A 144,179-nucleotide genomic window follows, 5' to 3' on the forward strand; every position below is an offset into this window, starting at 1 on the left:
TATTTTGGGCTGTTTGATCAATGAATAAATGTGGATATTCAAAAGGTGGAAAATAAAAATAATTTGATAATGGGCAATATTTTGTTGTAGGATAAATGGAATGTAAAGACGCCAAGAGAAAAAGTAGAAAATAAGTATAAAAAAAAATCAATACAAAACAATAGAGAGAAGAAATGTAATAAAGAAAACACTACTCCAACCATTGGTAGGTGGTATTAAATATTTTTTTTTGATACACAAATAAGTTATACATGAACACAGTAAAATGAAATAGCAAAGTTTAATCAGATAAAAAGTTATTAAAGAATGTTGGAAGCTAAATGGACATCTTTATGAGCAATATTTATATGGAGAAGAAAAGGAGCAAGTCAGGACATGATTCTTAACTAAAACAGTAGTTAAACATTTAGAAAAATTAATTTTATAATGATTAACCTGATAATTAGTATCACACACTTCAATTGGTTGTGTACAGAGCCGGCCTTAGGTGTTCTGGCGCCCTGTGCGGACTACTCGTCTGGCGCCCCCCCATCCCAAAAAAAGAAAGGAATCAAAACTTGTAACAAAACCCCAATCACTATATACTACGCCAAACATTGATGTGGTGTAGGCCTACCACTTCATTGTCTGGCTTAGTAGTAGGGATGCACCGAAACGAATTCTGGACTGAAACCAAAAGTGCAGCATTTACCTGGCCAAAACCGAATATGACCCCCCCCACACCATAACACATAACAAAACAATTAAATAACAATATTTATATATATATATATATATATATATATATATATATATATATATATGATTAACAGCAATCACATTCTTATCATGCCCGCAGATTCCAGGATGTACTCGTAGACTACTTGGCATGATAGGAGTATGATTGCCCTATGTACCCCGTCTCACTCCATTCTCCCTATCTACCCCCTCCTAACTATCTACCCTCTCCCTCTTTGAAGTTCACTTACCTTTCAGAAGTCCTGCGGTGAGGGTGCAAGGCCTCTGCCTCCCAGCTCTGCCACTGTATGGAACAGTATAGAGTGATGGGAGTTATGATGTACTTTAGAGCATAATTATATAATGAAAAATACATTGGAAATGGTACAGCATAACACCCATCACTCTCACACCCTTACCAATCCACACACATACACCAATCCACACATATACACCAATCCACACATATATACCAATCCACACACACATACACCAATCCACACACACATACACCAATCCACACATATACACCAATCCACACATATACACCAATCCACTCCACACATATACACCAATCCACATATATACACCAATCCACACACACATACCAATCCACACATATACACCAATCCACACATATACCAATCCACACATATATACCAATCCACACATATATACCAATCCACTCCACACATATACACCAATCCACACATATACACCAATCCACTCCACACATATACACCAATCCACACACATACACCAATCCACACATATACACCAATCCACACGTATACCAATCCACACGTATACACCAATCCACTCCACACATATACACCAATCCACACATATACACCAATCCACTCCACACATATACACCAATCCACACACACATACCAATCCACACATATACCAATCCACACATATATACCAATCCACACATATACACCAATCCACACGCATACCAATCCACACGCATACCAATCCACACACGTATACACCAATCCACACATATACACCAATCCACACATATATACCAATCCACACATATACACCAATCCACACATATACACCAATCCACACATATATACCAATCCACACGCATACCAATCCACACATATACACCAATCCACACACATACACCAATCCACACATATATACCAATCCACACATATACACCAATCCACACATATACACCAATCCACACACATACACCAATCCACACATATACACCAATCCACACATACACCAATCCACACATATACACCAATCCACAAATATACACCAATCCACACATATATACCAATCCACACATATATACCAATCCACACATATATACCAATCCACACATATATACCAATCCACACATATATACCAATCCACACATATATACCAATCCACACATATACACCAAACCACACATATACACCAATCCACACATACACCAATCCACACATATACACCAATCCACACATATACACCAAACCACACATATATACTAATCCACACATATATACCAAACCACACATATATACCAAACCACACATATACACCAATCCACTCTCACTGTCACTCTATGCTTTCCTACCTTTCCTTTTTCAGTTTCTTTGCCTCCTCTTCGCTCTTCTTCTTAGTTCTTCTGTCTTCTCTTCTTCCGGGTCAGAGGGCACGGAGACCGGTGGGCGCGGCTTCAGTGCTGTGCGCCGGGATCTGACAGCAAACCCCGGCACACAGCAGCTGTTGCCGCGGGGATCACAAGGGAGCTCCCTTGCGAGCCTGCTCCTCCAGCGGCGGACATTACTGTCCGTCTCTGGAGGGGTGCCGGGTGCCCCCATACTGGCGGCAGCGGACCCCGCGGCGGCAGTGGCGTCGGACCGTGCTGCGGCGGCGGCGGACCCCGCGGCGGCGCCCCCTGGAGTGTGGCGCCCTGTGCGGTCGCACAGGTCGCACACCCCAAAGGCCGGCCCTGGTTGTGTATAGTCACAGTTTTTTTGTTTTTTTTTTAGCATAGCATCAAATAGACTTGTGCATTCGGATTCGTACGAATTGCAAATTTACCACATTTTTGCCGATTCGTATGAAGCCACAAAAATTATGCCAGACTATGTAATAAAATGTCATTACTACTGCTTTATCATGCATTTTGTAAGCTTGCTTAGTTTACAAGAATGAGGCTTTTAAACATAGCAGGGAACAAAACGTGCCATGTGCTATCAGATATATGAAATAATGGTGTCCTGGTGCTAAAAGGGTTACTTCTCATGACATTACACAGTAACAGTGTAGAACTTCTATTCTTTAAAAAGCAGTGTTTAGCTCAGCATATTGATGTTTTTCTCATAAATTGTAACAGAAGTCTTGTGCCCAGGCATGTTGGATGTTTTGATATAAATAGACTAACTTGTTTAACCACTGCAGTACAAGCAATATTTGCAGTGCTGCAGAGCATTTGGCACTCTACTTTGTCTTTGTTTTGCAATAAGTTCCTTCCTTTATTATTTAGTGTATTCACAGGCATTATATTATATCAAAAAAGAAATTTTAAATACATTGGAGGTCATTGGATACATTGGAGCCGAAGAGGGCTCATTGGTTCTGTGATGTACCTGGTACATAAGCACACAGTCACGGCATTTTAGGGGTTAATACCCGTTTTGTACAGGGCTCTGAGGCAGACTAGCAACAGCAAAAAAGATCCCCCACGAGTCTTTTGATCACTCCTACTAGTGATGTCCGGATCATGAACGAATCGTTCATTTGATCCGGTTCTTTTTAGTGATCCGGATGAGTCGGTTCACTAGACTGAACGATTCGTTTGTAGCGGTTCAGTCTGTGAATCATCATGCAGCTGTAACCTGATCCTAGAGCTGTGAGTCATCTGCAGAGCACTCTGGGGTCAGGTTACAGCTCATTAATTCTCATAGGAACGATGACTCATAGAGTCAGAGAGTCGTTCAAAGAGTCGAATGAACCGAAGAGTCGAATGAACCGAAGAGTCGAATGAACCGAAGAGTCGAATGAACCGAAGAGTCGAATGAACCGAAGAGTCGAATGATTCGAATCTTACAGGGATCCGGATCTTACAAGGATCCGAATCTTACAGAGATTCGAATCATTCAGAGAATATTACTGATATCATACTTTTATAAATAAATACATTAATAATGTTCACACTGCCCCCAGGATTTAGATTCCCCTGAGTTTGCCCCCCTTTACCTATTACTGCACCTACAGTTAACTTTATTAAATTAATTAAATTAACCCTCAGTCATCAGCATAAAATTAACCCTTATACCCCATCAACCATAACTGCCCCTGAAATTAACCGTAAAGATCCCATTAACCATAACGGCCCCTGAAATTAACCCTAAAGACCCCATTAACCATAACGGCCCCTGAAATTAACCCTAAATACTCCATTAACCATAACTACCCCTAAATTAATTGCATGTACTCCAGATAAATTACCTAATAAATTGGTATGGTTGATGGGGTCTTTAGTGTTAATTTGGGGGCAGTTATGCTTAATGGGGTGTTTAAGGATAATTTAGGGGCAGTTATGCTTAATGGGGTCTTTCGTGTTAATTTGGGGGCAGTTATGCTTAATGGGGTGTTTAGGGTTAATTTGGGGGCAGTTATGCTTAACGGGGTGTTTAGGGTTAATTTAGGGGCAGTTATGCTTAATGGGGTGTTTAGGGTTAATTTGGGGCAGTTATGCTTAATAGGGTGTTAAGGGTTAATTTTAGGGGCAGTCATGGTTGATGGTGTGTTAAGGGTTAATTTTAGGGCAGTCATGGTTGATGGGGTGTTTCGGGTTAATTTAATGGTGAGGGTTAATTTAATTAATTTAATAAAGTTAGCTTAAGGTGCAGTTGCAGGTAAAGGGGAATGTAAATCCTGGGGGCAGTGATTATTAATATATTTATTTATAACAGTATGGTGACATTCTCTTAATGATTAGAATGCCAATGAAGGCAGAGAGTCGTTCAAAGATCCGGATCTTACAATGATCCGGATCTTACAATGATCCGGATCTTACAGTGATCCGGATCACTGTAAGATTCGGATCCCTGTAAGATCCGAATCTTTGAACGACTCTCTGCCTTCATTGACATCACTGGAGGCAGGGGGGAGGATTCATAATAAAAGGGGCGGGGCCAATCGTTAGTGTGCCTGCACGGAGTTACTGGAAAACAGTAACTCCGTGCAGACACACTGAGTGATCCGAAGATCCGGATCATGAATCGGATCATTTCAGTGAACGAATCGAAATGATCCGATTCACTTTAATGATCCGAACTTCCCATCACTAACTCCTACAGGACTAAATATGATGAAATGCTGTGCTCCTATGCAGGGCTGGCCCAAGACATTGTGCTGCCTGGGGCAAAAGTGTGAAATGCTGCCCCTCCCCCTTCACTCCAAATGATTGCTGACGTGACGCCTGATGTCACAGCGCTCGTCGAGAAACTCACGTCCATGCTGCCACGCGAGAGCTGACCTCCAATCACGAAGGAGAAGATGCTCTGCACAGCGTGCATTAGGTCTATAGATCGCAGGACCGCATACAAGCTAATAATAGCTAATAGGCTGTGGCGTCCAAAAGCATTTCTTGGGACGGCAAACAGGGCCGGATTAAGAGCATCATGGGCCTGGTGCTGAGGATTTTGGTGGGCCTCTTTATTGAAATATAATATCCACTTAGAAAAATAGACATGGTAAAAGTGGATGTGAAAAATGTTTTCTTTTTTTTAGTTTTAGGGGGTTAACTGAAATATGGGACTTCTACTGTGTCTTAAATGAGGCCTACACCCAGCAAACTGATTTCAAAATTCCATGTTTGAAAACTGTAATGCGCATTTTCCGATTTTTAACCCGCAGTGTCTAAAAGACATGCCCTACCTATGCATATGGGGTATTCCTGTACTCGGGGAGTGTTTCTGAACACAAATCACAAGTTGTTTCAGTATTTTCATGTACCTAGGGAAATGTACTGAAATACTGTGTTTGGCTGGAATGGGTTTGTTAAAAATGAAAAAAATGACATTTTACTACAATGTTTAGGACAGACTGGCACTAAAATAATGAAATCAAAAGTGTTAAAATGCACCTAGTAAAATACTTTGGGATGTCAACTTTCAAAAAAATATATACTTTTGTTTATAATGAGACAACATAAAACAGTTTCTTCTGTTTGTTATTTGGTTTCAGCTAACTATTTTAAGGATGGTATATTTTCCCATGACTTCAGAAGTGACACTATCATTGATGACTTTCATCATTGTCCTCTGAATTATGAGGTGAAAAAAAACAAGAAAAGGCAAACCTCTTCCAGGGCCGTGGGGATTGCCTATACTCGGAAACATATTGCAAATTGGAAAGCTGCCTCATATCTCGCTCACAAAAATGAAGGAAAAGTATGGAGATGTGTTTCTTGTACATCTAGGAGTGGTGCCAGTTGTGGTGGTGAGTGGCCTGGAGACAGTTAAGAAGGTGCTACTAAAGCAAGGAGAACAATTTGCAGACCGTCCAAAACTCTATACTCTCAGTTTGTTAAATGATGGAACAAGTTTGTCATTTACTGAAAACTATGGGGAACCATGGAAACTCCACAAGAAAATAGCAAAGATGTGTTTGAGGGAATTTTCTAAATCAGCAAGATCTGCCTCCTCTCCCAGTCTGTTTGAACAATATGTATCGGAAGAAGCAAACCTGCTTGTAGAGACATTACTACAACATTCTTCTAAGAAAGGCTACTATAATCCCATAGACCATATTACATACGCTGTTGCAAATGTTGTCTGTGCACTTTGCTTTGGAAAGCGTTATGACCATGATGATGATGATGAGTTTCTTGGAGTCATACAAATCAGCGAAGAGGCACAGAATTCAGCCGCCTCAGCTGCTCCGGCAGACTTCATTCCAATTTTACGTTACTTTCCCCTACCAGGATTAAAGGCATTGCTAAAAGCTGTAGACCGGTTCAATAATTTCTCCAAAAAACAAATAAAAGAACACTATGATTCATTCGATAAGGTCAGTGATAGAATGTTGTAATAATTATGGGGACAAAGAAATCTTCCTAGTGAAAGCTTCCCTTTGTGCCTATCTAGTCTAATTCAGAAAACCAACTTAAATGTATGTTTACATGCTTGACATTTGTGATTTATTCTAATTAATAATAGATCAGGGTCCATGGGCCCATTAGCTATAAACCAGTTTGTGCGCTTGTCCATAGGGTTATGATTTTACCAGCACCAACTGGCAAATGACTAAGCATTTCATCCTGGGAATATCTTTGTGCCTCAAAATATATATTTTGCTCTGTGTATTGTAGAATCATATTAGAGATATCACCGATGCACTCCTTCTTGACTGTAGCAAACGAAAGCTAAAAGACAAACATTCTGTTTTGACAGATGCTCAGGTTTTGTCAACTGTGATTGATGTTTTTGGAGCAGGTAACCTTTTTTTGCATTTATAGTAACTGACAATAACATACATATGCGGAAGTTATAATTGTGGAAAGACAAAGACTTAATTAATCACAATGATCTCTTCCAATATTTTTGGCATACATTACAACATGAACCATTTTTCGGTTTTCCACTCTTTCACTTGTAGATGCAAATGTAAAATGGGAAAGCATTTTGTATTTAGAGCTTTAGGCAAAATAGACATTCGTTTTAGTTCAAATGTACAACTATGTAATGCATTACATAGAATGTGATTTACAAATGTCCATTACGTTTTAAAAATGTTTACAGGTTTTGACACAACATCTTCTGCTCTCCAGTGGTCCCTTTTTTATTTGTTGAAATTTCCTGAACTTCAAGAGAAAATTCACAAGGAGATTGGTACCATATTCTAATTTATATATTTTATTCACTGTATCTCAATAATGTACAGAGAAAAGCCTATACATATTTAAGCAAATGATAATCTATTTTGTACATCAATTTGTAACATATCACAAGTTATTTAAAATAAAAGGATAGTTTGATCACATTTAATTTTGACAGGTTGCCCATGGAGTGGGGCCAGACCTACTTCTCTGTAACAAAATTTGAGCCCTGTATGTATATAAAACTGGTCTTCTTCACTATTTTTTTATGGATTAGTTTACACCTGAAGCACTGTAGCTCTTTGAATTACTATTTTTGTACACAACCTGTCCATAGTGGAAGTTACTTCAACTGACCTCTGAAGTAACATATTATGTTACTTATTCTAAATTCTAAACCTCAACATTAGCTCAACCACAGTATTAATCCTAAATCACTACTAACATCACATTAAAAAATATCAATCACATGTAAAATCATGAAATAAAATTAAAAAAAATGTAAAGGGGTACTATTTTAATAAAAGTACCTACAGTTTGTATTGCTGGATGCATGTCGTAGAGCTAGGCTTATCTAATCAATATCCTGATGTTATTTCACTTCATCCAACCGTAATAATGCTGCCTGGACCAATCAACAAAAATCAGTAAATTAGAGAAATAGAGAAAAGAGAAATAAATAGGGAGGAATACTCACACAGATATAGATAACATGGGATTTGGGAAAGGACAGATTCACTATTATGTATTTATACTGTATATTGTTGTCTTGTAGGTACTAAAATTGGATTTAGTAGAATGCCAAGATTTGAAGACAGAAAAAAATGCATTTCATGGAAGCATTTATTCATGAGGTTTTCAGGCATTCCTCGTTTTCACCATTTACCCTTCCACACTGGTAAACAATGGATTTATTTATTACATTATATGTTTTTTATGACGTGCCAGAAGATCCTGTAGTGCTAATACAAGGAAAGGAGAATACAGATTTAACAATGTTAAGAGTAACATAAAAGATAACCATAACATGAACAAACAAGACATAGTGGTAAAAAAGGAAATTGGGGCCCTGTTCTTGGTTAAGCAAATATGTTTTTATTCTTGCAAAAAAGTAGAAGTCAGTGATCACAAGATCTCAAAGATAGTTTTTATTTGCAGTTGGATTGTCAACGGGGTCAGTGAGATAAAGGAAAAGGAAAAAGAAGAAAATAATAAGGGGGTAACACAGTAGTAATAGTTAGAGCAAGTGAGAACAAATAAGAAAATTGAACTAGGTACCTGCTAATGCCAGAAGGAGATGGTGTTGTAGGTCTTCTCCATTTTAACCTCAGTATACCTATCTCTTTTCACTTGTGATAATCTTACATTAGATTACTGAACTACATCGCTCCACCAAGCACTGGCACTATGAAACAATCAGGCTAAGACTTAAAATTGAGAAGTGTGCAGCAACAAACCTGTCACTTACACCTGTTAATGGCATGAGCCTCAAACCTCAGAAATACATGATGAAAGCAGTACAACATACTTAACTACTTTCACAACATACATTTATTATTACAGTTAGGTGATATATTTTAGAGCTGGCCTAAAGGGATAAGTCCCTTTGTTGTAGAACATGCATGTCCTGATGAAAGTCTATAAATAAAAAGACTGAAACGTTGACCAGAAAATCTGAGTTTTGTGCAATCATTTAGTACAAGTCCCAGGTGTGCCGGTAACTATCATTGGAATTATATATATATATATATATATATAATATATATATATATATATGTTTCAATACACATTTACTCACAAAGTCCATTGCACAATACATTCATGCACCAGAGTCTTTTATCTGTATATGTCATAAATGTAGACAGATGTGTTGAGGATACGTCTCACACGCAAATTGATTTAAAATATTATCAAATACTTGTTACAACATCATCCTAAATATACAGGCCATCATAATGTCTGGATGAAAAAAGCAAACATCTATAACTGATTGGTGCAGGAAGGCAAATTTGTTTTTTCATCACAATCCTGTTTGAATAAGTGTGGGAAAATAATATTATATTGCCTTTTTATATTGACCACAAATTGAATATGCATTACAAATCATAGAACATAAAAGGGTTAATAGATAGGGGAACACACCAAATTAAGGAGATGGAAGATGTCAGCTCTGAAGACAGACTTTCCAGGTTGGTCTTGTTTACTTTGGAGGATATGATTATCATATACAATTATATTTGAGGACAATACAAAGACTTGCTTTGGAACCTTTTTTTTTTATTATTTATAAAACTTTACAGACAACACTGGGGGATCATCTAAGGTTAGAGAGGAAATAACAATAACAATACCAGTATATAACAATAAATAATAATTCTACTCCATTGGACTAAATAACGTTTAATTAGAACGTAGAGGAAACATTTCTCAGAAAAGTAGGATTTGTTTCTTACTGAAAAAGACTGAAAAACAGAAAACATGAAAAATGTATACAAAATTCATTGGTGGGAGGAAATGTTTCAGAATTCCAGGCAGTTTTTTTATGGATTGGGTTAGGTAAATATATACAAAGCTATTTAAACGGGTTTTCCACTATATCACATTAAAAATAAGTATTTTTATTTGTATTGTTCTCTGTTTCAAAATTATTCTAGTTTGTAGTAATATTGTATTTTCAGACAGCTGTGTATTTTTCATTTGTTGTGTTCTATGTTCCATTAGTCAAATCTATGATATAAATAGTCTAGCTCCATATCATTACTATTATTTATTGTCTTACATAGCGCCATCATATTCTGTAGAGCTGTACAATGGGTATCATACTGCCTTGTGCTAAATAGTAGCATGACTATTGTTAATCATCCAGCTTGACACTCTGAATATATAAAGAATTAGGGAAAAGAAAAATGTCGGTGCGCTAAGCTAGTCACAGGCTCAAATAATACAAATGTATAATACGAGGCCTACCAAACAGGTGTAAGCATGCTGCAAGAAACAGTGTATTGGCTGTACAATGTATACAAAAAACAAAAACTGTCTGCGCTTCTTACCCTAATAAAGTTGGCAAAAAATATATAAACATAATGTAAATGAGAGGTTTTGGTTATATGAATTGGCCAAAGCATAATTAAGCTCACCCGCCACGTCAAGGCACACTCTCAATAGGGTGAGAACCTACTCTCACCTCCTACATAGTGGGCACACAAAGCAGTTTATACTGCTACCAAAACCTTATTAATGTGTGGGGGAGGTGCAATTAAACCTCCTCCCTATTAACCCCTGGACAGCAAGCTGCAACCAGACTGATGAGGAGCCAACAACCTCATCAGTCTGGTTGCAGCTTGCTGTCCAGGGGTTAATAGGGAGGAGGTTTAATTGCACCTCCCCCACACATTAATAAGGTTTTGGTAGCAGTATAAACTGCTTTGTGTGCCCACTATGTAGGAGGTGAGAGTAGGTTCTCACCCTATTGAGAGTGTGCCTTGACGTGGCGGGTGAGCTTAATTATGCTTTGGCCAATTCATATAACCAAAACCTCTCATTTACATTATGTTTATATATTTTTTGCCAACTTTATTAGGGTAAGAAGCGCAGACAGTTTTTGTTTTTTGTATATAAAGAATTAGGCAGGACATCATTAGCATTGCCATGAAGAGCCAGCTCAGTGTGATGTTAGAACAGGCAAAGTCACCCAAAATATCACATGGCAACAATTTAAACTTCCTGGTCTGCAAGTTTATTGGTACAGAATTAAGTAAAACCACATTTATTTCAGTGCAAAACTACATTATTGTATACAGCAGTGTAATTAAGGCTAAAATACAAATATATATGGTGGAGTCTGTGTTTCTTGTATTCAGCTATTGTATTGATGAGTTTTAGAAAATGTGGTGTTGTTTAAGGAAGGTCTTGCTGTATGTCCTTTATCTGTTATAACAAGGAATACTGTAAAATAAGAACACAGGATGATCAAATGCTTTATTTAACACCAATAACCAAAACCATATTAATATAGTCAGAGATAAAAAGAACAGAATCTACTATTATTTCAGTCAAAAGGTGAAGATACCTGTTATGTTTTAATCAGATTGAAAATTATGTCTGAATGCATACTACACCAGTTATTTTTATGAAATTACTGTTTTTCTTTTAATACATAAAATGCAAAAGAGTGATAATGCAAGAAATACATATAACAATAGAATCATTGTTTTGTGTGTGTTTCCCCCCCCCACAAACAAGCATAGCAGGAGAAATCAGAAAAAGGTCAGCATTGTAAAGTAAATTTCGGAAATCCCAAAATTGCTGTTTTTTTTCAATTATTTGATCTCTGTGTATTGTTAATATTTGTTGGCTGTGATTTGCTTGTAGGGCCCCTCAGCTCTGTAACCGTATGGGTTGTGTTTGCCAGAGAACTGGACCCAGGGAACCCAAATGTTTAGAAATTCTTCCACTATATTGACTTGATATGCTGTGAAGTCATTCATTTTGTAGCTAAAGGTTAGTTTATTAAGAGGCTTTTTTAGAAGAAGTTTTAAAGGGAACACATGTTATTCATTGTTTTTCAAAGCAGTCTTGGCAGCCAGGAAAAAGTATTCTGCTTGGCCGCATCCCTACTTGATGTGAAATAAGAGTTCCTCTTTCTCTGCAACCACAGGAGCATCAAAAACTACCGTAATACTGTAATACGCAATGTGTCTCAAACTTGCCATGTAACATGGGTTTAAAAAACCCCAATCCTCTATACCAGAGGCTTAACCCAGAAATTAAACAATAATTAACACGTCTATAACTATAATGCAGGAGTACAAATTAATGTGTGGGGAAACAAAGTCAAAGTCCAGCTAGATGTATGGATAGATTGCTGGGCTGTCTGATATAGCATTAGACTAGTATCCAGGCTAAGATTCTGTCAATATCAAGGGTGGGGTGTACCAATGTATGCAGAGAATCAATGGTACTTTAGCCTTAGCTTCATTTGACTTTCAACTTTTCAGTCACAAACGTTTACTATAGAAGTGACTCTATAAAACACAAATGTGGAACAAACCTAGTGACTAGTTTTCTCCTATAAATATCTGGTCACATAAAGTTTTACACCACTCTGAAATAGGGTGACCACATGTTATTTCTGCCATTCAGGGACACACTATGAATCCCATGAGATCACACACACACAGATATATATGCGTTAGACATGCATTTTTACCTACATTACATGTACTTATCTCTTTGAAGTAAAGACTATGATTGAAATATCACTTCAAAATAACAGCTGAACTGTGCAGTTTCTTTAATATTGGCCCCTGCTGCTGAATATATATATATATATATATATATATATATATATATATATATAAAACCCTGCTGCCTATATATAAATATTAGACCCTGTTGCCAATACATTTTATATTGAAAAAAAATTGGACCCTACGCAAGCATTTCCTTGGGCTCCACGCTCCGTAGCATACAATCACTCCCTCCGTTCCTGCACCACAAAAATAGATATAGATCAAATAAACACATAAAACAGCACTTGCATGTACAGAACAACTGAATAAGACATACAATCCCACATAACTATATACATAAATATTGTACGGAAACATTGCATAGCAGGGATAGATCAACACATTAACACACAAACCCAGATTTGCGTGTATAGATCAATTGAAATTCACATGTGAACTCAGCACTGATTGTATAGATAAAATAAATACATGGAAACAGCACTGAAGATATTGATCAACTGAATAAAACATACAAACCCTGTATTTGCAGGTATACATAAATAATGTATGGAAACATAGCATAGCAGATATGGATCAACAGAATAACACACAAACCCAGCTTTGCAGGTATAGATCAATTGGAATTCACATAAAAACTCAGCAATAAAGGTATAGATAAAAGCCCCTAAATTACAGGCCCAGATCACAGGTTGTACACCCCAAAGCCAGTCCTGGCATCCACACTGCCCACACAGATCCTGACCAGCACCCAGATAACACACATAAGATTTGTCATCTTTGTTCCCAAACAGCCCAGCATGAGTCAACTTTGTTCCCAAACAGTCCGTCCTATGCCATCTTTGTCCCATAAATACCCTGCCTGCGCCATCTTGGTCCCCAAGGCTCAAACACCCTGCTTGTGCCATCTTTGCCTTTCACCAAACCAAACACTTTTACAGTCACTCACTAATTCACACTTTCATTCACATAAAAGTACGACAACACAACATCAGTAGTCGCTAATAGGACAGGAATACTGCATATCTTTGAAAGTAGTTCAATTTTTTATTGAAGCCAAAAAGTGACCTTGAGGTTTGTTAGAATTAGTTAAAATTCAAGCACATGCAGTGCTAGGTTAAGGGATTTGTAAACCCCAAGCTGAAAATCTTGACAGCCTAGTTATGGAATTATACAGAAATAATAGAATAGTAGTGGATGGCATAAAATCCTTAGAATTATCAGTGGGGCTCAGGCAACCCCATGAATTAGTAATGGGGCAAAAGGAGGTTCTAGAATCAATAAACGCAGGCCCTAAATGCTCAATGCTTCTTGTACAGACCTGGTTCTATGGAATTTTCTATACTTAAGGTAAATAACATATGAAAGGATACATTTAAGAGAATCAGCATGTTATCATGCCAAGAAGCTGGTATATGGAACATTTTCTCCCACATAAAAACAGAAATAGTAGTTTACATTGTGACTGTTATATATTTTATTCAATCAGAGAAAGTTCTTGAGTTCTATTTCAGACAGAATGCGTTTGTTTGTTTGTGCTTGACATTTCTGTTCTTAAATGTCTACTCTTGGTATAATAGTATATTTAATTTTGAGCACAAAGCATGTACTGCTACAGAACAAATTATGTGTTTAACTTTCTAAAAGAAGAATCTATTATCTAGAAAATGCATTTACATACATTTTTTTCACATTGAAGGACCCCTTAAGATGTTCTATTTAATTGTGAATAGTCATCTTTTTTTCTGGAAAGATTCCATTGCATGGTGTCATTCTAAATGCTCTATTGACAACTAATGGTAATAGATAACAGTTAAAAAAAAGAAGCTAATTGTGACATCTTTGTGCGTCATTGCAGCATAACAACCGCCTTTAAGGCCGATTTAGACTAGACGTTATTTCTTAACTTCCGTCAACTGTGGACCGCTAGGGATAGATGCCACTTATTGGGTACATCAATCTTCCCATTGAGATGTTCTCTTAATAGCAAATCTTTGCTACTCAATTCCATTACATTATAAAATGATGCAAGCACTGAATTTTTCTGAGGCCTTGTCATCCGGGGCACATAGGGCAAAGGATCTGCAGATAGAAAAAGCAGATATTGGACAACTTTTTATTTCAATAACGTGTTCCATTGCTGAAACTTTTTACACTGAGTGACTTTCCAACAGTTAGTTTAAGAAAAACAAAAGTAAAACAGCAACTTTTACTGTGGCCGAAAAAGTGGAATTTTCACTAAATACGTCATTTTCCGTACAGTAGCCCATAAACAATGCAATACAATGAATACAAAAATAGGCACTATCAATATGACATTTTAAAGGTGGAAGCTAGCTAACTAGGTCCTATTCAATATTTTTGAAGACTGAGTCTGGTTATTGGTACCTTAAATATCCTAATAGGTTATTAAAATCTTTGTGAAAATGGGAATACAAAAGGTAGTATCAAAGACACTTAAAACAGCAATAAATGTGTTTTCACACCTAAAATTTTTTTTCGATGGCTTTATCAATCATCGTAACCAATTATTTGTCTATTTTCATAAAAACCTAATTTCTTCTATCTATAACGTACCCACAAACACATTTTAGGACAAATAAGTCTCTTTGCAAACATATACCCTTTTATATAATCTAAATTTGTACTTTAATTGCCTATTGTATTGGCTATTTCAAAAAACAATACATGGATATAACAAAATTATGTTAGCATTCCCATAAAATATCACACATTAAAGTTATTTCCCATCAAATGTCTGGATGCATGACGCTTGTGAAAAAAGCACTGCAAAATAAGACATAAAATAGGTTCACTTTGATGCACTATATGGACAAATACTACATACATACATTAATTAAAGACATTCATATGTAGTTGCCCCCCACCACCACCATTGCAGCTATTACAGCTTCCACCCTTCTGAGAAGGCGTTCCACAATATTTTGGAGTGTTTCGGTGGGAATCTTTGCCCATTCACCTAGTAGAGCATTAGTGAAGTCAGGCACTGATATTGGATGAGATGGCTTGGGTCACAATCTCTGTTTCAGTTCATCCCAAATGTGTTCAATGGGGTTTAGGTCAGAGGCCTGTGTGGGCCAGTCAAGTTCTTCTTGAGCTATTTTGAGGGGACAGCAAATTTACACTGTTATACAGGCTGTACACTCACTACTTTACATTGTATCAGAGTGTCATTTCTTCAGTGTTGTCACATGAAAAAATATAATAAAATATTTACTAAAATGTGAGGGGTGTACTCACTTTTGTGAGATACTGTATATAAACACTAAAGTATGTTACTCAGAGGAGAGCTGGAAATCTCAAACTCCTATTAGCCCAGTCATTAAGTCATCCAAAGCCAATATAAAAATTAACAAAACCCAGTTATTTACATACCTGGTAAACCTCTTGATCTCAGGGAGACAATAGCAATCTGTTGAATAGCTATCTTTTCAAGCAAATAATGGGGCGAGACTCAACTACCCTGCCTAAATATTAAACTAGACATTTTTTTCCCATACTTAATTAGAATTAGACAATAAGTTACAAATACCCATTTTAGCCATTCTGAGGTTATTTTTCTAGAAAAGAACTGAAAATGGAACGTGAAATATTAATACTACAAAACTCACAAAATAGTTTATGCCAGCAACTCGCTTTTAATGTGTTCTAATTTCAGCTGTTCTGTTTCTGCTTCTCTACCACACTAACCTGTAATGTAAAACAAGCAATGGATTAATTTATTTTGTGGGATCACTATAAGTTTGTTGCATCATTATTTTATTTTTTTGCGTGAAACGTAAACATATAGGCAGATTTATTGCATTGTGCATTGGTTTCAAGTTGCTGTTTAGTTAGTAGGGCCACTTCAAATAATTTTGTATTTTTGTAGTGGCGTGTCCGAAGTTCTTAATCTTTTTGCTCCAACAATTGTCCTTTTGTTTAAGCCTTACTTATACCTGTACATGATTGTGTAAGATCACTTGTCCATTGTTCCATACCTGGGAACTTCACAGGGTGAGCAACCCAGAACCCCCGTCTTCTGGGGTAGTGGAATACCTGAAGGGGTGAGGCCTTGATCTGCAGACTCTTGGTAAATGCCAGAGATTTCCCAGGTATGGTTACGTCTAATGGTGTAGTTGATTTGTTTTGGTGTCTTTTCCTATGTTATTTCATGTTACAGTGGGTTTAGGCACTTGATTTTAATGTTTTAACCCAATGCCAAAATCTCTAAAAATTGCTTAATAATTGGTATGAGAAAGAAAAAAAGACCTGTACCAGCGGCAAGTTGGGGATTTGGTCAGAATGAATGGTCTTCTCAATGCTGAGAAGTACAGACAGAATTTTATCAATCATGCAATAGCATCAGGGAGGCATCTGATTGGCCAAAAATGTATTCTGAAGAATGACCCCAAACGTATAGCCCAAGACATTAAGAATGATGGAAGTGATGGTATGGTCCCCACAGATCCTGGATCTTAACATCATCAAGTCTTGGATTACATGAAGAGAGAGAACTGTGGTTATATCTCCAAGATGGTTGGCACAACCTACCTACTGAGTTCTTACAGCATTTTTAACTTGCCTAAAACTTTTGCGCAGTACTGTATTTAATAACTGTCATATGTAATGTTAAACCACATAGGCTATTTTTGTATATTCTGTTGTCACATGGTTAGGGGCTAGTCTCCTGCATCATTCTTTAAAGTAGGCTTAAACTGTACTTTCTAGGAAGATGTTTTAATGTAATTCAAAAAGAATCCTGATGGTAGCAGTATTTTACTGAGAATACAACTTCAAACTCTAGAAACTATAAAGGCTGTTTTTAATTCTCAGTGAACAATAATACAATGTTTGCTAGTGAACATTTTTATTTGGCCCCCTTATATCCCTGCTTTTATCTCCAAGTACTCTCCTAACCACCATTTTTTTGCCCACAATCACTTATTCCCATCAGGGTTTTACCTGTGCTGTATGTGTTCTCTGGAAATCCCAACCATGATCACATTGATCACGTCTGGTTCTCCTAGCTTCAGCATCCTCATTTATATTATTTATGAATTTAGAATTTGCCATTTGCTCAATGTCAGTTTAGACTGAATTTTACATCAATTGTTTTAAAACCTCCTGCACTGTATGCAGATAAAAAACCCAAATTCTTAACAGAAAGAAAGGCAAGGAGGAAGGTAACATTTTATACAATTCCCCTTAGAAGTGTTATCAATATACAGTACATTAGTATACACCAGTAGACTAAGCTGCAACATATATTTATAGTTAATAGGATTAGGATTTTGTTTGGCAGTATAGTCATTTAAGTTCTATTTTATATTTATCTATTGCTGTCTATTTATCTGTTCATAGAACAAATAATACATAAGAATGTGTCTTTGTAACAATTAATCGATTTGAGGTTTCCATTAGAACCTGATGGATTTTGCCAAATAGGCTTTCTCAGAGATCAATGATGGAAAACTATACTAAAAAATTGTTCAGGTAATAATCGCTCACACTTTGGAGATTGTATTTGAATGGAAACTTCCGAAAAAAAACTTGAAGTGTTCAGTGTGGCTCCAATAAATCCTTATTGATATATATGTGGTCTAAAAATTAAAATTTTCCCTAACCCATGTGAATTACCAGGAATGATAAATCACAAAAAGCAGACCAAACTCGATCAGGCTCCTTCTTCAATAAGGGTGTTTTTTCAGCTGCCTCCTCTGGTTGAATTGTGCTTTCTCGGGCAGTGAGGTATAGAGGTTTGGGCAGGTGAGGTGGACATAGAGTCCTTGCAACAGTCTTTTTAGCTCAGTGAGCTCACTTCCTCCCTCACATATGACTGTTCGCAATGGCCAAATGGTGTAAATTGTTCAAGGAAGTCATGGCACTAATGGTCTCTGTCCATAATAGCGGGTATGATATGTCCTGCATGGCAGCCTTCATATCCTGCTAGTGCCTGTGTTTCTGTCTGCACCTTCTCTGCCAAATATCAAAACACCTCAGCCCCAGGATGTGGGGGGGCACAATTCTTTAATTCAAAGGAACACAGGGCTTTCATAGCTGTCCAAGGGGACCTATGGATAGGAGGGTGAAAATTAATGATCATCAAGACTTCAAAAAAAGCTCCTTGCAGGTGAGCTTAGTCTGTATTCTACAGCTGCAGTTGAGAGTTGTAGCGGTGGGCAACCTTTTGCAATTAAGAATGCATTCTTGGTATCTTGATTCCCCGGGGGCAGAGCTTGGGAGTTAGCACTACTACACATGCACACAAGTGTGCACTTGTGCGCTATGCATTCTCTAGTGTCCCAGACCAAAGGACTGTGGTTTTAAATCACACCGCCCTGCAATGCTCTATCTCTGTCCCAAAACGTCTGACAGATGTAGAAAGAGTGGAACAATCATGACTGTCCCATGCAAAGCGCGTAAGTTGGGAGGCATGTACATAAATAGAAATATGGTGATGGAATTTGTAGCCCTCAGAAACTGGTGCACTAGCAAAAAGGTAGACGTGTATTTTCTACCTATACTGTATTTTGTTTCTTTAGTATGATGATGGAATGCCCTCTTATGTCCCTGGCCTGCATCATATCGTGTATTATCGGCTATGTGGTCTGAATGCGTAATATACATGTGTGTGAGAGGGGGCATTAATTATTAATCTGCATTCCTTTAACTACTTGGTTTGGCATTGATGAGGAGATAATGGGTGGAAATCTTATTTTACCATTAGATCATGAGATGTGATACATGGTTTGCTCTTAACTAGGTCGATACTAGCTTAACTAGGGTTCCCTAGGTAAAGTGTAAATTGCCCTTCTCACTCACAGAAAAAAAAATGTGCCTTGGCCCCTGGCACTCAAAGGGTTAAAGGCATTTATTACTTACCTAGCAGATTAGAATAGAATATTCAAAGGGATTAAAGAAAGTATAACAGGGAAAGACAAGAATGACTGGTATGTGTTTGCAGCTATCCACAATGTCCACAGCCCCAAGCAGTCCTGTCACTAAGATGAAACTAAGCTGCTGCCTAAGCATTACCTCCTACCATTGAATGTTATATAGTTTGGAGAATCTTCCACCTTTGCCTCTGACAGGGTCGGACTGGAGACTAATTAAGACTGTAGGCCGCCAATGATGTAAACCCTGCAAGTCGATGGATGAGAGAGACCGTACACTACGTTTTTTATGCTCATAGTTATGGCAGCACACCAGGTTTTCATGCTTATTTAGGGGGTGGTCAGGCATATTCAGCACATGGCCACATACTGTAGCATCCGAGCAATTTACATCAGCAGACCTACTCTCTGATGTTGTGCCAGCTCTGCAATCTTATTTTTCACAGATCTCTTGCAGATCATACCTCTTTTTGATCTCCTCAATGGTCTTTTTGATTTTACTCACTACATTTACTCCACAACAGACTGTTTGTCACAACTGCAGGTGCTTGTCAGGTTGCAGTCTCTGTGCAAGGACAGGTACTTGCTCAGGTGTCTGCATGGAGCAGGAAGATACTGGAGTGCCTGACCTCAGACTGTAAGCTGCATCCTTAGACTTCTTTGTAGGTCCCATTTACAGGCACAACGCTATGACAGAACATGCAGATGGCAGGAGACTGTGAACTGGCAAGCAGCAGGAGTCTGAACCACACAGAAGAGAGCCAGGATAGCCAAGTTCCCACACAATTAGGCAAAAGACACGGTACAGAAGCACTAGGCAGAAGCAAAAACAAAGTACATCAACGGATAATAACGGATCCAAACTAAATAACAAAGCTATAAGATGAAAACATAACCAGAGTCTGTAGCCAAATACCAGAGTACAATAGCAGTAAATCCAAGCACCCGGAAAAACTGAAGCAGAGGCCAGAAAAAGAATGTTCCAGCTAAGGAAGCTGGGAGCAATCACTAATATATGTACACTTTTTATACACATTCCCAGTCAATTACACTCAGCCCCCGCCCAAGCACACAGACAACCACTTACAATCTGGAAAGCACACTGCATGCAGAAACTAAAGGTACATCAATGCAAAATGATTGCAGTTATTTGAGCATCATTTATTTTATATTTATATTTTATATTTTAGATATTGTTTTTGCTACTGTCTGTTCTGCCCAGTCCTTCATGATACATATAACTATGAACATAAAACAAAAAGTCAGATAAGGTGCATCTGTAAGTCACACAGAAAATGCATAAAATATAAGTACTGTAGCATCCTAAGAGTTTTGTATAATACACATATACACTATATGACCAAAAGTATATGGACTACGCTCCTAATTATTGAGTTTACCCACACTCATTGCTAACATGGCCATACCTGGGAGGTCTCTGAATCCTCCGGGTTGCAGGAGCGGGGTCTTGTCCCTGCCCATTTTCACTTTAAATGGGGGTGTTTCCTGCGATATCAGCAGTAACGCGCAGTGACATCATTGAGAATGCCCCCCAACGTCAGCGGGAACGTCAGTAGGCAGTCTTGGCCGCGCCCTGCAAGGATAGGCTCTGGGTAGCTGGACCTCAGAAGTTCCCAGGTATGGGCATGGCACCTCCATAGACAAACATTGGCAGTAGAATGAGTCACACTGAAGATGTCACAAGTCAGGTCCTTAAATTTCTGCCAGCCTAGATCTGACCTGGTCAATCGTAAGTGCACCGTAAGTGGAACAGTGTAACATCACCTCAGCCACGAAGCAGTTGATCATGTACATCTCATAGAGCAGGGCTGCTGAGTGCTGACACTTGTAAAAATCACCTGTCCTCTGTAGCTCACTACAGAGTTCCAAACTGCCTCTGGAAGCAACATCAGCACAAGCACCGTGCATCTGCACACAAGCCGAACATCACTACGCACAATACCAATCGTATGGAGTGGTGTAAAGCACACAGCCCCTGGACTCTGAAGCAGTGGAAATGTGTTTTCTGGAGTATTAAAAATCGCTGCAATATCTGGTAGCCTGGTGGATGAATCTGGGCTTGCAGGATGCCAGGAGAAACCTGTTGGAATGCATTGTACCTACTGTAAGGTTTTGTGGAGGAGGGATAATGGTCTGGAGCTTTTTTCAGGGTTTGGCTAGACCCTTAATTCCAGTGCTCCAACTACAGAATACAGAGACAGGTAGACGATTATTATTGTATGCTTCCAACTTTTGGGGAAGGCCCTGTGCTGTTTCTGCATCAATCTGCCCTTGTGCACAAAGCAAGGTTCATAAAGACAAAGCTTGATGAGTTTGGAACTGGAGTAGTCTGGACTTGAACCACATTTAACATGTTTGGGATGAATTGGAACACCGATTGTGAGCCAGACCTTCCTGTCCAACATCAACGATAATGGTCTTTTACATATAGTGATAACCTGGTCCTAAAAGACAACTTTTCATTGTTAATGTTTAACCCTAAAGAATACTTATTGTCAGGGGTGTTGATAGATCTCCCAAAAACACAGGGCTAGATCCCATAGCAGATTTTATAGCAATGGAGTCTGCTTATAATTATCCAATGAAAGTTGGCCTATCATACACGCCAGATCCCTCAGAGACACGCATGAGTGCGGTAGGAGGCGTCGAATGTCCCTCTTGATGGAGGAGAGCTTCGCCTGAGGCAGTCATAAGACCGCCTCCACCGAACCTACCATGAATCCGAGGAATTGAACTGATTGAGTCGGGGTTAGTTCCGATTTCTTCTTGTTGATTATGAAGCCCAACGATTGGAAGGATGGACTGTAAGAAGGTTGTCCCTGTAGAGGGTGCTCTGATCTTAAGCCAGCCATCAAGAGAATGTCGTCCAGATGAACTATGGACCATACCCCGTGCCCCCGTAGAAACTCCATGACAGAGTTCGGGAGCTTGGTGAAGCACCATAGGGCAGAACTCAGACCAAAAGGAAGGCAGGCACAGGTCGTGCTTCCACCAAAACTGCAGGAATCTCCTGTTGTCCAGGTGAATCGGCACTGTCATGTAGGCATCCTTCAAATCCAACCAGTCCCCTTCTCTCATGAGGTCTCATGAAAGGTGAATCCTTTCCGTTTTGAAATGCCGACATGTAATGAAGGAGATGAGCGCACAAAGATTTATAACAGGATGAAACTCTCCACACTTCTTTCTTAGCAGACAGATACTACTGACGAAAACAGCATGCCCGTCTCACGCTTTTCCCGCAGGTATACCAGTTCTGCATGCACTAGCGCTAGTCCATACGGATAGGGCGAGGTTGACAAAGACGGGAAAGGAATTTTAAATGAAAACCCCGAACACGTTGCAGAACCCAGGCATCTAGGGTGAGGTTTTCCCAGCATGGTAGGAAATGAATTAACCTGCCCGCTACCAGGATATGAGGCATAATAGAAACTATTCTTACCTAATGTACCTCTGGTCTCTCGCAGCATCCCTGAAGAAGGGGGGTCGATACTGAAACCGTTGTCCTGCCGTGCTCTCCTGGAATCTGGGCCTGTTGCCGTGGAAGGCAGCTCTGCTGGTGGCACGGCTCCTCAGCTGACCAGCCCTCGCCAAAATACGATCTCCTCCCTGGCATTGGGGCCTGAACCTTGTTCAGAAAGGTGGAGGGTCGGTCTGGGTATCTTCTGCCATGGCCTCAGCAATAAATAGGATCTGCATCAAGGGACCTGCCACATCCAGCAGCTTGTCCTGCTCCAGGCCCTTCCAAGGATCTTTTCCAGACCTGTTCATACAAATGACGAACGTTGGAATGAACTCCGGGGTGTTCGCTACCTTGTCTGGAAGAGTGGGACGAGAGCATTCTGCACAAAGTTTCTTGCGCACCTCCTTCTCCAGAGGACGACGCAGCCAGAAGCGAAGAAGCTGTGCAATGTTGGAAGCCAGAGTCTACTCGGATGACCTGGTATGTCACAGAGTACACGGATCAAACATTTGAAGGTCTGTGGAATCCAGGATCTTCGTGGAGGATTCGGGAGTGGAGGTAGGCTGGGAGTCTCCCAAGACTGTCTCGCGGACAAAAACGGACTGCTCCACAGGGGAAGTCGGCCTTGATCCTTCAGTGAGGTATTCATCCGAGACTATGTACTCCTCAGCTTGGCTCACCACCTCACCACATGGCACATTAGATCCAGAGTAGAGACCTTAGGCTTCTTCAATGGTGCCTTGCCTTTAGCTGATGCGTCGGCGTCCGTCCACTGGCGTTTGCGTGGATGCTCCTCAGGAGGCGTGTGTTGTGACTCTTTAGAGTCCGAACCTTTGCGATGTGGTAACCCACTGGGGGGCAGTAGTGCTTGGGCAAGGGTGGAGTGGTCTAGAGAGGCCAGGGCAGCAGGGAGAGACTAAACCAGAGCAGATCTCAGCCTTGCCTGAAGGGCAACGGGCATAGGCAAGTCAGCATCAGACATGTCAGCTGGTATCTGCAAGACACACGTAATAGACAAAATTGGTTTTAGACATAGACAGGGGTCACTCAAAAGGTATCCTAAGTCAGAGGCCAGTACAAAATACTTAGAGGGTCACTCTTATGGGGGGTGGTTAACAAAGCTCATCCCCAGGTAGAGTGTGGACTGTAAAGTGGAAGTAATCTAGGCCACAAGAGGGTAAAACTACCAAGGTTGTATAGTTTTTAAATCAGGGCATAACAAAGAACCATCAAAATAAAAGAAGCATCACCCCAAGGAAGTACAGAGGGGGTCATCCTAGCAGTCAAACAGAGGGGGTGACCCTCTATGACAAAGTAGAGGGGGTCACCCTTGAATGGCGAAAATGGAGGGAAAACCGCTCCGCGCCGCTAAGTTATTCAGTCCTAAACGGAGGCTGGGCCGTCTTACCTGCAGGGGAAAAACGCTGCGCAAACTGCTGTGCGGGTGAAGGAGACACCTGTCAGCGGTGAGGGGCAAGGCAGCGGCATACTGCGTAAGCGTGAGGCCCGCGAGCCGCACAGACTCCCAGCTGTGGTAGCTAATAACCAGCTGCTCGTGCGCAGCGGGAGGCGTGCTGCATGTCTTTTGTTTACCTGTCTTGCTGTGGTCCATTTCTGGATTTCTGTATGTTCTGTCCTGAACCTCTGATTCCTTGATTCCAGTCTTGCTCTTTGCTTCAGCTCTGGTTCCTTTATAAGACTGTGTGTCTCGGCAGTCTACAGGTATGTCTCTCTGATATGTGTTTGGAGTTCATGTTTAGTTCTGGTAGAGGGGGGTCCTGTCCTGTCATGTCATGTATATCTTGTCTGGTTATGGTTCTTGCTTGGTCTCCCTGTCCCTTGCTCGCTATGTTTCCGCTATCTACTCTGCTTAGCTTCCATACTCTCAGCCTGCAGCATTCTGCATATGATTCCAGTGCTATGTCTCATGCCTGTTCCAGGGTGCCTGCAGGATATCTCCAAGTTCTGCTTTGTTCTATCATCATCCGCTGCTATGTCAGGGTGCTGGTATGTGGCTGCACAACCCTAGATGCCTACCGGGAGAGTGCTGTCGCCCTGCACCAGGCCCTGTCCAACTCAGCTACTGCACCGTAACTCCTGCACACAATCTTTGGGCGCTCTGGGTCTTTACAATCGCCTGTATGGACCCGGTTTCTGACAGGTATCTGGGATAATGGGAGGACTGACATTTTGGCAGAAATGGATCATCCCAATGTATACATAGTTAGTGAAAAGGCAGATTAATTATACAATTGTCATTACAATACCCCTTTCAATGCCTGCAGAGTTCTTCACGCCTTTCCAATTTTTTTTTTAGAAAGGTCAACTTGCACATTCCAATCTTGCTGAGCCAAGATTCACTTGTTCAACAGGACCTGCTAAAAACAATGGTATTTGCTGATCTTGACAACAGTACATAGATTAATATTTAACAATATTAAGAGAAACTACTGCTACTTTATGTTAACTAACTGAAGTAAGCCTATGGAACGTAATAAAATACAAAGGAATCTAGTCATATGTGCAAATAAACCAGTATCAATTGTTATATGAAAAAGAAATAAAAAATAATTGGCTCCAGAGAAGCTTTTTCCTTTGTGAAGTAAATGGACTAAGCTATTCAAAAGCTAATACTAGAAAACTTTAATGTTTCTTCTTTCCACCTAGAGGCACAGGCTGTGGCCCCTGTAGCTACGCCAGTGTCAGCTGTACAAGTCACCCTCTAGAACACATTGTTCACGGTTGAACACCACTCTCAGCCACAGAGATCACTTTCATAAACACTACTTTTAGCCACACACCTTTCACCCTCACAGATCACATTCAACCATACTGGCACTACTCTCAGCCACACCACCACACATGACCAGATGAATCAGACTTAGCCACACAGATTGAACTCTATCACAAACACCAGTAACGTGGATCACTGCTGGCTAGACACACCACTGCTGGCTAGACACACCACTGCTAGCCACACCTTATGTTTCAACTTTTTTTTTTCTTAAAGCTTTATTTTAAAACAAAAGTGTGTTCCACAGTATTAGTATCATATATAAGTGATTTCAGAAAATGAAAAGTCGGCCTAGTCAGAAGTGTCTCTTTTTTTATGCAAACAAGGCAACTCTAAATGATGTTAATATTTAAAGGTTAAGACATGATACAACATTATGGGCTGGAGATTTGTGGATAGATAGAAAGATAGAAAAGTAACAATTATTTTTACCAGCAGATGGTGCCATTGTAGACCTTGTTACATTACAGAGTTAAATCTGGGTGTGGCTGTGTAGGAATGCAGCTCAGACAAGTTTGAACTTCTATTATTTTCCATGAAAGAATTTTTGTTTCAGTGTTCATAACACATTTTTTCAAGTGAAATAAGCAAGCCAGTAGACTATGCTCAAAAGTAGATTTGAAAAAAAAAAATGTAGAGAAGAAGCCAGCACTTTTTAAGATTGCAACTGCAGGAAATGATTCAACCAAATGTACCGACTCACACTGTGAACTTAACCATAGATTGATGTAGGCTTGATTCCTGCCCTAGGGCACAATAAAGACACAACAACCAGAGTTGGGTTTCTTAAAGGCCACAGCCGTTTTATTTAACACTAGTCATTGCCACACAAACCTAATCCAAAAATAGCTTTTCCAGCAGCATTAACCCCCTAGATACCTGGTAAGCAGAAGGACTCACAATCCTCATGGGGAGGGGGCATAGAACAAACAACAAGAGGTAAGGTGACAACAAAAAATGAGTGCCTAACCTAGTGGGTTCCGCTCCTTAAATGCACTCCTTTAACCCCACACCAAACTTTCAAAATGCTGCCAGACCTATCTATCCCTACTCGGCACCACAGTCAGGGCCCACTTGTGACCTCAGTGAGCTTCATTCTATTGGTAGATCTCCTTTCCTACAAGTTAAAATAATCAAAATACATTTATTTTGCGGTTTATTTAGTGTTGGAATCTGAATAACAGAGGAACCAGTGGAAGGTTCCTGATTTACCAGTTTGCACCAGGAAAAACTCTCAACCCTTTAGATGCTGGCAGTCGATATACATTTTTCCACATGGGAGTCTAGGGCAATTTTTTAGTTTTGCGCTAGTTATATTAAGGTGATTCAATCAGTGGCAGGAACTTCCTGACCTGGGGGCATGGAAATCAAACATATATGCAGAGTACCTATTTTTACAGGGAGTGCAAAAAAGTACACACTAGCCTAATTTGTTTTGGCTAATAAATATTGATATTGATTTCCTATTTCCTAATGATTTTACTGTATGTATTTTTGTATTCGAAAGCAAAGCAAAAATATATTCAAGGGACGTACAGTATTGCGATAAAAGGAAACTCTTGTACGGATGGACCTTGAGACGGTGCCTCCCAGTGTCATAAGTAAAGATCTATATTTTTTGACGAGTGATCCCTGTCTCCTGGAAACCAGAAACATGCAAATGAGAAAGACAGAGTGTTTATGCACACACTTACTGCTCATAAATGTTACATTCCTACATAGTGTTTTGTGAATTTACTAAAGGGCCTTTTGGGGTTTATTGACTAGAAGCAACACTTTAGTTATAGTCAAGGGTGCAATTCCCTCACTTCAGTATTTATGCCGAAGGGCAACCTTGTTAGGTTTCTCCAGCAAGAATATCTGAACTGACACTGTAAAACCAATTGTTCAATGATGGAAGGGATTTTAGTTGAACTGCGTGGTTAAATCACTGAGGAGAGGACACAGGTATAAAAGGATAATGACCAGTGTCACGAAAATTACATTCTAATCGCCTTTGGTTACCAAAAGAGTATTACATTACTCTTTTGGTAACTTAATATTATGACCAGGGGTATGTTTACCACATGAAGGTGCCCAGAGACTAGAGAAGTTGCCTGATTTATCTGTTGACTTGTCTATTGATATGCTAGATGTTTCAGAGAAAGAAAATAATGCAGTAAGGTGTGTGCCTTTTATTTTTCTAACCCAGGATCAACTTTACATTGGTAAAATGCGAATGGAATGTTAAACAGAAAAACTATGTATATCTATGTATAAATGCATTGATCTATTCTGCCCATCAACATTTAGTAATATTTGGCCATGGACCCAATGACCCAATGACATATTCTGGCTTTGGCTAACTAAGGGGGAGCTGTCCTCCCACTGCAGAACCGGGGGGAGATCACCATTTCAGCCCATCTGGTGTGCTATTGCACAACAAGACAATTACAAAAGAAATCTCTTGTCACCCTAACTGGCCCATTTACATGATGGCAGTTGTGCCAAGCCAGCACAGCCTCCAGACAGCTTTGCAAGGTTCTGTGCCTGATTGAACACTGAGCTATTGGAGTGCATCCCAGGCAGTAGCCTTTGGTATGATCTCCTATTATTTGTATCAAACCCTAAGAGTTTGATAACCCCCCCCCACACTAATGGAAATACTTCAATTATTCCATAGGGCATAGATCCTTTTAATAAATAATACCAAAACAAAAACACATATCATATCAAAAAGCGCAGAATTGCATTGGTAACTCACAATGAGAGACTAAATGTTCCAAACTTGCTTGACTATAACCTGGCAGCCAATTTTTAATTTGCAATAGACTGGATCCTAAATGTATACAGAGTCGTGGCGAATGAAGTCTATTTATTACACACATAAAAACAAGGAGTCCCCCTATAATGCGGTATTCCCTCTCCCTGAGGACAGTTGCGGAGTCATCCAACCTTCATCTTCCCTATGGACTGGCTGGAAGCAGCCTTGCATAAAGAAAGCAAAGCCAAGACCTTTTTTCACAAATGGTCCCCAGTGTCTATAGGCACTGAGAAGTACATATCCAATAAAGAGTTTTCGACCCCCTTAGCTTGGTATTTGGGGGGGGGGAGAGTTGGACTTGTGTTAGTTTCTTCTCACATGGTCACAATAAAAACAATAATTATGTGTTATATACATATATATATTAGTTTAGATTTGCCAATATTTCATATTTTCAGCCATTTTGACTAACTCACAAAGCTAGTCTATGTGGGATAAATAATCATTACTTAGAGCACTGTTTTATCCAAATGTAGGTTTTTTTTATGAATTTATCTTCTGCCGTCCCAGGAAATATCTCTTCAGGCTGCTTGGCAATATCAGACACGCAAACCAAATACATTAACAACACTGATAAAAGAACAGTTACTTTAGAACGCTAAGCTTCTCATAAAAACAATTCAAAGTTCAATCAGAAACAATGTAATAAAGATCAAATAAAGTCAAATAGATAGAACTGTTTTCTGCGAGTGTCTGAACTGTATGAGTGCCAAGGTCACTGTTTCAATTGTATTAATAGATAAACATTGGCTTTCATTGTGATAAATTTACACATTTATATAGGCCAAGGCAATTTTACTCTAGTATTGATTGGATTAAGTGGTGTAGAGCGTTATGACATTTGCACTCTCTCCTCTTTGTTAAATATAGGAGAACATTTCATGATCTGACGTTGCAGTGCATGGATGTGAAAGTTGTAAATTCTGTGTCTGCCCTAATGCCTAAAAACACATATTGCGGAAAGATTGTTTTGTATTACCTAACAATATAGGTAGAAAGTCAAGGGCACATGTGAAGAAACAACTCATTGCTGCATACAAATTATAAAAAAAATCCAGAAGAACATGCCATCATCATGACAATAAAATAAATATAATTAGAACATTGCCATTTTTGTGAATATTTAAACTGAATACTTGAATTACAAATGGCTCATCTCTTAAAGCCCAAAGAAACAGGACAAACACTTTTTAGTATTTTAACAGACGTGAGGGAAGGGCTTTTTTTCTGTAAATGGTAACGTAATCTCATTATATTGTGTTTATTTAATCCTGGACTTGAAATAAATTTACAAAATAGGCATTTATAGATCAAACAACTCAGTAGATGTATTTATTCTAGAGAAAGTTCTGCTGGTGGATATCAGATTTGATATATATATATATATATTATGGACAAACCCTGTTGCATGAGGGCCATTAAATGTCACAGTCAGGGGCTTTAAGCACAGTCCTCTAGGGCAATCAGGCTCAGGAACACCAACTTATAGCAAAACAGTGCTTTATTTTTAACTGCTTCAAACCCCCCCCCCAAAAAAAAAAGAAAAAAGAAAATCATAAAATGAAACCACCCAGCTCCCAATTGGAGCCCTCTCTAACTATATTATGCTGGCCCAGACTGACCAGACTAATCGCCCACTAACTTGACCTCACAGCCAGACCCAGCTAAGCCAGGCTCTGGAAAACCTCCCCTAGACAGCACACGAAGGTCCGGGCAGGTAATGCCTCACTTGGCTCAGGGATGGTCTTCTTCAGGGCCTCTCCTTGCCCTGGGAGCACAGGGGAACTTTCTCTTCCCGCAACAGTGTCTGATCGTTTTAATGCCCAGCACCTGTGCCTGATCCAAGCCCAATAGGAATCCAGGACTTGATCCTGCAGACCTCTAGCCTCTTGGAAAAGCCAGCATGTTTTTTTTCCACTGAAGGGGGAACAGAGCATTGGCCCACCCTGCTCTCCAATTATTATATATGTGTGTGTGTGTGTGTGTGTGTGTGTGTGTGTTTAATAAACCACACCAAAGCAGGTGTATGTATTAGTGCTGTTAGAAGTGGTTTGGACTAGCCTGTAAACTGGCCATGAAGCTGAAAGTTTGTGGAGGGGGCTGCATAGAAAGAATATTTTTGTTTGCATGGCTGTTCTTGAATGGCACTTTATGCAGGTGACTCTCAAAAGTTAAATATAAAATAGCAAACATCTTTGAACAGATATCTGTGCTTAAAGTAATTCATTAAAAATTATATAACTGAATAAAATAATATTATACATTGGTTTCATTTAAGTTGTCCCTGGTTTGAAAGCAATTCTGGCTTACTATCTGTGGGTGAGGTCAATCATCCAGTCTTCCCTGCCAAGAAATGAGATTGTGATTATTCATACACAGGTTGCAAACGTTCAAACTTAACAAAAGCCGCTGCAAAACAGTTTTTGTGATACTTAGCCATAAAAAAAACTATATATTTCAACTGTGAGTATCAGGCCTTTTTGATTGATCACTTAAACATTAGACACTTACTAGCTCAATAACACCCAAAGCAAATATTTCCAACCTCATAGTTTATTAAACCCCATAGAAAGTAACATACACTATCAAAGGTTATCCTGAGGTAAAGTGATAACAAATGTAGATTATAATGTAACAGAAAAAGAACAGAGATTATAGACAGAGTTGCAGAGAAGTTATTATATAGTTTTATGTCATCACATGCTGGACTGGATTTACGTGAAAATGAATGCCTACAGCTGGCTCATCAGTATTTCTTTCTGATTAGACAGAATTCGTCATAATGCTCATTATCTTTAATTCCATTAAGCATGCTCCACTTGATAGCAAAGATAATAGGGCAAATGTCCACTTTGAACTTGATATACTGAATCCAGAAATCCATGAAAGGTGTCCATATCAACTACAGTTCCCTGAGACATGCACATAATGCAGGTGTATATTAGCAAGAACAGACATTTTATACATAAAAAAGGTCCAGATAATTAATGCCAATTGAATCTTCCAAAATGTCCCAGCCCACCTCACCAAAGAAGAATGCATATATAAGTGAATACTTGCGTAATGCCTTTTTTAAAACTGATTAACGCATAAAAATAAATAACCTTTTGGGGAAGCTGCAATAAGTCGGGACGCGCAGACGTCTGTGTGGCCCCAGTGATGCTCGGCTGCAAAATCTGCAAGAAAAGTAAGGGGGTGCGGGAGAGTGAATGGGTAAATGAATGAGTGAGTCAGTGAGTGAGTGTTTAGGGGCAGAGGTGGCACAGGCAGGATGCTAAAGGGGCAGAGTTGGCAAAGGCAGGATGCTAAAGGAGAAAATGTGGAGCCGGGACAAAATGGATTAGGTAAATAAGTGGGGTATATAAGTAGTCTTACTTGACGTTTTGCTTTGTTTTCCAGATGCTTCTGTTGATCCTCCAGTAAGAAGATATGGAAGCTGAGGTTTTCTTTCTTCAAGAACAACCCGGATCCAGAATCGACCTGGAAAGGACAAAAAGCAAAATTATGCCAGACTGCACAAATCATTCTACGTGTTGAATCCGACATGTGGATTGAAGGCCCGAGCCTGCTCAAAATGGCACAGACGATGTCATGCTGGAGTTCTTGCATTGTAGGAAGTGAAGTGTACAGTGAGAGCGCTACTTAGATACAAGGACTGACTGGATGAGATGGCTCCACGAATGCAGAAAGGAAGGTCTGCTGCTCAGGCCAGAGACAGTCTGGATCTGCAAAAGACAGTCTACTAATGGCACTACACAATTACCCACCTCTGACTCTGCCTCTAACGATTCTAGCACATCAGAATCGTCAGACAGTGATTTTGGAATAACTCAATAGTAAAATTCACGAAAAGCCAAAAAAAGCTAAGTTGTAAGGAGGATAAACTCAAGCATAAAGGGGGCGTTGTTAGAGGTGAGATAACAGAGGCTAAAAAACACTTATGCATGCGCAATAACGCCAACGCAAGTTCATATAAAAGAGTATAAAGGAAAAATTCAGGGCTAACAAATATGTTAATGTGTTTGACCCGACTAAAGAAGACATTAAGGCCGTGGAGGATAGGAAGGAGAGATGGGAAGGCAAAAGGGGAAAAAAGCCAAAGGAACATATTCCACTGGATCCGGGGTTTCAACATGTATTCTAGTGTAAATTTGGAGTGCAAGCTGTCACTGACTGCCTCACACTCCAACTCTCATCAGGTTATAACCGCTACTAACAAGTTAAAATGGCGTCAGCAATACTTATTGTTCAGAGTGAAAAATGTAAGGAAAAAAAACCAGGCTGTTGGACCCATCAATCACAGCCATAACCATTAAAGAGACCAACCCTTTTTGGTGGGGGGGATAGTTGTACCTATGAGCCATTGATACTCCTGCACAGAGTCCCTTCCCACTTTACCTCATCAAGAAGCGCCAGAACAGTTGGCAATGGTGGCAACTACATGACGAACTATAAAAGATAAATAAAGGCTCCAGGCACTCAAGGGTTCAAGCGTCAGGCAGATTTATTGAAGGAAGAAAAAAAACAATGTTTCGACCTCACAATGAGGAAACGTCTGCATTTTTGCAATTTGTTTTCACCTCCTTATCAGAGAATCATATGAATGCATGAAACATGACATTTCCATTAAAAATCAAGTTTGTACAAATCTAAATAAACAAGTCTAGTATACAATTGTGCTTTTTTTTATTATTATTTGTAACTGTATTTTCTGTTTTCAGTTCTGTGGCATAGCTGAAACTCCGCTGCTGTTGTGTTTTCTTTACAAAAGATTAAGAGCTTATGCTGAGGATCCTGCTTCTTCTTCGTTAGCACGGGTGGATCTGCAACCAAGGCTACCTAACTGGTCATGAGGAGGCCTTCAGAGTCCTCTTACTAGGTGAAGCAAGAAGGAGATTAGTACTTTAATAACTTCTTTTTCACTGGTATGTCAGTGACTTCCCTTGTATGTTATTATGTTTTCTTGTTCGCTATAAAAGGTATATTTAGCAAAATACTATTTTTACCGTTGTAAATATATGAAAAATGACTTCCCCTTTAAAAAGGGCCTGCACTCCTAGGTTAAGCAAGAAGAAGTTTAGTAATAGTAAATAGCAATGTTATCATTGTGTTTTCTTGTTCGCTACAAAAGGAATATTTAGCAAAATACTATGAAACATTGTACTTCATAAAAGTTGTTACTGTTTTTAAACCGGAAACTATGTAGCAACGTTTAAAATAAATTGTACATACAATGTAAAAAATAAACAATAATTCCCCTTTTAAGTAACATATGATTGTGACAAAGTTTTTCAGATGAATGTGCCAGAAATTCAGTAGTTGGGTTTGTTGTTGCAAGACTGCTTCCAACCAATCAATGTAAGTTTAGAGGTATGTGCTTGTTGCTAGGTGTGGTTTGTGATCTACTTCATAAAAGTCAGGAGCTCAGCCTGCAGCCCTCTCCGGTTTCTAGAAAAGCTGACATCAACATCTCCTCTTAACCACGTAAAAGTAGGTATTATTGTTCTTTCTTTCTGGGTATGTTTACCGTTGTGCTGTTAACCCTTGATTGTTGCAGAAAAAAAAGCCTTTGCACTAAGCAATGTAATTGTTTGTTTATAAATATTATTGTAAAGAGAATGTGTGATTGTGTGCTTTAGTGTTAAAGCTTTTATTTCTATGATTTATATATATATATATATATATATATATATATATATATATATATATATATATATATTATAATATATATACTGTATTTTGAATCATGCATTCTGTACAGATGTTTTTTACAGAATTTTTAGAACTGGAAGATTTGCCAGTAAAGAGAACTAAAGGGTGTGGTGTGAGGATTGCTGGTAATTCCAACCCTCTTCTATGCGTGTACTAAAGCTTCAGCTCAAATGAGTCACAGGAAACTTTTTTTTTTTTTTTTGTTTCACGTCTGCAAACATAAAACAGATTTTGTGTGTTGACTGCCAGTTTTTTTTTTTTGCTTTACAGAACATCAACTTGCATTGGATAGTTAAATACTGGCGGTCCCAAGGCTTTTCTGTACCATTTTACTTTGGGGTACTTAAGTCAGGATTGTGGTACCTCTGGCCAGAACAGAGGCTTTTTAGTACAGGTGTTATTTAAGTTAATGTTCTGTTACGATATTGTTGGAGAAAAAGAAACATTGGTTTGGGAACAGAAATAGTCTTTGTGGATAATAAAAGGGGCATGATTCTTTTTTCATTAAAAGACGTTACTTGGCATTTGTTAGCCTTGCATGTCAGGCTAGCATGCCGATGGGAATGACTATAGGGCTGCCCTTAGGCAAGCAGGGCTGCAACATTTATGAGCTGTGATAAGATGGAGTATTGGGAATGGAAGAGAGTCTGCACAACTGGGCAAGGGTGTTCACGGGATCAGTATTAGGCAATTACAGGGTGCTTGTGCTAATTCCCATAGAATAAAGAGTCACGAGGTGCTCAGCAATGTCTTATTTCCACATGAGTGGTGATGTTTCAACCCAATAGGGTTTTTCTTAAGCCATGACTTTACTAAATTTGAGGGTGTTGGGTGGAACCCTGCTCGTGCAATTAAGTTGCTGCCTGACCATCTCCTAAGTACGTATTGATTAATTCACACAGAATAACACAGGGAGAGTAGGCACTACACTGGTTGCCCTCTCCCCATGAGAGATTAAGCACCACTCTTATTGGTCGTCAGCAATAAGGGGGTTAATGTAAACACACTAATAGAAAAAGACAGCACCTGAACAAAATTCCCTAATGGTGGCTTGAGCAGTGGATGCAGGGTGCAAAACAATGGCGTTTCCAGCCACAAAACACAATAATAAAGAGAAAAGTGTGAGCAATGAATGCATCTCAATACTGATGAATCCACAGAAATCCGATTGATCTAACAATATGAAGTTTATTGAAAAAAATTGTTAATATAATAACAAAGCCAATGGCGAGAAGTCTCACATGTTTCGCTGTGCAGTTGTTATCTTGAGGTAATTCTTGTCCAATGGTTGTAACGTTTTCATGCCTGATTTGAATCCTTATGTCTGTTTTATTGTTGCCCTTTATGTATCACCTAAGTCTGTGTGCTTTCCCTAATAACGGATGTATCTTGTTATCCCCCTTAACCATGTTTTGGCTGATTCTTGGTAGAATACGCAGCTTCACAAAGGGCTATACCACTACTGCAATACTGCAGCAGTCAGCAGTGATGTGTTCCTTTGGCCCAATGGTGGCCATGGAGAGAACCAGATGAGTGAGGTTTAACTAAAGAGAGAGAGTTGTGATTTAACTATACTTTATAAATGGCAAGACAACCTCTTCCTTCAGCAGAAGCTCACTGAGGTTGGCATTTATAATTTATAGTGAAGTCAAGAAGCTGAAACACAAGTCTCGATTTAATGAATACCCCTGTTGTGTAATATCCTAGAGCTCAGTTTTTTTTTTTTTTTTAGACCTGCTTGCCCATTCTAAAGGATGAAGGGCCACTGTAAAGTAATCTTGCCTTTTGTGACAATGCTCCATTATTTATCCAGCTGTTAGAATAATTGTATTAGAAGCATGTCAATGTGCATTGCTATTGCTTGTGCAATTGAGGTGGGTGTAATGCAATATTCATTGTAAGTAGTTGGCATTCATATGCTCAATATAAATAATGCTCTAACAGAAGGAGCTTGGATTATGGGTGTGTACAAGAAGAGCTCTGTCTGTGGAAGACACTTGTGCCTGTGGGATTTTAATGAAATGTCACACAGCATCTTCCTGTCTACCCTGACATTAAAAGTTCTGTTCAAATTGATAGTTGTAATTATTTCTCAGAGACCACTGAGATCCCAAAAGTTTATGTGACTCTTATTCTGTGTTGGCCAATAAAAAGCCTTTCTTTTTGACCAATATGGCTATATCCTTTACGTCCATCATCATCAAACACAAGAACCTGCCATTATAAGATTTTCAAATTCAACTAGAATATAGATTACCATTCCTGGAGGAGGACAAAATAGGTATAACCATATTGTTCTTAGGGAATGCATTCCAAAGAAGCTTATATCAGTAGGCCAACATCCATGGAATAAGATACTATCACAGAGGTCCCTTCTGATGGGGAGTGAAAATGAGCTGCCCTGTTACTATACAAAGCAGTTTTTTTAGACCTTCGGTCTACACCATTCATTATGGGAAGGGGTCTGCCAAATGGGACCCTTAAAATGTCAGCAGCTTCCCAACATGTTTGCCATCTAGATACCAACATGACCTGGCGTAACCTTAGCCTCTCTTTGTAGTACGGTCTGTATTTGCTAAGACTTCATCATAGGTTAAGGCTTTTTTTTGGTATTTTAATAGCAGTGAATCAATTTGCATGCAGGCATTACTAATTAAGCATGCATATAATCTAGTCTTGCTGCAACAACACATAACTGGTAATCTAGGAGGTATACACAGGAGCTAGTCCAGATTTTGTGTTTGTACAACTCTTTCCACTTTCTTCAATAGAAAGGTAGATCACAAATGTAATTCAAATACATACAAAAGTGGTACCAAAAGGCCTGTAATAACATTTGGTGTTTCTTTCTCTCTCCAGAATCCTGATCCATCATGTCTTTTATGCAAGCCTTCCTTGCAAATGCTAACTTCACAGAAGCAGGAGGACACCCACCATGTACAGTAAGACAATATACGCGAAGACATTTATAAGCGTTGTAAAATGCTGAGTTTGTTGTGTCTTTGTTGAAGAACTAAGTTGGTCTACTAATACTTTGAGGTATTGGTGTTTTTACAGAAATTCCAGTAAACCGTTAGACACTTGTTCCATACTTAACATCCCAAAGTCCTACATCAGGACTATGCTATATAGATCTTCCCCATTGAACATGTTGAGTATTATTCTGAGGGCTGGTCAAATTGAAGTACGGTGGCAAGAGACTACGTTTTTGGTTTAGTTTTGCTAGTTTGTTTAAAAATACAAAATCGGGAGCGGTTGCCATGGAAAAACAATAGCATCTTTCTCTGGACTGTTAAGATTGTAAAGATTTCTGGTGACCTGGGAGATATACATGATAAAATACTGTAAGTGATTAGGAAAGGCTAGTAAAGTTGGTGCCAGAACCCATTAATCTTAAATTCTATGAGGAAAGCCGTTGGTGTGCCAGTACCAAGTTCTTGAACCGTGGAAATTAAGCTTTTGAACTACACATTGACAGTTTGTCAGGTTTTCACAAAACCATGTAACTATTTTACCAGGCTGATGAGGCAGGAGCATCACTGAAGGCCAATCCTAAATTTAACGGTGCCGCAGATGCTGCAGAACTGGAAAAGGCCATCAAAGCAAAAGGTAAGTTTTTAATAAGAGGTTCCAGGTCCCACTCTCCCATTAGTTAGTGCTGTTCATGTCAGTGCAGTGTGTCGCTGGCATGGTGCAAAGGTTAACCACCCATATTGGTAGTTGGACTTGTAGTGCACAAAACTCTGGGTTAAATGCAGGACACTCCTAGGAATGTCGTTTGGTGAATATGGGCTGCCATGCATGGGATGCCACTAGAACAACGGGGATATAATTGGTGTGCCTATGCCAGCCTGTGTTGGTGTTGGTTAAATGGGTTATCAGTGGTATGGCTGGTAGATACATGGGTTGGCTCGGTTCCAGCTCATGTAGTGGTTGGTTATATGTTAATATGTTTACATAAATTTGGTTAATTAAGGTAAAAGCACCATGGCAATTATATCCATACCACACCTGTTGTCTCTAAGTCAAATTGTTATGTTACATACTACTTGTTATGTCCTGTCCGCCCATTGCACAGTGCTACAGAATTTGATGGCGCTATATAAAACAATAAATAATAATATTAATACGTGGCCTAAATGTTTAAAATTCTATTTATTCTGCGGTCTCTTATTTGGGGGTTGGAAAGCGATGCTGACGTAGGCTACAGTTTTAATAACAAGTTATATTTTTGCAGTGATTAATAATGGGACAAAGCTTTCCAAGTCAGCAGCCCTAGGATTATATGATTAGGCTGTGTGTGTCCAATAATATATTACTTTAATATACACAGGTTAAAGCTTTTCTGTTATTGGTTTGTTTCATGTTTCCCTGTTTTTTTTTTTGCTGTGTAGGTGTTGACGAGGGAACAATCATAGATATTTTGACCAAAAGAACTAATGCAGAACGTCAGCAGATTAAAGCTGCCTATCAGCAAGCAACTGGAAAGGTAATTGCATGATATCATGAAATAACGAGGGTCAAGTCTGAGAGGGCAGTAGATAAGTGGAACAGTCTCGAAGCAGAAGTGGTAAAGGTTAATACAGTGAGGGAGTTTACACCTGTATGAGAAAATGATGAATCTAAGGAAAGGCAAAGGAGTGATCATAGTCCGAGTGCTTAATTTGGGGAAAAATGGGCAGCAGCTACCCTCATCTTTGACAGAAGGAGCGGCTTATAAACTAGGTGACTGTGCATAACTCTATAATGAATCTTAGGGAAAACGGTGTTTATATTAGGAAAAATGGGCAGCAGCAATTATAATCCTTGACAAACTGGGTGGCTTATTAACTAGATGACTTGGCTTAACCCAAGTTTCACGGGGATATTTGTGTCTTCACAAAAGATTATGTTCCTAGTACATTAACCACAGAGGCCATTTACATTTTGGGTTAAATAAAAATGTATATATATTTAACAAAATAACAGGGCTTCACACTTGCCCGGCTATGCAAAGCAAATGCTCCTGACCCACCTTAAAGAGACAGCATATGACCTAAACCAACCTGTTCTCTATAAGCACAGGTATGTGTGGGCATTTGTAAGGACCAACTGACAGAAGCGTGTGTGGGATTAAGCTGGTTCTAGGTTGGGCCTAACCTGCTGTGCCCCAACTAGTATGTGTAGTTTAACATACTAGACAAGTTTTGAAGGAGTGGCAAACATTGGGACAGTGTAAAGATTCTGTGGAGTTATTCCACTAACATCCATTAAAAAGTTTGAAAGGCACTGAATCAATATTTTTCTGTTTCTAGTCTCTAGATGATGCTTTGAAAAAGGCCCTCAAAAGCCATCTGGAAGAAGTTGTCCTTGGTTTGATGAAGACACCAGCTCAATTTGATGCTCATGAACTGAAGGCAGCGACCAAGGTACTAAAAGGAACAGTTATGAGAGAAGTTTGCCCATGTTTCAAGACTGAATAGATGTTTCTAACAAACTTGAAACTTGTTAGACTTTCTATATTATTAAACATAAGTTATTCTTCCTTACTCACTACTATAAATATCAACTTATTAGTATTATTCATACTCTTCCTACAGGGTCTCGGGACAGATGAAGACACCTTAATAGAAATTCTTGTATCAAGGACTAACCGTGAGATCAAAGAAATTAATAAGGTTTACAAAGAAGGTAACAAGTTTGTTTTGGAATATAGACACATAAAATATCTAAATATTTTAATAATTAAGGACCTGTTTTGTTTATTCTTTGTAAGTTTTTCCACATTTTATATCCTTTCAGAATTTAAAAAGGACCTTGCTAAAGATGTGGCCTCTGACACCTCTGGAGATTTCCAAAAGGCTCTTCTTGCACTTATAAAGGTAGTTCAGAAACTAGGCAAAAATATTTAAGTGAAGCAACGTATCATTCCAAGAATCAGAGAAATAAAATGCTATATTTTAATATCGCTTTTTTGTACTATACTATAAATAGTAAAACGTTTGTTTGAAATGGCCTTATCTATGTATTTTTTCTTATCCTTTTAATAGGGTGAGCGCAGTGAAGACAGATCAGTCAATGAAGAACAAGCTGACAATGATGCCAGGGTGAGTGTACTGCAAAGAAACACCCCAAAACTAAAATATGATCTGAACTGTGCCCTTCGTGATAATGGTTATGAATTTTGACATATGACTGCTCTTCTTAGATTTTTGTACGTTCGCCCCTTTTCAACTTCGGTTTGGTTTTAGGTAATGGGTGTAGCAGCTAGGTGAAATTGGGTGCCCTGATTTTTTTCTGCATTATCAGAATATGGGGGGGGGGGGCATTATCCAAGCTTTCATTATTACTTTCATTCTGTCATATTTGGAATGTGAAATGTGTATATATTATACTGTACATATTATTGTAATTTATATATTATATCTATTTTGTATATAGCGTGTGTGTACCTGGGCTAGAGTTGCATACATTTTATTTGCATCTTACTATTTTTAGGCTTTGTATGAAGCTGGAGAAAAGAGGAAAGGGACAGAAGTGTCTGTTTTCATTGATATTTTAACTTCAAGATGCTACCCACATCTGCAGCAAGGTAAAAATATGCCAGCTCCTCTTTCATACTAAAATCTACCTGGTCATTTGATCTTGTTCTATCATATTTTATTGTAGAGTAGTTTTAACTCCATATTTAGACATGGGGAAAAGCAAATATAGTTCAATGCCATGTGTGGGCAACAATGTAAATGCAGTCCATTTAAGCGAGGTCTAGTGTATTATAGACATCAGGGAATGTCTGCATGCCAATATACAGTATAGTGCTGTGAAAAAGTATTGGTCCCCTTCTGGTTTCTTCTATTTTTGATTGTTATGCTTAAATGTTTCCAATTATCTAATTAAACTAAACTATTTTTAATATCAGACAAAAGAACTTAAGTAAACACAAAATGCAGTTTTAAATGATTTCATGTAGAGAAGGAAAAAAGCTATCCAACCCTACCTGGCCTTATGTGAAAAAGTAATTGCCCCCTACATTACTAAATCAAATAATTAACTGAATTTTAATTGATAATTGGGTCCAATATCACTAATCAGTCAGGCATGATTGCAAATCTAAACCTCAATAAAACAGAACCTGTCTTGCAAAGTGAAGTAGGTGAAGAGGTCTCCAAAGGTACCACATGATGCCATGATCGAAAAATCCAAAAACAGATGAGAAACAGTCATTGACCTCTATCAGTCTGGAAAGGGTTACAAAGCCATGTCTAAGGCTCTGGGGCTCCAGTGAACCACAGTGAAAACCATTATCTACAAATGCAGAAAACTTGGAATCGTGGTGAACCTTCCCAGGAGTGACCAACCTACCTAAATTCCTCCAAGAGAACATTGACTCATCCAGGAGGTCACAAAAAAACTAAACTAACATATAAAGAACTGCGGGCCTCGCTTGCCTCCATTAAGGTCAGGGTTCACGATTCCTCAATAAGAAACTACAAAATCGACATCCATGGTAGTGTTGTAAGGCAAAAAACCCAATTGCTCATCTCACATTTGCCAAAAAACACATTGATGGCCCCCAAGTTATTTGGGATGATATTCTGTGGACTGATGGGTCAACAGTGGAACTTTTAGAAGACAAGGGTTCTGTTACATCTGGCGTAAACCCAACACCATAGAACATAATATTAACAGTCAAACGCAGTTGTGGTAGTGTGACGGTCTAGGGCTGCTTTGCTGCCTCAGGACATGTGCGACTTGCTATGATGGAAGGAACCATGAACCATCAGTTTGTGACATACAGCTCAAGCACAGATGGGGTAATAAGATAATTATTCTAAGGACACAAACGAGTCGACCTCTGAATGACTCAAAAGAAACAAGATTAAGGTCTTGGAGTGGCCAAGTCGAATCCTGACTTAAATCAGACTGAGATGCTGTGGCATGACCTTTTACAAGGCAGTTGATGCTCAAAAACCCGCCAGTGTGGCTGATTTAAAACCATTCTGCCAGGAAGAGTAGGCTGAAATTCCTACATAACAATGTAAAAGACTCATTGCCAGTTATTGCAAAGGTTTGATTGTGGTTATTACCACCAAGGGTGACACAACCGGTTATTAGGTTTAATCCAATGGGTGATTTTGTTTTGATTAACTCTTTACCTTCAACAAATGATCATTCTAAAGTTGCATTTTGTGTTTATTCCCTTTGTCTTATATTAAAATTTAGTTGAGTGATCGGAAAAAAATGCTCTGGTTTTTAAAGAGTATAAAAATAAGCAAGTCTGAATTGCAGTAATACTGCCAAACATAAGGGAGTTTTTTATTTATTTATAAACCAAAAGATCGCATGTGGTTAAATTAAAGGAAACTAAAGTAATGCAATATGTGAACCGTTATCTTATGCAATTGGCTTGTTACATTTGTTGTGTTTATTAAAAATGTTTGGTTATCCATTAGATTTCAGGGATTTTTTACATTTATTTAATGTTTTTGTTTTTAGTTTTCAGAAGATACGCTGGATACAGCAAAAATGATCTGACAAAAGCTATTGATCTTGAGCTGAAAGGAGACATTGAAAAATGCCTGATGTCCATTGGTAAGTTACTACTTCCTGTTTTTTGGTAACAGTGATGTGTGGATATACACTGCTATACCAGAACTATTAATTGAATGTTTTACATGGTTGAGAACCCATTTAATGTATTAGGCTCATGTGTAATTTTTAGATAAGGGGAGAAATGTTTGTGTAGTTGACACAATATATATATATTTTTTTTTTCTTAATACACTATCAGATTATAGTTATATATTTCCAATCTACACTTGTTACTTTTACATATTGAAACAACTTTTTTGTGATTACTTGTGTTTTTAACCATGACACTATCTTTACAGTTAAATGTGTCGGAAGTACACCTGCTTACTTTGCTGAACAATTCTACCTGGCAATGAAGGTATTTTATTTACAAAGCTGTTTGAAATAGTCTAAATACTTTGCAGACCAGGTCTCATACCTGCACCCATATTATCCGACTCCCTTGACCAACAGTTTATAATAGTCAGTAATCTGTTTTGTAATATATCAAGATGGTTCCGTAAACAGTCTTTCTAGATTATTCTAAATGTTTTTTTCCTCTTCCACTTGTGAAACTATACACTGAGAACTTAATATGGAAACAATTAGATTTAGCAAGAGCAGCTTTAAAATGTATACCTTGGGAGGCAACTTACTGCAAGCTTATATACCAAATAGAAAGCTAAACTGTTGATCACCGGGTTTTCAAGTTTGAGCATACATACACCAAACTGCCTTTTAATAAATTGACATGGTATATTGCTAGTGGCGGATGAGCCAAAGTCTCACTGAATTCCCAAATTATGGAAGGGCTGGTTTCGCTCTAGTGTGCACACCTCCCTTTTTCTGGATGATGTTTTACTCAAGCTTATGCTAGCCCACTCATATGAATTTCTTGTTGTTCCAAAATGAGACTTTTTTTTTTACTTCTTGTAGTCTTTCTACAATTATAGCATCCTTTTTATTTTTCTTAAATAGGGATCTGGAACGCGACACAAAACTTTAATTAGATTGCTGGTTTCTCGCTCTGAAATTGACTTAAAAGAAATAAAAGCACACTACAAACGTCTCTATGGAAAATCCCTTCGCCAGGCTATTTTGGTAAGTAAAACAAAATACTTACTTGCAAAATATTAATGGACTAAAAGGTTTAAACGCTATTTTTTTTACATATTTAACATCCAGTTGCTGAGAGCTTTTAAGATCCCACTGTAGCTAATTCACAAAAAGGGGGAGCCTTCCAATATATAATGCATAGTTTTGGTAAATTCTTTTAAAACCTTGTTGGATCATATATGTAACTTTTTTTTTTTTTTTTTAACAGGATGAAAAAGTGAAGGGAGACTATGAAACCATACTCCTGGCTTTGTGTGGACCAGACAACTAGGACAGACCTTTCTCATTATCAGAACATGGTATCCCTACAACCCCAAGAACCTCTGTTTTACTTCCTGTATCCCATTAGCTCCAAATATAAAAGCTTTTATGGGCAGTACATGAGGTTATTTTGTCTAGACCCATTTCCTCTTGTTCGAAAAAAATTGTATTGCTAATAAAATAGTAAAACCTGAATACTGTACAGCTTCTAACCAGGGGAAGGCTGGCAGCCTACAGCCTGGGGGCAAGTCTAGTTAAGTGGCCCATTGCGCCACCGAATCATCCATGCACATCTTTAACTGATTTTCTAACATGTTGACGGGATGGAATTGTGAGTACGTCAGTACACTAAAAAATAAAGTCATCATACATGGGACACCTGAAACCACAATTTTACACAACTAATCCTTTTTAATAAAATATGCAGATTGAAATAAATTAAATAACCTTCACTAAATTATAAATAAATAAATTAAATAACCAGTGAAAACCTTCACTTTTCTGCTCACTGATTTCTGGGCCTAGAAAGTTTTGTCCTTTAAAGAGACTATAGTTCAATTTATTCCTATGGAAAGTAAAGTGCCAGGAAACAGATGATCAAATACAAACTAGGAGAGGCTCTGCCACACCGACACACCAGGATGGGCTCTGCCACACCAACAGCCAAACCTGCCCACCAGGACAGACTCTGCCACACCAACACCCAGATACACACCAGGACAGGCTCTGCCACACCAGCAGCCAAACACACCCACCAGGATAGGCTCTGACACCCACCAGATGGGCTAAGCTACAACAATAATAAAAAAAAACAAAAGTATTTTTCCACCCCCTTTTGTTTTTGCCCCATTTTGTGTAATGGCCCCAGTTGCTACCCTTGTGTATTGATTCCACCAGCATAGATAAAATGCTTATCTGGGCTGGTCACCAGAATGTAAAAGCTATATGTGTCCTGGAAACCTTGGCCAATGCAATCACCCTAATGCGCCCACACCCTTGTGTATTGCACCCAGCTAGCCCCACATTGTATATTTATCCCACCGCCCAGCCCCCCTTGTATTGATTTATGTGATGCCCCCAGCCCGCACCCTCTCGTGAATTAATGCCCCCCCTTAGCGCCCAAATTTCACTCATAGGATCTGCCCAAAAAACAACCTGCCTGTGGTATCCTCAAACAGCCTCCCTGTGCAATGCTTTCCCCCCACTTACACATCCATAGACTCACACACATATTCATTCATTCATTCATTCATTATTCACAAACATTCTGTCACAAACTGGGTCCATACAGACGACTGTAAAGACCCAGTGCGCCCAAAGATTGTGTTCAGGAGTGACGGTGCAGTAGCGGAGTTGACAGGGCTTGGTGCAGGGCGACTGCACTCACCCGGGTGGGCATCTAGGGTTGTGCAGCCACATACCAGTGCCCTGACATAGCAGCTGATGAAGTCCAGAACAAAGCAGAACTTGGAGAGATCCTGCAGACACCCTGGAACAGACATGAGACATAGCACTAGAATCATGTGCAGGATGCTGCAGGCTGGGAGTGTGGAAGCTAAGCAGAGTATATAGCATAAACATAAGCAAAGGACAGGGAGAGCAAGCAAGAACCATAACCAGACAAGATATACATAATACAGGGCACAACAGGGAACAAGACAAGGACTACTCAAGATCCGACATGAACAGGACAGGACACCCCTCTGCCGGGGATACAAGACATCACAGACTGACACACATACACACAGGAACTAGTTTAGGACTATATGATAACTATTGGTGATTACGTCACATTTTATGGTCATAGTATGCTTAGCCCACCACTATGCCAAAGTACTCCAATGACAGTGGGTCCTAACGCTAAAGCCTGCCTACAGAACTACTAATAAACTGAACATTGAATCTATACACAAAACCAAGAAGGACATACCTTTAGACTGCTGACAGACAAACAGAACACACAGGTGGGGCACATCTTATAAAGAAAACAGAGCCGAAGCAAAGAGCAAGACTGAAATCAAGAATGAAAGATCAGAACAGAGCATATGGAAATCCAGCAATGGATTAAAGCAAAACAGAGAAACTGAAGCAAGACAGATATGCAACTCTGCAGCCTGGGTAGAATGTGACACATTCATTCACTCATTCATATAATAAGTTCCTCATTTACAGATACTTATCATTTACAGATATTCATTTATTCACTAATTGACAGCTAATTGACACATATACTGCCTTTACACATGCCTGCCCATACTTAAACACATACATAGCCCTTACACACATACACTGTCCTTATGCACGCCTGCCCTTACACACACACACACATACACACTCACATACACTTACATTGCCCTTACAAATGCCTGCTAATACACACATACTGTATACACTACCCATACACTGCGGTTACACATGCCTGCCTATATATACACACATGCCTGCCCATACACACACACATACAAAAACATTGCCCTTACACACGCCTGCCCAAACACAGACATACACTGCCCATACACATAAACTGCCATTACACACTCCTGCGTATATACACACAGACACGCACATCTGCCCATACACTATTATACAAAAACATTGCCCATATACACACAGACACATATACACTGCCCTTTACACACCCATATACACTGTCCATATACACAAACATACAGGACCACACTTGCCTTTATAGCACCCCTTTCTCCCCATATCCTACCCTCTTTCCCCATATCTTAAATTTCCATTTTGTCATGGGAACACGAGGTCTGTCACTCCAGACCTCTGCTTTGGTTCCCCCCCACGCACTGGCAATTGATTCAGAGCGCAGGGATACAACATCATAACCCCTGGTGCTCTGCCTCAATTGCCAGCGCATAGTGCTTAGCGTTAGACCATCTAGAGGGAGACTGCGATCTCCCCAACCGCCCCTGCTCGGTCAGCCCCTGCTACCCAGATCTGCGTTTATGTTGCCTGGGCACCATGAGGGCTGTTCTGGGTAGCAGGCGCTCGTAGCGTTGTCCGCTGCTTGATGAGCGGGGCTGGTTGGGTAGATCACAATCTCACACCTGCTTCAGTGCAGCCCTGAAGACCATCCCAAGCGGGAATGGCCTCAAGGCTTACACCCTTCCCCCTATAGATATGCTGCTGTTCTATGGCTTCTGTATTGTTGGCAACAATGTGATTCACGTTGGATTTCCTCGGGAATCTCCTGCAACCACTTGTTCCTGTCTCTCTGTACGGCTTCCAAAACTCTTGGAAAACCTGAAGGGTTAAGCTAAGTAACTTTACTCCCAGAAATTTGAAATCCCTGCACATACTCTGCAGCACGGTCACATAACTTATAAATTTAAATTGTCAATACAGATGTTTTGGACGGGTGTGTATACCCCTGCAAATGGGCAATGCGAAGCAAATTTTACAAAGCCTATCAAAGTCTTAGTGTTTCCTGGCTGGGCACTTAGTAGTATCACTGAAATACACATATCTCAGGATAATCTCTTACCTAGTTCTAAGTATAAAATTCTGAAAAAGTGGAGTTGAGCAAACAGAATTTTTTTCTCCAGAAGGAGCATATGCTAGGCTTTTTTGTAATGCCCATAGCCCAGAAATGTATCTTTATCAGCAGGCAGCCATGCATTATGGCGTGCCACATTCAAATGCTAGCTAGGTGTGGAGCAGTGTGGATTTTGTTTCAGCCACAATTTATATCTATAATGTTCTCGCCAAGGAATAGATCCAAAAACTGTAGTAGGCTGCGATCAGTTACGTTGACATTTAATCCAGGCCATGCGATAAAAGTGGGAACATCTGCTGAATCATTATTTGGAGGTGTCCTGTTCATGACTTAGTCTTGAAGGGGGCTAGCAGAGTCAGAAAATGCAACCCTCATGGAGTCACAAAACTCTGCTACCTCAAACTCTGACGCAGTGGCCTCAGAATCACAAGTAAGGATGGCATATGCCTCTTTGGTCGTATATAACTTCTCAACTTTTTTATGTTAAAAAATATATTTTTTTTATTTCCCACTACCTATCTAATGCTAAAACATGCATAATTACCCTCTAACAAGTCCCCTAACCCCCAACCCCAACAGTCTGCAACAACAAAGTTAGTGTGTAGTGTGGGCCACCTAAACCCCAGTCTGTAACTACAATTTAGCCAGCGATATGCAGAATATTATTGTATACACAGTCAAGTTCTTGTACTGAAGACATATTGTAGCCCCCCCAGCCCAAACTATAGTTAAAATCTACTATTCCTACTTTGGCTCAACATCGTGGGAGTTGCAGTCAGGAACATTTAATGTTGACTTGTGTAGTGTAGCATTATGAGGTATTACAAAAAAGAGGGTAGTAAGAGGGGAGTAAAAAAGGATATGAAGGTTTGGAAACAAAATAGGATAATTTGTAGTTTTGCAACAGTTGGTGGCAACACTCAAAGTGCTGTTATTACATTTGTCATCATGTTCAGCGAACCAAATGGTTGCAGCTGCAGTGCCAATCCATAATTATATAACAAACTAAGATAGGGCACTCCAGTACCCACTTTCCAATGATGCTTAATGTACCAGACTGGCTGAGAGTTATGGGAGTATAACTATCGACTAACCCTAGCTGCAATACATGTATGAAATAAAAGGAACTTCCACCTTTGCTGCTCCACTGGGCCCTTTTGAAATTCCATCCCCCTCTGGAGATGTCTGGAGCATCATTGCTACAGTATCCAACACAGTTACAATCATTACAGCAATTCCAGCGGATGAATATGTAGATTTACCAATTAGCATACTTCATTTTAGATTTTAGGACTCTTACAGCAATTACTGTCTTCTGGTGGTGTATGTACCAGACTTCTTCTGGTACCAGAAAATATATATTTTTTATCTGTATTAATGTCAAAGGCATAGTTAGAGACTTGGAGTGAACAAACGATTTAAGACATAGTTAATATGATGTACTATAACACAATGGGCACGTGAGCATAAGAACTGGACCAACATATGGCACCAGGATGCATCCATGGACTTAAAGGACCTGCTGCTAAGGTCTTGGTACCAGATACCACAGCACACCTTCAGAAGTCTAGTGAAGTCCATGCCTCAATGGGTCAGAGCTGTTTTGGCAGCCAAAGGGGGACCTACACAATATTAGGATGGTGGTCATAATGTTATGGCTGATAGGTGTATCTGGTTTATAATATATACATATAATCTCTCAATTTTAATATTTCTTTTTTATTTAAAAATATTTTCTATGTTTCCAATACATATGCTAATGGAAAACCCTTTATAAGATCTTAGGCCACATTTTTCAAAAGTGAAATATGCTAGCAGTGATATCTAGTTTTTTTTTTAGTATTTGCAGAAACTCTATACAGCCTTTAAGTCTTAGGAAAGGGAGTTGGAGCTCCTTCTTCTGCCAAACATCAACCAATCACTGAAAAGAAGGAAATATTCTTGTGTTGCTAGGTGTGGTTTTCTAACATTCTCATAAAAAAAAATCAGAAGCCCAAGGCAGCATTCTTCTGTGCTGTCAGCTGGGAAGCAGAAATACAGAGATCCCTTCCAACATGTAAGTTATCTCCTTGTTACCTTGCTATTCTTTAGTCTCTGTGTTAGCTATATAATCTACCACAAAGTAACTTCCGTGCAAACTATGTTTAGGACCTAGTATTCTCTAAAATGTACATCTTGAAAATGTTTTCATCATCTGTCTTCTTTACAAGTAAGAATGAAACTAAACTAGAAACATATTAAAATAATTTAGACTATGGTAAAGTAACAACAAAAAGAAAGGAAAAAAGAACCTTTATGAATTCCTCTCCAGTTTCTTCTTCTTCTTTCTTTTTTTTTTATTTTTTATTTTTTTTACCATGGAAGAAAATTTAAGCCAAATCATGAGTCATTTCATCCGGCTCTCCCCACCGTCATTATAAAAAGAAAAGTAGTTAGAAAAGTTAAAGAAACATTCACATATTTTGTAATGTAGTACTGTATACTAAGGGGTTACATGTACTTAATAAATATTGGTTAATAACTTCAATTGAATACATTTTCTATTTACTTTAAAATAAAGCCAAACTTTGTACAGACTATGATTATTTCAATAAACAGGTTTTTCAGGATCTGAAATATCTTAAGAGTGTTTGAGCGATAGTTTGAAAACTAGAGTTCCTTTGTCATGTCTTAAGCTCTAACAAGTCTAAACATACAAAACATTCAAAAAGATTGACGTCTTTTTAGGAGGGATGGTAACAGTTCAAAAAAAGGATTTTATGACTGATATATATATATATATATATATATATATACAATATATACAATATATAATTTTAAATTTTAACCATTTGTTGTCTACTAGTACCCTTAAAGCTCAGTTGTCCCATACCATAAGGGTTGCCAAATCACTCCTTTAAGCATGGACACTTATAGTTTCTCCAGGGTGCTGTCTCACCTAAACAAAAACCCACAGGGGTGTATAATAGAGAAATGTACTTTGGGCTTAAAATTGCCTTGCCTCCCTTACTCTCTTAATACAATGTGTGCCACATCAGTTACCTAGTTCCTAATCTCATCTCCACTAGCATGGAATTTATATGTCCTTGGTTAAGCCCGGCCACCTTATTTACATTGTTTTTTCTAAAATTATGTATTGAAATAACCTATAAATAACACCCATGCATTTTAATACAGAGATATCATTGCACATCATAAGATAAGATTCATAAAATGAACACACAGATCATTATCATAGTGTATAACAGAACATAGTGCCTTAGGTGATTGGGAAGCAACACTCTATCTGAAATACAAACGTAGATAGAATAGTGATGTCACTATATGAGAATCTATCATTTGGTGAACCATTACTATTAAATACTTAATTGCTTCTAATAGTGGAATTTTTGATGAATGATATGCGAGTATGTTTAATGGTACCTGTCATCATTAATTGAGCCGCCTCAAATCTAATTGCAAAATGTTCTGCTTGAAACACTGGGGCAAGAAGACATAAAGCTGCCACACCTACCCCTCCGGATGAAGCAAAGGAAACACAGGACTAAAAATACAGGTTATTTGCTTTTAGGCACAAGGTTAAACGGATCTTTAAAATACATCACGCAAGGCAACGGCGGTTTTGGGCTTGGTGGAATGCAGATTATATGACGGTTTTACGTATAATGCATGCCGTTAAAAATGTTAAATACGCTGTTAGGCTGGCTTTAATAAATAATGTGCTGATATAGACATTTAGTGCTTTCTGACTGCACTACCTTACTCACATTTTACCTAGATATAAACAGGTACAAAACACTATTTTATACATGTGTGTGTGTGTATATATGTAGTATATATGTGTGTGTATCAGACCTCAATGTCTGATACCTGCACATTATCTAGTGTTAATTGAGAGATCAAACTCCATTAAACTTTGACATCAGATCAGCAGATCAATTCTGCCCAATTTCCTAATGTAAAGACCACAAACCGTAAGACCTTAGCATAACCATATATGTATTGAATGTATATTTAAATTCCTTACTTTTTTCACTGTATTAACCGCTAACACTTCTACCGGATGGTTGTTCTACTTATCCAAAAGCCTCTATACTGTTTTATTAGTCAACCATGTAATCAATAACTTCAAAAGTAAGATTGATAAGTGTAGCAGACAACTTTGATTTACTGTAGTCTTTGTAACTCTGCCTGACTGTCATGCTAAGACTTCCAGATCATTACCTTATGCTCCTTCACAATTATAAAACCAGAGGAGCTCCCCCCAATGGAAAGAAGAGACCTTTGCATGTGGGACATCGTTCTCAAACGCTTACACACATTTATATACTTTAAAAAACAAACAAACATATATTTTTTCTTTTTTTTTTTTTAGCTAATCATACATATAAAATTTATTTCATAGTTTCTACATAAGTAAATCCATCATGCATTATTATTATTATTATTATTATTATTAAAGACGAGCCCCCTAAATCTTTTTAATGAAGATCCCTAAAACTTAGACACTCCTGCTATTTATGTCAAATGATTAGCTTCAGGTCTCCTAAAATAATTTAAAGTTGTGTAGGTTAGCAGTCTATGTATTTTATGTATAGTTATGATTCAGTAGGGATAAGATGCCTGCAGCGCTTGTCTAGCTTTTGTTCTTCCTTAGTGTAGAAGAAGTATTACATAATACTACAAACAATTATTGCCCTGGAATTGTAATTTCTATAATGGGGGTATTTATGCTACTGGGCGGGGCGGATTTTTTTTTATTACTACTGATAATAAGTTTGCCCAATTCATAGCAATTGTCAATATTTTTTTTATATACAGATGTACTAATGTAGCCATATTTAGTGTTTGCTAACTTATTCTTCTGCAAAAAGAAAAAGAATGTGCAGTTCTATATGAATTGTTTAAATGAATGGGTACATATCGCTAATTATTTATTTTACCATCTACTGTAAACATATCCCAAACTAAATCACAAAGACGTGTGTCCATAGTGATATATGTAAATAGCAACAAACACTACTTGAACTCTGTTATAACAAAGCAAAGCTAGTTTGGCAGTTAATTCATATTTAACTTAACAGAACAACAAATATTTCTAACTGTCCTATTGCGAAAACCAACAATTGTGTTCACTGTGGTTGAAAGGTATTATCCCAAGGTATGTAAATCTAGTTTTGTGCCTATGAGTCATCATTTGTCTCCAGTGCCAAACCCCATAATATGTATTAATGCCTTATCTATCTTGTGATTTTTATGCTAGCGGATTATGAATAGTTTAATTATTCTAATACAAAAAATTATTTCTATGGCCCTATTCATTCCTCTTTTAGCTCTTATTTTTAAATATTATATAACTGACAGATACTGTTTTCTAAAGGGTAAGAGGGTTTGAAGCTCATCAGGCAGCCTTTTCCTTCCTAACTCACATTTCTTCAAAAGGTTTGTCAAACCATTGCTCAGTGATTTCTTTCTAATATTCAAAAGGGACCTCCAGTTTGGCCTTTGTCATGACAGAAGTTCACACTCTTTGGTAATAATGTTTTATTCTTAGAAAGCTGAAAAGGTGGTGAAACTCTGTTGTATTAGATATTATAACACGGGGGGGGGGGCAACAATTTAGCACTATTAACTATCAACATTCCATTGGTTTCAATAGTGATTGATTCTGATTTAGTACTTTGCCCCACAGTTGCTTCTTTAAAAAACAAAAAGCATGATGTAGGCATTTGTTTGATAATCTGTGTCGTTAGGAATATATGCATAACATTGGAGTCTATTTACAAAAGAGGGTGTTTGCAGGAGAACTGAACATTTCATTGGGTATTATCGAGGACATACCCTGGTAAGCTTTTCATGAAAGAAGGTCTTAAGTTGTCTTACGTAATGTACAGGTATTGCAGCTTCTTATGAATGTAGCTATGTATTACACAGGGCCAGCTCTTCTTGCCCAGACTGGGTTTGGCCTCGATACTTCATGGTGTCATCAGGGGGCTACAACCTTTGTTTTTACTATATAGACCACAAATTTGTGACTGGAACTGTGGTGCACAGAAGCTTCACTATTATCTTAGCTTCTTAACTGTTGGGTGGCATCTTAACCAGTTTCAATTGAAGTGGCTTGTATATAATACCATTCACCAGCAAAGTTGTCTTACGGATACTAGTTGGCAATCAATCGTACATGGTTAACTTTGTACTAGATTCTTTACATTTGTAAAAGGGTTACAGTAGTCCAAGATAATATTAAACCCTTTAGGCATCTGTCTCACCATAATATAATGACTAGGTGGGGCAAACCACTACAGTGATTCAGCTTGCAGTCGATTGTATTTGGCTGACTTTGTACTAGATTCTCCACATTTGTAAAAGGGAAAGAGTAGTTCCAAATAATATCAAGCCAACCAAGTATCTCTATCATCCAAATATAATAACTAGGAGGAGCAAACCCCTCCAGTGATTCAGTTTTTTCCATGGAAAGTATGTGTGGTCTATATGAGGCTGGAAAATGCATTTGACATCTTGGATGTTATTAGTCAGACTTGCATCTGATGTAGTCATATACTTCACTACTTTATCACTTATTCATAAGGCATTATATTATTATTATAGCTTAACATTAGTTATTGGTATCCCACTGATACTAATTACATTCCATTAAGTCACCTGGTACCTTATAGAAAGCTACAGTTTGCAACAAGTCACAGTTTGCAACACATTATTTGTTTATCTTTAATACTTCAACAGATTATGTGTGTGTATATATATATCTATATATATATCTCTATCTATCTATCTATCTATCTATCTATCTATCTATCTATCTATCTATCTATCTATCTATCTTAGTAAGAGAGGTATTTTTATGTAAGCCAAAGGTTAGAGTGCACTCAGTTCCCTCCTGAAAGGGTTAATAAAGCATATTCAGCCCTTTGCAGGTGAATGCAATTGTCCCCTTCCTTGCAAGAAAAAAAGGATAGTTTGAAGGCATTTGGTTTCCTAATAGTGGGGGAAAGCAAGACGGCTGTGAGCCTTTAACCTAGGGACCCTGTATAAGGTACGTTATGGAAATCTGTTTTTGATCTTTATTCTGATTTTTTTGTATTTATTTTGTTTGTAACTGGGGAATATAGTAGCTAACCAGTGTGCTAGAAAGGAACATTTCTATTTAGTTATAATTTGATTTCTCATGTTTTTTTGTTTATTTGCTTGGTACAGAATTAGTGTGTTAAAGTTAGCACATAATCATTTACTTGGGGGTCACTTGGGAGCAGTAAAACATCAAGAGAATCTTATGGGTTTCTTCTGGCCTGGGGTATATGAAGATTTAAAGTTTCTGTGCCTTTATTGTCAGACTGCCATTTGGTAGCCCCAAAACCCCCTGGGCAACCTGGAGCTCTCTCTTGCAGGATGCAACAGGAAGTACTGCTGACATCAGTGAGTGGCCCTGCTGACATCGTGGGGGACACACAGCTGCTTAACTGGGCAACGGGCAGGGAGTGGGCTGCTGATCCTGTGACCCAGAGTCACTGTTTGTAATACTACTTTGGAAACTATAGCGATTGAATTGCTACAGACATTCTTCTAGATTGAGTTAACAAGGAAGGTATTAACTAACCAGGGTACTCTTTTTGTATCATGATTTATAAAAGCCCTATGTTAACTATTTAAAAATAAAAGTACGGTACAAAGAAAATCTGTATACTACCCTCAAACAGATGGATTTATAGAACCATAAAGCACATGCTACGTAAAGCTGTAGCTAGAGATAGGAAATATTGGGACGCTGTGCTGCATTACTAAATATTTGCCATATGACAGGTTCCCTGGTCTTTGGCAGGCTTTTACGCCTCTTTATAGGAGGCATCCCAGGTGTTTATTGGACTTGGCTAAGGACAAATGGAAAGAACTAACTGAAGCAGGAGAGAATACAACTCTCCATGTGATGAGAGAGAACATTTTAGACCAATTACTCCAATTATCGGACAATATCTTGCAGAAGCCCAAAGGAACCAACACTCTAGTTGCAACAACTTTTATGTAGAACTACAATCATCCTAGCCAGGGGACCGACTGATGGACAGACATATTAAATTATTGTTTCATTGGCAAGGCCTTTATGAGGTTAATAAAAAGTAGGGCCAGGAAACTATATAATTAGACAATCTGATTGTAGGAACATTTTTAACATGTTCAATCTGTGGAAAGATGGGGGAAAACAATATGGTTGTAATATCTTATTTACAGCAGAAAAACATTGGAGTTGGATTTTATTGAGGATTCCGAAAACAAGTAGTGAAGTCCCATTGTCTTACCTAAGCCAGATGGATCAGCGTGTTTCTGCAACAATTTCAGAAAGGTCAATGACCATTCCAAGTTTGCATACCCTAAGCTATGAGCTCACAAACTTTTTTTAAGAAACTGGTTCACAAAGGGTAATTGGCAAATTCCACTAACTGAATCTTCTAAAGAAAAATGACATTAGCGGCTCATGGGGTTTTATGGACCCCCAGCAATATTTCAAAAGTTTATCGATAAGCTTCTGATACATCACTCAAGCATTAGCATACTTTCGCTTTAGCATACTTAGAAGATGTAGTATTGTTATTGGTCCCATCTCTTTTTCCTCTGCCAAGCAAGCTTTCAGAAACCTCAACAGAGGTTGAAATAGCTTCACAGTCCTCCTCCTGCCCTTGCCCTTCCTCTAACTCTGCACCTTCCCATACACAGAATTCTTCTTCCTCATCTACATCTCTCGTCACTGAAGATGAGGTTTGTTTTCTTCTTCTTCTTTCCTCTTGTCTAACCAGGTGTCCCCTCAATCCTTTCCCTTCTCATCTACTTTTGTCCCTATACTAGCTTACATCTTCAATTTCTCCCTCTCTACTGGATCTGTACTGTCCTCTTTCAAGCATGCTACCACCAATCTTGAAAAAGCCCTTCCTGGACCCTGATCTGTCCAACTATCGTCCCATGTTTCTACTTCCTCTTGCCTTTAAGCTTCGTGAACTAACTACATTTTTTTTTTTACTTCAACTCTCTACTTGACCCTCTTCAATCTCTATTCTGATCTAAACATTCCACTGAAAACACCCTTACTAAAGACCAACTCGCTACTAAAGCCAAGAGCCACTAATCTCAACTTGTGGTTTTAATGCTACCTGTATGCAGATGACACTCAAATCTACCTATCTTTCACTAATATCTCTTCCTCCCTTTTTATACTATATAACTGCCTTGCCTTTGTCTCTAATTGGATGTCAAAAAAACAAACTTTGTATCTTCTCTCCCTCCAGTGCCAACATTCCCTCAATAATGTCCCTTTATGGTAATGGTGCAACAATCTCCCCATTCCCTCACACTCCCTGCGTTGGTGTCACTGTGACTCTGACCTCTCATTCACCCCCACACCCCGTCTGTCTCAAAGAACGGTCTGCCTTTGTCCTTTTCTAACACAAGATGCCCTGAAGACTTTTGTTCATGTGTTCATTATTTCCTGTCTAAAATATTGTATCCCTACCTTAGCTGGTCACTTTCATACCCATCTTGCATCAATACAATCCACAATGATCACTGCAGCCAGACTTCTATCCGTTGCCCATTGCTTGGATTACCTCCCATATTCCTTAGTTCACCTTTCCTAGTCCATCTCCTGCAATACTTATACTAGTATATACTTACTTATGCTTATCTACACCCTAGATTGTAAGCTTGTTTGAGCAGGGCCCTTATCTGTCAAATTGTTATGTTGTATACTACTTATGTCATGTTTACCCATTCTAAAGAGCTGTGGAATATGGTGAACCTAAATAAAACATTAAATAATGTGAACAATCTACAGCTGGTCTTACTTCCAATCCTGCAAAATGTACTATTGGTTGCGTGGAACCTCAAGTCACCAAAGTTGGGCCCGTTGAAAACTATGCTTGGGTAGATCTTTCAACTGAATGATGTCCACGGGGGCCACAGTGGGCCCTGACTGGGATCCTGATTAGGGCTAGACTTTGGGGCCAATTTTAGTAGGTGGGGGTGGGGTTAGTGGGTAGTTATTTAAGGAGTTGTGTCACAAGGCTGATGGCCATTTTGTTGTCACCTTAACCTGTGTTTTTTGTCCCACTTTCTCTCCCTGTTTATTGTGTTTGGGTGGTGGTGTTATGCTATCACAGCCAGGTTGGTAGCTAACCAGGCTGGGGTGTGTGAATGCTCTGGGGGAGAGCATTTGGTGGGAGGTTCCCAGTAGGTGGTGCTGGGAGCCCCAGGTTTTGGCATCTCAGTAAGTTCTTCCCTTTGTGGTGGTTCTTAGTTTCCCTGGTAGGCTTTATGGGTTTTGTTAATAATTGGCTGTAGTCTTTTCAACCTATATTCTGGTGTCTGTCGTTATTGGGTTAATGGAAATTGGGTGGGGGGCCTGGCGTGGATATCGAGAGTACTTCAGTCATAACATCTACAGTGGACGCTTACTAAAAATGCTAGTCTTCAGTTAGACATAGGGCAGGGTTGCTACATACTAATGCATTCTCTAGAGTGAATGGCCTCAGCACAAACTGTTGTGCTGGAGGAGAGGATATATTGTAAGTTAAGAGAGGCTTTTATGTAAGCCAAAGCCTGGAGCGCTCTCTATTGTGTTTGAAAGCATTTATAAAGCAAAACCAGCCCTTCCCTTGTGAATGTAATGTCCTCTCTCTTGCAAGGTAAAAAGGAGCTCTGAATGAATTTGGTTGTCTTACAGTGAGGTAGAATGGATGAGGCTGTGGGCCTTGAGCTCACAGAGCATGTATAATGTACCTTTTGGAAACCTGTTCTTGAACCTTTGTTTTGTTTCTGTGACTGGGAACTGGGGTAGCTAGTGGAATGAGTGTTCCAGTAAGGAAAATGTCTGTTTAGTAAATCTTCAAGCTGGAGTTGCACTTGATTTCTCTTTTTTTTTGTTTGTTTTTTTTTTGTTTGCCTGATTTGAAGAAACAGTCCTATTTATAAAATCACAATAAACCTTCATATGTTAATTGTATAATTTGAAGGTGACAACTTGGCCAATCTGTCACAAGATATATCCTTCAACTCAAATATATCTTTCATATCATAGAATACTCTATCGAATGTCATCTGTTGGTATGATTGCTGCAGGCAAATAGAATATTAAATTTTACATATATATATTTTATTTGTTTGATTTTAATTTTTTGGAATTTAATTTTGTACACAGAGTCAACAATGTCTTTTGTAAGAGAGTTCCTGCTCCAAGCAATATTTCTGGATGACCCTGCTGTAAAAGTAAGGCTAGATTCAGTGAAAAAAAAACTTTACTTCTTTGTTCACTTAGTATGTGTCACATGACCCTTGTGTAAAAAAAATTAAAAAACATTCAAAAATATATACTAACGAAAGTTATTAAACATTAAGTTGTGACCAATTCTTAGCAGTTATTTAAACGTGTTGAAGGCAACCTTATTATAATAATGTTGGATTTGGAAGCAGCAAATAAAAATCAGCAAATCCAGTTTTTCTTATTTGCCCTTTATTTTCTAGCAAGAAGAAAGCGGTGGCCTGAAAGGAGCTCCAGGATTTGATGCCTCCACCGATGTTACCAACCTAGACAAGGCTATCAAAGCTAAAGGTCTGAGCTCAGTATATTAGAGTAGCAGTAATTAAATTTACAACCAAGCCATTAGCCTGTATTGCTAATGTTCTACGATCCTTACTTTGGTTTTATGTATGATCTGTGTGTTGCTTTTTTGACAAATATCTACAAGGAACGTAGCAAAAGGAACACTATTCCTTGGCCTTTTGTCTGCACCTACACCTTGGGTTAAAAATCTGTACAAGTTACATTATGGGGCTATTTATTCTATTTTAATGGGCCTTATGTAGATTTCACTGGTCTGTAACCTTACTTTACTTAAATATAGTTGAATACATTTCCATATGTAAAGTTCACTCAATTAAGGAAACTTTATTTTAAAATATTGTATGTATTGTTTCTGTGTTTTTGTAAACTTATATTTAACATATTTTTAAATGATTAATTTTAGGTGTGGATGAGGCAACTATAATTGATATCTTAACAAAAAGGAACAATGCACAGCGTCAGGCAATTAAGTCTGCTTATCTGGCAACTACAGGCAAGGTGAGAAGTTCTGAAGCAACATCACTTGAGGTCGCCAAAACATTGTAATTTTCAGAAAACAGAAGTGAACACGTTATGTTTTATTTTATCCGTACAGTAGAAGCACTGTCACGCTGCTTTGCTATAAATGGGACATAATTATTGCATAATGTTTTGAATTAAAAAATGAGGCAGGGCCCTGCTCAAATGAGCTTACAATCTTAGATATCTAGGGCTTTACAAAGGAGAGTTCAACAGCAGTGTACACTTTAAACAATATGTGCTGGGAAGTAAATCTATGGGCCTCAGACACAACAAGCTCATTTATTCCATGTGGGTACAAGAGTTTGTTTATATCAAAGATGTCTTGGTGAATGCATTGTGTACCACAAACTGTGGTCTCCTTATGTAAAAAAAAAAAACATGGCAAGCCTTTTACCCGAATGCTTATCAATATTATGTATATGTGTTTTTATAGCCATTGGAAGACGCACTGAAAAAAGCTCTTTCTGGACGCTTCGAGGAAGTTGTTTTAGCTTTGCTTAAAACTCCAGCTGAATTTGATGCCCATGAACTCAAGCATGCAACAAAGGTAAAATATGCGTCTTCCAAATAGCTATTCTGCTGTGAATTCCACCATCCTCAGTTTTATAGTAGCTAACTTGCTAAAAAGCATTCCTTGTTTTTTTCTAATTCACTTTCCGCAGAATAGTAACATGATCATAAAACTTTAATGCAAGGATGTAGGAATAACTTGGTGACCATTTTGCACATGACTTTTAAATCTGTGTATTAAGAGATTTAAGTTGTGCACAAAATGGCTGCCACCAATAAAGAAAATGGCCAACACTGTTCATTCTAATGCCTGCACCAGTAACAAAAATGGCCACCGCACATGCGTTACACTCATACAGATGGGAACTTGCATCTTCAGTCAGATAATCAATATGCAATATTTACCTGAAATACTATACATTCATCGTTGGTAATTAAATACTGCTCCAAATTTTGTTAGAGAATAGTGATTTATAAGAGTTTAATTTATTAAAGTGGGACATTTGCAGGAGGGTTGTGGTTTTAAAATGATTGATTTGGCTATGCATTATGCAGGACCAACCCTGGCAAGTGAATTATATAAAAGGAGCTGAATAGCTTAAATGTGCAAACCCTTGCTTTAGTGAATAAATATCATTATTCCGGGTAATTTTATCTAGTCTAAATAAAAAATAAATAAATGCTCTTCATATTCTAGCAACCAATGAAGTGATCTTATCTGCAGGAAACATTTGTTGGTTGCTGTGGCGATAAGTCCGCTTTTTAAGCATAAGCTTCATCGTTCTGTATCATAACACTACATGGCTATAGACTACTTCATCAGAAGTTTGTTCAAAGTGAATTGATTGTGGTAAATGTAATCACATTACATTAATATATCTGTTAAACTTGTGTTTCTAAGTATCTATTTTTTTATATTTTTAAGGGCTTGGGAACTGATGAGGACACACTCATTGAAATTCTGGCATCAAGAACTAACAAAGAGCTAAGAGAAATCAACAAAGTCTACAAAGAAGGTATGCAGTAATTAGACAATTTTTAAATCTTTTTTGCCAACTTTGAAAAAATGATATATTTAAACTTTTATTTTATTCTGCATTGGGTTTTATTTTGTTGCTAATTACTCACAATAGTAATTAATTCTTGATCTGAGAAATGGTAGCCATGTGCAGTAGCTATAAGTTCTCCAGTCATTCAAAAATCTGTTATATACTTTTTTTTTTTAAACCATTTTCTTTAAAATCTTAAATACAAAAGGCACTATGTTGAATTAAGTTTATTGGAAGTAAATACGATCACTTGTTAATACAGATTTTTTTTTTTTAAATGCTGTAAGCCAAATCTATAATTTTTGTTTGTGCGGAAAATGTTTAGCTCATAAAACTTGATTATGCGGCCTTGTGCGTAAGACCTGAGATACATTAAAAAGTGATTATTTTCATAGTGGAGAACACGGTGACGCTGCTTTCATAATAAAATCTGTTTCGCAATGTCTTATTTTACTTTATTGTTTACTCCCTTAAGTTTTTGTAAAGGGCAAAAGTAAACTCATGTATCCCCTTACTGGGGCTATTTTGTTCTTTTAACTAAAAAGCTGTTCCATGCCCCTAACTTAGTGCAATTATAGAGAGGATTTTTCTCTAACAAAGGGCCATCTTCAATGTTGAAATGTTACTGCATGCTATTGTTTTTACATATCATAAACCATTTGATTACAGCATTTAAGAATGATTTGATCAAGGACCTCACTTCTGATACATCTGGAGATTTCCAAAAAGCTTTGGTTGCCCTTGCCAAGGTAAATGACTACATATTTTAAGAAACCATCCATTAATTACGAGCATAGTGCCAATATACATTGTCACTTGGCTTCATACAATGTATAACAAGGAGTTGAGACTTAGACTAGACTAGTTAGTATTAACTCCTAAAAATGAATCATGGTTAATTAGCAAGACAGTCAGGGTCTTGGTGTAGGACATTATATTAAAAGAAAGGAACACAGTCACACGCTATATATAATGGAGAGTTGTACAATAAAGTTATTACTAGGCCCATGGTCATGTAAAACATCTCCAAACATAAGCCCTTCCTCAAGCCATGCTTGTATCAATAGGTATTAGGTACACTGCACATTTGCTGTTATGCCCTTCATTTTAATTTCTAGGCATTAAATGATGTCCCACTTTTTCCTTCATGAAACTTTGAGTTTGATTACATTTCTTGCTCTGATTTGTTTCTAAATTAATATCATACACTTAAACATACAAGATTCCAAAGTTATTGACACACTCCAGTATTTTTTAATTTGAACTGGGACCAAGAGAAGCAAGTGTAAAGGTAAGGTTGCAGAAGGGGAAATAGACTGAATTAAAAATTGACAAAATATTGTATGCTAAATGATTTTTATACTTGAGTACATGCTAGAAAAAGGGTAGGGCCACCATCAGTGGGGTACAACAATTAGTTGTAAGAGGCCCTGTTGACCTGGGGGGCCCGCATAGGGAGACAAACTCACTAGGATGAAGGATGTCTATGTCCAATCGGCTTGTCTGCGTCATCTTTGCCACCAAAAATATGAGAAGAAGAGAAAGTCATGGTGGTGTGGTGGGAGGGTCATCTAAGGAGGAGGGGGGCAGATCCCCTATTGGACAACCAGGTCATCCTAATCCACAGCAAAATGGGCCAGTTACAAGGGCTGACCTCCCCAAATGACCCGTTTCCACAATGGACTGTGCCTACCCAGCGCAGCCTCCAAAGCGTGCTGTACCTGAAACCATGTGTCATTCTAAGGAGGAGCGCCAGGCTATGGCATCACATCCTGGCTCTTCGCAATGAGCAATATTAGTTGTGTCAGGAACTTTTTGGTTTTAAATGTATAATCTGTTAACTTTGTATTTATAAAACAACTGTATATGAGCCCTCCAATATCCATATGTTTTTTTTGTGCAGGATTGAAAAACAAAGTAATTAGAAATGTAAAGGTACATGCATTAAAAAAAAAAATCTGCCTTATTTTAGGGTGATAGGAATGAAGATACCCGTGTGAATGAAGAGCTTGTTGACAATGATGCCAGGGTAAGAATTGCTTTATTCATTTAATGCATTTATAAGGCTATAACAGTAGTAAAATACCACATGAATCTATAAAATGACAATCCCTCACAATCACAAGTTACATCCTTATAGTCATACCTTTCCTATTTGCAACACAACAATATACTTCTCCACATGCCCTTACCTAGGGTGACCACATTTTTGTTCAGGGACACACTATGAAGCAGATGAGATTACACACACAGGTATATTCACATATGCACGCTGTCACATCTACATAAAATACATTTTTATATTATATATGTATACACATTGATTTACATATACTATCATATACTATCATATATTAATGGGGTGCAAACTACGGGGAATCTAAATCATGGGGGCAGTGAAGATTAAGCCTGTATTTACTTATAAAAGTATTGTCGGTGTGCTGTGAACCGATTCATCCGGATCATTGAAAAGAATCGGATCAAAAGAACAATTCGTTCATGAAGCGGACATCTCTAATTGTGACTGCCCGGGACATGGGACTTGATGTCCCATTGCGAGACTGTCCCAGGCAATCCGGGACATGCGGTCACCCTGCCTTACCCATACTCTGCATTACCCTTTTTTAAAATATAACTGTGCTTGCCCTGTTTTCTATATGGTAAAAGTAGATAAACAAATTTACTTTTCAGCAACAAGGATACTTCCAGATTTACCTTAACAGCAACAGGGAAGAGAAAACCCACAATTATAACTTCCATTAAGCAAGAGGGGTATAAGCCCTCTTCCCTAGCCTACCTAGAATGGGATTTGATAGGATTGCTGGTCTGGGGTTCATTAGTCAGCCGAATTTAGGCGGATCCTGCTGAGACAATGGCTAGGTGCAAATAGATTGCCATCCCCTTAAGCCATTTAATTCTTACATTGATTCTTATTGCCAATGTTTGACTTTCTATCCTTTCTTCTCCTTTTATATGTTCAAATTACAATGTCTAACCAGTATGTTCTGCAACCAGTACAAATTGCAATTTTGATGTTCTACACATTTTTTTTTGTTAGGCTCTGTATGAAGCTGGTGAGAAGAGAAAAGGAACTGATGTCTCTATTTTTATTAACCTTCTCACAACACGCAGCTTCCCACACCTGCAGAAAGGTTGGTACATAACTTGCTGTCATGATAAAACCTGTCTTTATCTGTAGCCAGAATCTAGAGACATGCAAATACAAGAATTGTATAATAATGACAGGACATTAACTTAGAATATTGGTTCACTACATAAACTTTGTCCAACATATTTAAACACATTTCAATCTGTAAGAAAAAAAAAAGAGAATGCATGGTAATTCATTCTGGAAAACCTAGTCATTGTAGTCTTCCCAGAAAGCTTTTGTTTTCCATTGTTCTTTTTTTTACCTTTTTATTGTAAAAGTCTTCAGTCCCATGGGTGTTACCATGGACATGTCAAGCATATTTGTGAGATGTGTAGACACTTAAACATACCATGTCTAAAATGGTGTTGGACCTCATGCCTTACAGAAAAGCCACCTAAGTAGCTTTGCATGTAGTAGAACTGCACTTAAATACTAGGTGCAGCATGCATTCCACGCAAAGAGCAATAAAAAAAACAAACAAACAAAAAAAAACACCAAGACTTGTTTAACCTCTTGTTAATTAAGGCAATATTGGATGGTTTGTCATTGTTTTTTTTTTCTATGTATAGCCCAACAAAATGTGCATCTTGTGACATGTTCCCACATGTATACATGGGCGTAGGAACCCCTAAAAATCTGGGGGGGATAGCATTTTTACTGGTAGGGTACACCTGACCATTTCACCAACAGGGACTTTTATGACATTGCATTATAAATACATAGACATTAATATGTAGTTGGTCCCCCTTTGCAGCTATAACGGCTTCCACTCTTCTGGGAACGATTTCCACAAGATTTTGGAGAGTTTCTGAGGGGAATTTTTGCAACCATGCCTTTATGGACCTTGTTTTGTACACTGGGGCACAGTCATGATGGAATAGAAAAGGACCGTCCCCAAAACTGTTCCCACAAAATTAGAAGCATAGTGTTGTCCAAAATGTCTTGGCTTATCACCTTCAGCTCATAAAACGTTCTACTAGATGAATGGGAGAAAATTCCCACAAACTCACAAAAAAAGAAAAATCTTACAACCACAGATGGACCCCACTGGACACGGCCACAGAGACTACTATGATGTACTGAAGGAACCATCTAAGACTCCTAACACGTCATACACACAAGAACATATCCACACGCTTAAACACTTGAATAACACACACACGCATGCACACACTAACATACACACACACAATGGGTTAAACATGTGTTACAGGGAATCATAATCTTCCCTTTAAGTATGACATGCCTGCTCATACACACATATGCACTGCTCTTACGCATGCCTGCCCACAAAAACACACATATACGCTGCAATTGCCTGCAGATACACACTTGCCAGTACTCACACAAATGCACTACCCTTATACACGCCTGCCCAAACATACATAAACTGCTCACACACACACGCCTCCCCATAAATATACACTGCCCTTGCACATACTTACACAGACGTATACACTATAAGACAAATACACTCCTTATATACACACATGTACACTGCCCCTACAGACGTACGCGTATACAATGCCCATACAGACGTACACATATACAATGCCCATACAGACGTACACATATACACTGCCCATACAGACGTACACGTATACACCGCCCATACAGACGCACACATATACACCGCCCATACAGACGCACACATATACACTGCCCATACAGACGCACACATATACACTGCCCATACAGACGCACACATATACACTGCCCATACAGACGCACACATATACACTGCCCATACAGACATACACATATACACAGCCCATACACACGTATGCACATACATGCACATATACACAGCTGCCCTATACACAAATACATATGCCTGCCCAAGTACCCATACACATGCCTCACCATATGTATATGCACACACAAATCTACCATCAGACCCCCCACCTTCGTTCTCCACATCAGACCCCCCCAAACCTTTGTTCTCCACATCAGACCCCTCCTCCACAACCTTTGTTCTCCACATCAGACCCCCCTCCACAACCTTTGTTCTCCACATCAGACCCCCCCTCCACAACCTTTGTTCTCCACATCAGACCCCCCACCCACCTTCGTTTTCCACATCATAAACACCCACCCACCTTCGTTTTCCACATCATACCCACCCACCTTCGTTTTCCACATCTCTTACCTTTCTCTTCCTCCTTTCTGCTTTCTCTTCCTCCTTTCTGCTTTCTCTTACAACTTTCCTTTTTGCCGCTCGCAGTCTGTGCAGTGCGGCTGCGCACAGCTGTTTATGCTGAGCGCCGGGGCTGGATATAAACGTCATATCCCGTCGCCCCGGCGCTCAGTTACAGACAGCACGCTGGTGAGTGTGACCTTAATACAGCTGCAGCCTGCAGGACTGGTTGGGGAGATCACGGATTTCCCTAACCAGTCCTGCAGGCTGCAGCTGCTGATCGGGCAGCTGTGAGCACCCTCACAGCTGCACCCGAGTGCACTTGCCTCACGTACAGCCCTGGGGGGGGGGTTTCTATATTATCGGTCCCCCCCTTATGATTTCCTGGGGGGGATCCGTCCCCCCCGATTCCTACGCCCGTGCATGTATACCAAACCCAATAATAAAAAAACCTGGAAACGAAATATTTTTTGAAAGCGCTGATTCCTCTTAGTAAATGTATTATAATATTTCTGTAAATACATGTACCTTGTACACATAGCCCACGTATTAGATGACTGTACAGGAAATATTTTAGGGTAGGCTCACAGAGCGTCCACATTTGGTATAAATGCAAAGCTTTTGTAGGAGACTTCCAATATGGGACTCGGCATTGGCTCCCAAAGACTGCCTTTAGTGTTAGGCAATCTACTGCACTGCAAACCTTCGGGCTCTCTGCATCAGGTGAAGATTGAAAGTAATTTTCTTTGATTATACCAATCAATATAGGATTTTAGGACCACTATCTTCATGACTGCATGGACAGAAGGGATTAATACCTTCTGATCTTGGTTATAACACCTGTGCTCAGCAATAGTAACAGATAGTTATGGATAGGAAGCGTTATTACTTAGACAAATGTTTAAGCCTTAAGGCATATCCAATTCTATCAATGTAGTTTTATTACAACTATATAATTTTTGTGGTTCATGCAAGAAAGCTTATCCTATAGCTTTTTCATCTTTCTGTCATAGAACCAGGTCAGAGGGGGAATACTCCATCTTGCAGCCTGTTGCATTGCAGAATGTGCTAACTGGGGAGACGTCTTACTAGTAACTGGCCCACTTACACTGTGGAGGTCTGTACCTAGCAGGCACAGCCTCCATAGTAGGTTTACATAGTACTACACATACTTCTGAGGCACCAGAATTTGACCTTGTTAGAGGAAAGCGGCCTCTTGTGTAGGTAGTGAGGGTCATTCCTATGGAAGCTCCAGAAGGTCAAAACACAAACATAACCTAAGAGCATGCCTGTAATACTAGCCCATTAGTTCTTTATTTCATCTTTAAATGTGGTCACTCTTAAAGGCTGTACTTGGTCAAGGGACCTGAGACTGCCAATTGCTTTATGTTCCACCAACCGAAAGCAACTACTGTGCTGGGAGGTATCGGAATCCGGGCGTCAGAGTACCTGTCCTGGGGGAATGGGAGGATGAAAATGCATGGTTAGACTGTGTTGCTTGTTTTGTTAGATAGGTTATGTAAAATATGTGTGTGTTGTTGTTGGCACTTACCACATGAATGAAGAGGAACTTCTTTGTGTGTTCCCAAGCTTTTGCAATCCTCTTCCAAGATAAAATGAATATTGTAACTTGATGCACCTGACTTACAAGTCAAACAAGCAATGTGATCCTATTGTCTATAACCTGTTTTAGATAGCCCATGTTTTAAGACCATAATATGCATTGATGTAATGCACTCGGCAAAAGAAAAAAAAATAAGAAAAATTAAATGCAAAAAAGGCCCTGGATAATGCATAGGGATGTCGGTGAGTTGAAACCTCCGCTATCCTGCAAATTCCCACTTTAGTGAAAAATCTACTTCTGTGGGGCTTGATATTTGCTAACCAGGTAACTACTAGTTCGGTGTCCAAAGATAAAGCAATGCCCACCGTTTCTAATTTTCTCAATCTTTACTTGTGATATACATTTATTTTGACTCTAATTTTTTCAGGCGTATATTGCTTTAAACATATTCTGGGGGGGGGGTGGTAATGTGCTTGCCTTTTGATTTACTTTTAAATGATGTGACCGTTAATTAAATTCCTTACTAGTAACTGATTACAAAATCTTTTATTTACAGTGTTTCAGAAATATACTAAGTACAGCAAACATGATGTGAACAAAGCACTAGATCTGGAGCTAAAAGGCGATATTGAGAAGTGTCTTACTGCTGTTGGTATGTTTTTGTTTGTTTGTTTTTCTTCTTCCAAAGGCTTCTACTTTTAACAATACAATAGTTTTGTGCAAAGACAGATTCTCGGATAATGGGAAAACACTCCATTTTGTGTGGCCAATATATAATAATCAATTTCCACTTACCTTTTTGTTAATATTTACCAATTATCAATTTGTCTTTTTGTAAATGCACATAGAACATAAGTAATGCATCACATAACATTGTACAGCAATGAGGCATATGCTGGCTCAATATAAACCAACAAATAATTGATAGTGTCTATGGGACCCCTGTTTAGATATTATTTTTCTTTACTTTTTTACATCAAGATCATGATTTTTTTTTTTTTTATTTAGTAATGGGAGAATTTTGATTCTTATAATTTTTTTTCAGTTTCTGGCGAAGATATGCAAGTTGTCATTCAATTGCAATCCCTTGCCTGCAGCTTGTAAAATATAAAATTACATGTACTTGCAAGAGTGGTACAAGTAGGGTTAGGCAGAAACCTTCTTTGGCTAAATGCCCCAAGAGAAAGCCAATAGACTCTAGACAGTTGCATTAACTCTTCAGACCTCCAAAAGCTGCTCAATAGCTGCAATTGAGATAAATATATCGGGTTTTGCACTGGTGATTTATTGACTTTTGTCAATTTTCTTTTATTTTGTATCCTATAGTGAAATGTGCTTCAAGTAGAGCAGCTTACTTTGCTGAAAGACTGTATCTGTCAATGAAGGTACTGTATTTCTTAACATGTGGGTTCTTGTTAGACTCAACCAGGTTGTGCTAAACCTTAGAACTGTTGAATTAGAATCCATAAAAATGATAAAAGTGGGTAGTGTGGCTCTTTAACCTCCTTAAGGACCAGGGCTTTTTTATCCTACAAAACAATTTTCATGTTTCTCTTCACCCATAATGTCCCTCTTACTCGACAGGGGACCTGAACAGTTTCTCACCCGAATTTCCTTTCGAGCATTTAAAACCCTGTAGAATGAAACGGCGCTCAATTTGATCTACTGGCTCAAGGCCACAAAATTTGGATATGGGGATGCATATTTGGTCCTCAAGGACCAATTTTCTGTAATGTATGCCCTATGTCACTGGTCATTAAGAAGTTTAGCTACTTTTAGCATTTTGCATTAAATTTAATTCATATGCATAGGCAATTTTTATCATTGTGTATACTAAATAAACATATTGAAAATCTTACACCAAAATACAGTATTAATATATCTCTACCAATCTTTAAAAGAACAGTCTTTTGAAACGTGTTTGGTTTCATTTTTTTTTTCTTCTTCCATATTAAAGACATTCGAAGTAACTAGAGATTTATGTTTTTGTTTTATTATATCTTTATGTAGGGCTCTGGGACCCGCGATAAAGACTTGATTAGAGTTATGGTTTCACGGTCTGAGATTGATATGAAAGACATAAAGGTCCACTACAAGCGTCTATATGGAAAAACACTTCGCCAGGCCATTTTGGTATGGATTTTATCCTTCCACATGAATGTGTTTTTTGGTTTTCTCATTATTGTATCTTTTATACTGATTACCTGTTTTTAGATGTGCAAAACCAAACAGACCGGGAAACTCACCCTAAAAACTATACATATTCATATTCAATGATCAGCATGTGTATACGCACACACACGAAAAAGCTAGGTCAGACTTGCCAAAATTGTGGTACTTTCACGTAGTGGCGGGCGAAGCAATATATGGCCATATAGTGTGACGGAATCCCCAATATTTATGCATGGGTGTGCGCTGATCTCTTGCTTTTGTTTGTTTTTAGATGTGTTGATTCTCCCAAAATAAAATGACATCACAACACCCACAGAATACTTTCCCCATGCACAGTGCACAATTTTGGGCATTGTTTATTAATTAACTGGCCAATAGGTCTTTTATATATGGGACATCTGGCAGCCAAATCGTAAAACTGGTTGTCTATACCGTCATGGCCAATTCAGAACTGGATTTGTTTGATATATACAGTTTAACATAACATAATTTTATTCATATTGTTTGCTAACAGTCTATATAACTATAACAAATATGACTTTAATTTACAGGATGATACCAAAGGAGACTATGAAACCATTTTGCTGGCTCTCTGTGGAAGTGATTAAACCTCAGCATTGGCTTTCTTAAAAAGTTTTACATACTCCGTGGCTTTTTATGAAATGATTGCTTACATTATAGTTTTTTACTACTATGTGTATGTAAAAAAAAAATCTTCATTAAAAACGCTTTTCTGATGTCACTCATTTCATATTTTAAATGGTATTTGTGTTCTGAAACATATGAGTATTTTTAAGCTTTTTATTGCTGATCTTGCTAGTATTCATATACTATCCAGTCAGACATATGTATTCCTTTTCCATTGTCCCAAAATGACTTAAATATACCATTAACCCGTACAAGATCTACATATCTGGACCTGCAAATTGGCTCTATTGCATCTATCTATCTGAGCATATTATGTTTTAGTCATTCATTATATTTATAATTTAAACAAAAATCTAAATCATTTCTAAGAAATTCTGGCAGATTCAACCGGACAAAAGTCAGTTGCTTCCAACACTTTGACACTTGGCTACAGAAGCTTGTTCAAAAACCTTCTATTACAGTCTTTACTGTAATATTGCATATGTCTTATGTAACATATACCGTATTTGCCTGAATATAGGCCACACTTTTTTCCCCCACTTTAAGTCTTTAAAGTGGGAGTGCGGCCTGTAATCTGGGTTTAGCGCAGGAATACGCAATTCGTATTGCCCGACACCCAGAACATGCAGTTCCGGGTGCCGGGCAGGCAGCAGGGTTAGGATCCAGATCCCCTGCAGCGCTGCAGGGGACCTGGATCCTACTCTCCGGCAGCCGGCAATGCGCTGAGACAGCCACCCCTACCAGCACTTTCCACGGGGGGTAGTGTCGGCACGAGAGGTTGTCTAAGCGCATCCCGCAGACGTTCACTGGCTAAGGCGATGCACGTAACCAACCTCCACCAACCTCTGCTTGTTGTGTTTTAACAATCTCCCTTGCCGGCACCAGAAGTTGTCTACGTGTATTGTGCAGATGTCCTCCTCCGGCTAGACACCCAGGAATCTGCATAGTAAGTCTAGAGGGGGTGTGCATCTGGAGGTGGGAGGGCCAGTGTGGCAGCATATCTGGAGGGGGGGGCCTGAGTGGCAGCATATCTGGAGGGGGGGCAGGGTGGCATATCTATAAGTAAGGTGCATTAAAATGGCTATTGGTTTTCTGTTTGTATGTAACATATATGTTGACTAACTGCATAATAGATACCAAACCATGTTAAAATACAGTGTGTTAGAATACTGTTTTACTATTCCACTAATAGGTGCGGTTTTTTTTTTAAAAAAACACACCTAACTTTTAGGGTGCGGCCTATAATCGGGTGAGGCCTATAATCGAGCCAATATGGTATTTAGTGATAATTCTCAGTACAGAGTTCACATTATCTGTCTCTCCAGACATATCAGTATGTTAACCATTTAGAGAGTTTCTATCACAAACATATGCCTCTTTTTTTGCCTGCAGAGCATTACACACAGTGTAGAGACCCCCTTAGGGATCTTTCATGACCCTGGGGATCTTAATTGGCACAGGTGAACCACTGTGAAGTCACCAATGAAATCACACAGTAGGTTTCTGTTGTACAGCTAGCAGAGATGCTGATGCTTGGAGTAAACTTTGTTGAATTTCAAGTCTGAAAGGTGGCAGAGACTTCCTGCACGCTACCAAATTTCATTTCAAAATGAAGAAAACTCAGCAAATTTTGTCCAAGCCAAGGGCTCAGGAAATAAAATGTGTTGCCCAAAAGAAACAATGTTCTAATGTATCCTTCACCAAGGGTAGGTACCATCAGACTTTGTTACATTTGATTAAATGCCTATGAGCACTGACCCTATTTATTAAAGTCTTTAGTAGAATAAACAAATCACGAAGTTGGGCTAAATGTAAAAGATCTATTATCTAATTTAGCACCAATTACTCAAAATAGATAATTGAGTCATTGGTGGCATTATTCAACATAATTTGAAGATATCTGTATACCTCTTGAAGATATCTATATATTTTTATTTTAGTTTTTTTGCCTGCTCACCCAACCACTTATTCTAATTAAATTGTTGTCTTTTTAGTAAGGCTGATCGTTGCTGTCCCTATTCAAATGTGTATTTCTTATTGTCAGAATATGTCCTTAGTGATCAGTGAGGGAGTAGGGCACACCGGACACATGAAATCCAGTACACACACACACACACACACACACACACACACACACACACAGTTAGGTTGAACTCGCCGAAACAGATCAAAATCAGTCCTCTTGACAGTTTAGACTTGCCTTGGTTAGCCATTCATTGAACACATTGTCTCTCTGGGAGTTGTAGAACAATAAGTGATGTTACAATAATACCAAATTGTCTTGTATTATGCAAAACACCTAACCCACTTTGACTCATTTACAACAATCCTGTCAGAACGTGGTGGTCATGCATACCCATCTATAAAATAACCCATCCCCTATGACATCATACATAGTTTTTTGTCACCTCTAGAAAATATGATGAACATTTTTGAGTATTTTTGAGGTCACACGTCACCTACAAAATTAGATTTATTAACGTGTTTTCATTTTAATGTACAACAATATTGCACAAACTTGATCTTCTGGCCTTAAGGCTTGCTTTTGATTGGGCTGTTAAGCACACAGAAATGCAACTGAACCCTACCTTCCACCCTTTTTTATTATTATTTTAAACTAATTGGCTGGACCTATGGCTGGTAAGTGATGGTTATATTTTCTAATACGGTCACCTATACCATTTCTTCACTTTACAATATAAAGCACGATACCTCTGACTTCTAGATAAAACCACACCCTTTTCCTTTCAAAGCAGAGTAGAATGGCAAACACAAATGTAAGTTGGAAATTAGTGGCAAAACTCGCTATTCTTCTATAGCCTGGGTATTTTGAATTGCTTAACTGTATTTCTTAGCAGTATAGCTTGGCAAGCAATACTTGGCTTAGCTCTGGATTGTGCCCATCCTTTGTTCATTGGCAAAGGCACTGTGCTGAAGCCAATATTGCCAAACCCATCTACAGCATGCTTGTCAGGGCTTATTACTAAATGGTATAAATACCACCTCCTGGCCAAGATTTTGCATGTTTGTATGCATGCTTGTAAGGATTTTACTTTTCTTGTGATGGTCTTCATAAGGACATTTGATGCCAATGTTTGAATGCCACAATTAGTGGGTTATTCCAATAACCTTTATGAATTTCTATTGCGTCCTGGTGCAATAATGTTATACTATTATTGATGATACAAAATATGAAGATATATATAGCATTCTTTAGTTTGTGCATGAGTAAGTCCATGTGGTCTTTTTAATTTTTACACTTAGGTCCCCTACAAACATGGAGCTATCCATGCATATCTATGTAAACTAAATTTTTAGGAAGCTTAGTAATATGTATAAACTCTTCCTAGAAAACCTAGGCAGCACAAGAGCAGGGACTAAGCACCAGATCCATACAGGCAGGCATCCAGCTCACCAAACAGGACCCAAGGTGCAGACTATGTAGAGAGGCTTCTGAGATGGTCCAACGCATCGTGGTGAAGTGTAAGATGCTCGCAGGAACAGCAAACACTGAATGGCAAAACCAAGTGGCTGGCATTGTGTACAGGGACATCTGTACATAGTATGAACTAAACCCTCCCATATCCAAATGGGAGATTCCACAGAGAGTTGTGGACAACAGCAGGGTTAAGATACCGTGAAACATGCAGATCCAGACGAACAAGCAGGTGCTGGCCAATCAGCTCAACATTATGGCGGTAGACAAGCACCAGTGGACAGATATAGTGGTGCCAAGTGACAACAACATCAGAAGGAGGAGTATGAGAAACTGGAGAAGTATCAGAGCCTTAAAATAGAACTAGAGAAGGCCAAAGTGGTCCCAGTGGTCATAGGAGCACTCGGGCCATGACTCCTAAGCTGGGAGAGTGGCTCCAACAGATTCCCGGAACAACATCGGAACACTCTGTTCAGAAGAGTGCAGTGCGCAAAACCCTCAAACTCCCAAGTTGAGGAAGACACATACCCCCCATAAGGATGAGAAATGAATTTGTTTATAACTGTATTCACAACCTGTATTGTTGTAGGCTGTTTAACCCCTACATAGAAGGAGGTCATGACTGGAAATCAGCCAGGATATTTGATGTTTAGAGATGTTGTAGTTATCATTAATTCTTACCTTTGCTCTCAACATCAAAACTGGGACCTTAAATGTAATCCTGAAAGTTAGCATTTTTCAATGACTTAGGTCAATAATATCGCCTAAAACCATGCTCCACCCAAAATTTGACAGTGAGCCAACTTTAAGCTATATGGCACTCTATGCCAACACCACACAAAGATGTCCTCCTCAAAAAAGATATCAGCCAACTCTCAACAACATGCACACTGACAAGTTTGTGCGGCTCTGCTTTGTGTTGGGAGAAGTCATGCATTAGAGATCTGGTTGTTAGAACTGTCCTGATCAAATTGGGCCAATTCATCATTGTGATGTTGGACAGAATTTTTATTTGATGGATCAGACTGACTAGGACAAATTCTATGTACCAAACAAATGTTTGGCAAAACAAGTCTTTTTTGGCTTACTTTTACTTGAACTAGCCAAGGTTATATGTTACAACCATCAAGTGTATAATTATTATTATTATTATTATTATTATCTTTTATTTATATTGTGCCAACAATTTACGCAGCTCTTAATACAATACATATATTCGAGGGGTATGACAAGACGAGAATTGACAGACTAAGACAAACCGATATATTAGGTGGAGAGAGCCCTGCTGGCAAGCTTACAATCTTGAGGGAATTGGGTGACAAACACAAAGAAAGGGTGAGAGGTAGTGTGGTGGTTGTATCAATGACAAGGAAGTTCTAGCAGATAAGATGGTGTGGCTTCTCTGAAGAAGTGGGTTTTGAAGTGTAAAGGACTTCTTCAGGTCAGCTAATATATTGTATATCAAGGGAAGTCAATGTTGAATCTGACCCTTAAAATCATCAGATTGAAAAATAATACTTTATCTCACAGTCTGAGACATTAACACTCCATATTTGTTTGTGAAAAGTGTTGCAAACATATTTGTGGTTTTAGTTAAAAAAACATACAGAAAGAAACTAAACGAGGAGGCATTTATCTATTCAGTTAAAAATGAGAACATTTTATTAAAGGGAATTTTTTTCAAACAATCCATCTAATTCATTTCCTGAAGCATTTTTCCCACTTGAAAGGTGTGGCCCATAATCAGTATAAAATGCACAGGTCTTTGCTTTGTGCTGTACTTGTGTTGCTGTGTGTCTCAGATCATCACAGAGGTATGTTTCATTTGTTGGGTGGATATATATATATATATATATATATATATATATATATATATATATATATATATATATATATATATATATATTACATCTTACATTTTAAATTGTCTTCATGGATATAGTGAATGTATCACATTGCCACTTTGCAATATAAAATATAGTTGTTCTGTTGGAAAACTGTTTTTACGCTGATATGTTTAATTTTAGTTTCCTAAAGCAGTTATCAGTTTTCCTGGTAATAATATACCAGGAATAAGGAATTACTTATAATAATAATAAGTTCTTGGGCTAATGGTTTCTTTTCTGACCAGGTATCATTATTATAAGGTTGCATTACTTATTAGGTTGCACTCATTATGCCTAGGTATATAAGTACTGCAAAAAGCAACACAGCATTTAATTCTAAGTACAAAGATACAACATAAAACCTATACTAACTGTGACAGTCTTTAAAACTGTGTGTTGATGCATTATTTATCCAAAATCTAAAGTGCCGTTTCCATGATTAACACCCAATTTTCAACCTGCAACAAATTCTTTTTTGAGAAGCCCCATCTAGGGATTATCTATGACAATTTGTGGATACTGGTTAGTACGTTAAAGCTGCCTGACTGTACTTCATATAATTTTTTTAGTCATTCAAGTAATTCACAGTAACTCTACAAAGTAATATTTTGCGTAACACCAGAAAACAAGCTAATTAAGTTGAATATTACACAATTCTGCATTACGTCACTAAAAGCCTGAGGATAAATGAAGAATGCCAAAAAAGTAGACCAGGCAATGAAACTAATCTATGGGAATTCTGTACTCAGCGTTCTGAATTATGCTAATCAGACAATAAGCCAACAGAACACACCCATATGTTTTAACTTGTTTTTTTTTAAAAGGAGTTAAAACAGATGTAATAACCTATCCCATGGGTGTTTCCCAAGTTTGGAAGCATAACAATGCATGCCAAACCTTAGAAAAAATGAGAGGAAAGGAAAATCAAGTTTCAACATTCAGTATTCAACAGTTGCATGTTTTTTGACACATGACCCATAAGTAGAGCTGGACAAGCACAGGTACAGGCTGCTCTTTGAGAAATTATATGCCTGATGTTTCCTGATGTAAAGACTCAGGGGGCAGATCCCCCCAGTAAATCATGCAGGGGGGCCAATAATAAGGAAATCCCCCCAGGACCATACGAATCCCCCCAATCGAAATGCCATATGGTACCCAGGCAGAGAGGAGAGAGAGGGGAGCCGAGCGGTCGTTCAGGATAGAGTTTTTAGCAACAGCTCGGCGCCCCTCTGTCTCCTCTGCTCCCTTCCGCCACCCGCTTCAGCGCTGCCCTGACTGCAGTGGTGGGAGCGGAAGGCCTCTGTCCTGGTGCGGGCGCTTCATGCTGAGCGCCAGAATATGATGTCACCCTGAATGCTATGTTTCCATACATAATTTATGAATACTTGCAAATATAGGGCTTGTATGCCTTGCTCTTTCATGTGTTGTTTATTTGATCTATACCTTCAGTGCTGAGTTTACATGTGATTTCCAGTTGATCTGTACCTGCTATGCTATGTTTCCATACATTTTTATTGTATACCTGCTAATACAGGGTTTTTATGTCTTATTCAGTTGATCTATACCTGCAGTGCTGTTTAAATGAGCTGCATCTCCTTTTTTTATAATCACAATGTTGCTGTTCAAACTGTTGGCCATGGATATTTTCCCCTTTTCTTTTGTTATTAAAAAGATGTATAGCTGCTACTGTCATCTCTAATCTTGCTCCATGTTAGCAGATGCCAAGCCACAAGTATTTCTTTCCTAGTGTGGCTTGCCCTTAATGTTACAATAAGTGACAAACAGTTGAAGAAATCCCTTGGGAGTCACTAGACAACCAACATGTGGAATAGTTACCATAATACATCCTGTATGACTGTTACTGTACATTGAATATCTTTTCCATTGTTGTCATGTGCACAGATCTCCATTGGAGTTTTTCCAATGTGCTCGTTTCTTTTAGGCTACTGAGAGGTTCTGCATTAAAATTCCGTTACTATTTAACATTTTGGAAACATTACCCCCAGCAATACCCAAGCATCTTTCTTTTCTATGTCATTGTTGTTTGTTGTTCTCTTGTTTATTATGCAAATTCCAGAAATATCACAAATTTTACGTGGCAATAACAATGGCCTTGAAGCTAACAGTTTGTATGTCTGGTGCTTTTCTGGGTCTCTGAGACCTAGGAGAGGGTAGAATATAGATGTTGGGTTGTTGATTCCCTTTTGGAGGGAAAATTTGCTTTACGTTTTGCTTCCATTGTGACTCACTGTCAGGCAAGCAATTTACACATTGTCTATAAGTCCATGGGTATAATGCTTTGCAGAAGCCAAACAAATGCATTGCTTAGACTGAATTTAAAGTAGATTTGCTGTAAACCTTCAACACAGTCCATAACAGTTCATGTTTGGAATACTTTTTGCAGGTATTGCTAATTAAAACAAAATATGAGAATACATTTCCAAGCATGTTTACATGTAAAGATTAGATTTGGATGTTTTATTGTTAAAAAAAGAGCTGGCTCCTAGATTCAAACCAAACTCACAGTATCAACGTACAGTATCATAGTAATTAGGGTTGAAAAAAATCTAACCTTAGTCCATCAAGTTCATGTTTTGCTTTTTTTTAAAAAATATATCCAGACCCCTTTTGAATGCATGCATTTTATTTGATAGTATCACCTCACTTGGCAGTGAATTGCATACTTTTATTGCCCTTACTGTAAAGAATCCCTTCCTTTGTTGTGTATAAAATCTTCGCTCTTCCAGTCTCAGGGGATATCCTCTTGTTCTTTGTACATTTCTACTAACAAACAGGACGCTAGGGAGGTTTATATATTGGCTCTACACATATTCATACAATGTTATAATATTTTAAAGACCCTGTTTTTCTAGGGTATATAGAGGCAACTTTATTAGTCTTTCTTCATAACTTCCATTCCCCTTATTCATTTTGTAGCCATCATATGTACCTTTTCTAGTTCCATTATGTCCTTTTCAAGGACTGATGTCTGGAATTGCATCGCATATTCATGGTCTAAAGAATCTTCCACAAAGAGAGCATCACAATAAAGCTAAACCACAGTAGATGTGTGAAATCAACACATAAATGTCCATATTAATACATGTAAATTTTCATTGTAGAATAATGGAGCAACAAACAAGCTCTGTGGTTCAGCAAATTCTACTGTCCAGTCAACAGACACATTTGCACCCAACTGTAAGTAGAACAAGTAAAGTTAAGAAGCATAAAACGGCAATTATGTCAACCAATATCAATGCACCAATTTATTTATTAGAACTTTTTTTTTCTCAATTCTGTTCCATAGCAGGAAAGCCAGGCGGTACATGGTGGAACAGAATCGAAGCCACGTCCAAAATTTGATCCCGCTGAAGATGTTGATGCTTTGGACAAGGCTATGACTTCAAAGGGTAAGATATGAGAGCTTTTGTAGAGATGTATTAAATTAATGATCAAACATTTGCTAAAAGGAAAAGCTCTAACATGATATTTATTTGATAGCCCGGTAAATATCAGGGGAACCCAGGAAATTCCATTGTGTATTTATATGTTTATTTATACAGTTCGGTGTAAATGTTACTTATCTCCACAAAAATACTATACACTCTCATATATTTCAGCACTTTGATTTTTAGAGACGAGTTAAAATATTTGCAGACAACTACTGCTTACAGGAATTGTAAGCGGTTTCCATATCAGTGTGGTAAAATATGGATATTTATATCTTAGTGCAATCAAATATTGTTTTATAAGCATAGATGTATTTTAAAATGAAATCTCTGATTCTTATGAAAAAAAATATATTAGTACTCTAAATGAGGGCAAGGGAAATCATAAAGCACAAAACTGCTTTTGTTGGTAAGTGTAAACAACCAGCCTTGGTCAAAACTGGTCATTCCAGTGGTTGATAAGGTGATAAACAATTTTTAACTGTCCCAGAATGTATAGTTATACATAATTCCTATACTTATATAATCATCAAGTCTGAAAAAAAAAGATATCTTGTCCATCCTTTCCAAGATGCTATTAATCACTGATGAGGATGACAGCAAGGAAAACCCCTTCTTAAGCTATTGAAAGTTATGTCCTCTGGCCAGTGCAGATTGAGAAAAGTGGCCCTGGCACTCTAAGGCCAGTGTCCCCTAATGATATACAAGTGGCCACTGGATGTATACACGCCGCCACATGCTATGGTCTTTCACTCGCAAATGCAGTAAGGTAAGTATCCCTTGTCATCTGGCACTGGCCCATTGGGCATTTGCTCGGTGTGCCTTATGGCTAGTTCAGACCTGGCTCTAAGCGCACAGCGGTGAATTCCTTTGTGTCTGACGAGTAGTTTCATTCTTTTCTTTATTTTGTTCTCTCAAACAAGAAATGATACATCAGTGGTTTTACTAAAAGTGATTCCAGTGGGAAGTTTAACAAAATACCATTATATAGCAATCAATAGGGTGATCTAATGAGCAGTAACATTTTTATTTCAAACTTGATTTTATATTATAGATGTCAAAGAAGGAACAATTATTGACATATTAACAAAAAGAACAAACGAGCAACGACAGGAGATAAAGGCTGCTTATCAGAAAAAGAATGGAAAGGTAACCCTGCATTATTCAGATTTACAATTAAAGCTAAAATTGAATCTATTTATATTATGGAAGGCTCCCACTGTTTCCCATGGGAACTTTATGGAAAGCACCTCACACGTGTTATGGGGCACAACGTCTCCAAAGTGTTTTCCTTCTATCTGATAAAGGAAAACAATTCCTATGATTGCAAAGTGAATGTGCTGTTTTGTCTATGTCCATATATACAGTATATACACACACACATATAATTTTACCATGTTTACTTTTTATTACAGCCTCTGGATGAAGTACTTAATAAAACTCTTTCTGGCCAACTCAGAGACATGATTTTGGCTTTATTAAGAGCCCTTGTCCATGATGATGCTGATATACTAAGAACCGCAATAAAGGTAAGCTATTACATTAGGCATACTGTAAATGAACTTAATATATAAAAAAATAAACAATAGAACATTGTTGTCTGTTCACTAAATATTTTTTATTTATTTATATTTATAAATAAGGGTTAACTTAACTGACCAGACTCAACTGGGGTTGCACGCACTCACTTGATAACACTGGCAACAAAAATTTATTAATATGCTATGTTGCTTGCTAGGGCATGCACCTAAAAATGTTGCCAATTTCAGATGAGGGCATGTGAGTTAAATGAGAACTTGCAAGAGAAACTCACAAAATTACACCACCTCAATAAACAAATATTACTGATAATCTTGTTATCATGGAAACTGACAATGGGTGGGATATATTAGGCAGCAAGTTAACAGTTGATGTGTTAAAAGCAGGAAAAATGGTACAAGCATAAGCATCTGAAAAGGGCCAGATTGTGATGGCTAGACGACTGGGTCAGAGCATCTTTCCATTCCTTGGAATGCCATTACTATGAATCTTTTTAAAAAAGAAGCAGATTATACTTTCACTACTGTTAATTTAATGTTTACCAAAAGCACTGATAAAAGCATAAGTATTTTATATTTACACAGGGTATGGGAACAGATGAAGATGCCTTAATTGAAGTTTGTGTCTCAAGGAGCAATCAACAGATAAAGCAAATTCATACCGTCTACAAAGAAGGTATTTCTTCAACTTAAATATTGTATTAATTTCATCTTGTATTACATTTGATTTCAAAAGTTATTATTTTCAAAGAACCAAGTCAGTGGCAATATTAGATGATCAGGGTCGTCTTATAATCAGACCTCAAATAGGTCTGATTATGAGACTAAGATCCAGATCCCCCGCAGCGATGCAGGGGACCTGGATCCTCCTGTGTTATGCCCCCCCAACTTACCGGTGCTTCTGAGTCCCTGGTGCTTAGTCCGGGCTGCGTGTAGAGCTCTACAGGATACAATCGCGTAGAGCTCTACACGATACAATCGTGTAGAGCTCTACACGCTTCCCGCACTAAGCACTGGGGACTCAGAAGCACCGGTAAGTTGGAGGGGGGGCATAACACAGGAGGATGCAGGGGACCTGGATCCTCCTGTGTTATGCGCCCCCCCAACTCAGAAGCACCGGTAAGTTTGGAGGAGGGAGGGGGAGTGTTCAATGGGGGGTGTAAGGCATTTCTGGAGGCAGAGTGCTCTGTGAAATGCCTTTTAACCCCTTTAATGCCACTCTGCCTCCTGAAATGCCTTTTACCTCCCTATATGCCACTCTGCCCCATAATATGCCTTTTAACCCCCTAAATGCCAGAGTGGCATATAGGGGTATAAGGCATTTCTGGAGGCAGAGTGGCACATAGGGGGTCAAATGGCATATCATGGGGCACAGTGGCATATAGAGGGTTAAAAGGATTATCATGGGGCACAGTGGCATTTAGAGGGTTAAAAGGCATATCATGGGGCACAGTGGCATATATGGGGTATAAGGCATTTCTGGGGCAGAATGGCAAGCCTGGGGGCAGATGTGCATAAGTGGGGGGGCAGGTTAAAAAAAAAAAACAAAATATTTTTCTCAATCATAGCTTTTATTAACAAACAATTGTTCTCATAGTTTACATGAACTAACATTTACTGGTAAAACTTTTTTCCTATAGTGTCGTCTTATATTCAGGCTTTTTCTTTTTTTCATAAGTTAATATTCAGAATTTGGGGGGTCGTCTTATAATCAGGGTCGTCTTATAATCGAGCAAATACAGTAGATACTATGCATGTTTTTATATTGAATGTGATTTTAAACATTTCTATTGAATTCTTCCTATAGAATATAAAACTGAACTTGAAAAAGACATCATTGCTGATACATCTGGAGATTTTCAGAAGTCCCTACTTGCTCTGTTAAAGGTATGAGGGGCTTAATGTAGAACGGTTTCTGTTGCTGTTAACAGTCTTTGATCAAAAAGACTTATTGAAGTGTCACAAATGTTGCCCATCAAGCCAAAATAAAGTGTTGTAGGTGATCATTTTTTCCTCTAGGCAGGACTGAGCTAAAAATTCAGTGAATTAATTGATTTTACAAGAAGACACCTATATGTATTTGATGTGTTGCATAATATAATCTTTTTAATTTCAGGGGGAACGTAGTGAAGATGTTTATGTGAACGAGGACTTGGCTGACGAGGATGCAAAGGTCTGTTACTGTGTTACTGTATTGGAACAAATAATAATAATAATCCATAATGAGACATTACTTGGAACTGTAACTGACATGAAAAAAACTATAACAAATAGTTTATAGTATGTTGTGCTTTTGTAGAGAAACAATGACATTTGATACAAACCTCAAAACCAAAATACTAATTAATACAATGTCTTTCAATCAGGCTTTATACGAAGCAGGAGAGAAGAATAAAAAAACAGATCTCCCTGTATTTATTAGGATTCTCACTTCTTGCAGTTTTCCACACTTAAGAAAAGGTAAAAAATAAATTATATTGAACAGAGCACTTGCTGTATGAATTGTCAGCTAAACATGCTAAAAATATATGCTTTCTTATTATTTATTAACTTATTTTAGATTTTTTTTCAGTTATGATGAAATTCAGAATTGAAAACGATCACTGAATAATATTGCCAAAAATATGCATTTTTTCTGGAATATCATGTACTTGTGTACAACAAGCGTTAATGTAGATCATTTGTTTCTAATACTTTTTTTTTTTTGAGTACTATATTTATGCTGTGCTGTTCTGGGTACTAAGAAATGTCAGTCTGTTTCTGTAATTCAATACACAGATTTATCGAACCCTGGCCTTACAATAGGAGTATGGGGTCACTATCATTAAGTTAACATAATAAAACTGCTTATGATAACTTTTTTGTCTCCAATTTAACACAATGTGTTGATTATCAAATTCTTTGTATTTAATATGTTTAGTGTTTGAAAGGTATGCTACTTACAGCAAACATGACATCAACCAGGCCTTAGATTTACAGCTGAAGGGGGATATTGAGAGCTGCTTGGTGGCAATTGGTATGTATAAAAAGATATTTTAAAATCGTATTATATGCTAAGCACATTACAGGTCTGGGAGTGAGTCCATACTTGCGTCAAGAGAACATTATGTTAACATCTGTTATAATATACACACAAACTCTGTAAACATCGCAAAAATTTAGGCCGTCCCCAAAATAAATAGTCTGAGTGTGTGTTAGTGTACAATCTCAGAATAAGTGGTGTGACAGTGTAGAGTGTTAGACTCTGTTTGTTAGTGGATGGTGTTTGTGCGCATGAGAGGAAATAGAATTTGTATGTATGTGGGGGGTTGTTAGTGTACAATACTAGACTATGTTGGTGTCAATGTACGGTGTTAGAATGAGTATGTGTGTGGGTGGTTGTTAGTATACAGTGTTAAACTGTGTACGTCAGTGTATTTTTTGTGAGTGTATGTTTTTGGAGGTGTCAGTATATATTGTTAGACAATGTGGTGTGCTAGTGTATGTGTTAGAGTGTGTGGGTGGTGTCAGTGTTAGATGGCCCATGCAACAAATGGCCCATGCAACAGATCTTTGTCATCTTGATGCCTTCTTCAGCAAATACTGAATAAAATTCTTATTAATCTAAAACTATTAGTAAAACTATTAGTAAAATACACAAAATGGCTATTGTTTGTGACCCACAATGTTCCAGTGAGAACAGGCCACGATGCAGTTGCCCCCCCTCCTCGCCAGCCCTCCCTTGACCCAATATAATAGTTGATAACATGTTACATTTTCTCTGAATGTAAAAACATTAAAACGTTGTTGAAATCATGGAATTATGCAATATTCCAGAGCTAAGGATCAAATCATAAAGATCTGTTTGGGAGGTTTCAACTCCCTCCCAGGCATAAGGTCTGCAGGGGGGCTGCAAATCCACTGGATGGTCTGGCTTAGGCTCATATCTGGGAACTCCTCAGGCGAAATACCACTTTTCCAGGTCACCAAGTGCAAACTCGGTCGCAGGAGTGGCATTGCAGCATGCCCCACTCCCTGCCCACTTTCCCATTAAAGATAGCGTATGTCCAGCAACATCTGCTGAACCGCCCACAGCGGCAGAGAGAGGCCATCCACCGACCTCAGCGGGACCGTCCACCATCAGTGGACCTCCTACCTGCATCCCACAAGAACGTTCCCGGGTATGCCTAGACTCAGTCAGTTCTAAATAATGTACATGATAAATTGTGCATTTATGCTATATGGAACAGTTCATTGCTTAATTGACTTCACAGCTCTGTGTGCTGGTCATGTGAGATCAGAGGATCTCCCCAATAGGCCCATGAACCCCACTTCCCCACAGCTACCCATGGCAGTGCCCAAAAATCAATACTGTCATGTAACCACTAGCAGTGAAGGTCAAGAGCCTCACTAAAAATAATGGAGACTATACCTAAACTTTGGTACAGTAAATTATAGATATATGAAAATATAAAAAGACACATCTCCTAATTCATTTTGACACCACACGCTGCCCAATGGATTTATTTCACTGTTCAATTCCTGTGAAAGACATATAACCTGCATTTCTTTTCTTAATTTTAGTGAAATGTGCAACAAATATGCCAGGATTCTTTGCTGAAAAACTGCATTTGGCAATGAAGGTATTTTTGTTTTGAGTTTGAATTTTCAATTAGGAAAAATCCTAAAAAAAAAAGTATGACAACTGATAAATCAACATTCTGTTAGCCTGTTTAAGGCTACATATGTATATCTTAGCCTATATTGGCCATAGTAGCTATGGTTTGAGAAGCAGGAAAACTTTGCTTGCCTTGAATTCATTGCCATATTCAGCAGAGGCATATTATTGGCAAAAACTCACAGAGAACGTGTGAAAAAAAGAACATTTGTATTTTATTTCCTCTTTCTTGCTTTTTTCTTTTCTTTTAAACCCTTTATCGTCTCACTACTTTTCTCCCATATCTTCGCCATTTCACCTATTATATGTTCCAGTTCCTCCCTTTCACGCAACCTCCCTATCTCAATATATGTGCTTCATATTTTGCACCATTATTCGTCCCTTAGCCATTTCTCTCTTTTGCAGTGTTAGGTTTAGGAAGTTAAAATAGTTGAATGGATAAGGAAGTGGCTGAATGACAAGTGACAGATGCTTGTAGTTAATGGTCAATATATGTAGGGAGGTATTGTTACTGTTGTGGGATCTCAGGAATTTGTTGTAGGACTCATTCATATTTTATTAGGAATATTAAAGTCTGGTACATCCTATTGCAAAAGGTACAATGGTTTGCAGCATTCCTGATATTATATATTAGCTCTGCTTTCATATATCCAGTATATTTTTTTTTTATAAATAAAGAAGACATGAACTTTTAATTTCCTGCTTTTTGCTTATTTGTAGGGCACCGTAACAAACTATAAAGTACTTACCAGAATTATGGTATCCCGTTCAGAAAATGACATGAAACATATCAAAGCTCAATATAAACAGCTTTATGGAAAATCTCTTCGTGAAGCACTCATGGTTAGTTTTAAGATTTCACAAATTTTGTAGTAATATAGATGAGTTGGGCAATAACTTTTTTATTTGGAATGAAACCCTTTTAGTTGCATTGACTACACTTAGGGCTTCGTACCAGTTTCCCTGGAATTATTTTGCAATCCTAACCAGTATGTTCAACTTGACTCTGCTTAATGCAACAAACTCAAGTTGCAATGGAAAACACAGCAACGTGCAGTCAAATTAAATCAAGTTGACTGTTTTGTGTACTTGGGAGAAGGCATTTACACTCAGAAATCCATAAAGCTCAACATATAAATGTTGTATAACTGAATTATGAGGCATTATGCCAGATGTACAGTAGTTGTATTGATTGAACGTATTCTTTATTTACAGGAGGGAACCAAAGGAGACTGCCAAACAGTTCTGGTTGCTCTATGTGGATATGATGACCCTGCACCAATATAAAAGAAGCTATTCAGAATGATAATGATAATGATATATATAGAGAACTAATACTAATGTATTAGTCCTATCAGAACCCTTTACCCTATGATCTGCCGATATGCAAAGATGAATAATGAGCCCCATTTATTAGGACAATTCATAACATGTACAATATGGCCAATGTCCCAATTGTGGTAGATGCTTATAGTAATTACATATAGACTTATTGGATATATTGCTTGTCACCTGGAGTCTAATACCTTATATTCACTTGTTTAACATGATATTAGGAATGGCTTAATATGTTTTAATTCTTCCAGTACTCCTGTAACGCTTATTCTGTCAGCATCTTATTTTCTTTTATTAAACAAAAATCCTTAGAAGGAAACTGGCTAAACATTTTGTTCACAAAGGACATTTTTCCATACATTCACTTTAAAGAGTTATTTGCATGATTGGTCAACTTCTGATATTCAGTAAGCTGAGTAAGATCCTCACTTTGCAACGGTCCATGTAAAGGTACAATAGCAACATTAAAGATGAACTTTTAACAATGTATTATAAAAATAGCATGCCTTTTTATCTGTTTAAGTTCAGCTGTTCTATGTGATGCCACTTTATTCAAAAATTAAAATGTAACAAGGGTCATTCAGTCCAAGCCCTGGATGACATACTTCTTTAAAGATAATTCACATTATATTTGGATTTTCTTCTTATACGGTTATAGGACACATCATTTATATAATTAGCATGTCTAGACACAATAATGTCAGTGAGCAATCGTGATAAAGTTTTAGAGTTTTTCATGTGTAATGGTCAATAATAACCATATATCCTTTATTTTAAAAACTACTTGAAATGGTACAGGTCCAATAATTCATCATTATGCAATATGATCATCATGGACAGTCAACAGCTGAACATTCCAAAACTATGCTACATAGTGTCACGAACGCACTCTACTCCAAGCGTGCGCGCGACTTGGTTCTGGTGGTAAAAGGGTTAAAATTCACTATCTGTCTGCACTAGACCGAAAATAGTGATAAAAATACAAATATCCACCCTTAATACCACCCGCACTTAACTATAATGAGATAACAAATATCAAAATAACGCTGCCACCACCAAGACAATTTAGAAATGGGGTGCCTTGGTACCCAAATTACAGATAAAATGATCTAATCAGGTAACGTGAGTCTTTACCAGACAAAGGCAGAACTTAATAAAGGAATATTTATTATGAACAAAAAAAATCACAGTGCATACACAAAAAGATGATAAACAGATTATTTACACCAACAGATAAAAATAAAAAGGAGAAAATTACAGAAAACCTAACTACTCACTGAATGGTCAAGTAACAGTTTCTCTGTCCGTAGGGCTCCGGCAAGGAAAGATGGCGACTTACTCAAAATTAGATCTTGGCCCCTAGTAAGCACACTGACCCATCTTCTCTCGTTAATTTTATACTCTTTCCCAGTTCATCTCGAGTTTCCAAGCCGGCCCAGAGGTGGTATAAGCGGAGGGGAGGTGTACCATAAGTGACCTCCCCCTTGTGTGGTGGAAACATATCAGTCCAAATAACTTATTTTCATTGTATCGTCCCTCCTGTGCTCGCCACAGCCATAATTCATGCATTTATGAATTTCCTGTAAATTGTGAAGTCCATAGATATGTCACACTTGCTACTTATGACTAAACATCATAGACTTCACAATTCCTTCCAAACTGGTTAAGTGGCGCCGCCATGTTTGTACTCTTTTTGTAGGGTGCGCTTTCCCCGTTCTAGGTATGCACACAAGGAGGTATGATAATGTATATATGAGTTAAAATAAATAGTTAACATAAAATTTGATGATATGTATCATATGGACAATAACATTAAGACATACTGGTGAGAAGAAGAAAAGGACCTAGATCTAGCAAGCTTACAGGTTATGAGACAATGTATAATCAATAGACTTACGTACAGAGACACATTTTTCAGTTCGTTTTTGGCTCATTTGTTTTTACCTTTTTGGTTCAGAGGGCACTTTTTATTTGAAAACAAAATTTGTTGCCCAAAAATAAGTCACTCTCCCTGTGCCCCCTGCCCTCTCCCCCAGTCCTCTACCCCTTCCACACAGCCTTCTTTGCCCTCCTTGTCCTGCCTGTGCGTTCACCATCTCCTCCTGTCTTGTACCTATCCCCCACTTGCTCACTCATCTTCTCTAGCCATTGTCTGGTCTCCTCTGATCTCTTGCACATCTGCACAGAATATACTGACAGAAGAGGTGGGAGGTGGAGCTAGAGAAGGAATCAGTATGTGAGAGTGTGAAGCTGCAGAGAAGAAAGTGACAGGAGAGAGGGGGAGCATGCATGTTGTGAATGCAGTGACTTCAACAGAAGTTGCCCTAAATGATAATATAATACTGGCTTTCCTTACAGGCATTGAAATGGTTCATTGTCATTTGTATATTAAAATGTTCTGTTTCTGTTAGTTTTTATAAGATTTACTAGTATGATAACATTGTTGTTCCTCTGTCCATAAAATATATGGAAAGTTGTGCCTACATGGTGGAATCTTTTTGTAGAAGAACATTTTAAAAATGTTTTATGTGCTGTAAAGGCTCAAACATTAATCAGTAATCTTGTCTTAGAATCAAGGGTCGTATGCCATCCCATGCATGCTTAAATGTCTTCACTGTGTAGGCTTTTTATTCACATTAACGAGGAGTTAATCTATGCAATACTTATGTCCCAGGCTAGATGAAGCCTTTGGTTTTTTTGGCCTGTGCTAGAAAACTAGTAAAGCTTACAATGTCACTTGTTTTCTGTATCTTTATTTTTCTTTAATATGATTATTTTTATTTATGAAATGTGCTTGTCTGAGGATACAGATCTGTCAAAGGATGTGAAGTGGTGGTACGCCCACATATATACAGTATCATTATTTGGCTCATGCTGCCCTCTGCTGTTTCATTGTGTAGTAGTCCTAAAATCGTATTCCAAAGCTTATTCCATACTTACCGTATTTTTCGCTCCATAAGACGCAGTTTTCTTCCTCCCAAAGTAGGATGAAAAATCAGCCGCGTCTTATGGAGCGAAGATGCAGGCAGGGGGGGGGGCAACGATATACCGTATTTATCGGCGTATAACACGCACTTTTTTAACTAAAATCCGGAGCTTAAACCCTACCTGCGTGTTATACGCCGATAAATCCGGGGTCGCAACTGAGGCAGGCGGCGGCGGTGGCGGCCGCCAGCAGAGGAGTCCTGGATTTCTGCCAGTCAGGGGGGCCCAAGGGGTGCCGAGCGGTTGCTGAAGACAACCGCTCGGCAACTCTCGGGCCCCCCTGCCTGACAGATATACAGGAATCCTTTGCTGGCGGCGGCCGCCACCGCCGCCGCCACCGCCGCCGCCGCCTGCCTCAGCGCTTCAACTCCTGTGTTGGAAGCGTTTGTCTCGGGTGCCGGCGCCCAGCGTAAAGCGCCGGCACCCGAGACAAACGCCTCACGCTTCCAACACAGGAGTTTAAGGTAAGTGACCGGGGCGGGGGGGGGGGGAGATCCTGAGAAGGGGGGGTTAGGGAGTTAGAGGGGAGATACTGAGAAGGGGGGGTTAGGGAGTTAGAGGGGAGATACTGAGAAGGGGGGGTTAGGGAGTTAGAGGGGAGATACTGAGAAGGGGGGTTAGGGAGGGAGGTCTTACTGTGTTTGTGTGTGTGTCTTACTGTGTTTGTGTGTGTGTCTTACTGTGTTTGTGTGTGTGTCTTACTGTGTGTGTGTGTCTTACTGTGTGTGTGTGTGTCTTACTGTGTGTGTGTGTGTCTTACTGTGTGTGTGTGTATCTTACTGTGTCTGTGTGTGTCTCACTGTGTCTGTGTGTGTCTCACTGTGTCTGTGTGTGTCTTACTGTGTCTGTGTGTGTCTTACTGTGTTCATAGCTTATTCAGTTATTGTAATAAATATTTTAGCCCATTTTTTAGCTCAAAATATTTTTTCCTTTTTTTTCTCCTCTAAAATCTAGGTGCGTCTTATCAGCAGGTGCGTCTTATAGAGCGAAAAATACGGTATTCTATAAAATGTATTCCATGAGTTTTAGAATTCTGTTTTAGTTCCTGTTTGCAAAAAATGATATGTAAGAACTTTTGCAAGTGTGAGCCATTGGCTATATCCAGATTACAACATCTAATTTTTTCAGGAAACATGATTAGATCTATTAGTAAATGACCTATGTAAATAAAAATAAAAGTGTAAATGTCATATTTCAACAAAAAAAATACCTGTGCTTTGAAAAAACTATTTTTCTTACAAACACTTTGATATGGGCAATATAGTGTGTTTGTGCTCCAAAGGTATGACAATTATTGTCAGAGAGGAAAAACATATACCTGCTCTGGTTCTATTAAACGTGAAAAAATTATAAGATTTACAATTTGTAGCTTGTGTGACTACTGAAAGTCCTTGATTACTGAACAGAAATGCTAATACTACTTTGGTAGGTATACTGTAAAATGTAAAGTTGGCTTTGAATCTGCTGTGACAAGTTTAAATGTATCTTAATTTGTTAAATTTGCAGTAAGAAACATTGACTCACCCTTTTTTGCTGGAGAAACTTGCCAGGGCTTGCCAGTAATAACTGTAACTCATCCAAAATTTACTGTTTCGTGGACTTTCTACAATCCTAGTCTTTTATTTATAGAACTTCAGTTTGTTCTTGAAAATAGAGGAAACTCATAAGAAATAATAGTTTGAAAAGTGATATTTTCACTAAAAGGCAGGGGCCTACCCTTGGAGTCCAAAGGTCTTCACAAATACAGGCCCTAAAAAGCAGACAGAGCAATGCAAGAATAATAAAGATTGATTTGTGGAGAAAGAGATGCAAAAATGCTTCTCTTTCTCCGTGAGTCGTCTTCACTATTCTCACCTCTTGGAGCACTTCGACTAAAAGGCAGAGCCACAGGAACAGCTTCTTCCCCGTTCCTTAATTTGTATGAGAAGGGAGACATTGAGAGAGAGCATAAGCGAATATGAGAGGGTGTGTGAGCGAGCTCACGGCTTCATTTTCATTTATTTTGTTGGGTGTCCCTTTTTGTTTTCAGAAACTCGTGTGAATTGAGAAAAATGTCAAATTTAATTAAAATCTGTATACAAATGGACATTTCTAACATATTGCTTTTTTTATTGTATATTCCAAAAGGGAAAAGATAAAATTACTGTGGGAGAAATACATATTAAATGCTCATGTCCTCACATTTGTCGTTGAGGGCTTAAGGATACATCTGTGTTATTAATATTTTAAATGGACTAGTGGGAATACTAGATGAGCTGGTTCTTGCATGCCATAAAGTTGTTTCTCTGCAGTTCATCTTCATTTAAAGCGTTTTCCCCTATGTACCAGTAGATGGCAACCTTGAAACTCAGAAGAACTTGGGATTTGCAAAATGGCAATATAAGCAAAGTGCATCACATTGACCTGTTATAAACCTTCTTTGTTAGTGAAAGTAAAATAGTAACAAACATGACAGTGGAAAAAAGCAAAAGTGCATTTTAAATTAGAGCAAAATATATGTTAACTAGTTTAATAATACACATTGCTGCCTAATGCTTTGTTACTGTACATAATGCTCTTCTACAGTTTTATTTTGAAACATTAATGTATTTTTCATGGCTCATATAGCAGTAATCCGATCATCTGCCATAGTACCAGACGAGCTCCTAAAAATAGAAGCAACATGGTAATCTGTCTGGATTAGAAAATTCAATGACTACTCGGCAACAAATCAAAGGAACAGTTTTAGAAGCTTTTTAAATAACATTAGCGAAGAAATATAAAATGGCAAAAATTGTGTATTTTGGAGAGTGAACATGTTAAATACAATATTATATAGCATCTTGGCATCTTTCAAATAAAAAATAAGCATTATTGAAGACCGTGAGTGCTGGCTTCACTACTTTTAGATTATTGTTACTTTGCTATCAGCCAAGCACCATGTTTTTTTGAACTAGGAATCTACTATTTGTCACCTTATTTATGTTTAGGTAGGAGTGCAGGGCAAAAGCCATGGTCCTCAGAGAGCTTCCAAAGCATCAGAGAGGTCTCATTGTTGAAAGACATCAGTCAGAAGAAGGGTATAAAAGAATTTCCAAAGCATTAGATATACCATGGAACACGGTGAAGACAGTCATCATCAAGTGGAGACATTACCAAGAACTGGACGTCCCTCCAAAATTGATAAAAAAAATAGAAGAAAACTGGTCAGGGAGGCTTACAAAAGGCCTACTGCAACATTAAAGGAACTGCAGGAATTTCTGACAAGTACTGGCTGTGTGCTACATGTGACAACAATCTCCCATATTCTTCATATGAATGGGCTATGGGGTAGGATGGCAAGACGGAAGCCTTTACTTACAAAGAAAAACATCCAAGCCCGGCTGAAGTTTGCAAAAACAAACATCAAGTCCCCCCCAAAAGCACGTAGGAAAATGTGTTATGGTCTGATGGTCACCCAAAGAACACCATACCCACAGTGAAGCATGATGGTGGCAGCATCATGCTTTGGAGCCGTTTTCAGCTGGAACCGGGGCCTTAGTCAGGGTGGAGGGAATTATGAACAGTTCCAAATAGCAGGCAATTTAGGCACAAAGCCTTCAGGCGTCCGTTGGGAAGCTGAAGATGAAGAGGAAGTTTATAACAATGAATAAAAGCACACATCCAAATCCACAAAAGCATGGCTTCACCAGAAGAATATTAACGTTTTGGACTGGCCCGGCCAGAGCCCAGACCTGAATCCAATTAAACGTGTGGGGTGATTTGAAGAGGGCTGTGCACAGGAGATGTTTTTCACAATCTGACAGATTTGGAGCGCTTCTGCCAAGAAGAGTGGGCAAATATTGCCCCGTCAAGATGTGCCGTACTAATAGACTCCTACCCAAAAAGATTGGTGTAATAAAATCAAAAGGTGCTTCAACAAAGTATTAGTTTAATGGTGTGCACACTTATGCAACCAGGTTATTGTTTTGTCCCCCCCTCAAAGATTTCAGTTTGTTTTGCAATTGAATTGTTCACGTTATAGGTCACATTAAAGGTGGAAAAAATTCTGACATGATTTATCTTTGTCTCATTCTTTAACATCACAAGAACCTGGCAATTTAACAGGGGTGTGTAGACTTTTTATATCCACTGTATATATGTTTGACATATACTGCTCTGAAATTAATACACATAGAGGCAGTTAGTGGTTCCTGAGTGCAGTATTTATTTCATGCCCCCCATAACTGAAACACATACATCATTGCATACTAACTTCTAATGTAAACGCACTCTAACACCATATGCTTAAACGGGCCTACGCATACTATCCCTTTCCCTCCTCTCTTTACATCACTAACTCTAGGGTCACCTATGGCACTCAAACACCACAGACTCAGGTTTACACCTAACACTCATACACAAGCTGATACCAAATACTAGCACACTTATGCAAACACAATACAGCAATATACACAGAAATACTCTACACACTCATGCTAACATTATACACTAACACCTGCACACACACTAACACCATACATTAAGATATATACAGACATACCAACACCCTACACTTGCACATCCATCCATAAACTCACTTTCACACTCTCCCTCTCCTGTTATCTATGCACCTCACAAAGTTCTCCTCCCTGTCCTTCCCTTCCTCTTACCTTGCATGGAGCCCTTTCTTCAACACAGCTCACACTCTCTGTGTGAATGGCTACCGTCTTACTACCTGAGTTATATAACACTGGTGTGTGCCTTGGTGGCCAGGTGCCTCGATTACTGACCATAACGGCCACGACTGCTCACGCCTTCATGCTGTTGATGCTTTAAATGCTAGCTATGGCTTTAGTACACACACCTTTCCTGTATAGGGTTAAAGTAGCAGTGCATTTATTTATGCAGTCCAATGATATTTGTTTAGTAGAAATATTGCCTATTTTTGCCTTTGTGCTTTAAATCCACACATACAGTGTATTTGTCCAGCACTTTTCTGCTGTTCACACATTTTCTAGAATTCATTATCAACTTAGTTCCCACTGCACCTACCATTATCAATACTTGTCAAAAGAGAGTCTACCATTCCGGTGACCATAAATCTTATCAATAATTTTCATATGCTGTGCATTTTTCACTAGAAATTGTACAAAACATTTTCTTGAGTTTCTGTATACTTGTTTTCCATACAAAAGCCTTTAAAAAAAGAGTTAAAGTATTGGAGCCAGTTAATAAAACATTTTATAGGTATTAATTACTTTCCAGTTAATTACCTGCCATGTGGATCTTGTTGAGCTATTGATTACTAGCAAACATTCATCCCAGGGGATAATGTGATTTAACTTCATCCAAAGAGTCAATTAGACCAAGTAACACTGGGAGTGCTACTGCTTTGCCTCAATAGCTAGGGTTCCTTGCCAAGAAGGGTAGATAAGCCATTTATTTGTTCATTAAAACACAGTACTACTGTCAACAGGAGGCACTTAACAGGTGTTATTGAGATTGGTAAAATGTCATTCTGTTTCATTAAAGATAAGTTGCATCCCGTTGTAGTGAGACAATGAATGTTACCTAATAAGAATGGTAACACGAGAAAGGCAGTAGGGTCAAGAACTTAACCCCTGCTTCTTTTGTTGTATTTCACTTGTACTCTATAAAGCAAAGCAAAACAAGCCTTTCATTGAAACAGGTTCTGATTCCTCTAGATGTTAATTTGGGAGGTGTTTTCCAAATCAGTTGAACAAAATAAAAGGTAGACAAATGTAGAAATTACCCACAACTGCTGTGTCTATCGTGGTAGCACAATCATCTAAGATCTGAGAAGAAAGGAAAATAGTAAGGTAAGAAACTCTTTTTGCAGTCTCATTATCCATTGTGGCTGCAAAACAAGCCCAGATTATCGCCCCTCCACCACCATGCTTGACAGTTGGCATGAGCTGATTTGCTGTGTCTGTTTGCCAAATATGGCTTTGTGCATTAAGACCAAACATCTCCACTTTGGTCTCGTCTATCCAAAGGATATTGTTTCAGAAGTCTTCTGGTTTGTTCAGATGCAACTTTGCAAACCTCAGCCATGCTTCCATGTTCTTTCTAGAGAGAATAGGCTTTCTCCTGGCAACCCTTCCAAACAAACCATACTTGTTCAGACTTTTTCTTATTCTACTGTCATGAACTAACATGCTAAATGAGGTCTGTAGAGTCTGTGATGTAACTCTTGGGTTATTTGCAATTTCTCGCATTGTGCTGTCTGGCCTTGGCGTGAATTTGCTGGGATGTCTACTCCTGGGAAGATTGGCAAATGTCTTGAAGGTTTTCAACTTTTGAATATTCTTTCTAACTGTAGAAAGATGGACTTTAAATTGTTTAGAAATTGGCTTATAACCCTTCCCAGATTGATGAGCAGCAGCAATTGCTTCACTAAGATCATTTCTGATGACTTTTCTCCCTGGCTTTGTGTTAACAAACACCTGAATGCTCCAAACCTGCAAACAGCGAAATCTTATGCTTTTTTTGAGGTGGTCACACTTGCTGCTGATCAATTAATCATTTGATTATGAGCACTATTAAGGTTGGAGCCATTAAGGCTGTACATTTACACATGGCTCCTCCATTTTGACTTTATTTTTGTTGAATAAATCATGACTCAAAATGTGTAATATGTCATGTGTTGCTGTTCATCTGAGGTTGTATTTACCTAATTTTTAGATCTGCTTAGGAACAGATGATTGTTATTATGTCTGATATGTAAAACCATAGAATTTAAAGAGGGTTTGTAGATTATGTTTTTACAATAAGTAATACCTTGATTAACTATTGTGGTGGTAAAATTTCTAATTTTGGTCTGATCTGAAAGAATTTATGATCAGACATAAAATATAGGGTATCTCTTTATATTAAAATTGTGGGTGTGGTCCTACGATAAATAGCGCCAGGATTCTGTAAATTTCATAAAATATTGGCTTTGCATATTTTATCACATAAATATGTGATAATAATATAGGCTAAGGAAAATGACAAGCCAATACCCATCTCTTTACAAAAGCCTCATCAAAACCTAGAGATAAATTGACACCCTCTATCTCACACAATATCCTCAGGCAGACCATGTAGACTGAAAATGTATTTAATGAAATTTTTAGATAACTCTGAAGCAGTAAGTATCTTGAAAAAGAGAAAAGAATTTTGGTGAATCTATCAACTACAGTCAGGATAGTAGTATAACAATGTTAAAGGAGAAAGAGACACAGTAAAATCCATGGGCATATGAGTCCAAGGACAAGCTGTCAAAGAGTTCCAGAATGAGAGGTATAGTGTGTATGTATAACTGGACAATCTCTGCGTTATCCATACTTGGCACTGGTGCTCTGTTACGATAGATAGGATTAGTCCCCAGTGGCAGAGACAACTACTCCTCTGTAAAGGTAATGTCACTCATATCAGGCTTGGTGCCATGCTGTAGTCTGGCAAAAACAATAAGGCAGTATAAAGCCTGTCCAGGCAGCAATCAGGTATTACGATAAGGCAGCACTGGATCAGTCCAGGCAGCAACCAGCCATAAATGACAAGGCAATACAGGGTCATTCCAGGCAGCAATCTGGGGTAATCAGTAGACTTGTGTTCATGTTCGTTTTCGTTCGGACTAAATTCATCCAGCATTTTTATTTTTGATTATATTTTTTTATTTTTTCATGGTGCAATGCTTGTCACAGTGAGACCCCGATACTCATCCTTCAACCTAGAACTCTCAGTACCCCATGCCCACATCTCACCAAAACAGATGATCTTAAGTGGGGTTGTATCTTGTATCTTCAATGTGCATCTTTACTGGGATCAACTGGTGCTGTGAAGCAGAGGGTCTGTTATTGACTAACAATGTAGAGAGGCACTGCCATTTTCTTGAATACATTTCTGTGCTAGTCACTTAAGCTTAACAGCTGAGCTTCCCATGTAAAATCCTTAAGGTGCAGAATAATGGACAGCAATGCTTGCAAGGGCTCATCTGTGAAAGGGAGGAGTAAATGAACACCAGGATAAGATATAACTGCAACAACTGTTTTGTAATGGGGAAGAGAGGTCATATCTAGAGGGCTGGCACATCCAGTCTTCATTACTCCCTTCCCCACTGGTCCAAGAGGGACCTGTATTTTTTACATATTATTTTAAACTTGTATACTCAATTTATGGTTAATTATATTAGTATTTTCATATGTTGTGTCTAAATGGATGTTAACAACTTACAGTTTACAGATGTTACACATTATTTCTCAACCATGCCTGGTTTGCTGCAGACCTTTAAGTTTGCAAATTAGTTTGCTCAGTGAGCGATAGTAGCTTGATGTGAGATCAGAATGAAGTATTGATTAGCTGCGATAATTGCAACAGATATAATTAAAGTATCAGAAATGTCAAAGAGAGGGAGTGGGCATATGTAATCTTTTATGAAGGAAAATTAGGATAAGAAATGTAGACACTTAAAGTACAGTTTGCAAGCTGATTATTACATTAGAGGATATAAGCTGAGACTGAATTAAGCTGTATCCTCATGCACCAACAGCCTGATGTTGTATGTTGTCATATATTTAGGAAATGCACAAATCACAGAGAATGCTTGGATAATTCTGCACATGATGATAATCCTGCACTGTGATACTGGAAAGGCTGACACAGCCATGGTAAATCCAAAACAATAAAAAGCAAATATTCCACGCATACAGGTGTACCATTACAGAATGGTGAATTATTACAGAATTACATACAGTGAATGTCCTTGCTTTCTCAAAGACCTCCTAGAATAGGGTGATAAGATTATTTCTGCTTGTTCTGGCGGCTTTCTCTCTTTGATTGCTACACCGGAGAATGACTCCTGGCCTGTCTGACTACCTGCTCTGAGTATGGTACCTGACTTGTCTGATTACCTGCTCCATGTACCAAATTTGGCTATATCTGACCGCCTCCTCTGTGTACTGATGTTGGCTTAGCCAGACTACTGTTCAGTGTACCAAAGTCAGGTTTGGTTGACTACCCATCCTGCATACTTGACCTGGTATCCTGTGCTACTTATCCTGGCATTTACTAGCAGCATTACCTATACAGGCACCTGGCTACTCCTACTGTGCTTTGCTACCGATATTCAGTAGTACCTATTTATACCTACCTATACCTCATTGTAGTACCTTTCTGCCTATCTCATGGCTCAACTCCTTGCTAAGTGTATAAGAGAGAAGAATTACTGTGGTGTGAGCTCTTGGGTCACGAGAAATAGTAATATTATTATTTATTTATTATAGTCAATGGGCAGGTGGCAAGGGGGCAAAGATGACCCCGAGGGGGATTTTTTGTTATATGCTAACCCCATCCTACAAGAAAGAGGATGGGGGAGGGGGAGGCATAGCAGGTGGTTCATACTTCCCATAGGCCTTTTTCTTTTATTTAACCTCCATTACCATTAGCAGGGAATGGCATAGAGGAGCATATGCCTCCAAAAATTAGTTAATTACCCTTCCACCCCACTCCACACCGGATCAAGGGAAAGGGGAGCAATTGGTAGATAAAGGGTCCCCTAATGGGGGGGGGGTTGAAAATCACCTTGCAACACTTGCAGTTGCATGCACATCTCTTATATGCAATTTTAAAAAATGTTTCCAAGTGCTAATGAGAGTTGGCTTTAGTGGATCTGTGTTGGATAGTTTCTGCTGCAAAATCAATTTTTTGCCAACTTGCTGTCACGTACAAGTAGTTTGGAGACACCGTAGTCAGGTAGGACTCCAGGACAGAACAAGGTCAAACAAGCCGAGGTCAGGATTCCGGAAAACAACGAAGTCAGGTAAGCCGGGGTCAAACACGAGAAACAGAATAGGAAACGCTATCTGGGTACTAGCTCAGGGCATAGACAACCAACAGAAGGCAATGTCTGGCAGAACTGAGGAGGTTTAAATAGGGAACCGCAGGGGAAGTTCGAATCTCCCGCCAAACCGCCATGACGTCACTACCGGGGTCCGGGAATCGCGGCCATCCTGAGTGTGGCGTAATCTCCCTTCATATAGACCTGCAGTTCGAGCGCCGAAGCAGGACGCCGTGTCCCAGGAGGTCTGCCTCTCCTGCACGGCAGTTCAGAGGACGACGGCGAGAGCGGCAGTGCGTTGGAGGGGGGTCTCCCTCTCCTTCGTGGCGGCTGCTGCGTAGGTGGCCGTGCGTTGGAGGGGGGTCTCCCTCTCCTGCGTGGCGACTGCTGCGGCGGTGGCCGTGCGTTGGAGGGGGGTCTCCCTCTCCTTCGCGGCGGCTGTTGTGGCAACGTGGGGAGCCGGGGACAGGTGAGTAACACTTGCGTAGTCTTTTAAGTTTAAATACGTTTTTATTATTATATCATGTGATGGGAGGCACAGTTTGCCTTATACTAAGTATCTATGAATAGCATAACAGATCCTGACAAACATATGTTTCAGTAGTTAAAATGTAAGCTGTTTACAAGTTTGGTCCCCTAAATGGAACTATAGCAAAACTACAAAAATGACCTGGCCTCCCAGGAGAAAAGAATGTGTCCTGACACTTAGCACTCAAATGGTTAAACAGATTTCACAAATTCAACCTCAAAAGTATAGGTTGGTAAATTAATCCTTGAAAGGATGAATTTGAATGTGCATGTTGGGACTCTTCATGATTGTGATGTAGCTTTTTTTTATTAATTATTATTATTATTATTATTATTTATCAGCAAGAGTTCTTGCCTAATAATCCACCTAGGTTTCTGCTACACAGATACTATATTGACCTCTAAAAATCTAGCTGATAGAAATAAGGAAGATAGGAATAAGGAGTGAAAGAGTTATCAGTTAAATGAGGGTTAATCTTAGGTTTTCTGCCTTTTTTTTTTACTTGCAAGAATTATTTGTACTGATTTTTTTTAAAGACCATACTAAATAATGCACAGTTGCAATATCTCTTTAGCAGTTGTATGTTTTACTGAGTGATTTGATTAAACTATGGGAACAATCAGAAAAAAAGACAGGTGAGATTAAGTTGATGAATGCAAAATAATATTTTTGGATAATGAAATACATGTTAAATATGAAGTAAATAAATTTATAGTGGAGAACTACAGAAAGATTTGTGGAAAGTAGCTTAATTTACTAAAACCATACAATGTCAAGTTCCGAAAACAAATATAAGTATGCCTTAAAAAAGGATATCTGAGTATGTATGTATGTGTATATATATACATACATACATACTCAGATATGTATGTATATATATGTATGTATCTATATATATATATATATATATATATATATATATATATATATATATATATACATGATAAACAAAAATACAGTTTATTACTCTATAAAAGTTTTTTGGAGTGCATATGGGGTAAGTACTCTCGTCATCGCATTTTATCTCTTAAATTGCACCTTTTCAAGGTCAAATTGCATATCTTGAGTTTATTTGTTTCTTTGCCCAATTCTTATGCATATTTATTTCACTTGGCTTTACATTTGCAAAAACTTCCCAGGAGAGGAATTATCCATTTTATCTGCAACATTAAGCCCTTCTTCAATTCCAGGGATCAGTAGTTCCCTTAGACCCCGAGATCATATAAAATGTCTATTTGAGAAAACCCTAGACAAGTACATCCTAGGGAGCACCAAATTATCTGTCAACACCTTAGACAATTATGGTGTGTTCACAGGTCTTTAAATCCCAAGTACAGTACTGTTGTACAATATGTCTTAATGGTTAGTTTTCCATACACAGGAGTGTTGTTTGGAACTGTACTCAATTTGCGTTGTGTTAGATTGGTTCTAAAACTGAAAAAAAAAAGTTTAGAGAGTAGATAACATATTCTTTCTTGAAATATATGGTTTTAATTTTGTGAAGTGTTATTGGAATTTAACATTTTTATTCCACAAATTGTAGAAGGAAATTCAGATTGTGTATGCTAAAGATAAAAGCATTAAGAAATGCTTAAAAATGTAATTGAAATCCATACAATACAACAATCATGGTTTTATACAAATATATTGTAGTATTAGTAGTAGAACATAATTTAGTAAACATCATTAATCGTCTTGGTGTGCCTATGTTTTCAGATTCTGATGCTGTTGCTTTGTTAAAGGCTAGCAGTAAAGGGGCTCTGGAAAGGGAATGCAGGATAAATTGATCGTGTAACCCTTCTAAATTATAAGTTTGGTAGACATCCTTCCCTCCATTAGGGATCACATCATGTTTGCAGTAGCTCAGTAGCTCTCTAAAGAGAAAGCATGACAAGCCAAAGGAAAGCATGCATCCTGGCAGCATGATCCAATTCTCTTTCAGTCATTCCCATCCTGTTTGTGAAAGACAGTTTAGTGAGGACAGGGTTTCCACTCTTTCTGTGTTCCTGATAATGAATCTCAGCTGATGTGAGCATCTCTTCCTATGTCCTAGTGAAGGAATGGCATCCTTTTTCGGGACCAAGCCTGGCCAGCCCTCAACTGGTCACAAACCTCTTAAGCAATGGGCTTGTGACACACCCTACTCCCTGCCCAATTCCCCATAAAACAGCTATGTGTCCTGAAATTAGCGGGAACGCCCACTGACATCAGCGGGAACACCAGCGACATCAGTGGGACTGCCCGCTTCAGCTGGACTTCCTGCCACCATCCCGCAAGGGGGGGGGGTCATAAAGTTCCCAAGTATACTAATGAACAAGGAGGATGCTGACAAGTAGACGGGCCTAGGCAAGTAGTCATGTCGCTCTTTATAATTGGTCCTGGAGGCCCTTCTATGACAGATTCATTAACTAGCTAAGGGGGAGGTAAAAATATCACCTTTCACCATTTTTTCAGCTCTGGCCTAGGGATTTTATTCCAATCAATCTCAGCCCTCATCCTACCTACTTAACAATTGATGTGCATATATTGCTGCTTGTTTCCACTGTACAAACCTTTGTGTATGTCCTTTCTTTTTAGTAACTTTCTTTATGGTAACATAACCATTATAATCCTTCTTCAATCTCTTTCAGTGTCAGCAAAACATTACAATAAAAGCACACTTGCTGCAGGCAAGTTTTCTGAGTAGAAGGTCATGTATGGGATATGCCTTTTGTCACTTTAAGGGCAAAAACTTCTTCTCCTAACAAATTAGAGAATATAAGAGCTATTGGAATTGGGAAAATATACAATGATACTCTAGCAAAGACCTCATAATTATTGCACGTAAACATTCTATTGTTTAAGTTAATCATAAAAAGGTAGACATATTTTGTAGTCCTGAAAAAAAATATTCTATTCTATTAAAGTTGATGATTTTCTGGTTTTAAATAACTCAGATTTTGAGCTAAAAGCGAGATACCGGTCCCCATTTGATGCGTTCTGTAACACATTTCATGTTTTTAATGTAGCAAAAGCTTATGCATACTGTAGACCTGATTTAATCAGGACGTGGTAGATATGATAGGCCTCAAATATTCTTCTGCTAAGCCTTAGAGCTGGTCAACTATATTAGCATAAGGAAAGTAGATGTAAAAATGAATGTGGAGGTTTATTTCATATGACAGCAATGTGTATATATATCTATATATATATATATATATATATATATATATATATATATATATATATAATATATATATACACACATATACATATTTAGCAACATTTGTAATATCAGTTCAGAACTACTACATATGTGTCTATATACACTTTTAATTGTGTTTTTAATTTAATTTACAATGTGATGGATGGACAGATAAGTGTACTAGATATGCACAGTTATAATGGTTGGTATATTTATGATCTTTACATAAGAACAGATGATTACTACACTACCATCCAATAAAGATTGTGATAAATAGCCTTCCCTGGATGATCCCATTTTATTTAATGAAACAGCCAGCTGATACCCAAGAGAGAGTATAATGATACTATAGATGTTTCATCTGTCATTTTGAACAAGCAGCTGTGTTAGAATACATTTTTTCCAGTTCTGTTCATCAGTTCACTCACGCCATGCAGATATGCTAGGAGAGATTAATTTTCAATGTAAATACATGTGCAGAAGAATGATTTCTACATAGGTCAACAGGACTGCATGTTCGCTAAAGGCAATTGTAAAAGCAGGACACCTAGAGGAACCCAGTAGCCCTCAACAAAACATGTGAGACTTGATAGGGTTGTCTTAAGATAAGCAACAGCTGTACAGATGTCTGTATCAGATATAATTTTTTTATTTTGTCCCCTGCAGTTTTTATCAAAGCATTTGATCTCCAGTTTTCAATCATTTAAACAATTGCTTTTTGGAACAAGAAAATAGTTGAAGGTGATTCACACAGACTGAGAGAGAGAAAAAGAAAAAGAAATAAGGTAGAACAAAAGTTTAAGAAAAGAAATTGCCTGCACAAAGAATAAGGTTTTAAAGTCTTTCCTATATACATAAACCGGTATGAGGTGAATCCTTGCACTGGGTGTTATTTTAAAAGAATAATTAGAACGCACCAGTTATACACATTTTCGGGCAAAGTGCTTCTGAAAACCATATTTTGATGATTTGCAAATGCATAAATAATAATACATTTACAGTACCAATGAGGTTGGCAAACATAATTAACTGTCAGGAACGAAAAGTAAAAATATGGTTCAACCAACATAGCCATACAACATAAAAAATACATAGTAAATCAGTGATAAGCATTTTTTAATGCAAAGGTAACAAATACAAAAAAAATGGCTTCAAGCGATTGACATATTCGATGAAATCAGAACAATAATCAAACTCATTATGTATCAAAGTATCCTTTACGGCATAAAAGGAATACCTACATAAATATGTACTTTTACTCCATATGTAACCACCAATGAAATTCAATTACTTCAACAAAAAACTGCTCTTTACTCTTCAAAGTAAAGTTGCTGATCTTCCATCTAGTATGTGTCCTGTTTGTAATTGTTTAGCCAAGTATGTCAACATCAATATTATATTTAAAGTTACCTCTGTATTATCAAAAACAGAGTTGACCCTTTGTAAGCAGACTCCCAAGTGAACATAATGTATCTTCATAATAGCCATAGTGGATCAGTGAAGGTTGGTAAGCAATAGCTGAATGCATGGAAATAAAATATGTTGTACTAGTGACCTTGACTGTAGTCGATGTTCACCATATGGTCATTGTGTGGTTATATGATTTGTCTTATGGTAATCAGCCTATCATAAAACAATCATGACAATTTTTACTACCCGACATCTAATTAACACATGCCAGCCATCTGCATTATATGTTGAAGATATATATTCTATGAACAGTATCAGCAAACAAACAAAAGCAAACAAAAAAGTCATAGTCATATACATAACTGGGAACTTCCTAGGGCAGGCTGCCCAGAGATCTCCCTCTTCTGAGGAAGTGGCTGGGTGAGAGGGTAGGGCTAGTTGGTTGTGTAGAAAGGCTTAACCACAAGCAGCATTCAGTGGGAAGGAAAGTGGGGGGCACTAGGAGGAAGGGTCACCTGGAGATCCAGGAAACCATCACATTACCCAGAGATTCCAAGTCAAACCCAGAGAGTTCTCAAGTATGGTCATATTTATCACCTAATATTAACATTAAAAGATTTAAAATCATGATTACTTTTTTTTTTAGTTTGTCTAGAGAATTTATAAGGAGAAGAAACCAACACACAATATAATCTTTAATTTGTATAAAATCATTATAATATAGAATACAAATTATACAAAAAAATATTTAAAATATAATATTTAAATACATTTTCAGTTTGAAACAGTGTTTTTAGTTTTGAATATTATGTAGTCAGTTTGTAAAAAAGTTAGTTTTTAGCTACCCAGAATGTGATATACTGATGCTGACAATTACAGTGACTGTAGTCATGGCACTCAGGATAATAGCAAGCCAATGATACTAGTCAAAGTTATTAAGGATAATGGAGATCCTATTCCGACTGGCTATTTGATAATTGAGAGTTGAGAGAAAATTGCCTGAAGGTGACTGGCCTGTCCATTCACACATTTGTTGAGACGTGAACTTAAAACGGAAAAGACTCAAGTATAACCACTCTTTAATGAAAAGGTACAATTAATTTGGCTCTATAAGCACATAACATATGATTATAATTTAAACCATTTATTTGATGACGATTATTACTGTATGCTCCAGTTTATATAAACTTATTTGCGGAAATATATATATACCGTATTTGCTCGATTATAAGACGACCCTCCAAAATCTAAATATTAATTTAGGAAAAAAAACAAAAAGCCTGAATATAAGACCTACCCTATAGGAAAAAAAGTTTTACTAGTAAATATTAATTCATGTAAACATTTTTTTCATATTTAATAAAAGCTATGATTGAGAAAAATATTTTTTTTTTATTTTATTTGCCAACCTGCCCCCCAGTTATGCACATCTGCCCCACGTCTGCTAACAGCAATCACACTCCTATCAAGCCAAGGTAGCCAGTACATGCTTGAACCTGGGGATGATAGGAGTGTGAGTACAGCCTCCCTATGCCATGCTACCACCACCACCCCCTTACACATCCATGCTATCACACACACACTCATTCACAAACATTTAAATACTTATTCCATTAATCACACATACTTGCTCAAAACCCCCCCTCACTCGAAGACTTCTGTAGGGGCCCGGCTGTGCGAGCAACTTCTCTGGCCCCGCCCCCAGAGGAAGGAGGGGGAGGCAGAATTATGTGACACTCTGCTAGCTTCCTGTTCTCCTGCTGCGAGAAGAGACGCTGCTCGCGACCAAAGCACCGGTAAGCAGCCTGGCCCCAGCGGACATTTTTTTGAGGTCTGATTATAAGATGACCTCGATTATAAGACGAGGGGTATTTTTCAGAGCATTTGCTCTGAAAAAAACCTAGTCTTATAATCGAGCAAATACGGTATATATAAATTGATATATTTCTAGTTACCTAATTATACTATAATTATTATTATATTATACTATAAATGTTGTCTTTTCTGACAATGGGTAAACATTTTATATGTAGTTGGAAAATGGTATATTAGTTTAAAATGAAAAGTTATCACAACTGTTCAGATACTGTTATAGTTCTATAGAAAATAGTATAATGTTATAAGTGTAATATTTTCTTATATACACATATATACATATTCCATGAACAAAAATACTAATAAAACCCATGACATATGTCACTGTAATCTGTTGTCTAAGAGGCTGAAAGACAAATGTGCTTCAGGACATAACCACAATTAGAATTATGTATTTCTGGAATTATATCAACCATGTAAATTTAACTCCAGATGCATGAAACCCAGCAAAATCAAAATGTTGTTTTCCTCTCTATTTTTAAAACCTCCTTTCAGCACACATAACATCCATTAAGGTTATATGCACACCTTCATTATATTGGAAATATTTCCATTTTCTTACGATTTAGCCTTAATCAGACTTATCCAGCAACTATAAAAAAATGGTGCTGAGTTTTTATTGAAAATGACAGAATACACACAAAGGTTTCAAGGATCTTGGCTAGATTATCCTTATGTCAAGGTAATATACAAATGATCAAAGTTGACATTGACAGCTATGGGAAAGCGATAAAGTACTTAGACGTCTTACAGAAAAGATGAAAGCAACACATTCTCCCTCCCCTTAAAGTTTATGCTGAAGGGCATGTGTAACCTTTTCCTCCTGCTGCATTACAGCAATTGAAATTGTAGCATGAGTGCTGTGTCATACTGTGCCCTTTTGTGAAGGGTGAAGCTGCGCTGAAATTATGTACATCTATCTTATATTAGCATGTAGATGTTTTCAGTGTTTTTACTGTATCATTCAGCCCAACAATAAGAAACTGCTGCTAAAACATTGTGAGCCGCATATAAAGTAAATATTAATCAATGAAAATCACAGTGCAGCCCTTTGGTACTGCGCTGGAAAAGGGTAAAAACCTGTAGGAAAAAGGTCATACCTTACATTTTCATGTGTGCAGCCATCAGTTTTCATTTTTAGCTCAAGGAGTCATCCTCAAAATTAAAGTAAAAAAGATGCTGGACACAGATGGGAAGAAATAGAAGCCTAAAAATCAAAGTAATTCAACCGCACCCAATGGCAGGGGATTGAAAAATGTGAGCTTTTTGCATAGGAGTGTGTATATAAATATACTGTATATACTCCTGTTCACCAGCACCTCCACTGTTTGGAAGATACATTGTACCCTTTATTGTCCGTAGACTTTAATGGTGTCCCTAGATATGAATAAGGCCGTTTCAATTCAATCGATGATGTAGTAAAGTATAAATTTATTATTCAAAGTTTGATTAATGAAAGTTTAAACAAATAAGAGCATTCTAATTCATCAAAAACACATTGATTCTTCACCACCAGGGTTTGAAAATCATATCTTGTACACATTTTCTTCAGAAAGAGTTGCTGTTCTTTTCTTTAAATCATATAGAAAATGCATAGTTGAATTTTAATCTTTCGACCACATCATTCTGGTAGTTTACAATCCCCTGTGTGGTGACAGGATTCTATAATTTGGGTTTTGCAATGTCACAAAGATAATACATATAGTTTACATATTACATCATTTAAACATTACACTTGAAAAAAAGGTTACTAATCATGATAATAAAACATTATATTTACTATGAGCAGACATTTCAATATAACCTCTACCTTAGGGCTCTCCTCCATCTTTCTAACTTCACAAGCTAATCTTGAGGCTTGACTTTATTTTGTTAGGGAGGAAGTGACACCCAGGAAGTTCCATGCTTTTAGGAGGCAAAAGTTGTTCAATAACCCTATTATACAATAGTACCGAATGGTTTTAAACCAGAGTAGTAGCTATAGGGAAATTCTTGAAGGATGCATCCAGCTAAAGAGCAAAAAGTTAACATCAAGTATCTAAAAAACAGATGCAGGCTCAGAACAGCCATCTGGTATATAGGCAAATGCTTGTTGGGCCACTGGATGAAGGGCCCACATACTTACCAGATCTGCTGCTCCAGCATAAAAACATCAGGTGTCCGCTGACATTAATTTAAAGTATCAGGGCCATCACATCATCTGCAGATGCATACAAAACACTAAATTATACTTTGTGATTATGTTATGAACTAGATGTTTCAAACCCATTACTACATCAGTCCCTAACACTTTGTAGAATGCCTAAGCATTAAAGGTTCAAAGTAAACTTGCAGAGAAAGAATAACAAGTGTATTACAAAGACCTGATATAAAGATATTACAACAGAAATCAATTATTGGAAAACAATATAACATAATGTGGAGTAACCTTAAAGATAAAATCTTAGTAATTCCCGAATAATCAACTCCCAGTAATAATTATACTGAGTTATTTTGTTGGTTCTGAAAAATATAGAAACAAAGTAGGTTATGAATGAATACTGAAACATTCTAAAACACAAGACAAAACGTTAATTCTAATTTACAGGATATATATATATATAATCTTAAAGTAGTAAAGCCAGCACTCGCGGTCTTCAATAGTGCTTAATTTTTATTGCAAGACGCTAAAATGTCAGCGTTTCAGTCCAACTCGTGGACTTTCCTCAGGAACCTTATTTATGTTTAGGTAGGAGTACCTAATATTTGTTATATATATATATATATATATATATATATATTTCCTTCCTTATTTAACTTCATGTAAGCGTGAAATATTTCTGCAATGATTTATGTGCTTCAATGGGACAAAGGGACAGTAATATCCGCCAAAATGTTGTTCATGAAATATATTTTTTCTTTTCTTTGTGATACCACCACAAAGCAATAATTTGCTTTATTCTTTTTGTTGGCAACATTGTATTACCTGCTACAAAGCACAATTCCAAAGTCTAATTTCTTTTTGAAAAGGGAAGAGGACAAGTTTATCCATTGTGGTTGAGGCAACACAACTATTTCTTTCATCCATAAATTTCAGTTTAGCAGAAAGAGTTCTGATTAAAACTCTTAGGCTTAATTTTGCTTCATGACAATGTTTGCCAACGCTGTAGTTTTGTTGGTAACAGATTTGTTTTCTGTAAACCCATTCTGTTAAAGGAGTGTTGTAAGGAGTTAGGGATGGTGATTGATACTGTATGCAGTCACAGCTGCTTATACTCTGAGGACTATAGATTGATGATAACCCTCATTGCAGTTGGAACCAGCATACTGAGTGGTATGGAGCAACCAGCACTACAAGTTGCTGGGTGAATACTCTGTTTCCATAACCCCCAAGACCTTACTATCTCATTTGTTTTAAAGACATAACTTGCCTCCTGCTGACTTTCAACTTGTTATTTTATTGCTTCGGATTTAAATTTAATCTGTGGTGTATGTACATTGTCTGTATAAATTGTTAATAGTTAAATTGTTAATTTGTCTTCTTATTTTAGCAAATAAGCAAATTCACAATATTTTTTATTCTCTTTGACAAATATTTATTTTTATTGTATACATCGAAATAAAGCAAAACAACCAACAGAGCTAGAGGAACGCAACTAATAGAGATGCATGATTGACATTCCATAATCACTTTGCAATCCCTGTATGAGCATATGTGGTTGGCACTAGAAGGTTAATCAGGCACATACCATAAATACGGGTTTCACTAAAGAGATGACACAATAGTTTCACGGAACGATTGACCTGTCCTCGAGCAGTCCTTTGTTTCTGATTCAATAAAGTATACAATGTATATTGTGCAAACATTGGGATTTATTCACTAAAATCGCAGTTTGAAGTTGAAACAATACTAAACTAAACACATACATATGTATGGTGAAGCAATAACACCAGTGGGAGTTGCCCCTGTGTAATCTACCTATTAGACCAATTTCTTGCAGGTTATCTCAACAATCTGCAATTATAATGCAAAGGTAATTTTATATGTCAACATCTATTCCAAAAATATGCTGGTCTTATAAAACAGGTTACATATGGTACCAAAATTGTGATGTATATTGGGAAAAGTACCACTAGCAGCTCTAGTAATATGTTGACATGAACACCCATTTGGTATACAGATTGTTAAAATATCAATAGCCACACTGATCCATCAACACGCTATCACTTTTTAGAATGGACTGTATGAGTAAAAAGCCTATAGAGGAAGCACAGAAAGATCAAAGATGGAAATGCCATCTAAATGACTAGGCTTCCTTATATTGTCGATGAATGAATGTGGAATTACGGATATAAAAAAAAAATACTGTTACTGCCCCCAAATTTTTTAATTATAGTGTTACAAAAGGCAATTGTTCATTGTTTCACATGCCATCTCTTCCCAACCAAATAATTTAAAGATATAGATTACAGTATAACACTTACCCAGTAAAGGTTTAGGCAGTGGTTCATTATTAATTATAGTCAATGTGGTAGGCTAAGCAACATATGACAATACCCAATATTTTTGCTTGAGATAGGAGCATTTGGAGTCTGCATTTTGTGTGTGAACGCTTATAGCTTGTTTGCTGTATGCACATATTGGTCATTTCAGCATCGCTTTTAACCTTTTTCGTGTCAATGGTTGATTTTATTTGTTGTACCCTTCACAATGACTGTTTTAACATGTGATTTTCTTCTTTCTCATTTACTATACCCAGACAAGTTATATATTTTTTAAGGAAGGGCTTTCTTTAGGTTTCATTAATCTGCGTGTATCATATAATTTACTATAAAAAAAATATAAAATATGGTGAAAAATTGAGAAAAAAAATGACTTTTTCTGACTTTTACTCATCTACAAAACCCTGCTATAGCGATTATACTATTTTTCCTGAGTTAAGAAATACCCAATATATTTTTTTTTTTTTGTGCAAGTTATAGGGCAATATAGCGTTTTGCTATTTTCCAAATCTGGTCATTCTGCTCCATGTGCTTTTGGGGACATCTTTGAAGCTGGCTAATGCAATTAACCCCCATCAAACCATATATCTTTGAAAACTCTGTGCATACACGAATTCTACCACCAGGTTCTGTGGTAGTAATGTTTGTGCATTTGTTTCACACACATTTTAATTTAGGTATGAATTAACAGCTCCTGGTATATGTCATTGTCAAACAACACCACAATTTGTGTTCAGCAACATCTCCTGAGTACAATGATACTTCCCATGGATGGGTTTGTTGGGTTGTTTGGAGAGGTAATAGACCAAATTTAGGCACGTGCAATTACGTTTTTCAACTTGGAATTTTGACATGTATTATTTGGGACATCTTTGAAGCTGGACAATTCAATTTGTCCCATCAAACCATATCTGTTTGAAAACAAGATAACCCAGGGTATTTCCATATTTTTTCCATAGGCATTGTAATTTTGGTATACGTTTACAGCTTGTGGTATATTCCACAGCCAAACTATACCACAATATGTGTTCAGCAACATCTCCTGAGTACAGTGTCACCCCCATGCATGGTTTTGTTGGGGTCTAAAAGGTTGCAGTTCCAGTTTTCTACTTGGAATATTGACTTGTGGTCATCCTGCTCCCATGTGTTATTTGGGACATCTTTGAAGCTGGCCAATTCAGTTGACGCCATCAAACCATATATGTTTGAAAACTAAACACCCCAGGGTATTTCAAATGCTGGTATTTAAACCCTTTCCATGCACTTATATAACCACCAGCTTTTGTCAGAATTTGTGGTGGTATGTTTTGTGTGTGGTTTTTTTCACACACATTGTACTTCAGGTATGAATTTACCACTCCTGGTATATGTCAAACACCTCCCCCCCAGCATATGTTCAGCAACATAACCTGAGTACATTGAGACCCCCACGTATGGGTTTGTCAGGTTATTTTGGAGGTAAAAGGCCACCTTTGCGAAGTGTGCATTTTTTTTGTATGGACATCTTGTCAGTCTGTGCCCATGTCCTGTTTTTGGGACATCTTTAACTTGGCCAATTCGATTTACCCCATCAACTCATACATGGGCATTTAACTTCCCAGTATTCAAACTCTTTACATGCGAGAAGTTTTGTGAAGATCTAGCGCTAATTTTAGGACTTGCTCATAAAAATAATACTTTATATATTTTGTTGGAACTGAAAGGTTCCCCTGATGGTGACATCAGTGGGGAATTTATTTTGTATGTTATATATATTTTTTTTAAATGCTTATTTATTTTAGTAATCCCATTGTGATTAGAAAGCTGGGCTCCCATGACTTGCACGCTTGAATGCCGTACCTGTATTCAACCTGCAGGGAGAGCCCAGAGTTCTCAGGAGGGTTTGAAGAGACCCTCTTGGAAACTTTATTTTTTTAAAAGAACGCTGCCATCTTGCAAGACAAAATCTATCGCAGTGGCACTTGTGACCACTCTCTCTCCTATCATTCAACTGTTTCTCTTGATGACATTTAATCATACTACACTATAAGGATCTTTTTGTTTCTGTATGTGTTTATTTGTCCTGGAGGCTATAAGTATACATAGAAGACACAGTAAGGAAGTATTTATTTATTTATTATTTATTTGGATTTATGTGTGCAATCACTTTGCTTTATCACTTGAGTCACTTATGGAGATTGTTTTTCGTGTATTTGGCAGCACTTAATTTATATTTTAGCACAATTGTTCTTAGCACATCACTCACACTTATTTACACAGTATTTGGTGTATATATGAAATAAAGCAAGATATGCACAGGATTGCTGTTCAGCATGAAACCTTCTCTATCACTAAAATGGGTAATATTTCAAATAAAAGCATTTTCATGATTGAACAGACAATAGCAGAATTATAAAATGTGGCCTATTGTGAGATTTGGCTTAACCCCTCAATTCAGCTTCCAAATCTATACCCAATGACGCTTCTTGACGGATGACACTAACTCTTCTTTTTAACAGGAACATTCTTCATCTAAAATTAGAACTTTCTATTTTCTTTCTTTTTTTAAAGAAGCTCAAGACAAAGAAAGTAAATTCCAGTGGCATAAAAACTCCAGGACCACATAATCATGTATAAGTTTAGTTTCCCTTTTCAGCTATTGTCTTCAAACAAGTCATTCTTTTTATTAGTTTGAAATATTCTAATTGCATATTGAATAAATCACAAACAATATGATGCTGTGTCTAGACAACATGTAAATTAATACAGAAAACCATGTAAGAAATTCTGTATTAATACAAATTAATCTACATTTAGTTTAATCCTTGGTTATTAACTGATTAAATGTGGCTGTTGGTAGCTACAGGGTGCTGGCTTCCATCTGCGATTATTAGAAACACAACTTAATCACTGGTTCTATGCTTAGAAAATTTCAAGTGAATGTCATTCGAATTGACTCTTCATATACGCTCCCAACACTTGGTGAACATAATTTATTGTACTTCTCAAATAAACTTCTCTAAAAATCTGTACATAAATCATAAGACTAATTATGATTCATTAAATAATTGGTACAAAGTTGTTAAATATTTATGTTTCTATCTCCTATTAAAAATATTTTTTTCAATACATTTGCAAATAATGCAGGTAAAAATCAAAACATTAATTCCCGTTTGTTATATTATCTTGGTGTGATTGCACTTTTATCCCCTATCTTCTGGGGTGCATGGATCAAGTTTGATATATATATATTTTTTATTATTAAAATAAGTTACTTGCCATTACAAAATAATATGGTTTTTGGTTACTTAGGTTCAACATGTATGGCAATGAAGTTGGGTTTTTTTTTTTGGGGGGGGGGGTCACACTTGTCAATTACGTGACATCTCTAACTATCCAGACTGAAATGTTGTCTTTTTAATACTGAAGACATTTTCTGTACATCCTATTTACCTTTGTAAATTATTCAGAAATATATAACACAATCAACCTATTTAGATGTAAAAATTATTTCTAACAAGGATGCACAGGAAAGTACTCGCATAGGATAATTTCAGTTCTGTAAACACAAAAGTAAGGTGACTACATTGAATAGAATCTTTTATGGACATCCTACTCATTGCCATAACTAAAGCTGTCATGACCGAGGCCTCTGCCTAGCATGAAGCCCTAAACAGTTCTGACAGGCTGCAGCTCATTAAGGGACAGTCATTTTGTTGAAATGTCTATCAGCTCACAGGGATGCACCAAGATGAATAGAGCCAAAACAATGGCCCCATTTGTCAGAGCATTAGCTTCCCTAATACATGATGAGACAATCAAGCCAAGCCGCCTTCAGCACAAAGACATAATTAATCAAATGGACAAATGTCTCAAAAATTGCTCTACTATGTTCGGTAGTAGACACAGTTTCTATGGCAACAGTGGCGTTTGCATCATGCTTAATGACTGCCCTGTACAATGAAGTTCCAAAAACAACATGAAGCAAATATTAATTTGAAGAGCTGTACTAGGCCTAGCTGTATTGGTAAGTAAGTATATTATATACTGAACTGGTTTGCAAATATGAAGATAAGGTAAATTCATCGTTTTTTTTTTGTTGTTTTGTTTTGTTTTGTCTTATATATAGCGCATTTAAATATATGTACAAGTAATGTAACAAGGTTAGTCCATTAGAAAATAGACCTGTTCAAACCTTTTCGGAACTACTGGCTACTGTATATTGTGGCGACAACAAGACTATGCTTTATAGCAAATCTATAAGTAAACATTTACATGAATGCACATGTGTTAAAATAAATGGATAAAGCATTTAAAAATACAGCAACTTAAGTTGAGTATTTTTTTTGCATTGGCAATTGTATTTTACAGATATTTGCATATTGTTGTGACATCTGATTGCTGGCTCTTAACAACTAGCATAGCTAAATTTTAACTTTTGTTTGGGTTTTATTTAGCACTATGTCTATAATGTAGATAGCATGTAAGATATGCACGTAAGGGTGTCATATGAGAGTCAGTGTGTAGATATGGGATCTCCCAGATGGCAAAGATGGAGTCTTTGTGGAAAGAATCTATAGTTTTATAGAAGTGCTTTGATGTTACTTCTGATTGAAGTTGTATCATCCTAGTAAGCCTTTTTGTTTTGATTGTTTTGTTTTGATTGTTTTAAAATTCACCATTTCACATAAAAAGTGTTTCCAGGGGTGAAGCATCTCCTGCAAAGTGTTCATTGTCTGAGAGATTTGCATTTGTGTTCCGACGACTCCAAAAAAGTCATTTACAGACTTCTTGGAGTTATTATATTGTGATATATAAATAATATATATTGTAAGCTGGGATCATATAGCCACACCGTCTTAGGGTTGGGAACACCACACAAGGTTGTATTTCTTTAGAAATTACAGTCCTTTTTATTAAAAGGTCTGCCAAATAAAACATAAAAATAAAACAAACGAAAGAAAAGCCTTGCTCTCTGAGCACTAACTAACATTTGTAACTAACTGTAGTTGGACGACTTACCCGCTGCCAACATAACAAAATGAAGCACAGACCTTTTTCTTGTTAAGAAATAGTTCAGCAGACTATTGTGGAGACCAATGCAAACTCCCTCACTGCTTGTGTCCTCTGTAACTAAATTCCTCACAGGGACACTTTGTAGCAGCCTTGTGCTGCTCATTGCTAACAGGTGATTAACAACCTGCTGTGCTGCAAGTAAACTATGGAGTGGAGCAGCGGCCCTCCCTTCTCTCCAAAGGCTCCACCCCATGGACCAAATCGTAATTACTGAATGTCCTTTATTCTCCCTGGGGTTATCAAACAATGCATTGTACTGCAATATTTTCCATGAAATACAGATGTCATCAACCACCATGCCCTGCTTCCTGTCACAATATATATAACCCCACCCCTTAACAAACATAACCCCCCTAACCACACCCATGTTTAAATGTGGCTATTCAATGCACCCTCTGCATGCCAGGAGGGCAACATTTTACATGTCTAAAGAGAGGAGGTTGAAACTCTCAAATCACCTTGACTTCACATGAGGAATTTGGAAGCATTTATGAGGATGATGGAATCCACATTTTCTGTTATTCAATAAAAGGCAGCAGTGAATATATCCATTACATGAGTTTGCTCCTTCTGACTTTTTAGATATGTGATTTTTACCTAATGTACTACATTTGGTGTTTTCTAATATTAACGGATACTAATAAAGGCAATCATACTAAATGAAAATTCTTCACAAAACTGTTGTTATACGGTATTTGTTGTTACACCATGTGAAAAAGAAAGTACACCTTTGATCATGTCATGATTTATTCAACAAATTTTAAAGCCAAAATGGAGAAGCCATGTACACCCTTACTGCTTCCATAGGTATTAAGATATTAAATAGCAGACAGGTGCTGCCAATCAGATATCCTTGATTAATTGATTTTGAGGAGGTATGGCCACCATTATAAAAGCCAAAGTTTTAGCAGTTTGCTGGTCTATGGCATTTAGGTGTGTGTTAACACAATGCCAAGGAGGAAAGACATCAGCAATGATCTGAAGCCACTGTTGCTGCCCATCATTCTAGGAAGGGTTATAAGGCCATTTCCAAACAAATGACCATCATTCTACAGTGAGAAAGATTATTCAAAAGTGAAAAACATTCAAGACAGTTGCCAATCTTCCTAGGAGTAGAGATCCAGGAGAATTAACCCCAAGATTAGAAAAAAGAGCTTCTCCATTTTGTCTTTATTTTTGTTGAATAAATCATGACACAGTGTAATATGTCATGTATTATTGTGCATCTGTGGTTGAATTTGTCTACTTTTTAGGCCTGCTAAATAACAGATCATTGTTATTATGGCTTGATATGTAAAACCATAGAATTGAAAGAGGGTATATATTTATGTGATACAAACATCTATAGGCCATTTGATTAATCTTTCCAAATGTAATGATCTCTGCTTGTAGTATTTATTATCAGATTCATGTGTATTGCAATTAGATTAAGTGAAGTAATATTTTCTTTAGGCTAGAACCAGTGTATGCATATCAACAAAAGGGGAGTCTGGCCCCTTTTGGCCAAAGGGCAAGTAAAGCCAAGTGGCCACTTGCTCCATCTCCAGGTCTCCACATACACACACATAGACACATCCACATCATCCCCACCCTTACCAACACTCATTCTTACCTGGAGTCTCATTTGAGCCCTGCTTGCAACCCCTACCAGGCTACTAATATTAAGGGTGACTTCACTCAGCTCCCGCCTCCCACAGTTACTTTGTATATTTTTCACTAAATAAACAAAACAAACAAAAGAAAGAAATGAATAGACACCTGGAATTTTAAAATTAAAAAAAACCTTTAGCGGGCCTCCTTTTCCCCATCCCTTGCTCAAGGGGATGAGTGTGGTAAAAACCCCTTTGAACGTGCATGGACCCAATGCTGTGCCCTCCCCCATCTGTCAGTAGTAAAATATGTAGAGCCCAAATTTCAGGCATCAGGAGAGCATAGGATTCCCAGGAGATGAATCAGGTAGTTTTTAAATACATGGTTCAAAAGGGACAATCCAAGTCATAGTCAAAACATAGAATAAGGTCAGGCCTGGTGGCAAAGGTCAAGTAATGAAATCGCACTGCTAGCAACAGGAACACACAGTGGATCGCTCTAAAACAACTGCACTTTATCTTTGGAACCTTCTAGCTTTATAGCAGACAGGAAGTGATGTCAGGATGTGTGGCAGAAGGAATGCAATTGCTATCTATATGAGGAATCACTTCAGTACTGACAGTTTAATGTGAAGATGTTATGAGGCATGTGCAAGAGTCAACACTATATTCACGCGGGGATGCTATAGGACACATGTCATTGCTAACAGTGCCAAGGACTGGCATGCTGCGAGGACCCCTGCGGTTGGTACAGATAAGTTGGGGATTGTGGCACCATGCCTGCCCTGTGGGATGGAGGAGGTTTAGTGAAAAAATGATTTTTTAAGTATTACTGAATGAGGGGGACTCACAAGTCACCTCATTAAGTTTGTGCTTGTATTTGCAAATTCCAGGTAACAGTTAATTGAATTTGCAAATTTCCTAATTTTAAGTTGCATACAAGTCTCTTGTACTTACCTTCATGAGCTCTGTCTACTTGTTATTTGCTAAGGCTCAGAGAGACCTATTGTTCACAGTGGATCAGTGGATCAGTTTTGTTACTTTATCTGATATATTCCTACTACATAAAATGTATAATGAATATCCTAAAATATGAAATACATTATAACAGTTGTTCTATTAGTTCTAATTTTACATTTATTGCATTTTTGTTTAATGAAAAATCCATACTGTGATTTATTGTTTTAAATAAACTAATATATAGACATATTTTATACAGCCTCTCTTTACACCCTCTAAACCCTCTATTATATTGTAAAGCGGTGGGAGTTGGTGGGGGTTTTGGGAGAGTAAGAGGTACAATAGTGGTGGACAGCTACACGCTAGAGGCCAATCAATAATCTACAATAGCCAAAACCTCTTAGCACAAAGATTGTATGTTATGTAGTAGTTAGCATACTAGCTAGGATTAACTAAATCTCCCAATCCATCCATACTTCATCAAGTGTTGAGTGTTGCAAATCGCTGTTGTGCAATGGATAACATACACTTTGTATATAAATAATGCATGTATACAGTAGTGCCAAGATGGTATATAACTGAAAACCAATTCAATAATTTGATTGTTGGTTGGTCTTTCCAATCTGTATTGTTTAATGTGTATTATGTATCCATTTTCTTTAAACTATGAAAATTTAAATTGAGTTGAAAACACATCTGTAACTTAGGTAGCCTTTTGATAATTCAATGAACACTAATCTTTATGGTAATTCTGCTAAAATTTATTTGAACTATAGATGGTGCTGCAGTAAAAGAAATTGCAATTTCCCCGCCTCCTTCTAGTACCGATTCTTTTTCTGGCAGATGCTGAAGATGATAGAGAATTAGTGTGTTTTACATGTGTTTTTTGTTTTAAGATTGAAATATTCTTTCATTAGTTCATTAAGTGTAACATTGTTTGTCTTCTCCTTGTACATGATTGGTCAATCATGCTATATAGAGAAAGGAATCCGGGAGAAAATATATTAAGATGACCTCTAAGCATGTACATAAATGGTCTTATGTATATCCCTTTTCTTATGCTCAAGCTTCCTGGCAACTTGGATTTCTCAGTCCAGGTCTAATAAGGAGTGGCAGGCTCTGGAGCACACTGTGAGGAGATGGACTGCATGGGAGCAGTTTTTCTTTCTAGAAGACAGGCCAGGGAAAACATAATAATCAGCTCCTTCGTTGAATTGTTGACTCTGTTGATTTTAGTGGATACTTCATTAATTAACTGTATTTATACTGATGGGACCTATAGCTTATTACTTTGTAAATATTGCAGACACCATTGCTACTTCATAATGACTGGCATGCTTAGAGTCAATATTTTCTGCTTAAATAGTAAAGATAACAGTACGTTGGACCTTATTGTCCAAAACCATTGTGACGGAACCCTCCATCACTGGTGCCAATGGGGAGGCCTGAGAGCCAGCCTCCTCCCTATTGACTATGGGCCCTGGCTTTGTAAAGACTGCTGTGCAGAGGCGTATATAGGGTATGGAGCCATGGCACGTGCCATGGGCGCCATCTCAAGGGGGGCGCCGGTGAGCGGCTTTTAAATGCCGCTCACCGGCATTTTTTATTTTTTTTTGATGCGGAGGAGAGAGAGGGGCGCCTAGCAACTGCCGTGTGTGCCCCAACGAGAGGGCTTCCTGCCGTGTGTGCCCCAACGAGAGGGCTTCCTGCCGTGTGTGCCCCAACGAGAGGGCTTCCTGCCGTGTGTGCCCCAACGAGAGGGCTTCCTGCTGTGTGTGCCCCAACGAGAGGGCTTCCTGCTGTGTGTGCCCTGCAAGTGGGCTTCCTGCCGTGTGTGCCCCAACGAGTGGGCTTCCTGCTGTGTGTGCCCCAACGAGAGGGCTTCCTGCTGTGTGTGCCCCAACCAGAGGGCTTCCTGCCGTGTGTGCCCCAACCAGAGGGCTTCGTGCCGTGTGTGCCCCAACCAGAGGGCTTCCTGCCGTGTGTGCCCCAACCAGAGGGCTTCCTGCCGTGTGTGCCCCAACCAGAGGGCTTCCTGCCGTGTGTGCCCCAACGAGAGGGCTTCCTGCCATGTGTGCCCCAACGAGAGGGCTTCCTGCCGTGTGTGCCCCAACGACAGGGCTTCCTGCCGAGTGTGCCCCAACCAGAGGGCTTCCTGCCGAGTGTGCCCCAACGACAGGGCTTCCTGCCGAGTGTGCCCCAACGAGAGGGCTTCCTGCCGTGTGTGCCCCAACCAGAGGGCTTCCTGCCGTGTGTGCCCCAACCAGAGGGCTTCCTGCCGTGTGTGCCCCAACCAGAGGGCTTCCTGCCGTGTGTGCCCCAACCAGAGGGCTTCCTGCCGTGTGTGCCCCAACCAGAGGGCTTCCTGCCGTGTGTGCCCCAACCAGAGGGCTTCCTGCCGAGTGTGCCCCAACCAGAGGGCTTCCTGACGTGTGTGCCCCAACCAAAGGGCTTCCTGCCGTGTGTGCCCCAACCAGAGGGCTTCCTGCCAAGTGACTTTATTTGTATAAATATTGTACCATCATATGCAATACAACTCTTAATCTGCATCTTCTGTCTTTGAGTTATTTCCTGCGCCTGTCTGTACCAACCCCAACCCATCATGCATCGTGGGGTACAGACAGAGCCACTCGTATCCCCTGCACCTGAGCTCCTATCAGACCTGCTCCCCCAGGTTCGTGACAATTAGTGAGTGACTGTAAAAGTGTTTGTGTACAATAAATCAGTCTTTGTTTTATACCCGACACTGAGTCTCGGCTAGTGACTGGGAAACCGGGGAAAGAGTGTGTTGTCCCAGGCTAAGGGAGCACAAGTCAGCGGAGGTAGTCAGACTATCTAGCTCCGTGACAACCGTTTTTACAATTACACAATAAAGATGTGCAAATTATTCTTGGTCTTAGCTGTAGATAAGATGTATCCAGGAGTTGAATTTTTATTTTACTTTTTTATAGTTACTTCTGAACATGCATGGGGAGCAATGTGGTAACTTTTTTTCTTTTTTGTTTTTGGCACATTCATTTTCAGACAATAAATTTTGTTTCATTACCTTTTGATTTGGACAGAATTTGGGAGGTTTTTCATGTCAAAGTGAAATTTGGTGCAATATTGTCAAAGGGGGGCGTCCCTGCCACCTCCTGGACTTACATTTCAACAAGATTTGAAATAGCAGCATCCTATTTAAGATGTTCTGAGGAAACAGTATTTATGCTTCTGCCTTTCTTCTCCCTTAACCCTATTTTCTCTATCCTTCTTTCTTCTTGCATTGACTTTCTTTTTTAACTTCCTCTCTCTTCCTCATTCCTTCTCCCCCACAATTTGCAGATAATCTCTGTTGGATGAAATCCCAGTAAAGCTGGGCCAGACTGGAGACAGGTCCGACTCATTCGTCCATACTCGATCCTCTTTGCGCCACCTAGTGGCGCCAGCGGAAACTACCTCTCCTTTTAAAGGGAGGTTACGATCACGCCAATCACAAGATGACCGCGGGACGAAAGTGACGTGAAAGACTTTCGAAAATTGGCAGGAAAACTCCCTTTTGGTACCAAAACTTTCATTCTTATTTAAAGGACTCAGAATCCTTCTATCATTGCCTTCTGATGGTCATGCCTATCCTCGTATTCTGATTCCGGCTTGTTCCACGACGTTCCTGTTTTCTGATATCCTGACCTCAGCTTCTTTTACGACTATCCTGAACTGTGACTCTCTGATCTCGGTCAGTTGGACTGTGCTTTTGCTGTTCTACCTGACAACGGTTTTATTTTCTTTTTTAATTTTTGAAGAACGCATATGAAAGTACTCACAGAAGGTAAGGTTTACTCACAGAATACTTTAATATGCCTTCTTCTATAGTAGGGGTGTCATGGACATTAAATTGTCTCTTTAAATATTAATTGTACTATGTAGCATAATGAGTAAATAAATCTTAGGGATGACATCAATTGGCTTTCAATACAAACAATTTTACTTAATATTAGAGTTTATTGAACAGAACTGCCCTGCATATATGGTTGCAAATTCTGTTTGGTGGTTGTGTTTCTTTTTGTGTGATGTAGACAAACATTTTCTAGAGGGCCCCTGGGAGAGTATGTTATCATTTAATGTCTGAAAAATGCAAAGAAAACGTATTATTTATTATTGAGCATACGTCATCAGGTACGTGTCTGCCTTAGCTGAGGTTGCTATTGGCAGATGAAAAAAGCAACTACTCATACACCATACTGGTTAACTACTACTCGATCTCTTTTTTGTGGCTGCTGGTATCTCAGAAGGTTTTCTCTGGGGATATTGATGGCTTTCTCTATTTGGGAGTCTGTGATTTTTATACTGTACCCATGGTTTATGAATTCCTCCCTGAGATTCTGGAGGTGTTTATCTCTGTCCATAGGATCTGAACAGATGTGGTTATATCGAATAGCTTGACTGTATATGATTGAGTTTTTGGTATGTCTGGGATGGAAGCTGTTGTGTTTCAGATAGGTTGGTCTATCTGTTGGTTTGCGGTAGAGTGAAGTCTGAATTGACTTGTTCCTTATGTAGATGGTAGTGTCCAGGAACTGGATGTTAGTGCGGGAGTAGCTCAGTTTCAGGTTTATAGTGGGATGAAAGGCATTATAGCCTTCATGAAATCTGAGGAGTTCCTCTTTGCTACCAGTCCAGATGATTAGTATATCGTCGATGTAGCGGAGATATACCAGCGGTTTGTTGTGGCAGGTGGAGATGTAGTCCTCCTCCATATATGAGACAGAAAGCAAGTGTATCTGGATTAAGAAGGCAGTGCTGACCAGGATCTTGACAAGATTTGGCTAAGTAGTGGGCAGGGCCAAATATAACTGTCCCATAGATTATCCGCACCATCCTGGAGGCCTGGTAATCAGATCTGATTTTTAGAACCTTCAGGCAAATCTAGAGCTTTTATACGTATGGTCAACCACATGAAAGCAATTTTTGACAATTTTCTTTTGGTGTTTGTAACGCTACTGATTTAGTGTAATTATAAGATGGATATCTGGTTAATTTTAACTTTCAAGGAATGTTATTTCAAATTTTCTGCAACATTTCTCCATAAACAAATCTCTATGGAAGATATTGAAGAAAAAAGATTGGAGACGTGTGGTTACATCTGTAGATGATTATGGTTTTTTTTTTTTAATGAAAATCTTTCTCTGCTTAATCAAATTCAACTTTTGTGTTTTTAATTTCTATTGTAGCTTTTGGTTTAATGTTATATATTATTTTGGACTGCTGGTACTCTTCTATAGGTCCTGAGTTTATTATACATACTTCTGGATTTTAAATATCATTTGATTATGCTTCATGCACTCTTGAGGAGTTTTACTGGTTTATAGTATTTCATCATGCTGCAATCATCTCCAAGGGAATCAGGTACATTTAATTAAATTGTGACACTATCTCACGTCTTAACCATTTGCAAAATATATTATTGTTGTCTGAAGTAGATACAAGACTAGATTTAACCACAAATAATGATTATTGTAATCATGCTTGTATAATGCTCATTAATTCTTATAAGAGACTGACATCTGGTTAAAAATGTCAGTTCCATTTGTTGCCCCTCTTGTCTGAGATGTATAACTACTGAAGGATCTGTGGAGTTTTATTATCTATAAGGGCATATTGCCATTGGTCCCATTAATGCAACTGATCACCTTGTCAACAATATTTGGATCACCAGATTTTTATTACACTTTGCATTTTTAGTGTATTTATATGTATACCACACCTTTTTCCAGTTGTGAGACCAGATAGATTCACAGAAAAAGAGATGTGTAGAAATGCTTGTCCTTCTCCAGGAATCTATCTAGAAACACATGCCATGCCGGCTTTGTATGTTTTGTGATCATTTTTGAAGACTTGAGTCAGTAGTTTTAAACCATTTTTGGGCAGCAGTACTACAAGCCCTCATGATGGGCCTGTTGAATGTAATTGGTCTTCCTCTGGTGCCAGGTATGTTAGAATAATTGATTGCTTTAGAGACTATTCTTCGAATTACCACCTATGTAAAGCATAAATACAGTACTCCAGTAGTAACGCAAATATCAATGTTCTGGATTAGTCTCAACATAAATACATGTGCAAAATGGTTAAAATTCTACCTAAGCAATTAAGATCATCATATACTATAAAACTTTTAACAAACTATTCACTTTAATTACATTAAGCTTAACACAAGACTTGTATTGTACTGTGTTGTTTTCCCTTCTGTTGAGATTCCACAAAAGAAAATAGCACCCAGAATGCAATAAACTCTTTAGATGAAAGACATCAACTCTAGAAGTATCTATAAATCATGTCTATTACTATATGATAGCTAAGAGCACCAAATGCATGATGATCAAAGAAGACATATTACTTTAAAAGTTGAATAGCATGCAACATATTTGTTAGAAAGGCACAAATTTAACTAGATATTAAAGTCATCAATCTAAAAAATCACACATCTATTTTACAGAACTTCTTCTTGGTAAATAGTCCATAAGGACAATTTCGAGCAAGCAACATGATAATTGGGACAGTACCCAAATATAGCAGTTCATATGTTGAAGTAGTGTACCACTGTGAAACATATAAAAACAGCACTTTCCTTGAGCATGGAGTAACTTTTTAAATATCAATATACATTTTTATGACACTCTAGCAATATAAAATACATATTTACGATGTTTATACGGTGTGGTATGGACAGTAAATTGAGAACATTGACATTAGTCTAACATTTGTTACTTATTCAGAATACCTTAACAACTGTGTCCATTGTCTGAAACATGAACACATGTTCTTCAACAAATAGTCTTTGCCAGATATCTAAACTATATATATATATATATATATATATATATATATATATATATATATATATATATATATATATATATATAAAAAAAATAGTAGGGGGAAAATGAATAGAGTAAATGTGATAAATGTTTTTTTTTACTTCTAAATGATGTGTTCCTGTGTTTAAGGATCAGTGTCCCCTAAAGCAATTGCAACAAGCCATTTAACTACTTTTACATTTTTTTGTTCATTAAAATTATGACTACTATGTACGCAGGTTTTAAACTGCCAAGCTGTTTATAATGGGCATTTGGGAGAATTAAAAAATGGGCTAAAAGGAAAGTCTCATGCCCTGTTTTCCTTTCCCTGGGTTTTGTATCATTTGAAATGGTTTTATGTTGCCTTATCTGTGGTTTACCTCTTCCCCTTCTCACTATCTACCCTCCCCCTACCCCACTTCTCACTATCTACCCTCTCCCTACCCCCTTCTCACTATCTACCCTCTCACTACCCCCTTCTCACTATCTACCCTCTCACTATCTACCCTCTCTCTACCCCCTTCTCACTATCTACCCTCTCCCTACCCCCCCTTCTCACTATCTACCCTCTCCCCCTTCTCACTATCTACCGTCTCACTACTCCCCCTTCTCACTATCTACCCTCTTCCTACCCCCCCATATGCAGCTCCCACCACTGCAGGTGGTTTTATGTTGCCTTTATCACTCTGTGGTTTACCTCTTCCCCTTCTCACTATCTACCCTCCCCCTACCCCACTGCTCATTATCTACCCTCTCCCTACCCCTTCTCACTATCTACCCTCTCACTACCCCCTTCTCACTATCTACCCTCTCACTATCTACCCTCTCCCTACCCCTTCTCACTATCTACCCTCTCCCTACCCCCCTTCTCACTATCTACCCTCTCCCCCTTCTCACTATCTACCGTCTCACTACTCCCCCTTCTCACTATCTACCCTCTTCCTACCCCCCCATATGCAGCTCCCACCACTGCAGTTGGGGCAACGCTGAGGCAGGCGGCGGCAGAGGAGACAGAAGGGCGCCGAGCGGTTGCTGAAAACGACCACTCGGCACCCTTTGGGTCCCCATGACTGGCAGAACTCCAGGGCCGGGTCGCAGTGGCGACCCCTGCGACCCCAGTAGTTCCACCACTGTTAAGAAGGTTACACATACATGGATCACTACTGTGGAACCCGATGAGGCAGTAACCTTGGGGTGAATTTGCTGGGAAGATTTTTGAATAATATTTCTCACTGTAGAATGATGGGCTTTAAATTGTTTGGAAATGGCCTAATAACCCTTCCCAGATTGATGGGCAGCAACAAATGCTTCTCTAAGATCATTTCTGATGTCTTTCCTCCTTGACATTAGCACCTGTCTGCTACTTAGCATCTTATTTACCACCTCACTTGACAGTGAATTGCATACCTTTATTGTCCTTACTGTAAAGAATCCCTTTCTTTGTCTATGAAATCTCAGCTCTTTTCAAGGACCGGTGCCCAGAATTGTACTGCATATTCAAGGTGAGGTCTTACCATTGACCTGTAAAGAGACAAGATGATATCATCCTTCTGTGAATCAATACCCTGTTTTATGCCTGCCAAAATCTTATTGGCCCTTGCAACTGCTGACTGGCATTGTACACTGATGCCAAGTCTGTTGTCCATTATTCCTAAATCCTTCTCATTGATAGATTTCCCCAGGGATATTCCATTCATAGTACAGGTTACATTGTTATTATGTTTGCCATAATGCAAGTTTGCCTTTATCTATGTTGAACCTCAACCTAATTTTTACTAACTTCTTCATAGAATGCTAATAAGTTGGTTTCTAAAATCCATGTTGACTTCTACTAATTGGTTTCTGTATCAAGATATGTTCTTGAATGTATACCTTTAGCAACCCATCAATTAATTTCCCCACTACCGATGTGTAGCTTACTGGCTGGTAATTGCCCGGTTGAGATTTTGATTTCTTTTTAAATAAGGACACAAGATCTGCCTTGTGCCAATCTAATGGCACTATACCTGAACTGAGAGAATCCCTAAAGATCAGTAATAATGGTTGGGCCAGAGTTAGGCTTAGCTCCCTTGGTGTATACAATCCGGCCCAGGGGCCTTGTCTACCTTAACAGTATTTAATTGCTTGAGCACTTTTTCTTATATCAGGCAATCCCATGTTTGCTGTAATGGTTCCTTAAAATTAGCTCCGTCATTGGCTCCTCCTTGGCATAAACAGAAGAAAAATGGTTTGAGCTTTCTCTTTGTCCTCACTAAGCAACTTTCCCTTTTCGGATAATAAACATAATAATAAAATAATTACATTCTCTACCTTTAACTTTTTTTTCCATTTACATACTTGAAAAAAATATTGGGATTGGTTTCACTCTCCTTGGAAATTAGTTTCAATTTAGCAATTTTAATCTTCTTTTTGCAGGCTTTGTTGGCATCTTTGTATGCCATAAATGATACTGCTGATCCCTCTCGTTTATAATGCTTATATGCCATTTTTTTTATTTCTTAAACTTGTCCAGAGAACAACCCATACCAGTCTATACATTCCATAGTTGACCTTAGCCTGTCAAAGCTTGTCCTTTTGAAATTGAGTGTTTTTGAGTAGTTACCCATTTGCTTTTTGGAATTAATCTCAAATGAAACCATGTTATGGTTTCTATTCTCCCAGTTTTCTCTTACATTGATGCTTCAGATAAGTTCCTCATTGTTAGTTTTCACCAGATCGAAACAGGCACTGGTTATCATTATGTTTAAACTTGCATCACTGTGTTCAGTAAAGAATTTGAGCTTTTAACTGAACAGTTGCCTCCATGCTTTTGCAGCCACTTCCCCACTTACTTAATTAAATTGTTTCCATGAATTTAAACTGTTCATATAAAATTGTTTATCTGTTCAGATAACATTTCAAACAATATTCCCTTGGTCATGTAGACCTTTGGACCTTCAGCTGATTTTAGCATCAAAAAGTTCTTCACCAGATAATACCATGTCTAAAAATTATGCACCAAAACCATTTTTTACAACATCCTAAATAAATATTATTTTATCTATTTTACATGTCCTATTGAGTCATATTTTTATCAGGCTGCACAGAGGAGTATAGAACATCTCTTTGGTGCAAAGAAACTCATCTTGCTTTTTTCCAAAAGGTGATCTTGATCTTTTCTTTTCATTTGTCCACATCCATAATAAAACTGCCAGCAGGAGTTATAATGTTTTTGGATTAAAAGAAGCATCTATAGAAATATTACACAGTTGTGCTCCACATGTGGTAGTGCTACATTTCAGTTTCTCTTATTGGACAGCAATTCTTGGTGTACCAAACAATAAGTATATCTGTGGGGACGAATTAGCTTTACACACACATGCGCAAATACAGTAACCTCATTCATTCAAAACAAAAAGAAACAAACAGCATTTTGGAATCTTTTTATAAAGGTATATGTGTGTCACATGTCTACCTATCTCTATTTTCCTATAGAAAATCTGTCGCTATATTTCATATGTTTTATATTGAAATATAAAATATTAATCAATTATGTTCTGTCTTTAAGTTATATTTTATTTCGTTAGTTGCATTCACATTGGTCAGCCAATGAACTCTATTAAAAATAGACTTCACATTTTTTTTGCTGTAAGTGGTATTCCTTTTTGCAGTGTAATATTATGCAAATTGGGCCTGGTTATGCTATAGCCGATACTCTACCTTATATCTATTTTTGGATTAGGATTCACATTAAAATGGGATGTCATTTTGAAATGATATGCTACCATTTTCTACCTGATTTGGTGCTTCACATACAATTATCTTCAGGAACATCTTTTAATGGTAAACTTGACAAAATTACAACATAGATATGACCTGGAAGTCAATTTGGTTATCATCAGAACACAAAGTATGATGTAATACATGTAATGTTTGTTCCTCTTTTTTTGTTGTGGAACTTCTTGGTAATTGTAGTTCTTTCTTTGATTTGGGCAATAAACTATTAATGATGTTGTTTGTGGATATTTTTTCTTTCTAGAAGTGCAGTGCAAGCAATAGCAAGGCAGAATGTTTCCATTTTTGCTACATACATTTTAATGATTTTTTTTAGCTCTGAAGGGAATCTGCTAAACTCATGCAACTTGCATGCAAGCACTTTACTGTGGCTTATCATACCAAAACAGAGAGATACAACTTATTTTGAATTCAAAAAGAGAGTTCATAATGATCTGTCTATAAGTGTGAATACACTAGAACTTGGAATTGTTTACAAGGATATATGCTGCATTGAGATACTTTAAATTCACATCTTTTTGCAAACTGTCGGCTAGACCAAGATATACAATGGCTCCAAATCCAGATAATGTTAACAGTGTTGTTGACTAATGCATGCAAAATACAGCAACAAATACCAATTTACCTTTTAATGTGTTACTCTCTTAGTTCAAGAAGATTAGTTGTATATTTTTAAACAGAGATCCCAAAGAGCAAAACTCTCTTATGCAGATCTAATTCCACACCATTTAAATATTTAACATGTCTCATTAACTGAATGGATTTATAAAGTTATGAAAGTCATTAATGTTTGAAGAAAGAAGAATCTGCATACATTTTCCTCTATGGATTTGAGGGATCATTTTGCATTGTTTTTTTAAGCAGCTCAGAAGTGATATTTTTACTAATAACTTAGAAATGTCATTCTAGTGGGCTGATTAAATAAAATACTTCCAGTATGTCCTCATCACTGTAATTGGATATTATGATGATGATCGTGATGATGATTATTATTATTATCATGCACAAAAATGAACAAAGGTGATACTATGTGTTAATACTTGAATCTAGTAATAGTCGAAGCAATAGTATGACTAGCATTTTTCCACAAACGGTAGCAACTCTATGTGCTAATAAGTAGCAAGACAACCTGTCATATTTCTGTATTCAGCTTTTATTTCCAGGAACTGAAACTCTAGACACAAAATGTGTCACTATTCTGGCTTTTTGAGTCATAGCTAGTCATATAACATGCAACAGTGGTCTAAATAGAATAAACATAATACTACCTTTATTCTGGCGTCAGCAGAAAATTACGTCCACATGTATGTATGTGTGTGGGCATGTTACCATAGACATGATACCCTGACCCCTTGTGGACCTTCCCAACCATGCTTTGTCATACAGGCCTTCTACCTGCCTCCATTCTGCACATCACAGACTAAAAGGGAAACTTTATGAAGCCTTCTGTGATACATTGAGAGGAAAGAGGGTAGGATAAAAGGGAAAAAAGGTTTAAAATGAGGACAAGAGAAGAGTGGCTTAAGTGTTCAATATTCAATGGTGGTCTTAAAACCTCATGATGATAAATGAGTTATGGCTGGATTATGCTTTAAAAATTGCTATACCTACTGTGCATAATTTACTATCGGCTGCTCAAACATTTCCTATTGATACTTTTTCCTCATTCATATTTCTTAGGGAATATGCAATATGACCAAATGTTTTGAACACTTCGCCATCACACGTATATGAGCTTGTTAGACATCCCAGTCCAAAATCATGGGTATTATTATAGAGTTGGCCCCACTCCTTTACAGCTATAACAGCATTCACAAAATTATGGAGTATGCCTGTGGGAATTTGTGCCCATTCAGCCAAATGAGCATTTGTGAAATCAAGCACCGGTAATCAGTGTTTCAATTAATTCCAAAGGTGTTCAGTAGGGTTAAGGTCAGGGTACACCAACCTTGTCAAATCATGTCTTTATTGACCTTGCCTTTTGCACAGGAGAACAGTCAAACACTCAACTTCTTTGGTCGACCTGTAGCTCCCCAGTGCCGGCAGCACTCATGCAGGCCCAGACCATTACACCCCCACCACCACGCTTGAGTGTAGGCAAGACACACTTGTCTTTGTACTCCTCACCTGGCTGCCGCCACACATGGTTGACACCATCTGAACCAAATAAGTTTATCTTGGACCACAGGACATGGTTCCAGTAATCCATGTCCTTAGTCTGCTTGTCTTCAGCAAACTTTCTGCAGACTTTCTTGTGCATCATCTTTAGAAGAGGCTTCCTTCTGGGACGACAGCCATGCAGACCAATTTGATGCAGTGTGGGGCATATGGTCTGAGCACTGACAGGCTGACCCCCCCACCCCTTCAACCTCTGCAGCAGTGCTTGCAGCAGTCATACATCTATTTCTCAAAGACAACCTCTGGATATGATGCTGAGCACGTGCACTCAACTTTGGTCGACCATGGCGAGGCCTGTTCTGAGTGGAACCTGTCCTGTGAAAGCGATGTATGGTCTTGCCCACCGTGCTGCAACTCAGTTTCAGGGTCTTGGCAATCTTCTTATAGCTTAGGCCATCATTATGTAGAGCAACAATTCCTTTTTTTCAGATCCTCAGAGAGTTCTTTGCCATGAGGTGCCATGTTAAGCTTCCAATGACCATGATGAGAGAGTGTGAGAGCGATAACACCAAATTTAACACACCTGCTCCCTATTCCCACCTGAGATCTTGTAACACTAACGAGTCACATGACACCGAGGAGGGGAAATGGCTAATTGGGCCCAATTTGGACATTTCCACTTAGGGGTGTACTCACTTTTGTTGCCAAGGTTTAGACATTAATGGCTGTGTGTTGAGTTAGTTTGATTGGAAAACCAAATTTACACTGTTATACAGGCTGTTGTCACATGAAAAGATATAATACAATATTTACAAAAATGTGAGAGGTGTACTCACTTTTGTGAGATACTGTATGTAAGGGGTTATGATTTCAGTGTAGAGTAAGCACTGATTAGTAAAGCATTGTGTGTGTCAGTTTTATTTACCAGTACCACTGACTTTCAAGAATGTTATTAATGAATGTGCTTTTGGGTACATTAATTCCACCTACCTAGATTCTTTAAGATTTATTCAAGAATTTTTCTTTTAACTATATAGTGTTTTGTTATCATTTAATAAAAATATATTTCATCATATCCGTTCAAAATACACATCCTGATGGTTTTTTTAATTTTTTTCCAAGACACATACAGATTCGTTCTCACCAACATATATTTTCTTGGTTTGGGATTTTAGGATTCTGTGGCTTTTCAGAGTGAATAACCCTTTTGGTATTTTACAACAGCTGGAAAAAAAAGAACTCAAGTTTGAGCAAAAGTACATCTTCGTACACAAAAAAGAAAAGGAAAGGTTTAATCCCCTACATATAATGGTCCATTAGCCATGAGTGTTTCTCAATGGTTCAGTAATCACTAGCCATGTGTGCAGTTTGTTGAATTATTTAAGCTTATTTCCAGAGGGGAAAAACAGGAGAGAAGGCAACTGACTTAATGCAAATGAAAGCATTTGAAGCTTCCCATGGTGAAGATGTGATTACAGACAGACAGTTAATAATAAACAAGAATGACAAATCCTATGGTTTGAAAATTGTCTGGCCAGTCAGCAAATACATTTTTTCAACAGTAACATCAACTGCCATAAAGTGTCAGGAACTAAATAGGTTTTGCATCAGGAAACAAAAACTCTTCATTACACATTAATGTGCCTAGAAGCACATCAGAGACCTTACTCAAGTATATTTATAAATATATATATATATATATATATTAACATATACATATGCAAACTCCAGAAATGAGATTCACACTCACAGATAATGATAAAGGACCATGGTGCAGTCCGAAATGTCGATCCTACTTATCTGTTGAGAAAAGCATTGTTTATGAAAGAGACCCATAAGTTTGAATCTCCATTTCTGGACTTTGTATGTATCTAGCAAGAGCTGCGCCCAGGCAAGTAATAATTATTAAAAGCTGAGTTCAAAACTATGTAACTTTGTATATATTTCCCAGGGCTAACTAATTTCTGTTTTATTTTGCACACGCCATTTTTAGGAAAGACATATCTAAACTTTGCATATCTCTGTATTAAGTTGTATGTCTATCTGAATGTAACTATGATTCCATAAAGAAACTGTAATGTGTTTTTGGCTCACAAAGCTTAATTTGCATGGTCACATAGAGATAGCAGTATGTGCTTGGTTTATTATAAAATAACTAGTAACTAAATAACTGTAATACAGCATCACTTGGGTGAGCAATACTTCATCCACCACCAAATCAGAGTCATTAAGTCATGCATTCTTTGCCTATGGAAGAAATCTCATATACTAATAAGAAAAAGGGACATGAGTGTTGTCATTTGACTTATGTTGCCTTCTTTGCAATTGATTTAGCTATTTACAAAAACAAATCAACCTGTAGGATTCTTGTAACAAGTTCTTGCTTGCATAGTGCCTCTACAAACATCTCCACTTGTCACACTAAATCACTGGTATACTGTATCTCCGCTACATAGACGATACGCTAATCATCTGGACTGGTAGCGAAGAGGAATTCCTCAGATTTCATATAATGTCTTCCATCTCAACATAAAATTAAAACTGAGCTACGCCCACACAAACATCCAATTCCTAGACACTACCATTTACATTAAGAACAAGGCAATCCAGATTTCACTCTACCACACACCAACAGATAGACCAACCCACCTGAAACACAACAGTTTCCATCCTAGACATACTAAAAGCTCAATCATCAACAGGCAAGCTATCAGATATAATCGCATCTTTTCCGATTCTACAGACCGAGATGAACATCTTCAGAGACTCAGGAAGGGGTTCATCAACCATGGGTACAGTATAAAAATCACAGACTCTCAAATACAGAAAGCCATTAATATCCCCCAAGAAAAGCTTCTGATATACTATCAGCCACAAAAGAAAGATCAAGTACCATAAGTAGTAACCTACAATCCACAAATGGAAGCCCAACACAAGATCTTGAGGGAACTACAAGCAATCCTACACTGATGATGACACTACTGTGATTCAAACAGGCTTTCAACCTTAAAGAATGGACTGTGAGGAACACCCTTCACAGAAAATGGTACCTCTACCCGCCAACAACAAGATGTGAGACCTCTTTACACATCCACAGCATAGATACAATACTAATACCAGGCTCACACTTGCACCACAAAATCAATCGCTGTTTTACATGCAAATCGTCTAACATGGTGTACCTCATTATATGTGTGAAATGGCCAACAATGTATGTGAGAGAAACAGGCATGTGAACTGTGCTTTTGTATTTAGGAAATTATGTTTTAGCTTCATTAATGCCCGAGGATGGGCCCTAATAACTTGGTCTTGAAAGCTTGCAATTAAACTCTCAGTAAGACAATAAATGGTATCATTTTAACTATACTTTTCACCTGTACAAACAAGAAAATCAAGATCTACTCTAACAATCTTCAAAGACAATAGATCATCTCAACTAGAAATAAAGGAGGGTTCCCAGGACCTATAGAGCATAAAAAAATAAGAGACACAAAAGTACTCCAGTATATGGCACTCATTGAAAATAAAAGGACAAACAATGGCAACCAGTCTTTATTACAAGAAAAATAGGTATATAGTCATATTGAGAGAGAGACATCCAAATTGTCCAATATCACACTACAATACAGCACACTCAAAAGCTAGAAATAGTTATAGTCATTGCACCAAGGTGGTAACAAATGACTCAATATAAAACAGAGATATGTTGAAAATGTGTTAAAAGCGAGCAATGTGTTGGCATCCAACAAATGAATTATCTAAGATAGAAGGAGTCCTCCCACAAGAGACCACAGAACCTAAGCAGGATGAACCGCACCTACTGGAAACAAATTGCAAGGGAAATCCCTTCAGAACAGTGCCATATAACTGATATCAGCATGCTCCCAGATCAGTCTCAAGTCTGAAGACAAAATATCGGAAGTGCATATACTCCATGTTAGAAGTCATAAAGTTACTCCAATTCCAAAAATAACACGGGTACAAAATATAAAGTTAAATAAGCTTTCAGGACCTACATTTTTTGTGTGATTTTGTGTTTACAGGAACTCCATCTTCTTGTTGATGGGGTACAAGAATACAAGCTTCTAGAAAATTTCAGCTGAATTATCTGAGGGAATCTAGCATTCTTTGAAAAAGTGTTTGCCCCCTCCTGATTTCTTCTGTTTTTGTATATGTTTCACACTTAAACATTCCTGAAGTCTGGGGAGAGGGTGCGCACGGAAATGCACGAGGAGGCCAGAATAATGAAGGTTTGTGGAGAAGGAGAGGCATTTCTGCGCCTCTATCTATTTGTATCATTCTGGCCTCTCAGTGCACTTCTGCAAAAGAGTGGAGCCATGGGTATTGTGCCTGGAGGCTCCGTCTTTTTGCGTAAGTTCACTGGGAGGCCAAGTTAGCAGAGAATCAGACAAAGAAAGAAGACAGGGGGAGAAGTGGACAAAGAAAGAAGACAAAAGAACAAGAAGTGTTCAGTGGACAAGGTAGGGAGAAAATGAGAGAGCGTGAGACATCATCAGAGAGTGTGTGAGTAAGGGTGACTACATGTGGGGGGGGATTCAAATGAAAATTGTTCTTTGCTTCATTTTCACTTGTTTAATTGGGGGTCCCTCTTAACAGCATTGTAGGCCCTGGGCAAGGCAATGTACTGCCCCCCACCTACAAAAACGCTATGATTTGAAACGAGGATTAATCAACAGAAACATATACACTGCCCTTATACATACCTGCCCATACATACACATATACACATACACTGCCCTTATACACGACTGCCCATACACACTGCCCTCACATATGCCTTCTTATTCACACGCATATACACTGCCCATATACACACATGCACATAAACTGCCCTTACAGATGCCTGCCCGTATACACATACACTGCCTTTATACACACATATACACTGCCCTTACACATGCCTGCTAGTACAAACACATATACACACACATTGCCCTTATATATATATATACACACCTTTATACACATCTGCGCTTATACACACACAAATATACTGGGTCACACTTGGCTTTACAGCATCCCTTTCTCCCCATCTCCTACCCTTCTTTCACCCCATCTCCTACCTTTCCCCTCTCTGACCTAGACCTCTGCTTTGGTGCTCCCTAATCACTATGTGCTGGCTATTGACACAGAGCACAGGATACAAACTCATATCCCAGTACTCTGCATCAATTGCAGTGATTAAGAGCATGGAAGCCAAGGTCAGAAGTGAAAGACCTCACACTCCCTTAATGTTGGGCCGGTAAGAGGGAGATTGTGATCTCCCCAACTGGCCCTACTCAGTGGGCGCCCCTGTGGGCACCTGCTACCCATGGGTGTGAACTGCACTTAGGCACCATGAACACTGGTCTGGGTAGCAGGCACCTGCTGCCTGATGAGCAGGACCGGTTGAGGAGATCAGAATTTCGCACCTGCCTCTGAGCTGCCTGAAGACCAGACAAGGAGAGGTGACCTTACCACTCCCCCCTTTAGATACGCTAGAACACAGGGCCTCTGGGCAACTGCCCAGTGTGCCATGAGTTAAGACAGCACTGCTCCTCATTTTTGGACAAAAAAATTGCCAATTTTGTTAAAAATTAGAATTTGCAAAAAATTTGAATGCACACGTCTACTGCAGGCTTCACTTGCTTCAGTAAAGGTCAGTTTTTCCACAAAAATAAATAGACTGCACAAAAATGGCATCTGCGGGATGCCAAAGAGTTGTCCCACACTTGCCAAAAAACATTTTGATGACCTCTAAGAATTTTGGGATAATGATGAGTCAATTGTGGAACTTTTCAAACACATAGGTCCTGTTACATCTGACATTCCACAATAAGAACCTCATAACAACAGTCAAACACAGTGTTGGCAGTGTCATGGTCTGGGGCTGCTTTATTGCTTCAGAACCTGAGTGACTTGCCATAGTCATTCGAAGCCTGATAAAAAAGAAGAAAATGCCAAAAACATATATATATATATATATATATATATATATATATATATATATATTAATAAAGAGTCCCAGGAGGGCCGGACTGGCCCACAGGGATACAGGGAGTCAGAAGCAGTGGTAAGTTGGGGGGGGGTGTTATATGAGGGCATAAGGCTTTTCTGGAGGCAGAGTGCTCCATGATATGCCTTTTAACCCCCTTTATGCCAGTCTGCCTCCAGAAATGCCTTTTAACCCCCTATATGCCACTTTGCCTCTAGAAATGCCTTTTAACCCCCTATATGCCACTCTGCCTCCAGAAATACCTTATACCTCCCTATATGCCACTCTGTCCCATGATATGCCTTTTAATCCACTATATACCAGAGTGGCATATAGGGGTATAAGGCATTTCTGGATGCAGAGTGGCACATAGAGGGTCAAAAGCCATATCATGGCACACAGTGGCATTTAGAGGGTTAAAAGGCATATCATGGGGCACAGTGGCATATAGGGAGTTTAAGGCATTTATGGGGCAGAGTGACAAGCCTGGGGGCAGATGTGCATAACTGGGGGGCAGGTTGTAAAATAAAAGGAATTAAAAACAAAATATTTTTCTCAATCATAGCTTTTATTAAAAAAAAATAGTTTACATAGTTTACATGAATTAACATTTACTGGTAAAACTTTTTTCCTATAGGGTCGTCTTATATTCAGGCTTTTTCTTTTTTTCCTAAATTAATATTCAGATTTTGGGGGGTCGTCTTATAATCGAGCAAATACGGTACTTCCATGAAGAAACAGCCACCTGTGGTTTAAGGATGTATTCAAGCCAGTGGGACTCATGACTGCTTAGCCCTAGAGACCGCTACCAGATCCAACCCCTTATACCTAAACCCAGTAATAACAACAAGAGCCGTTAATGTGGGTAAGGGGGTTGGCCACAACTTTATTAACACATGCCAGCATAACAATTTGTACCAAACCTAACCTTATAACAACCCGCCAGCTGCTAGCCATTAAGCCTAGCAGGCGGTTCAACACACACAAACCAAGAGTTCTAGCCCAGCGGGTGCCATCAGCCGTCCGCTGGACTCGCCTCCTCAAGCCCATATGGGCGCAGCCTCGACTTCTCCCATTCCAATCGTTGGCCAGAGGTGGGTATTCTTCCGCAGCTGTGACTACAAAAGAAAGAACAAGCAGCAACACCAGAAATATGACATAAATGGGGAGGGTGGGATGGGTGAGGCTGTCCTTAGGCAGGAAAAGGTAGGAGTACACTTGTCATCACCTTTTAAACCCTCGCCTGCAACATTGTTGCACCCTCCTAGCCAATGGTGACCCTGCAATTAACCCTATACTGCGGCCTAGGCCAGCAGTCATATTCCCCCTTTCCTAAAGTTCCAGGGGGCCCCTTTCAAGTCTGTAAAGTATACAGTGTATTTTTCTCATTTTTTTTCATGTAATGTACATTGAAAAGGAGGCACATATGGATGAAAAATGTTTATAATGGTAGTACAAGGCACTTGTTTTTTGATACTTCAAAAATGTTAAATAATAACAAAAGCCACTGTAGAAACTAATCAAAGAAGAAGAATGAAAAGATTAAACATGTTTAGTAATGGTTGTGGGTAGAGGCATATTATGAATATTCTGGGCTGTTCAGACACAAATTGCTGTGTAGGCCATTTTGGAAGCATTGCATATATAAATATTTTGAGGCTTTTGCTCCCAGAGAGAAGTTTGTCAGTTAGTGACTAATAGGCAGATTACCTGAACACTAAAAAAACAGAGGTTAGTGCATGGAGCAGGCAGTTATTAGTTTTCACTGTGGCAAGTGAAGATTTTCACAGCTAATGTAAATATTGAGTCATGTGGTATATATGCCTGCTTTTTTGTTGAATTATATATAATCCAGACTCTTGGGATGCATTTTCCGATGCATTTAATGATTGAAATACATGTATATGAGTAAATATCTTTTTACATTCAATCTAATTAATAATGGTGTGCCTGTTACATAAATATAAAAGATAGTGAGAACTGTTGTATATGCATAATTTTTCAGTTATTGGCTAGTAACAGAGCTGCCATATGTCTGAGCATTTCTCCAGTATGTGATATGATCTTCTTTGACTGTTACAAGCAAGCTGACGGACAAGGGATTTTGGGGGAGAAAAGCAGTGCTTTAAGAGAGTACGTCAGCTGGCCTCCATTCAGCTGGAGTTAATGAGATCTGACAAGTGTTGTAGCTCCTCAACGTAATGGATGTTTCTGCTTTAGCAAACAAGAGGTGAAACAGATATAACCCCCCTTCCAAAAAAACAGAAAGCAACATGAACTGTTACTTAATTGCTTTCTAATAAAAGATGCTGATATAACATTTGATTCCTCTATGATTTCCACTCAATGTAAGGAATGAGCATTGAACTGCATCTTGCACTCAAAGCCATTACTTTTGACCTTTTGTGAAGAGTGGATAATCAAAAAAGTGTGCAAGGACTCCACTTTCTCCAACCAAACACTATCCAGTATATACATATTTTAGCAAATCTAATCAAAAAATATGATGCTTTCATAGTTTGATATACAGTGAAGGTTCAATCAGAGCACATTTACTGATAAACCCAACACCCCATTACACATACTTCCCATGCTGAGAAGGCTTTTAGAGTGAGGCTAAGGGCCTATCATTTTCCTCTTTAGAGTCTGCTTCATTAAAGGGCAAGTGTATGTGAGTCGGCTGTAACCAATAATACTATACAATAAACCCTTAAATTAGCAGTTAGAGATAATTACATTGAATTTATTTATATAGCACCAGCAGACTCAGTAGTGTTATAATAACAGGAAGCAAAAAATAAATAATTTAAAATAACACATTAACATATACTGGTATAAAAGGAAAAAATGGTTCTGTTCTTGCGAGATTACAAACTAGGTGGAGGTTGAGGAGGAATTAAACAGTTAGAAGAGGACTGCTTGGATAGGGATGAGTTGATTTAAGCAAGGGTGATATGTAAAAGTTGTTGATCATTCAGATGGCTAAGTGTTGGGAGGAAACATTGCATGGTTCTCGAAAAAGAGAACTTTTGAAATTCATGTACAAGAGAGAGAGAGTCTGAAAGAACAAGGTAAGGGATTCCAGAGAAGGTAATTGGCGACAGAAGAGAAACGCATGAGAGAAACAAAGGGTGCAATTAGGGGTGTATTTAGTTAGGAGGGTAGAGATGTGGGGTGCAGAATTATTAAGGGCTCTGTAGGTCAGGGTCAGAAGTTTCAATTTGATTCTGGAGGTTATGGGGAGCCAGCAGATCAATTGGCACAGTGGGGCCACAGATGAGGAATGTTGACAAAAAATTGGAGATTAGTTTAGTCACAGTGTTGTGATTGGATTGGTGAAAGAAGGGAGTAGGGAGACCACTTGGTAGGGAGCCCAGATGGTGTATAACAAGTGAGTGGATTCATATTTTGGTTGTTTCTTGTGTGAGAATGGACAGATTCATGTGAAGGTGGTAGTGAGTGAGGGATGAAAAAAGAGTAGAGTCAAGTGTAACACCAAGGCACCAAACTTGGTCTGTTGGTTGGATAGTGGAGTTGTCAGAGGGACAGAGGGGAAGGCAGAGCAACTATAAGCCCAGTCTTAAGATGTTGAGTTTCAGGTAATAGGACGCCATCCCTGAAGCTGGCAAATTAAGAGGTGACCGGCTGCGAGTGGGATTGGAAGCCTCCTCCGGCGCCAGGGGCGGGCTGGGCAGGGGGACAATTGCCCCCCAGGCCGCACAAAATCTAATCTAAACAGCTGCTGTGTGCTGATGCAGCCGGCGCTACTTTAATTATTTTTTTTTTTTATTATTTAATATGGCAAGCCGGACCGGAGCTCCGCCCCCTCGCACGGACCTTTCACCCCTCACACTGCTCTCATCACTATGCGGCAATCAGATTGCTGGAAATCTAATCTAAATGGCCGATGTGTGCTGATGCCGCCGGCCGGAGCTACTTTAATACATTTTTTTAATTTTTTTTTTTACGTAATATGGCAAGCCGATCCAGCGTATTAAATGAAAAAAAAAAAAAATTAAAGTAGCTCCGGCCGGTGGCATCAGCAGGCATCGGCCATTTAGATTACATTTCCAGCAATCTGATTGCCGCATAGTGATGGGAGCAGCATGAGGGGTGAAATCTCTACCCCCTCGCACTCAGACTACTGGAGCACCAGATGTTGGGTCACTGACATCCTGTTAGCATAGAAAACGGCAGTCTGCAGCTACCAGAGGACGCAGGTCAAGAAGAAAAAAAACCCAAAGTGGAAGAAGTAGAAGGTCAGTAAACTAATTTATTTTTTTAACAAACTGCATAATATTTTTTATGTAAAAGCCTTATGCCCCCTTGTTGGAAATTAGATTAGTCACAGTGTTGTGGATGGATTGGTGAAATAAGGGAGTAGGGAGACCACTTGGTAGGGAGCCCAGATGGCGTATCACAAGGGAGTGGATTCATATTTTGGTTGTTTCTTGTGTGAGAATGGAAAGATTCAGGTGAAGGTGGTAGGCTTTAGTGAGTGAGGGATGAAAAAAGAGTCAAGTGTAACACCAAGGCAGCAAACTTGGTCTGTTGGTTGGATTTGTCAGAGGGACAGAGGGGATGGCAGAGCAACTATAAGCTCAGTCTTAAGGTTGAGTTTCAGGTAATAGGACACCATCCCTGAAGCAATTTGAGGAAAAACAGGCGATTAAGAGGTGATAATAAATAGATATATTAGCAACCCATCTTATCTGGGTTTTTTACCCCCTACATGAATAATCCTCTCCATTAAGTTATTTTGTCTTTGTTGGAAACTGGATCAGTTAGCCTTTCCATGGATATAGGAAGAGAATGGGAGTAATTTTGGGACATGATATTGATTAGGTACGCTCAGTCTGTGACCTTTTAGATAGAAACATAGCATTTTATGCTATGCCAGATAAGAGCTATTCAGCCCATCTAGGCCACCCTTCTGTTTTCTAGGTCTTTTTGTTAAAGAACTCATCATCCCTGTGGTAAAATCATCACCCCTGTGGTAAAATAGATCCTTAAGTTAAAAAAATGTGTGCAAGGGATTCTTTATTTTCTGAAGTCAGAAAATGGGGCTTCTGACACATTTACCTATTTGCCAGCTGTATGTAATACAAGTATAGAGCTGCTACTCACAGTGATTTCAATGGGAGTGCTACTGAACGTGTACAGTTTCAGAGGCAATCAGGGAGGAGTAAAATCAGCCAGAAGTCTCATTTTAACAAACAAAAGAATGCATGTTCCACGTGCATGCAAAATGGACTCCAATATGCATTAAAAAATAAAAATACTTTTTTTTCCCCCATGCCTGTTCCATGTTATAATGGACCACTTTTGTGTGGGAAAACTTCTCAAAACAGCCATCTCACTGATTTAACTATGCGTTATAGAGGCCCAGTGTAGCCTTTATTGCAGGAGTCCCTCATAAATCTGAGTAAAGTCGTGAAGCTAAAATGTTTAGCTCTCCTCCAAGACCAATGTTAGAAAACGGGAGAAAGATAAGCCGATGGTCTACTAAGTCACAAATGGCAGAGAGGGCTGCAAGGGAGGGCTAGTAACATGCAGCCTGGAGGGGCAATTTCATGTAGATGGCAAATATTGATTTGATTCAGATTTTGTTTCTGTTCACTTACATTGCATTGTGTTAAAATATTAAAATAAACTATTACCATATATTTTGATATATATTCTTACTTTACAACATTTTTCACACCTGTCAACTTTTGCTCCGTATTGTATATGTTAATAATTTTTATATTTCCAGTCTCAAGAACAGTGTAATGGGATGTCACCGAAATGTTTATTAGTATAGGATTTCTGATATGTATTCTGTTGTGCTTTGTATAGCAGTAATAAGCTCAACTATGAGATCTGATACATGGCTCGGTATAACTGCCATGTTGTGTTATTTGGGAGTAGGATGCGATATGTTTGTATGAATTTATTATGTGGTATGTATGTGGGAGTTTTTGGTATGTATACTATG

At 38.3% G+C, this 144,179-nt stretch overlaps 4 protein-coding genes across 4 annotated transcripts; all 4 read left to right on the plus strand.

Annotated features, from left to right (window-relative positions):
• The first annotated feature begins 5,945 nt into the window (after nucleotides 1-5,945).
• LOC128502467 (cytochrome P450 1A1-like) lies at nucleotides 5,946-12,000 on the plus strand. Its single transcript, XM_053472326.1, has 5 exons — nucleotides 5,946-6,750; nucleotides 7,052-7,175; nucleotides 7,482-7,571; nucleotides 8,334-8,456; nucleotides 11,930-12,000. The coding sequence occupies exons 1-5, from the start codon at nucleotides 6,121-6,123 to the stop codon at nucleotides 11,998-12,000; spliced, it is 1,038 nt and encodes a 345-aa protein (XP_053328301.1). The 5' UTR covers nucleotides 5,946-6,120.
• A 22,192-nt stretch (nucleotides 12,001-34,192) lies between these two features.
• LOC128496886 (annexin A1-like) lies at nucleotides 34,193-44,541 on the plus strand. The gene is made up of 13 exons (XM_053466710.1): nucleotides 34,193-34,271; nucleotides 37,353-37,435; nucleotides 38,012-38,102; nucleotides 38,888-38,982; nucleotides 39,788-39,901; nucleotides 40,073-40,163; nucleotides 40,275-40,354; nucleotides 40,523-40,579; nucleotides 40,971-41,064; nucleotides 42,969-43,064; nucleotides 43,364-43,422; nucleotides 44,022-44,144; nucleotides 44,368-44,541. The coding sequence occupies exons 2-13, from the start codon at nucleotides 37,367-37,369 to the stop codon at nucleotides 44,428-44,430; spliced, it is 1,032 nt and encodes a 343-aa protein (XP_053322685.1). The 5' UTR covers nucleotides 34,193-34,271; nucleotides 37,353-37,366; the 3' UTR covers nucleotides 44,431-44,541.
• A 5,345-nt stretch (nucleotides 44,542-49,886) lies between these two features.
• LOC128496895 (annexin A1-like) lies at nucleotides 49,887-71,407 on the plus strand. The gene is made up of 13 exons (XM_053466721.1): nucleotides 49,887-49,990; nucleotides 59,138-59,205; nucleotides 59,461-59,548; nucleotides 59,964-60,058; nucleotides 60,516-60,629; nucleotides 61,518-61,608; nucleotides 62,311-62,390; nucleotides 63,614-63,670; nucleotides 64,700-64,793; nucleotides 69,050-69,145; nucleotides 69,820-69,878; nucleotides 70,504-70,626; nucleotides 71,217-71,407. The coding sequence occupies exons 2-13, from the start codon at nucleotides 59,146-59,148 to the stop codon at nucleotides 71,271-71,273; spliced, it is 1,014 nt and encodes a 337-aa protein (XP_053322696.1). The 5' UTR covers nucleotides 49,887-49,990; nucleotides 59,138-59,145; the 3' UTR covers nucleotides 71,274-71,407.
• A 5,111-nt stretch (nucleotides 71,408-76,518) lies between these two features.
• On the plus strand, nucleotides 76,519-87,933 carry LOC128496904 (annexin A1-like). Its single transcript, XM_053466733.1, has 13 exons — nucleotides 76,519-76,563; nucleotides 79,758-79,833; nucleotides 79,943-80,045; nucleotides 81,139-81,233; nucleotides 81,500-81,613; nucleotides 82,208-82,298; nucleotides 83,430-83,509; nucleotides 83,739-83,795; nucleotides 83,989-84,082; nucleotides 84,543-84,638; nucleotides 86,186-86,244; nucleotides 87,000-87,122; nucleotides 87,495-87,933. The coding sequence occupies exons 2-13, from the start codon at nucleotides 79,762-79,764 to the stop codon at nucleotides 87,564-87,566; spliced, it is 1,056 nt and encodes a 351-aa protein (XP_053322708.1). The 5' UTR covers nucleotides 76,519-76,563; nucleotides 79,758-79,761; the 3' UTR covers nucleotides 87,567-87,933.
• The last annotated feature ends 56,246 nt before the right edge of the window (nucleotides 87,934-144,179 follow it).

This window comes from Spea bombifrons, chromosome 1 (genome assembly GCF_027358695.1).
Source record: "Spea bombifrons isolate aSpeBom1 chromosome 1, aSpeBom1.2.pri, whole genome shotgun sequence".
NCBI lineage: Eukaryota > Metazoa > Chordata > Amphibia > Anura > Pelobatidae > Spea > Spea bombifrons.

What these genes read in the sequence shown, in the direction of transcription:
- LOC128502467 (XM_053472326.1), top strand. Translation starts at nt 6,121, where the DNA reads ATGAAGGAAAAGTATGGAGATGTGTTTCTTGTACATCTAGGAGTGGTG. An exon ending in ACTATGATTCATTCGATAAG is followed by an intron (nt 6,751 to 7,051) that starts GTCAGTGATAGA and finishes TGTGTATTGTAG; the next exon opens with AATCATATTAGAGATATCAC. An exon ending in GAAAATTCACAAGGAGATTG is followed by an intron (nt 7,572 to 8,333) that starts GTACCATATTCT and finishes GTTGTCTTGTAG; the next exon opens with GTACTAAAATTGGATTTAGT.
- LOC128496886 (XM_053466710.1), top strand. Translation starts at nt 37,367, where the DNA reads ATGTCTTTTATGCAAGCCTTCCTTGCAAATGCTAACTTCACAGAAGCA. An exon ending in TAATAAGGTTTACAAAGAAG is followed by an intron (nt 40,164 to 40,274) that starts GTAACAAGTTTG and finishes ATATCCTTTCAG; the next exon opens with AATTTAAAAAGGACCTTGCT. An exon ending in CTACCCACATCTGCAGCAAG is followed by an intron (nt 41,065 to 42,968) that starts GTAAAAATATGC and finishes TTTTGTTTTTAG; the next exon opens with TTTTCAGAAGATACGCTGGA.
- LOC128496895 (XM_053466721.1), top strand. Translation starts at nt 59,146, where the DNA reads ATGTCTTTTGTAAGAGAGTTCCTGCTCCAAGCAATATTTCTGGATGAC. An exon ending in CAAGGCTATCAAAGCTAAAG is followed by an intron (nt 59,549 to 59,963) that starts GTCTGAGCTCAG and finishes GATTAATTTTAG; the next exon opens with GTGTGGATGAGGCAACTATA. An exon ending in CACTTCGCCAGGCCATTTTG is followed by an intron (nt 70,627 to 71,216) that starts GTATGGATTTTA and finishes TTTAATTTACAG; the next exon opens with GATGATACCAAAGGAGACTA.
- LOC128496904 (XM_053466733.1), top strand. Translation starts at nt 79,762, where the DNA reads ATGGAGCAACAAACAAGCTCTGTGGTTCAGCAAATTCTACTGTCCAGT. An exon ending in CAAGGCTATGACTTCAAAGG is followed by an intron (nt 80,046 to 81,138) that starts GTAAGATATGAG and finishes TTTATATTATAG; the next exon opens with ATGTCAAAGAAGGAACAATT. An exon ending in TTTTCCACACTTAAGAAAAG is followed by an intron (nt 84,083 to 84,542) that starts GTAAAAAATAAA and finishes TAATATGTTTAG; the next exon opens with TGTTTGAAAGGTATGCTACT.